Raw genomic sequence first — 107,274 nt, 5'->3', positions numbered from 1 at the left:
AGCGCCCCGCCATCACAGCGGGATCGTGAGATCGCCGCTGGAGCGCGGGGATAAGGTAAGAGGGACCCTCAAAGGTACCCCGAGTGTGACTCGGGATTACCACTTTTTGCAATTTTTTCCACCCCGAGTCACACTCGGGAATACCGCTAGAGGGATTAAAGTAATGATCAAATTTGATATTATTAATCAAGTATAATAATAAAGTTGGATAAAAAACATACATCAGAAGATATGTGTTGGACCATGTAAGCAGTGTAAGGAATACTATCAAAAAAGGGAAGGATATTCCAAAGAAGATCTTATGGATTATTTGAGAGGTGCTTCTGAGAATACGGAAAATTCGTCCTAAGCTAGGACAGAGAAAAGAAACTTTTTGTTTAGGTGCCTTAGTAAAATCATTACTTACTGTTGTGTGAGGAGGTATGGGGGAAAAAAGCTGGTGGCGGCTGTCCAAACCTGGCTGGGTTAGAAAATGGGTTAGAAAATCTAATTACTGAGTATACTGTTCATGTGTGAATTACCATGCTTCTCTTGTTGATTTATGCTACTATTTGAAACAGGCTACTTCCGTTTTCTTTGTAAGTGGGTGAATAAAGTTTGGGATTGGAAAAAAATAAAAAAAATACATAAATAAAATAAAATAATTATAAATAAAGATACGTGAGCACGGGCTCGGCTCGTGTGAGCACGCACACGGGTGGGATTATACAAATAATTAGATAGTGATGCTAGTGTAGTCCTTGATGGCATCAGATAGGCCCCAACGGAATTGGTTTTTGAGAGGGGGGTCATTCCATTGGGAGCTGACAGCACAGCGGCGGAACTCAGCGTCATATTCTTCTGCCCTTATGTTACCTTGTCTGAGATTTCATAGTTTAGTTTCAGCAGTTGAGGTCAGGTCTGGGTCCGCATACAAGATTCCCATGGCCTTGAAAAAATTATCCACAGAGGAGAGGGCTGGATCCACTTATGGCAAAATAAAGGCCCATGTCTGGGAATCTCCCTGGAAAAGAGATATGACCAGGCCACTTCTCTGTGTCTCCGTGCCTGATGAGATTGGTCACTGCTGGAAATACAATTTACAGGACTGCATGAAATTCTCAAACTGGCAGCGTACACCAGAAAATTTCCCAGGAAGGGGAACCTTGGGTTCAACAGGAGTAGCAGCTGCCACAGCAGGAGCAAAGTTTTGCCTCTGAACTTCCTGCATAATTACTTGCTGTGCCAGTTGATTAACGGCACCAGTCAGGAGCCTGACTTGCTCATTTAAATCCTCCATGAAGAGATTCCTTCTCTTATTATGTTTTTGGCCTGTTATAATGTAAGACCTGGATCAATACCGGTATTCTCCAGACACCAATCCCCCAATCTATGCCGCAGTCTTCGCCTATAGCAGGAGCGGGGGGCTCAGCCTTGGAAGACTGGTAGTGTCTCCCAGCACTAGGTTGCCCCTAGGATAGTGTCTGAAGATAGGCCGGCAGATGACCCGGAGCCCACCAATGCAGAGTACAGATCCACAAATGCAGAGTAAGAAGTGACAGGAAATCCAAAAAACTATCCAAGATCAAAAACACATGAAATCAGTTCATCCAGCGAAGTACAGAGGGCAAAGGCAAAAAAAGAGTCAGGGTCACAAGCAGAGGTCAGTCCAGGCAGAGTTCAAATGGATAGTCAGAAACAGGCGCAGGTCATTAACAGAGAAAACTCACAAAAACACTCCAACACATGTAAGCCCAGCAGACGCATTAACAAGCATCTCTGACTGGGAGCAGGGAGGCTATAAAGCCCCAACAGCCAATGACAGCCTGGGATTAACAGGAACTACTCAGCTAATCAGCTGCACACAACTCAATTCCCTTCAGCTGTGCAGCCCTAGTGCAGAGGATGCTGAGGGAAACCTCATCCACTGGGATGCTGCAACCCCAGTGCTACCGCGAGCGCAGCTGCCAGAGAGAATAGGCTGTGTGCGCCCTGTGAGGTATCGCCTAGGGTCTTATGCCCGGAGAGCGCCTGCTAACACTTCATATATGTCTATATATAAATATATATATATATATATATATATATATATATATATATATATGATTAAAGTACTTGCACTTCAGACAGAATATGTTTCTTGTTTTACTTCCTGCAGGTGCAGTACAAAGTTGCCTATCCAGTAATTTTTAACTGCTTTTAAACATTTAGAAATACTCTTTAAAGGTTGTACATTTCCCTGTAATTACCTTTAATTAAGAATGGACCTCATTTGGATGTATCATTTTATTTCAGCATTCCTCCCAATGTTTCTTCTAAACATTTGACTTGATAGACCCCTTCTATCATATTTGTTTTCAGTCCACCAAATCCCAGTCACCCAAAATTTTGATTACCCACTCTCCGTAACTATCATCTCCTTTAGATGATGTATCGTTTCCCCTACAGGTAAACACTGAGTGGATTCAGTGGATCCCAAGTGATCCCAGCTAGGGGAGGCCAATTGTCCTAGCCCAGTGACCCCTTGAACAGGTCCCTCCCCTGTTCCTCTTGGCTCCCAACAGCCAAGAGCGTCTCTGACTTGGTCCGGATCGCTCCGTCAGGTGGCTTTCTTGTCCTGCCTTGATAAATTCAATTGATGTAGGCTTCATTTACATATTACTGCTGGGTAATCTGTACCATTAGTGGGTCAAGATAGTTTTCAAGCAATTGTTAGGCTGTTTTAGGGGCCTAATTTCTTTCAGGAGATCTATCTCTTATTTTCCTCATCTTTAAATTGTGCATTTTGGCTTGTGTTTTACTTCAAGTTTCCATTCCATGAATTTCTAAAGTGAAGATTTTAACATCTAATATAGGATTCCATTTACTGGCTCTATGCTTCCCTTTCATTTGGATGGGTCATTTTATCTCGGCACTCCTCACAATGTTCAAGCTTTTTACTTGAAAGACCCCTTTCTAGCATATTTCCTTTCAGTCCACCAAATCCCAGTCACCTACAAAAATTCTGATTACCCACTCTCCATACCTATCATCTCCTTTAGATGATGTATTGTTTAGATGAGTGGATTCAGTGGATCCCAAGTGATTCCCGCTAGTGTAGACCAATTTCCCTAGCCCAGTAAATGGGTGAACAGGTCTCTCCCCTGTTCCTCTTGGCCCCAAACAGCCGGGAGTGTCTCTGACTTCGTCCGGATCGCTTCGTCAGGTGGCTTTCTCATCCTGCCTTGATAATTTTCCTTCCATGTATCTGAATCTTTACAGATTCGCCAGTATATCCCTCCTATCACTGTCACATTGATTACAATACCATGTAACCTCATAATACACAAGCTGATATTTTTAAACAAACTAACTTTACAATAAAATTAATGCATCAATTACAAAACAATTACAAATCCCCCCTAGTAATTACAATGACGATAAAGCATTCATAACAGGACCATTCTGTACGGCACTGCCCACTGGCTTTCCATTCAAAGAATGGGGGTGTCTTGACATGTGCAAGAAGGGTCAACTCTTTCTTTTACAGCCAGATCCCCGTCAGTCAAACCTACACTCTGCAGTCCTTCTGTGTGAAGTCACCTAAACCTCACACAGGTGAGTAATGCTACTGATGGAGTACACAGTCTCTTTATCGATCAGACCACCACCTACACATCGACCTCACATACAATATCTATTCCTAGAGAGGCTGATCGATCCAAAAACTGCAGCAAACAATACCCACATAAAGGCGTCACATCTTGACTGCAAGAATTTATTATCACTTTCGTTCCGAGTGAGGCTTTATAACCACACTGTACATCAGTCGCATACAACATTTATACAAAGTATAAGTTTATAACAAGAAGTGCAGTTCAGGTAAAAACTTACTATCTCAAGTAAGTGAGCTGGTGGAAGAGAGAAAGGTGAAAACAGACATAAAAGGAACTCATCCAGGAGTTCAGTCTTTCCTCACACGGGGCACCAAAACTGTTAAAGATTAATATATTTCCCTCTTGAAGGAACAGAGACTTCTTGCTATAGATGGAGCTTTCACAGACACATGTGTGAGAACAATCAAATGTGGGTATTGTTCTGATTTATTTAACAAAGATGATGGTATTTATTCAATGTAAAGTAGGCAGTACAGAAAAATAATTAAAGGTTTGAAGTGATAAGTGACTCTTTAAGAATCCTGACTGAAACAATTTATGACCCTGATATCCTGGGAACCTCTTCACACCTCCCCAAAGGACCATTCCCTTTGTTCTTAATTAACATTTTAGACAAAGAAAAGAAACTCAAACATTTGTAGTCTATGATAGTCATTTTCCTTGAAACTACCTTCAAGTGTCAAACTACATTTGAACATCTCATTGGAACAATAGTCATTTGGTCACAAGCCTGAACCCAGGGATCCACCCTTGGGCAATGGGGAAAACAAAGGGTGTGAATGACAAAAGTATTTTGTTGATATGAGGCAAAAGCTTTGTATGTAGTATATTTTATGATTCCTTCTTACAAAAAAAATCATATCACCACATCAAAGTCCACATCACCCCCCCCCCCCCTTCCCTCTAAAGTGCATACTTTTCCATATTATTATCAATCTTTATTTACACCGATGTTTTGCATTTTATATATTATTTTAGCATTATTTTCAATAACTTTTCATTTGCCTTCTTTTTATTCTTACATTTTCTTTTTTTTTTACAGAATTATGAGTTCTTTAAGAAGAAGTTGTTTAATCCCCTAGCGGTAATCCCGAGTGTGACTCGGGGTGGATTTTCCATGCAAAAAAGCGATTATCCCGAGTCACACCTGGGGTCTCTTTAAACTTAAAAAAAACCCACTTACCTTGTTCCATCGGCATCCCCCCAGGTCCTGCTTGTCCCCGCAGGTCCTGGGGACACGTCCTGCTCCTTTGATCCCCAGCCACGAAGTGCAGAGACGATCTCCGGGGTTTCCTGGTTACGTCGGTACATGCATCGGTGCAGGCGGGAGGATCGGCGGGAAATTCAAATAATTTGGTATTGGATTCAATACAAAATAGCTGTATTGAGTCCAATACAAAGACATTTTCCTAAAATATATATATAATTATATTATATATATATTATACAAGCTACTGTACAGTTATATTACATGTTTAACTATTTTTTTAACAGATTTTTTTGTTTTTTTATTTAAAGTTTATTATTAAATTTAATAAATATTGGACATATTTCGGTGAGTTATGTCTAAGTAATATAGCCTACAATGTAAAATAAATTTCCATGCAAAAAACAATGTAACGCTTTTTGCATGGAAATTTGGACATAATTGGAACGCTAGGGGGGTTAGATGACCCTAATGTATTTTGCTACATTTGTGTTGAATATTTTCAGCAAAAACATTACAGAATTTGTGAAACAAGCATATCTTACATATTTTAGTATTAAACTGGGGGACCAGGATAAGTATAGGGCTCCTCGTATGGTATGCAAAACTTGTGTAGAGTGTCTACGTCAGTGGAAAAATGGAAAATGGAAAAGTTTGAAATTTGGTGTACCTATGGTATGGCGAGAGCCCAAAATTCATCATGATTGTTATTTTTGTGCTGTGAATGTAAAAGGTTTTAATCTTTACAAGAAAAACAAGTGGGAGTACCCTGATTTGGAATCAGCAAGACCACCTGTGCCGCACGGTGCTGATGTTCCCATACCAGTGTTCAGTACACTCCCTGATATTCCTGTATCCGACATGGAGGATATACAGGGTTTGGAGTGTAACCCAGGAGTTAGCAGTGGAAGTGATTATGAAGGAAGTGTTTCATCAAACCAGTAGTTCTCCCAAGAAGAGCTCAATGATTTAATATGTGACCTAAGTCTGTCAAAACAAGCATCTGAACATTTTAGAATCCAGGTGTTAGGTGACGCTCTTTGGGCCTACAATACCCGGCGGTACCCCACCCCAGGAGGGTGCGCTCGGCCTATTCCCTCTGGTGGCTGCGCTCGCAGTAGCACAGGGATTTTAGGTTTAGTGTTTTGAGGGTTGCAGCATCCTTGTTTCCCTGTAGCTGTGTTTTCCCTCTCGGCATCCCCTGCATTGAGGCTGCACAGCTGAGCAGATTTGGAGCTGTGTTGTAGCTGATTAGCTGCTGGGGCTTTATAGCCTCTCTGCTTCCAGTCTTCTGGGCCTGTTATAGCATTGGCTGGGCTTATCTGTGCTGGAGGATCAGCAGGGGATCAGCAGGGGATCAGCAGGGAATTAGCCTGTTTTGCCTGTCTTGCCCCCCATGTGGCTATTGGGACAGGCTATTTGAAAATTTGTGAGGAGTGATTGCTACCAGGATTTATTTCTATGTAGTTTATCTTTTTCAGCTCATTTTGCATCATGGAGGAAGACCTTGTGAGGAGAGGCCTTAATATCTCCTATGCAAGTTATGGGGATGGGAAAGTTCGCCAGTCCTTCAGAATTCTGGTGCCAAAGAATGAAAGAGGAACGTTCCCCTTGCAAAAACTTGTAGACCAATACCTAGTGTAAAGACTCAAAGTGAAGAAAAAGGATATCCACTGCCTACACGAACGAAGGTAAGGTAATTTTATTCTGTCACTTATTGGAATGAGTGCTTGCAATAATTTGCAGGATAATCTGAAGAAAAAACAGTTAGAAAATGAGGACCTTAATGGCTGGGAGTTTGTACTTTTGTACTCACAGGAGGAAGTGTTAAATAACAACCCACTTTTAAAATTAGTTTGTAAAAGAAGCTGACATCAGAACCTTCCTCCATAATTAGTGTTCCTCTGTATCTGAGCCCAAGAAAGTTTACAATGTCTGTGGTATATGGAATGGCAAAATCCAGTATAGAGTCAAATTCATGTCTGACCCTGGGGGGAATTGGAGGCTTGAAACACCCTCCCTCCTCTTTTGCCCTGGGGCAGGATCGAGGTTTGCTGTTCTACCCTGGGATGCCAGTTTTTTGTAAAAAGTGTGGGTCGTATTTACATACAGAAAGATAATGCATCTCAGATTTTTCTCTCTGCAAAAGATGCAAAAAAACTGGTCACAAAAGTAAAAACTGTCCTGTGAAACCGGTGTGTAACCTGTGCAGAAGTTCTGCTCATCTGTTTAAATAGTGTCCACATCGGAGTAAGAGGTCATGGGCAGATATCGCCTCCACTGCACCAGCGGCCAAAGATCTGCGGTCAGGAGGTGTGGGTGCTGTCGCTGCTCATATGAAGAAGGTATCTGCACACCTTCAGGGTGACCCAGTGTCTGAAGCCCTCACAGCACCATCTCAGTCGGAGCTGGAGGATGAGGAGGAGGAAATAGAAGCCTTACCAAGCAGTCCTGAAGTTGTTCCGGATGGGGGAGCCAGACCAGTGGAGGAGTCTTCAGGGACTGACCCCCTGACACCTGGACAAAGGAGGACCAGGCCTGAGTCTCGGTCCAGTTCAGACGAGGAAGAAACCACAGCTAAGTGCAGCTGCTGTGAAAAGTCTGCTGCAGTTGGCCTATCGGCTCAGGTTGATGACCAGGAACCTTATTCAAATCTCATTGAGGAGTTGACTGTACTTGAGTCAACAGGTTCCACCATCTGCGGCAATTCCACCTTTGACCAGCTCAGACGAGGAACCGTTCAGTGCAGCACCCAGTGTCTGTATAGAGTCCTAGGACTCTGAAAATGGGGGAGTTTAAAATTTGTTCCCTGAATATCAGGGGTCTGAAAAGCTCTGTACGGAGGGCAGCAATATTTAGCTATTTAAGTAGAATTACCTATGAATTTTTTTTGTCTTCAGGAGTGCAAAATAGACAACCACCCAAACTATGAACACCTCAGACAATCTCTTCAGTATGGGCAGAGGACAATAGAAATTCAGCTACAGGTATTGGTATCTTTGCAAAGGGGAACGAAGTTACCTTTTCATCATTTATTGAGATAGTTCCTGGGAGAGCTATGATGGCCACTGTGAAATTTAGGGGAAAGGATCTCAGGGTGTTTATTATCTACTGCTCCCCAGAGAAAAATGAGCAAGCTGAATTGCTTAATTCCATACAGTTCTTTGTTCCAGGTTCCTCCCCTGCAATTGTTTGTGGTTATTTAACTGCGTATTACCAGGTGAAAAGCGAGCTGGCTGGAGAACAAGGAGGCATGCTAAAATATCTGAACAGCTGAAATACATGATGGCCTATCTTGAGTTGCAGGAGGTCTGTAAGTAGTTACATCCTAATGATCCTGGTTATACATGGTCCAGCAATACAAGTTAATCTCGCATTGACTGTTGTTTTTGCCATCGCTCTATCACTCCAGGGAAAATCACTCTCCAAAACAACATTTTTTCAGATCAAAAGTTATTTTAAAGAGGAGAAGGGGAGGTTTTTGTTTTATATTCTCTCCTATTGTTTAATTCATATAATTTAGTTGGAGCCACCTCTAGTACGTTATAAATGAGAAGGAAGGAAAGGTTAGAGAAAAGAGGTTTGCGGCTCACGGAGATGCTTAATGAACTTGTTTGTATATTTTTAGCTTTACTTATTCATACACAATTCAAGTACAAATTCAACGTTTTTGCTAAAAAAAAACCTGTTACAATACTTACAGGGTTTTGGTGCTCATTAAATATACATTTGTTAACCAAATAGTCATAAAAGACAAAATGAGGGTAACCGCGTTTTGCCGTTCGAGATCTGACGTGTTTCACCACAAAGGGCTTCCTCAGGGATAGATTATTGTACGGGTGTAGCGGTCTAAATACATATAATCAAAGAATAAATATACATTCAGAGGACAATCAAAATCACATTTGCAATATATGTGTGCAGTGAGTACATGACATTCATAATCAGTACATATTATCAAAATATCAAAAGTACTCTTTCTGAATTAATTGTTAACTATAAATTCAATTTTAAGATGGTACTAGTACCATACTTTTCAATACGACATCCGAAAAGAAAATAGATCTACATTATGTAAAAGGATATTTACTTACATTATAGTGTTGAATAACTCAAGTGAATAAACAAGCAGTTAAAGTTTGAAGGTTAAAATTACTGATGTATCTGTATGTAAATAAAATATATATGAAGATTACTGTGTATTCAAGGTTGAATGAATCCATAAAAAGGTTCAGAAGGAGTTACCTGATTTCAGCTCTGATTTATCACCTGAGGATCCGCCTGGTGATAAATTCCAGCACGCTCTGGCGGGCGAGAGCTTGCTTTTGCCAATGAACAAGAATTTATCCACAAAAGTCACAAGCACGCACACAAGTTCTTGTTTGCTTCTATAGATATATATGTATATATACATGTGTGTGTGTATTAACATATAAATATATATATATATATATATATATATAATATGTTTGATAAATATATCAATACATATAAATATAGTCTAAAAATCTGAAAAGAGATATATATTTAAAAATATATATGCATTTTCATATTTTTATACTATACATCTATGTATTTAATAAGAAGACTCCCAGATCTCCACCACCCACCCTGGGGAATGAGTACAGGGGTACATTAAACCCCTTCTCATTTCCTTAAAGGGTTAAAATATGTGTAAAAAAATAAGACAAGGCTTTGTTAAAATATTTTATTTTATGTGTGTGTTTAGTGTAACTTTTCTACTTTTTTTTTTGACAGGATATTCCAATATGATTAAAACAGCTGCATTCATTCATGCGCAAAGCTGTAAGACTACTGACAGTGTGGGATCCCCAGGCGCTCCGGTTTACATGAGGACAAGTCTCCCCATTCAGCTCTAGTGATTAATTAATGAACAGGGGAAACAGCTAAAGCATCATCAGGTATCCCCTTTGCTCAGCCAATCACGAAACACTAGAGCTGAATGGGGTGATTTGTCCTCATGTAACCCCTAGTGCCTGGGGATCCCACACTGTCAGAAGTCCCACAGCTGTGCTTATGAAGGAATGCAGCTGTGAGAATCATCCTGTCAGTGTGGGATAACCTGTACAAAATAAAAGTTGAAAAATTACACTAAACACATACACATTAACCCCCCTAGCGTTCTAATTCTGTAATTTTTTGATGCAAAAAGTGATCCTATTTTTTTTTTTGGCTTAATATGAAAGTGTGGTTTAACATGTGTTTTTTTTTTTCATGTAAATTTAGTGGAGTGTATTGTTTCAACAATTTTGTATTTGTTTCTTTTGGGGGTTTGTTTTTAAGTGATGTCCTTTACAATCTCTCTGGAGCTACAATTTACAAAGTCCATTGTGATTGTTTTTAAGCAGTTCCTTGTTTAAAAGGCTACAAACCGCATAATTGTCTTATTAAAAATCAGTTGTTTGATACTCAAAGCTGTGCGCCAAAGCTACGTGCATGCGCGCCAAAGTGGACTCGCTATGTGAGTGTGAACTAACAGTGGAAAAATGCGCCGCCCACTATTGCAGAGAAGGATCCTCATTCGGGTAATTTTTTTTTATGTGTTTGTTTTGCTTCATGTGCACTCATGTATGTACATATATGTATGTGTGCATTTATATGTGTGTATATATACATAAAAAAGTGAAATTCTACGAAGAAATAGGCAAATATGGCTTTTTATTGCTCTTTATTTCTATAGCAATATGCCCATAAAAGCTTAACATGCTTCAAATTTAAAAGATTGCCTATTTCTTCATATGATTTCTGATGCCATGGGGTTGGCTCAAAGCAACATTCATGGATGATATTGCTTCTGGTTAAAGGAGGAATCCACCTTTATGTGCTTACACTACCAAGCTGCGGTAAATAATGCATACACCCCAGTCTTTACTGAGCAAAATTAAGTTAAGCAACAACTAAATATAAAGGTTTGATGTGTTCCAATGTTTCAAACATATATACCAGATTAGAAATAAGCATGTTTGTAAATGTCCTAATATTTTCAGGTTCAGAAAGAGTTAAATGATTTTTGGGTGTTTGATGTGATCTATTTGCAGGTAGTTAACCTTTGCTTGATCTTACAGATTAAAAAAAAATGTTAAGTTTAAAACCTGTAGAAAGGCCTAAACCAGCATGTTAGTCCATAACTCCAAAAAGAAACATAAAAAAAAAAAAAATTGGTATGTGCGTACTTAAGCGCTAACAAAATCGGTTGTTTACATGCGAGTATTGATACGCATACCGTAGGCGTACGTGCAAATGCATAACATACGCACGTTTTCCAGTAGGCGGAAGTAATACAGATTTTTGGGAAGGCACATAATTCAACCGTCCCACATAGATAGTGCGTTTTGTATTTCTCCCCTTTTTTGTTGTTTTTCCTGTGGCAAGGAAATAAATACACATATGCTGCATTTTTGGACATAATGCAACTGTGCTTATTTTTTTCACCTTTTTCTTTAGACAATGCTTTTGCAGCGGTATGATCAGCAGCCGTCCATTTATGCCAAGCGCCGGGTTGTGGAGAGGCTGGCAGACAGGCTATGGACCCTTGCAGGTATGTGGCCAACAGTGAGCCAAATCCAGCTTGTTTGGAGTGACCTGAAGCGTAGAGGGGACCGAATTTCCTCCGCGAAGTGGAGGACCACATCCTGTCTGGTAAACATTGCATTTTGTCTTCTCCTCTTGTTAAGGTGTGGTGTTTTAGAAGGGTATTGAGTTGTGGAAAGTAGTATTGTCTGTCCTTAGGACTGTTTGTTTATCACTTTCTAGATTTTATTACCCTTAATAATTTTGTATGTTTGTGTGTGTTTTTTTGTTTTTGTATTACAGCCAACTCTCCATCACACCGGCTGCCGATTGTAGAGCGCCCATTTAGGCGGTTGGCTATCCCACAGAATGTAGAGGAGGGGTCGTCCGCCTTGGAGGAGGAGCCTATTGCGGAGGAGAAGCCCGCCTCGGAGAAGGGCCCACCTCGGGGGAGGAGCCTGCGTCTAAAGGCAAGGGAGAGGAGGCGGCTGAGGATGAGGACATAAGCTAACCTGTAAGTTAACCTTCCAATCATCTTTTGCTCAAAATGTTTTTTGAAAACACATTCACACAGTACTTTCACCATTTTTACTTACAAATCCAAAGATCGACCATGATTTCATGCAGCTTCCAGTCACTAATCCTGCATCAAATGAAGGTTCTTTCTAGGTTGTTGGCTAGCATGAACTAAAATAGTTATGAGTTATTCAGTTGTACCTTACTGGCGAATGTTTAAGCCCAATTTTTGGACATAGGCCAAAAGTATCAGTTAGAAGTTAGTAAGCATTAATCTGTTATCCTTGACTAAACTTACAAACATCTACTTTAGTCTGGCCCACGCACTTTTACTTATCGTGTTTATTTTTCATCTACAGCTATTGGAGCGGCCTTGCCACCACCTCCTCCAGAGGACAGAAGTTCCTGATCTGAATGTAAGTATTTCTATATTTTATATATTTTGAACACTCCTTTAGGACCATGAATATAAACTAGGATATAGTTTGTTAGGCCTAGCTCCAATAAGTATCATTATGAGTGTATGACTAGCCACTAGCCAAGGGATTAGTTTATCCCTTGTGAAAACCCACAACCTTCATTGAGAACAAACTGCATCACTTGTGGAAACAGAAAAACAGTCATAACTTGCATTCTTCAGCACTGTGCAAATTTATTAACTAGCTGGATATGATACTATTACATTCGCTCAGTACTCACCTCTCTAATTTTTTTGTCTCCTTCCACATACACAGCCAGTTCAAGGTCTATGGAGGCAGCCAGCCCTGAGGAGGTTCCATCCTCACCCCGGCGACATCGCAGACATCCTCCTGGTAAGTTTCTAGTGTAAATCGTTTAGTTTTTACGAGGACAGTACTTTTCATAAATGTTTTTCACAAACTCTTCCTGTTAATATATTCTTTGTTTTTTCTTCACCCACCGGGAAGTAGATGGTATAGCCTGTATTGGAGGATGTCTGCCATAGACAGTCAGCTAAGGATGGACTCTCCTCGGGGTATGCTCAGGCGCTACAGATTTTAAACTCCCCCCCCCTCAAAAAAAATTGTTCTGCTCAAAAATATGTGCATATGTTTTAAAAACGTTTTTATTTTTTCATATTTATATATTCATTTTGTTCTAAAAATTTCAGTTGGGGGGGGGGGCAAAATTAAAAAAAATAAAAATCTAAGCGGGATTTTGTTTTTTTTTTATTTTTGTTTATTGGTTTCAAACAAAAAAAAAAAAACACAAAGTCACACATTTAATTTAAAAACATCCCCGCAGGCTTTTCTTCACATCCTTGGTTCTCCTTTACAAAACAAAAACATCCAAAAAAATTAGTTTTTACACAATGGTTGGTTGAACAGTAAAATATCTCACATGCTCCTATCCTACACCAACCTGTTTTGAAGCATGGAAGAGTTGACACCATTTCTGCATTCCTTTCTGGTCATCTCTTCCAGACTGTAACCTTATTCATTATTCATCGTAATCATGTAACCTTACAAGTAACATACTTGGGTATCATAGATATGTCCTCTTCAAACTTAATGTCATTGTAACATCATTCAACAATACATTTTGCATACAATACACAGCTGAACCCCTTAGTACAGGAATGCCCACAATTTTTGGCTTGCAAGCTACTTTCAAAATGATCAAGTCAAAATGATCTACCAACAATAAAAATGCTAAGCATATATTTATTTACATATATACCGAGTATACTTTATATTAAAAATATATATTGTTTACCTTGCATAACAGCATGAACATGTATGGCACAATACAATTCTTTATTTATTTATTTTTTTCATTACACTTGAAAATGATCCTTTTGCAGCCTAAAGTTCACTTTAAATATTAAAAAAAATGAACATGTGCAAACTCCTGGCTCAAATAGTTTTATGTATTATTAGCCCAATCACTCCACTAGCTGTGCATAAGTGCAACACGGGGCTTTAACCCCCTAGCGGTAATGTGACTTGGGGTGGACTTTACTTGCAAAAAGCAGTAGTCCCGAGTCACACTCGGGGTTGCTTTTAACTAAAAAAAAAAACACTTACTTTGTTCTGTCAATGTCCCCTGTCGTCCTCCTGGTCCCCGCAGGTCCCGAGGACATGTCCTGCTCCTTTGACCTCCAACTGCGAAGTACAGAGACAAGATCTACGGGGTTTCCTGGTGACATCGGTACATCCGTCAGTGCGGGTGGGAGGATCGGCGGGAAATTATAAAAAAAATACCTGTATTGAGTCCAATACAAAGAAATTTTCATATAATATATATATATATATATATATATATATATATATATATATATATATATATATATGCTACTATACAGTTACATTACGTTTAAATTTTTTTTTAACAGATGTTTGTGTTTTGTTATTTAAAGTTTATTATTAAATTTATTAAATATCAGCGAGTTATGCCTAAGAATTACTGCCTACAATGAAAAATACATTTCATTGCAAAAAATTTTACTGCTTTTTGCATGGAAATTTTGAGGGAATTAGACCACTAGGGAACTTGGAGAAATAAACCTGGAGACATCCACATTTAATTCAACAAAATTACACCTGCCCCATCCTGAAGTGAACAAATAATAGAAAAAGAAAAGATGGGGGATATTGAAGGCAATATACATATGTATATATATATATATATATACATGTCGTGTCACGTCGTTGGAGTTACGGGCTGTCATGAAGTTTTGGTTTTTCAAGGGAAAGTCAGCAAAGGACATTCACACTGAGATGTCACAAACACTGAGGGAGAAATGTCCTTCCTACAGCACTGTCAAAACTTGGATATCTCGTTTCAAGACTGGGCATTTCACTGTTGAAGATGAGCTCCGCAGTGGGTGTCCCCCAACCTCAACTGACCTGGCAACCTGCAACGCTGTCCATGAGCTGAATAATGAGGATCGGCGATTATTGACATCTCACGGGAGCGTATTGGGTTATTACAACTATCCTAGACATACGCAAGCTTTCAGCGAAGTGGGTGCCCAAATATTTGAACAGTGATCAAAAGAAGGAACGAGTTGAAGCATCCATAGCCGTTTTGACCCATTTTTAAGCTGCACAGGACTTTTTGCTAGGTTAGTGACTGATGATGAAACCTGTCTCCACAACAATGAACCTGAAACCAGGAACAGTCGAAGGAATGGCGCCACAGCAGGTCCCCATGGCCGAAGAAGTTCCGAACCCAGAAATCAGCCTAAAAAGTCATGGCGTCCGTTTTCTGAGATAAAGACGGTATTCTGTTGGTGAACTACCTACCTCAGGGCTCTAGTAATATGCTAACCTCCTGGACCAGCTGAAGGAGGCAATTAAGACGAAACGCTGTGGAAAGTAGATCCTTTTTTTGCAGGACAATGCACCTGCACACACGTCCAACCCTGGGTTTCCAATTGGTCCACTATCCCCCCTACTCACCTGACCTGGCCCCTTCAGACTATTATCTGTTCCCGAATTTGAAGCAACACCTGAAGGGGCAACAATTTGAGGACATTTCTGACATCAAAGATGCTGCTGAGAGCTGGTTTGCGGCCCAACCAAAGGACTTTTATTTCAACAGTCTAGAAAAGCTACAACTACGCTGTACCTAGTGCATCAGTCCCAGGGGGAATTTGTTGAATAAAAGTGTTATTTCATAACTCTGGCTCCCTTCTTTCTAGGCAAAGCCAGGAACTTCTCAGCACCCCCTCTTATATATATTTATATAACACATACATATGACTATGTGTTGTAAAATTCAACAATACCAGTACCATTGCAAATTCGTTATTATAAAAATTAAAGACAAGCAATAACAAGCAAAATACATATGCATGAATTATCCTCATGAATTATATGGTGGATTATTCATGCATATGTGATTTGCATGTTTTGGTGTGTTATCGTTTGCTTTTTAAATGCGCACAAGTAAGCGTGAAACCGTATGCTTATGAACGCGTGCCAAATAGGCGCCTAGGTGTTCGCAAGGGTTTATGATTATGGAGGAGATTATAATGCAGATGGTAGCAACTGCAACAATGTTGGTTTCGATTCTGCCTGTCCAATAACAAGAATGAAGATTACATTAAGTCACATCAACTCATACTAGACAAACAAACATTCTTGATTAACCCCCATAAACCAGTCCAGTTTAAATAGTAAAAATTAAAATTTGTTAGTATTTTTATACATTTAAATTTATTTAGACATACACACACAAGTGAAATCACTAAATGTTCCTTCATACCTGTATTCTAACATTTTGCTAACAATCCTTTATTAAATTATTGGATTTATCTAAAGCCAAACTAGAATGAAATTTAAAGCAAACCAAAATGGTTGATCACACCTTTTTTTACATTCATAATATTGTGTGATGAAATATTCAAGTTCTAATTAGTATATATACAGCATGATATAAATTAGTTAGCAGTGTTGCAACCAAACTAAAAAGTATCAAAACAACAACTGCAACAAATCCAACCATAAATTAAGAAATGTTGGGAATGAGTATAATGTAACAAATTATGTAATGTAATGTAATGTACAAATGTAGCACCTACCCAAACAAATCAAGCACTAAAGACCTTAATAAATAAATTAATCAATTGATTAATAATTGATCTGTAATGTGACTTGAAATAATTGATCTGTAATCGACTGTAGATGTGCACAGAACAGGGAGCAGGTGTGCGCCAATTAATTACTATGACCTCACCAGCTTAACAGATCCTCCTTAATCGTGCAGCTGCAAACTAATAGCATTAATTGGTGTATTCTCGACCCCATTGCTCATTTATCAAAGCCCAAATCCGGCTGGCAAGTGAAGGCGAGTGTACTAGCTCTCGGCTCTGGCTAAAGGAAATACACCTCGTATATCAGCGCGTATATACGCGCAGCGAGCTTACGCAAACTTGCTTGATAAATCAGGGCCATTATCTTTGGTATTACCAAAAAAAATGCAAACCAAATTTGTTTGCTTTTTCTCACTCATTTTGGCTTTATTTCATTTGAATCTAAGACAAAACAAGAAATGACAGTTATCATTAGAACAATCGTATGAGAATCGGTATTCGCAGAGTAGGGTGACTGTGGTCGAAACAATACTGATGCGTACGGCTCGGCAACAGTTGCCTCTTACAACTTATGACTACACTGAACGTGACGCTGTCCCTCCCTTGTTTTTCTGTCTCTAGTACAGTTCGTTAATTTAGTACAATATAGCCGAAAATAGTCATTCAGAATATAAGAATTTATTAGAATAATAATTTTGTTTTATTATTATTAAAACATAAAAAATGCAAATCATGTCCAAATATTTCTGTGGATGACACAGAATCTTTTCTTGGTGACCTAGAATGTAGAATCTAGACTACTATCTTATTAAAATATTTAGGGTTTAGTATATTCTGTTCTTTGTAAAGTTTTCAAAAATTATCTCTAACCAACTTACCTAGTTCTTATACCATATTGTGATTTTTAAATTTAACATGAAACTAAGGGGGGAAACAGAAATACATTTCACTGCCTGTTTCTTGTCCTAAAATGGATGGACATGGATCATCAAGTTGTCATTAAACTCAAATGTGATTTCACATATATTACAGGTTCATCTAAGAAACTCTGAACTCCTTCTTACATAACTAGTTGTCCAGCAGTCATGTTGGTCCTTTGTATTTAGAACATTCTGAACCACTGACCTGAAACAAGCATGGAGTCAGTATAGACAGGCCTGGAATGTAGTGAGGAAGGAGCAAAAGGGAAAGGCCTGCATGACTGGGGTGAAGGTAAGCAGACGTAAAGGGTTAATGTGTATAGTGTGGGTTGGTGATTGGAAAGTAGGTGGAGGCGAGGGTAGGGTTAAGAGGTTATAAGGTGCATGAAAAGAGGGGGTAGGCCTCTTGATTTGGGAAGTATAAGGGAAAACTTCCCACCCCTTTATTTTAGTTATGATGGCGGTTGAGGTCCCCGAGGGTAGTCTGTTTTTTAGTGGTGTAATCGGTGGAGTTGGAGCTCCATCTTCAGTGTGGAGGCTTCAGATTGGTGAAAGAGGAGTGGAGGTGGTAATTGAGTTGATGGTGGGGGCTGCGCACAGTGGGGGGATATCGTTTCCGAGCTGGGTGTTTATTGTGGCTGGGAGCAAAAAAAAAATGGTGGTTGGGAGGAGTCAGCGGGTCTCTGGCATCCTGCAGTCAAGTAAGAGTAAATATACAGTTTACACTCTGGTATACCAGGGCTCGGTTGTGTGCAGCAAATAGTTAAAGATCTTCAGAATTGATAGGAGATAGATACCTCCATCTGATGGGGGTCCTGAATCAAATTTTAACTAAAGTGTCACTTTATAAAATACAAGATCAGGCAGTTTTTTTTCCAGAAAGGGACAGGCAATATCCTTGCTGCTATAAGAAGTCTTACATGCTAAATCACGCTGGGGTAATATCTAAAAACCTAAACGCATGCACTCTCAACTCAGCGAAAGTTGCCAAAGAAACTCTCAGGTCGCGGACCACTAAATGCTCTGAACCGCGCATAGGCGGAGAGCCGTGTGTCACTCAAAGGGGAAGAAACTTTACCCCAGAGTGATGTCATGATGCCAGAACACACCTACTCTCCTATCGCAGGTCTGAGCATGTGATGGGAGAGTGGGTGGGTTGTATCCAGAGACACAACCCACCCATCTCCCTGAGTCTGCAATGTCTCATGAGGAAACATAGTCCACGGCTCTGGCCGTTGCGCCCACCCCCGGCGGGGTCCTTCTCCTGACCCCGCTGCTGTGTGCACTGGCCGGAGCCGTGGCCCACGGGGGTTGGGGGCCTCTGCTACCACAATGCCCAGAATGGTCTTGCACCATAATACTTGACAAAGCAAATATATTTGTATTAGGTTCCCCATGTTGAAATATATATTCCACTCTTCATGTATAGGCTCCTTCTTGCCACTATGCCTCTTTGTTCTGCTGGCTTATCTGTATGTTGCCTTCTCATAATTTACATAGGAGAATATATTGAATCCTTGTAAAATCTTCCCATACCACCCTTCACGTTTGTGTCACACTATTAACACAGCAGCACACGGTAAGGGAAGTCACACATTCTAGCACAAGTGACTGTGCAGACCAGGGGGTGGGAAATGTAGGAGTGAGGCTTGGCATGCGGAAGTCCGAAGTCTTCACCGAGCTGTAAATATGTGTGTGATAAGAATGATTCTGCTTTCATAACCCTCAGACTGTCCCAGTACAAAGTGTCCCCTGCTGTACTCACGTCTTCTGCTCTGCTGGGACAATGGACAAAGCGGTGGTTGGCGTGGTAAATGTCTTGGAGTCATATAGAGGGAGAGACAGACTGGTGAGTGAAAGTTTTTTCAGTCTGACCGAAGGTTCCTCTCAGAGGACTGTTTCCCAACAACATAAAAATACATTTAAACTGTGTCAAAAGCCAGAACTTTTTTCTTTATGGGGGGAAAGGTAGGGGAGGGCTAAAACACCTGGCACAAAGTGAGATAATGATTTTTTTCTTAGGCTATGTACACACATCATATGATTCTAAAATGTATACAGTGGTTTCCCCACACTTTTCATGGAGCGATCCTGACAGATCAATGAATGACCAATGGGGAACGACCGTTGTACAAGTCAAGGGAATAAAGCACAGCAGGGCTCGTTCCACCCCCTCCGCTTTCCATAGAAAAAAACTGCGCTGTGTGTTCATCTGTTACTCTGTCACAATCATTACATGTGTGTATGCAGCCTTAGTTGTCACAGGAAAATGATCATCTATGGTTGCGACCAGTTCCCATCCAGTGGAATGACCGTCTCTCTAGAGCAGGGGCATGTCAAACTCTGGCCCGTGGGCCAAATCTGGCCTGCAAGGTCCTTTTTTTTAGCCCCTAGGGAATTCTGAAGGTGAATTGCATCTGGCCCACCTGCTAATACATATTGCAGTGAGTGATGCCATTACTACAATTCCCGGCATTACTGCGTGGCCCTGCATTGTTGTTCTGTTCCATAGATGCAAGTAATGCCGGAAATTGTGGTCTAGGGGGCATCAAAAGGTCCTTTTACTGGATGGGAAATAGTCTGCTCATATGAGTGGGCTATTTCCAATTCAAATACTGGACCTGACCACTAGGAGGCATGATAAGGTCCTTGCACTGGATAGGAAATAGCCCACTTATATTTGAGCAGGCTAATTCCCATCTAGTACAAGTACCCTATTATTTCTTAGTGGTCATGTCCAGTATTTGGATAGAAAATAACCCATTATATATAAGCAGGCTATTTCCCATGCAGTACGAGGACCTTTTCATGCCCCCTAGTGTTAAGACCCAGTATAGGGATAGGAAATAGCCCACTCATATATATCCAGAGTAATTCCCATCCAGTACTTGTGCTTGTACTTGACGTGAATTAGCCTGATCATACATGAGTGGGATCTGTCCTATCCTTTTACTGGCTGGATCTGACCACTAGTATATCAAAAGTTTCTTGTACTGAATAGGAATTACCCTGGATATTTATGAGTGGGTGATTTCCTATCCAAATACTGGACCTGACCATTAGGAAGCATCAAAAGGATCTTGTACTGGATAGAAATTAGCCCACTTATATATGAGCAGGCTAATTCCCATCCAGTACAAGGACCTCATTATTCCTTAGTGGTCGTTTCCAGTATTTGGATAGAAAATACCCCATTATATATAAGCAGGCTATTTCCCATCCAGTACAAGGACCTTTTCATGCCTCCTCCTGTTAGGATCCGGTATAGGGAAAGGAAATAGCTCACTCATATATATCCAGGGTAATTCCTATCCATTATAAGGACCTCATTATTCCTTAGTGTTCAGGTACGGTATAGGGATAGGAAATAGCCCACTCGTATATATCCAGGATAAGTCCCATCCAGTACAAGGACCTCATCATGCCTTAGTGGTCAGGTCCAGTATTTGAACTGGAAATAGCCCACTCATATATATCCAGGATAATTCCCATCCAGTACAAGGACCTCATCATTCCTTAGTGGTCAGGTCCAGTATTTGAACAGGAAATAGCCCACTTATATAAAAGCAGGCTTTTTCCAATACAGTACAAGGACTCTATGATGACTGCCAGTGGTTAGCTCTGGTATAAGGATAAGAAATAGCCTGCTCATATATAACAATGCTAATTCCCATCCAGTAGACCTACCTCATTATTTTGTTAGGGGTCAGGTCCAGTATAAGGTTAGGAAATACCCCACTCATTTGAAACAAGGCTAATTCCTACAGTAGTGGTCCTCAGTTGACTCCAGAGAGCTGGAATACATGCCCGAGCTGTATTATCTTGGCAAGTAGGCAAAAAATTACTATAGGCAGGACCAGAGAAGCATGAAGACTGCCAGCTCAAAAAAGATCAAATGATCTGTACATTTATGCATCCTATGATAAACCTATAAAGGACAATTTTTTTTTTTTTTTTTGGGACAGTCAAAAAATATATGAAGGAGCATGTCTAGCCCTTCGTTGCAGTATCAACACCTGTGGGACTTCTACGATGAAAAACTGGATAAAAGTGTCGGGGCTCTGTATCTTCAAGTGAGGATTTTGTATCCCATGTCTTGGTAGGCAGTACTCATAGAGGACTTATGGACAAAGAGAAACAACATGGAGATTTGTTCTTGCACCGTACCAAAGTCCTTTTGCCATCTTTGTAAGGACAATAGAATCAGGTTCTGGAACAATCGTGGCCCCATATAGCAAGGACACTGCCTGATGTACAGGACCATGACCTAAACAAATTGCTCAAAAACAGTAAAAGAGTAGAGAAATTGGACCAGTAATGGGAGAAAGTATATAAAATATCTGAGCTGGATAATGCGCCCAGAAACCCAGTGGAGCAAACTCGAGATCATCTTTCTTCTCTGATTTGGAGGGCCAAGAGGTTCTGTGATAAAAAAAATTTAGGCTTGCTCTGCTAAGTATCAGTATTCAGAGGCCACCAGCTGGGACAGAAGGTAGGGTTGCCAAGTATAGGAAAGTGGGGAAAGTGAGGTTAAGACATTGGTCAGTATTACTAGTTTGGCAAACAAAGAGTTGTTCCAACAGTTGGATGAAAGCAGAGAGAGGGCTTTGCGATTAACACTGGCAGTGTGATTAACACTGAGGGAAGAGCAATAGGTAGGGCTTGGAGTACATTTAGGCTGTACCATCATTTTCTGAAGTTTACAATGTATGAACCACAAAAAAAGACCTCTTGATGTAAGCAATGTAGGAGTTAAGGGCAAAAAGACACAAAAGATCTTTTGAAATACGTAATTGCATGTACAGCCCATTTGTAGGGGAGAGCAGATGCAAGTTTGGAGACTTCTCTAAAGAAGCACCCTCTTTGAGATCAGACGGCACTTAAATTCTACTGCATTTGTTTACAAACCCAAAAAAAATATGTTGGCATTTTGTCAAAGCAGCTTTGGCCTTATCAAGACAGTTAGCAGTGCTTCTCTAGCTTTTAATAGTTTGGAGTCAAGGTCAGCAAAAATGAATTGTTTGTGGAAGGACTCTAGAATCTGAATACCTACAAAAGGGATATTATACACACCTTATGCTCTTTTTTGCAACGTGTTCCATGGCTAATCAGGATCCCCCGCATGAAAGGTTTGTGTGCTGCCCAGACTGCTGGGTGGACATCTGGAGCAGAATTCTGCTCAAATAAGAGTTTCCATTGTGCAGTTAGATCTAATAATATCACATGGTCCTGAAGCAGGCTCTCATAAGTGTGTCTTAATTTGTCTCCTCTAGGAGAAACATATAATTGAACTGTAAAGTAAATGGGTGCTTGGTCATAAAGGGTGATGTTTCCAATGCCAGATTGTGTTTAAAGGAATAAATCTGTATGTCTCATCAGAAAAAGTCATTTCTCATAAAAGACTTGTGAACAAGAGAGTAGAATGTAATATCATTTGAAGGTCTCTAACCTTGTGAGATAGAGGCATGGCATACCGGTGGCTGAAAGTCATTAGCCGGGCCTAGAAATACATGGAAATCTCCTCCTTAACCCCTCCTAGCGTTCTAATTCTGTCAGTTTTTTGATGCAAAAGTGATTCTTTTTTTTTTTTTTTGCATAGAATTTTTTATTTATATTGTGGACCTGTAATTCTTAGGATTAACTCCCGGGTATAATAATTATATTTATTTATTATATTATAATCATAAATTATAATATAATACATAATTATAAATCATTATTATAAAAAATAATGAAATAATAGACCACAACAGTGTAATTTATCAAAAAAAAAAATTTTTATCAAAAATTTCTAACTGAAATTTTCCAAACAAGGGTGCAATATTATTGATAAATATTAAGATAAATTAAATGCAGATTTTAGAAAAAAAAATATTTACATTTTTAGTAGACATCGCGGGTGTGGTAGATTTCGAAGCAGGGTGCTGCACAAAGCCCAACATCACAGTCAGGACAGTAGAACCTGGTTTCCTTTCGTTTCTTCCTTCCTCTGTCATGGGTCTTTGAGCAGCAAACTACGCACATCCTTGTATGTGCTGCCTTTTTCTGGTTGGTGGGATGTATCCACGTTTTGTGTGTACCAGAATGGTGGAGGCATCATGGGCAGTACTCATCAGGCACACATCTTTCTTGTCACGCCATCTCAGGGCCATCATCTTTCCTTTCTGCCAAGCAACAATTTCCCCTGTCTTCAGCTTCCCTTTTGCAAACAGTGCTGGCAGGTTGCGCTGGTTAGCCCTAACGGTTCCATAGGCATCTGTTCTGTGTTGCAGAAGGAACTCATAAAGCTCAGGAGAGGTGTAGAAATTGTCAGTTATGACACAATAGCCATGACCTAGCAATGGCTCAATGAGGGATAGCACTAAAGATTTTCCAATCCATATTGGCTGTATCTGGGGTTGAACTGTGTCCCTTTTCCAGTGTACAGTACCGTATTCCATATGTAGCCAGATGATGGTTCGCACAGCATATAGGTCTTCACACCAAAGTGTGCCCTCTTTGACGCAATGTACTGCACCCAGCTGAGCCTCCCCTTGAAAGCCATAAGACTTTTGTCAATGCTGACATCTCTTTCTGGCACATTGGTTTGCTGAAAAATTTGTAGAATAATCTGAGTGCAGGATGGGTAGTCTCATCAAATTCTTCATTGTTTGCAAAGTGCAGGTACTTCATGATGAGGGAAAAGCGGTATTCAGGCATGACTGTGCCAAAAAATGGAGTGGCAATCATTTTGTTCTTGGACCAGTACCACTTCTGCACAGGTTTGCCCACAACTCCCTGCAGGATCACAAAGCCCAAAAATAGCCAAATGTCATCCTTGGTCACAGGTTCCCACTTTCTGCTTCTTGCAAACCCCTCAGGTGTGGAGCACCTTGTTGTTGTCCAGCGTACCTGCATAAAACAAAGAAAAAAAAGTATTTTAGGATATGTTGTTTTATAGTGTGAAGGTGGCAAGTAATATGTTAGCAAACACAGAGCAGCATATATGTTTGCATAAAAAAAAAAAAAAATTAGCAAAAAATTTCAAAAAGTTAGCACACAGCAGCACACATGTTGGCAAAAAAAAAATAGCAAAACAATTCAAAATGCACAGAGCAGCATATATGTTTGCATAAAAAAAATTAGCAAAAAATTTCAAAAAGTTAGCAAACACAAGAGCGGCTTACCTGTTTGTCTCCGCAACAATTTTTTCGATAACTTCATCGGTCAAAAACAACTTCAGGTATGCCAGGGGGTTGTCGCATTCAGCCTCAATTTTCATTCCAGGTGCGCCGGTAAATGGAAATCTTGGCGGTGCTGCCTGCTCTGAATCAAGGTCAATAGAACACCATGTGCGCACAGGTTCAGAATCGTTGCTCAGTTCACTTTCGCTGTCCGATGACAAATTTCCTGGTGAATCGCTATCACTCGATTCCACAAGGCACTCCAAATCCCTATCGCTGCTTTCAAATTCCTCCAAAACAGCGAGATGTCGTTTGGATGCCATCCGGTCTCCATCAGTCAGGAACAATCAAGGTCAAAGACAAAGTGATGAAATGATACATTCAGGAAGTGAATTGTGAAGTGAAGTGGATATTAGTGGGCAAAATGTAAATCAAGGCACTGGGCAATGATGCTTGGTGCACTAAAATGTGTATTTGTACTTTTATTGTGTGTTTTGTGGTGTATTTCACTGTAAAAAAAATTTTAAAAGCAGATTACATAGTTATCTGCTTTTAAATTTCCCGCCCCCAGAATCCATCACTCCACCGGATCACCCGGAAGATGTCACACATCTTGCCTGGTGATGCGGTGGGGATGTCCCCGCCTGCTCACTCTCCGGCTGATCCCCAGGTGATGCAGTGGGGATGTCCCCGCCCCACTCACACTCCTGCTCGCATCACCCGGAAGATCACCCGGAGAGCAGGAGAGCAGCTGCAGTAGATTCAGGGGGTGCTGCCAGCGGGAAGCAGATTTCCCGTTGGCATCACCCCCTGGATTTACTATTGGTGATCACATCTGCAGTTAGATGCGATGCACCATGCAGAAATCCTGCATGATGCATCGCATCTAACTGCAGATGCGTGCAGCGGGGTGGTGGGGACCCGGGCGGTATATTACTTTGTAATCTGCTTTTAAATTTCTCGCCCGGCCACGCCCCCCAACGGAGAAGGGCCTCGCCATCACAGTGGGATCCTACGATCGCCGCTGGAGCGCGGGGCTAAGGTAAGGGGGTCCCCCAAAGTTACCCCAAACGTGACTCGCGAGTACCGCTTTTTGCATTATTTTCCCACCCCGAGTCACATTCGGGATTACCGCTAGGGGGGTTAAACACAAACTCACTCTAGGAATCATGATAGGTGTCAAAGTGCTGTCTCCAAAAATTGAAGTTGGGGATGATTAGGGGCATAAACTGTTGCATATGTAACTAAAATAAAACCAATGACTTTCAGAAAAAGCATTTTACCATCAGCATCCTAATTGGTATGACTATTGGTCTTTAAATTGCCAGCTGTGTTTAGAGAGTACAACATTCACTCTCCTAGGTATGGTGTCAGATATGGACCCATGATATGCCCAAGTATAGTATCAGTCTGTGAGTTTGGATAACTTACTTCTGTTAAAGTTTGTTTCTTGCAGATGTACCTTTTGTTAGCATAAATGACACAGAAGAGCAGTCCACTTTTCAGGAATACTTAACCCCTTGAGTATATTTAAATAGGCCATGAGGGAAGATTAAATCAATATATCAATAAAATAAGGGTAGGGATAAAAGAATGGGGGGAGGGGGTGCAGAAGCAAAAACAGAATTCATTAAAAATGGGGGAGGAAGGAGTAAGCAAAGAGAAAAGAATCCGAAAAGGAAGAATATAAAACTTTTAAGAGTAAATATCTAAATGTAGAGAATTCCCTTAATTCCCACCAAGCAATGGGACCTACCTATTTGAGGGAGTTAGTTAGCAATGGCTAGGGTAAGGAGGCATGCCCACCCTGTGGGGCAGAAAATCTACATTAGACCAGTGATTTTCAACCACTGTGCCGCGGCACACTAGTGTGCCATGAGAGATCTTTAGGTGTACCGTGGGAAATTATCTAATTACCATTGTTGAGTGTCTGTGCTGTAGTGACTGGCAGAGTAATGTAATACTCTTCCATGTCAGTGGGTGGCAGTAGGTAACAGTTTTCTTGTTTATTCTTAGACAAAAGAATTAGCTACAGAGTGTCATTTTGTAACATTTTTGATTTGTGGTGTGCCGCAGGATTTTTTCAATGTAAAAAAATGTGCCGTGGCTCAAAAAAGTTGAAAAACACTGCATTAGACAATCAAAAAGAAAGAACACACCCGCCCTTAAAATTCAAGCCTGATACAGTAGTAAGATGGGGGAACATCAGAGAATCACATCAAAAATATATGTTAAGCAACTATAAACAACAAAAAAAAATATGAGTACTAGTGTTAGTGCAACAGTTCAGTCCCAGACAGGAGAGGTCTAAAAGATCTCCCTGCCGTAACAGTACCCATATCATATTAGAAGACAGTAATCATCATCAGTAAATGTTCTTATGCTTCCACAGAGTGATGAGAATGACCCCATTTGTATGTAGCATGACAGTACTTGATTAAGTCAAGTAGCAGGCGCATCTTCAATGTGCCTGGACATATCTAGCGGTAGGTGGATTTCAGCACCATCAAAATCAAATGGGCCTTCGAGCCATGCTTTTCTCATAACCGTTACAACAAAAATAATGAACTCTACAGATCAAATCACTGGGCATACCAGACGACTGTGACATGAGTCAGGGACCCGATGTACTTAATCTCCAGTGCTGTTGTCAGGGGTTTATTCAATAGGATATTGAGGATAGCAGTGATGTTAGCTTTCAGATCTGAAGATGAGGTAGCCTCTGGCTGGCCTCCAACCCCGATATTAATTCTGCGGTTGTGGTAGAGGCAACTTTGGGTAGTTTCCTGGGCGAGCTCTAGGTTTTGGAGTTAAAAGAATTTGTAGTAAGAAATTCTTGCAGAGGGAGACACAGGATCACAGGGCCTGCAGGATGTGTGGGCACCATCTTTGATTGAAAATCTGGAGGCCCTGGGTCTCTACACCACAAAAATACTGTGGGAGACCCGTGCAGTATGGCTGCTTGTACTGGGCAAGAGTGCTGCATGTGCCTGGCTTAGTGGGGGGGGGGACTAAACAGAGTCCCCCCCCCCAGACTAGCTAGACTAAAACAGCAGGGTCAGGCATAGAGCTGCAGGGGGTTGCATCCTCACACCCGCCATTGCTTGGCAACAGCTCCTGCGCCACTGGCATTTATTGGTGTGTGTGTTTTTTTTATATTATGGTTACTTAACATCTTGAAAGAGCATGTGCCATCAGGCAGAACACTGCACATGTTGCACTGCAAAGCACATCATTACCTAAAGTGCATTGGGGTGCCATATAGAAATAAATGCACTGAATGTTATTTACAGTTACTACAATGCAGAAGTTTTATTATGCCATAAAGAAACCTAAATCATGAAATCAAAAATGGGAGTTACCGCCAAGAAGAATGATTGCCTGGTGTCACTGCTGAGCCAGAATCTTAAAGCTTTTTGATTCAATTGCCTACTATAACACCTATATACACCTATATTCCACACAGGGTTTCTGACTTTTCTTTGACTTCTCTAGCTGCATACAATCTTGAACACCGAGCCCTCCAGGTAAGTAGAATTTTCACAGGGAGATTAGAAAGGGCTGCCTTTGTATCTCTCACACTACATGTGTACATGAAATACTGGAATTTTCAAAACACAAGTGAGCAGAAAATGTATTGCAATAAATTAGTAATGAACTAAGCATGAAGCAAATAAGTAATGGGCTACGCAATGCTGTTCATCTACAAGAGTACTTTATTATGTGTAAAAATGCATATATATTTAAAATAATACTCAATATATGTAGATCTGCTTTATTAAATATCTTTAATAAAAGAGAATACAATACAAAAAATACTGATCTGCTCTGTGGAACCATAGCTTTAAACACTAAATATTCTTGGTGATACTTGGAGGAAACAAAATCAGAATCCCAATGCTGTCCAATTATAGCTGTAAAATGAAGAAAAAAAGTTATTTAAATCAGAACATATGAATCTATAATTTAATATAACCATAGAACATACAGTACTTGCTCATAGAATCTGGGTATATATTAGTCTGAAATGACAAGCACTGGATCCCATCACAGTGCCATGGGAAGTGGCACCGAGTTCCCTAACCTAACACATGTTCGTAGCAAATAACAAGCAGACAAGCAAACAAAACCCCCTAATCTATAATAAATAACATTAAAATGACATTGGTTAGCTACTGTTTACTCTCCTTATATACTATCTTAGCTACATGTAGAGCTGAATACCTTTGTAAACGCATCCAAAATGGTCATGTAATGACTTAAGCTCACTATACAAATGAAAATGTCACTGTACAATTAGCTTTAGATATACTTACATAGGTGGACCTACCACTGTCCCCCCCGCACTGTCTAACTTCCTCTTCTACCCCCATACTACCTCACAACAATAGGAGTGCATCCCACTTCCTCTCTCACCACCTTCTGTACCCCCATATCACCTAACAACGATAGGAGTGTTCCACATCACCTGTCTCACCCCCTCATGTACCCCCATATCGCCTCACAACAATAGGAGTGCATCCCATCACCTGTCCCTCCCCCTCCTGTACCCCCATATCACATCACAACAGTAGGAGTTCACCCATCACCTATTTCTCCCCTCCTGTACCCCCATATCACCTCACAACTATAGGATTGCACCCCATCACCTGTCTCCCCCTCTCCTGTACCCTCATATTACCTCACAATAGGCGTGCACCCATCACCTGTCTCTCCCCCTCATGTACTCCCATATCACTTCATAACAATAGGAGTGCACCCCATCAGCTGTCTCTGCCCCTCCTGCACCCCATAATACCTCAGAACAATAGGAGTGGACCCCATCACCTGCTTCACCTCCTCCTGTACCCCCCATATAACCTCACAACAATAGGAATGCACCCCATCACCTGGGTCACCTCCTCTTGTACCCCAATATTAACTCACAACAATAGGAAGGTTCCACATCAACCTGTCTCATTGTTTCTTGTACCCCCATATCACCTCACAACAATAGGAGTGCACCCCATCACTTGTCTCCCCCTTCCTGTACCCCCATATTACCTAACAACAATAGACTTGTAGCCCATCACCTTTCTCACCCCCTCCTGTACCCCCATATCACCTCACAACAATAGGAGTGCACCCCATCACCTGTCTCTCCCCTCCTGTACCCCCATATCACCTCACAACAATAGGAGTGCACCCCATCACCTGTCTCACCCCCTTCCTGTACCTTCATAACACCTCACAACAATAGGAGTGCACCCCATCATCTTTCTCACCCCTACCTGTACCCCCATATCACCTCACAGCAATAGGAGTGCACCCCATCACCTGTCTCATCCCCTTCCTGTACCCCCATATCACTTCACAACAATGGGAGTGCAACCAATCACCTGTCTCTCCCCCTCCTGTACCTCCATATTACCCTGCAATACCACCAGTATTCAAAACACTTGTCCTCACTTTTCTCCGTCCTTCCATGTTCCCTGCAACAATACCAGTTCACCCCATCACCTGTCTGACACTTCTTTCACCCCCGTTTCATTCTGCAGTATTACCAATGCATTCCAATTACCTAACATTCCCTTTCTGAACCCCCCCATATCCCCCTGCAATGTCAGTGCTCCCCATCACCTGTTTTCTTTATATCCCCCTACATAACTTCCAGTGCGCCCTACAATAAAAGTATGACAACCCAGAATTAACCTGAAAGTTTATAATCTCTAAATCACACAGACACATACATTTTTGCTGTGTGCGGGCACTGAGAATCCACTTTACCTGCCTTTCAAATGCAGTTTCCCAGGCTTCAAGTTTGATCCGTGAAGCCCTGTCCACTTCCTGTTCTCTGCACAACATCACTTCCAGGTCCTTCTACTGTATGAAAACTAGCCGCTACCCATCATCTATTCACACCTACACAAATCTCTGCAAATTATTTTGCTTTCAGTGTCACATTAAGTTGTCCCAGAATATACATGAGGCAAATCATTTGCGGAGAGATCCATCAGGCCCTTATTAAGGAAATAGATTTTGACTAGACATCTGACTTCATAGCAGCATATTTCAGCATTTCTAATTACAAAGGTAACCAAACAAAATATACCAAAAAAATTTCAACCAGGAACAGACTGGCTTCAAGATTATTTCCTCATAGCAGATCAAAACCCTCATCATCACATGGAAAATGCCCATCTCACAACTTGATGGACTTCCATGTCTTTTTCCAACCTAACTAATGTAACTGTCCATCTTACAGACAGACCCATAATAATAATTTACAGGAGAGGAATGGCTGATCAGTTTTAGGATGGCAGTCACCATACAAAACCTGTCTGGGCTTTATTACTAATAGAAAGGTTTAGCTAGAGTTGAATTAACTCAAATTTTGCTATACCAGTCTTTGCAGGTTTTTGAATTCCATTTTATAGTCTTTGTGCAGATTATATTAAACTAAAAGAACTAGTGACCTTAGAAGTCTATGTGTAATGGAAAGTGGATAACAACATCTATTCTTTTTTAGTGTGAGCTTTGCTACTGCTTTGGCACGTTTCATATATATTTAGGCTGCAGTGTTTAGGCAATGAATCCACACAAAGAGCTCTTCACCATGAACTAAAAAGAGCTCTGTGATAGGAGAGATGGTCTTTGTGGTGTGATTTTGACAGGCCCCGTGGGGCTCCCAACTACAGAACTCTCATTGAGTTTTTTTTTGTGTCCTCTGTTATACCACTGCATATAAAATAAACTCCTACTATAACACCTGTATTTTTTTATTGGTGAGATTAATTTGCAAAGTGTGTTTAGGTGACTGCATATTGTTATTACAGATGCGAACATTGTGCTACAGCTGCCAGTTACTTGGTGGTGTCATTACAGAGAAGCATGGAGATCAACATCGGTATGGAAAAAGCTTTCTCCTAATAGCTTCACAACTAAGCCACTCTCGGACTGTACTGAGGCTGTTTGATGACCTGTCTATGCTTGCATACTCTCTTAAATATGGACTAGGAAAAAAAGTAAGTTGCCTATGCAAGTTGTATATAACTTAACAAAAACCCTGGTAAAAGCTAGCAACAGGTAAGGTGATTTCTCAATTTATTGCTTAAAATCTCTCATTAGTATGATGATAACACTGGGGAACACAGTTTTTGTTGAGTTAGATCTTACACTTGTTTTTTACTGATTTTTGAGTGTTGAATCCAGAAATGACCCGTTTTTTGCTATCACGTCCAGTTTTTACGATACAGGGTACCCTCTATTTATGTACAAATTTTACATACAATGAAAAAATAATGAAATAATAACTTGAATGAACTGTTTTTTTTTTAATTTATTTTGTTCATACAAAGGATTTATTGTTACTCTGACATTTTTTTTACAGTAAAACATTTGGAAAATAATTGAGTAAGTAGTTAAAGGTAACAATGTACGCTTATAGCTTTTCCTGGAGTGTTTGGCGTTATGACAATCCCACTGGATGCTCCAACAATAGTCAGCCATCATATGTACGTCCCATCTACCCTGATACCGTCCTTCCATGACCTTCAAATCTTGGTGAAATCAATCGCCTTGCTCATTACTGACTGCACCAATGTTTTCTGGGAAGTTAGAAAGATGGCTATGCAGAAAATGCACCTTGATGCTTATATTGCAACCATTTTGTAGCTCTCCAAGAGTTCCTGGACAATTTCTGTGCATTTATTTGCTTGTGCGTTTCCAAGAAAGTCAATGGCTTTGAATGATAACCAAGCATTCTTTTCGACTTCTGACATTGTCCTGATGAAATGTTCATCTTTGATGAGCTGCCGAATCTGTGGACCATCAAACACACCGGCCTTTATTTTTTCAAATGACAGGCTAGGAAATGCCAAAATGAGGTACTTGAAACAGTCTCCTTCAGTTGGCAAAGCTTTAACAAACTGCTTCATCAGACCCAGTTTCATGTGCAGAGGCAGAAATATAATATTCTTTCTATCAACAAGTGGCTCATGTAGAATGTTTGGATCACCTTGTTTTAGGGCAGATCTTGGAGGCCAATTCCTTTCCACCCAATGCCTCTCACGAGCTCTGCTGTTCCACATGCACAGATAACACGGATGCTTGGTGTATCCGTGTTGCTGACCAAGAAGGAAGCATACCATTTTAAGGTCAACACAGATGACCCAATTGTGTTGGTGATATTGCAACAACTCAATGACTCTCTTTTCGTCTGCATATTCTTCACAAAGAGAAACTGAATGGCCAATGGGGACTGACCCAAATATATTGCCATTGTGAAGGAGGACACACTTTAGGCTCTACTTTGAGCTATCGATGAAGAGTGGCCATTCAGTTTAGGTATATATTGGAATTCCTGATTCCTCCAATAAACCAGGTATGTTATGGCAAAACACAAAGCCACTCTTATAAAGTACTGCAGAAATGCAATTTCTCTGGTTCGAAAGTACGATATCTTCGTTCCTTTTTCAAGTAAGTTTTCTAACGCAGTCTTGATGTTAGGAGTTCTGAAGCCTTCTTTGATAGTCCCAAATCACGTACCAAATCACTCAACTTATGCTGATCAAATCCCTTATGAGCAGAGTCCTCTTTAATTTCAAACTCCATCATTGTTGTCACCTAGTTCATCACCATAATCATGTTCTTCAAGAGAGGGTAGTGTAAGGAAAACCGGCACTGATTTTATCTGAATGAGCCACTGGGCCTATAGCCGATGGTAGATCAGGATACTCTATGTAACATTTATTTTTCTTGTTATATCCTGAAGTTTTCACTATCCAAAAGTAACAGTCACTGAAATGATCTCCTGGCTCTCGACAAACCATAGGTATACCAAATGGCATCTTATCACGTGTTACTTATTTTAGTGTAAATAAGCTTAAAATTGAAGTCAACAAAAAATTTCTTCGAAATTGTTTCCCGGTGTAACTTGTTAACACAACCTTGCCAGTCATCTAAAACATAATCTAAGTTTTGTTAACTGCAGTTCGAGAGTTATTACTCTTGCGGATTGCCTGTGTCTTATATTTTCTCTTTGTTTCATTGCCGCAGCTTTTGGGAGTGTCAAATGCATGTTTCCCCTGCTGCATGTTGTGGTTCCTTCCTCAGACCCTAATGTCATAACAGTACACAGCAGTGATGTAGTACTCGGAGGATAGCACATGGCAGGGAAAACATTTTACATGCTTGGAAGTCTAATCCGTCTGATAAAGGCCTTATTCCTAGAATAAAGTTTACTTCCCTGTTCTGTTGTGGATGCTTCTATCTTCTTCCTTTTTCTCAAGAGAAATGATTGGGTCAGGATAAGAGCCTAATGATACCACTTCAGTAATAATACATCTACAAAGAAATGTGTGAAAACACACAAAAGGTAGGACTTTAAAAGCATCCATGTTTGAAGATTTTTTTTCGCTCAAATTATAAAATGCTAGTAAAACTTTATTTAATTATTAAAAAATTTGTTGTCCGAAACCCTAATGTAGCAGAGTACCTGACGGTCCATCTGGCACACGCCAGCATTTTGTTTTGCGACGTAGAGACGTTTCTGGATTGTCTTCGGGCAGCCCTTGAATTGGGATCTATGGGATGTTCTGGAACACTTGTTTATTGTTTTGGGACAGCGGGAAAAGAAGACTGTGATGGTATAAGTCTTTATTTTTCCCTTTATCTAAACAGAATTTTACAGTTGGGTATCTGGATCCCAGGGCCATTTGTTGTGCAATGTGTTTGAACGCATAATACTGCTTGTTTGATTGGAAGGTTTTGAAGATGCAATAATTATTCCCCCGTCTAGTGGAACATAGTGGAAAAGAGTATATAGGTATTTACAGTTGCTTTAAATCTTAAATATAAAACTGATGATAGTTGGTTGGAATTTAAACCAGATTTGTTTTAACTGCTAGCCCCTCCCATTCCTGGAGGTGCCAATTACTTTGGTAAAGCACTCCAAACTCCTAGAGACCCATAAGACACATTGGTGTGTCGGGGCCTCGTATTTTTACACCCCAACCATAGAATTGGTTTACTAGTTTACAGTTATTGAGTAATATTTTCTATTTTGGATATATAAGGTTTAGTGTTTGAGTTTTCAGATTTAACATGGCATATTAGAACATTAAAAATACAAATTTACAACAAAAACACCTAAGATGACTAACACGTATTTTACGCAAACATACCACGCCACTGATCCAATGGGCCTGATTTACCAAACTATTACGCGTAAGATCGACGCGCGTATTTACAATATACAAGGTGTTTTTCCGCGGGCTGGAGCCGAGTGCTAGTACACTCGCCTTCACTTGCCAGCCGGATTCCTGCCTTGAGAAATGAGCAATAGGGGTCGCGAATCTGCCAATTAAGGCGCTTAGTTTGCAGCTGCGCGATTTAGGAGGATCTGTTAAGCTGGCAATAGTGAGGTGATAGCAATTAATTAGCATACACCTACTCCCTGTTCTGTGGGCATCTACAGTCCATTACGAGTCAATTTAAATCTTTAATGCTTCACCTTCTTTTGGTTAAGTGCTACATTTTTGTGTTACAGTATATTCATTCACAAAATTAATTTGTTTGTTACATTTGTTGCACTGTTTTCATACTTTTTGTTTTGCTTTGCAACACTGCAAACTAATTTAGATCAAGCTGTATATATACTAGTTAACACTTCATAATATGTCATCACACAATAGTATGAATTGTAAAAAAATTGTCACCAAGCATTTGTGATCTAATTAAAATGTCATTGTAGTTTGGCTTGATAGAAATCAAATATTTGAAAAAAAGGATTGTTGACAAAGATGTTTTAATACATATATCAAGAAACATTTAATGATTTCACTTGTGTATGTCAAAATACATTTAAATGCATATAAATACATACATATGCATTTTCATTATTACTATTTAACTGGACTGGTTTGTTGGGGGGGAGGGGGTTCATCAAGTAAGTTTGCTTGGATGGTATGCATTGGTGTGACTTTGAAATTCTCATTATTGTTAGTTTCATCTTTTGCTGCAATGTTTTTGTGCTTGGTTTGTAATGACAGTTTCTGTTGTTTAGCAAATCTTCTGCAATGTTCTGTCATATTTTTTCAAAAAATATTCAGTACAAATGTCTGCATGGTTTCCACTCCAAACTGCTACTTGATCCCCGTTTGTCTTGTCCCATTCTCAGTCACATTGTCACGTATTGGTATTTGAATGTATTATGTACATAATTCTTTTAGGAATGAATTGTCATGGTTTTTCTTTCATTTTTTTTTTAAATTTTATTACTTTGACATTTGCACTCATGTTGATTTGCTGCCACACAACTCCTCTGTTCATTTGTAGTAGTGTTATAGGTTTGTTGTCATTGTGCTGTGCTGCCTGATCTTACCCCTATTGTATACAAGCACACTTCCACTTGCTGTCCAAACAAGTTGTCAATTAGTTGTCCAGCTGAGTTGCATACACATTCTAACACACCTGATGGTGATGGAAGGAGGTCCAGGTTGCCAAGCACAACATCAAACCACATTGATTGCCAAACTCACAAGCAGGGTCAAGCACTCTTAAATACCAAATAGTATGCATTTTTTATGTGTTTACATGATTCTAATTGTATTAGTAATTTTGTATTGAAAAATGCCAGGGACAATTTAACTTAGTGCCAAACAAATTTTATTGCTTTGTGCCAATAAACTCATTTTTTTGGCCCTTAAACCAATGATCAGAATGTCAAAAGACATTTCCGCCTGTCCTGCCAGGTCATCCATGACCTGTACATCTTTCTGGAAGCTAAACTTGCTGCAAAAACCAAGTGAAGTCAGGAACATAAAGTGGAGGAACATAAAGGTGGATTTTTCCTTTAACCGGAAGCATTATCATTCACGAATGTACAGTAGTCTGTGATGTGACATTCCAGAGGCTTGGCAGCATAGCAGAGGGATGTTATCGCCCTGTAAAAAAAATAGAATACATTATTAGGATGTGTTAAGCAGCATGGTTATTCATGTTTTGGTGGCATGGTGCTGGATTGTATTTTTCATGGTTTTCGGGCTACAAAAGCAATGCTTGCCCAAATCTGCACTAAATTGCACTCTGCCCCAGTTTTGCAATGTGGTTTTGAAAAATTGACACATAAAGGTCCTGCTCTTACACAAATATGTCTGCTATTTCATTTCCCAAACAAGTAAAGTGTGCTTGCTATGACTTAAACTCCTAGGTTGGTTTGTAACCCAAACATGATGTGCTAAAATGTGCAAAAATGTAATGCATGCATTGTAAACATATGTAAATACTCATGCGCATTGGCAATAAGTTCATCCCTGACTCGATGGCCCTCTGCTGTGCTTTGGGAGCTGGAGACGGGATGTTCGTGCACCTCTGGCTCGAGTTCCTCTGGAATGTCCCAGCTATCATGCTGCAAGCCCAGGTTATGCAGGATGCAGCATGCCATAATGACTCGGGTAGCTTTCCAGGGTGCTTAGAGGAGTTCACCACCGGGACGCGCCAAGCACAGAAACCGTGCTTTTAGCAGCCTGATGCTGTGCTCCACAACCCCCCAGCTTTTATGCAGAGCCCTGTTGTATTTTATGCCCTGCTTTAGACCGGGGGGGGACGCACAGCTGTCATAAGCCATGGAAGCTGCCCGTATCCTTTGTCAGCTGTTAAAAGACAAACATAATAAGTGTTTGTTCTTGGTATAGTAAGTGTTTTGTGGATGCAGTGTAACACTAGAGTTTTTTTTACAAAGGTTGCTAAGGGTTGTGCTCTCCGGTCACTTTACTGCTTTTTTTAGTGTTGGAAGCCATTGTTACTACTGACTACCACAATGAAGTACTGTGAGCTGTGAACATTGTAATTATACTAGGGCTTCTGGGAATATCTGAAAGTTCATTCTTCCCCCATGCTCCCATAATTCTACAATATTTAGAAACTATTTGCTAAATTAGATATTAGCACAAAAGCCTGGCATTCTGATAATGCAAAGGGACATAGCAACATAATAGGTGTCTTTATGATTTTACTACTGTTAGTTGTATTACAGTAATGACATTATACATTACCTATTAACCAGCACTCAGGCTTTTCTCCAGGGATTAATTTCTGGTAGAGGGCTGTCTGACGCAGGATATAGGCATCATGGCATGATCCTGGAAAACCTGTGTGTGCACTCGTGATTTTCCTGTTGGCATCACAGACTATTTTTACATTCAACGAATAATATCACTTCCGGTTGCTAAAGGCGGTTTCCTGCGGTTTGGTGGCCCGAATTGCCACATGGGTGCCATCGATGGCCCCCAAAATATTAGGAAAGCCCGCTCGCCTGAAGAAATCCATCTTTTCCTTTCTCCACTCCTGAGCTGTTTGAGGGAACTGAATATATAGTGGGACAAGGTCCACAATGGCATTTATGACCTTCATAAAAACCCTGGAAACTGTAGGCTGGCTTAGTCCACAGATTAAGGCTGAGGAGGTTTGAAAGGAACCCTTTCCTAAAATATAGAGAGTGGCCAAGAGCCTGGTCATTCCTGGCACGGCCTGGTTTCTCTTTGTTTTTGGAGCAATTTTAGCTTCCACCAAGCTGTACAAGTCATTGATGTCCTGAAGGGACAGGCGGAAACGCCTTTTGACATTCTGGTCACTTGGGATACTATCCAGGTGGCTACGCTCCAAGAAAACGCGTGGCTCCTGGACCCGTCGCAAAGTTGAAGGCTACTCCTCGGGTTGTTTCTGCTCCTCCTCTGCAGTAACCAGAGTTGTGTTTGTTGCCACAACAGTAGTGGTGAAAAGCAACAATTCAGCAATATTCTCCTCCATGATAACAACATGCACAATCCTTGTCCAGGCACATTTGAGCGTGCAAAAGAATGTGCGCACGTAAGGCGCATGAACGTACGCATGTACTGTATCCCTATGTATTTTCACAGAACTTTGTCATTCTGCATGCAAACAAAAAATTTCTAAACACAAAAAAAACCCCCACAAACCAGAAGGCTGCTACAAGAAAAACAGAACTGAATGTAAGAATACACCATTTACTTTATTGCTCCAAAAATTTTTGGTGTGTTGTCCCATAACTGTTTTATTTTTTTCCAAGGCAACCAGCTTCACTCCTGAGCAAAATGCACCCCTCATGGAGTCCTACGTAAAACATTTCCTATGACTCTGTGGGGGCTTGCACTCCCAGACCTCTGGGAGGAAATTGCCAGGAGTGTTAATGCAGTGGGCAGTACGCAACGGACCATTACCCAGTGTCAAAAACGTGTGAGTGATATCTTCAGACACGTCAAAAGGGTCCTGGGCACAGAGGCCGAAAGGAGTGGGAGCTATCCTGAACATCTTGTGCAGCATCTCAGGGAGTACGAAAGATTGGCGTTGCCATTCATTGGGCCAGAAATAGTGGTAGGGGTGGACTTGGACTACCGTGATGATTCCGATGCTTGGCAACCATGTAAGTTCAATCCTTTTACATTACCTAATTACCAATGTTAATTTATTTTAGTGATTTTTTTGGCATTTGCAACAGTTTAGTCATTAGCATTGAGAACAAAATTGGATTGTGTTTTTACTTGTTTATGTTTATATTTTTTTTAAAATGACCTCTGTAGTGTATTTTTACCTTCTTTTGACCAACAATGTGTGTATTTCATTTTTTTTTTACAATAGTACGCCCTGAGACGCAGCAGTCCCCACCTGCCCTGTGTGTTCGGAGTGATGTGGATAACGAGGATGTCACTTCGCATCGAAATGACACTGGGCTTCCTCCTGGTTAGATGAACCTTCATGGTAAATCTTGTTTCACATTGTGCACTTGTCTCTAATCATGTTTATAACCACACTCAAATGTGTAATATGAGTGTTACATTTCACACAAATATTTGCTCTGGGAGTGGTTTGTTTTTTGGTTATATTTGTGGTGAACCGATCAATCCAAATTAACTTGGGTTAGAATCAAGCTCACTCTATTTTATTTGTTTTTGTGCTTTATTTAACAGATCACCATCTGCAGGAGGAGGTCATTGATCCAGAGAAGCCTGGAGGAGAATACAGGTAATTTGGTTTGTGTGTGTGTTCAGCCTTCCAAAAGCTAAATAATATCCTTTGATCTCTATATAATATATCTATATTTATAAGATTTGTTAAATTTTCATGGGAGATGTTTCTGGTGCAGCCTTCCTTTGGGAATGTCTGCCTGCTTATTGAGTTAATATTTAAAGTAGACTCCAATATCTGTCTGAAAAATCATTTTGCCTGTGCGAAATTTTGGGGACTTTTGATATGTGAAGATTTGTCACCACAATTATTCATTTTGATGTGATATATCATGTGCTATTGTATAATATCCAAGTCAGCTGGGTTCTGGTTCTGAAGAGTTTTCACGGGCTGCATCCACTGTGGAGGTAGGCAATAACTGGTCCATTAGTGTTTATTTTGGGATGTGTTGGGGGAAAGAACCTTTCCCAATGTGTTACATTTGTGTTTTTTTGTTTGGGGTCCCTCAGGTGGGCATTAACCACAAGAAAAAGAGGAGACACCTGAGGTTTCTGTAAGCAACCCATATTCAATGTTTAGGATTCAGAATAAATGTGTCTAACATTTTGTCTAACATTTGTTGATTTTCCAATGTCAGGATGCTGTCTGCATAATGTCATGATGACCCACAAAGTTATGTGATATTTTAGTATTTTTTTTCCCCTTTGTAGCAACCAGTGGATGCAGGTGGATTGGGCTTCTAAGCCTCACTCAGAGGCTGGTTGGCCATTTTGATAGAGTAGTGGAGTCAAGGATGTCTGCCCCAAGTTCAAATAATTTGGAACAGGTTCTTATACTCAAACATCATTAAAAATCGCCAGGACCGAGAATTTAACCAACAACATCTGGCAGTCATGCAGCGTCTGATGCATGGCCGCATTGGGTGCCTACATTTCCAGAGTTGACCATCTCTGTAACATGTTAAGTGAATTCCTGGGCCAACAATCTCAGCTAAATCAGGCATTTATTCACAGGCTGGGTTTGCAAATCCCAATAGGTCCTGCCGGCCCCCCATGTCCTGCAGAGCAGCCAGCATCAGCTTAGTCACCGGCTCCATTCTTTCTCCCCAACTCCTGGCCACCTACCCCGTGCCCCTGCCCGCCCAATTTATGCCCCTGCAGGCCCACCTCATGCTTCTGCCCACCCACCCTGTGCGCCTGCAAGCCCACCCCGTGCTTCTGCCCGCCAACCTTGTGCCCCTGCAAGCCCACCCTGTACTTCTGGCCGCCCACCCTGTGCCCCTGCCCGCCCAGTTTATGCCCCTGCAGGACCACCCTGTGCTTATGCCTGCCCACCCTGTGCCCCTGCAAGCCCACCCTATGCTTCTGCCTGCCCACCCCGTGCCCCTGCAAGACAAAACAAGAAATAAATAAATTGAACATAAAACTATAACATTATAAAACTTTTTTAAAAACATATTTACAAATAATTAGCCAAATAATATTTTTACAAGTTTAAAAAATGGTACCGTCTGGGCATACTCCGAGAAGGGGAGTGGCAGACGTCCTCCTGCGCAGCCAAGACAGGCTATCCCGTCTACTTCCTGGGGGGTGAAGAAAAAACAAAGAATATATTAACCGGAAGAGTTTGGTAAATACATTTAAGAAAAGTACTGTCCTTGTAAAATAAAAAACTAATTAAACTATTAACTTACCAGGAGGATGTCTGCCATGTAGCTGGGGTTGGGGTGGCGGTGGTGGGGGGCTTGGAACCTCCTCAGGAGGGCTGGCTGCCTCCATCAATGGGGAACTGGCTGTGTATGTTGAAGGAGACCAAAAAAATAGAGGTAAGTACTGTGCAAATGTAATAATATAATATACAGCTTGTTCTTAAATTGCACAGTGCTATAGAATTCAAGGTATGTCATCTCATCAAGTTATGACTGTTTTGCTATTTACACCGTGCCAAACAAGAAAGAAAGGTGATTCCTGGGGCCAAGCTAATTATGGCTATGGAACTAAAGTGATGCAGTTTGTTGGCAATGAAGGTTGTGTGTTTTTACAAGGGACAAACTTGGCTAAGTGACATTTAACCTTTGTCTTCTGTTAAAAGCTGCCTAGACATGAAGCTAGTCATAGACTCCTACTTGATTAAGCTAATTTATATTCATGGTTTTAAAGGAATGTTCACACTATCTAAAATCGAGAAATATTTACATTTAGATGAGGAACTTGTGTCCTGTGGAGGAGGTGCTGGCAAGGGTGCTCCACTAGCTGTAGATAAAAAAATGAACACCATAAGTAAAAGTGGGTGGGCAGGACTAAAGTAGATTTGTAAGGTTAGTTGAGATGAATAGATTAATGGAGAACTTCTAACTGATAATTTTTGCCTACGTAAAAAAATTTTGAGCAAACATTTGTCAGTTCAGTTATGGACAACTAAACAACTCATGTCTATTTTTCTTCATACTAGCCAACAACGCAGAAAGAACCTTCATTTGACACATGATTAATGACTGGAAGCTACATGAAATCCTGCTAGATCTTTCTTTGTATTTGTAATTAAAAATGGTGAAAGTAGTGTGAGAATGTGTTGAATTGCAATATATGTTACAAAAGTTGATTCTAAGGTTAGCTTACAGGCAATCTCCTCGGCCTTGGCCGCCTCCTCTCCTTCATCGGAGGACTCTGGCTGCTGATGTTGGGCAGCAGTCTCCTCTTCTGTGGATGGCTGCTCCTCTGCAGCTGGCTCTTCCTCCTCGACGTCCTGTGGGACGGCCAGTCGCCTGTGTGGCCGCTGTAAGATGAGCAGCCGGCTGCGTGATGGAGAGTTGGCTGTTATAACAAAACCAAATATCCAAAATTATTAATGGTAGTAAAATATAGGAAGTGAAAAACAAACAGTTCTAGGCTAAACAATACTACTTTATACAAACAACAAACATTCTAAAACACCGTCACTTAACAAGAGGAGAAGACAAAATGCAAAACTTTCCAGACAGGATGCGGTCCCCCACTTCGCAGACTAAATCCACTCTCCTCCTCTTCATGTCACTCCAAGTGTGTTGGATTTGGCCCACAGTTGGCAGCATAACCTGCTGGGGTCCAGAGCCTGTCTGCCAGCCTCTCCGCAATCCTGCTCTTTTCAAAAATTGCTGGTCATAGTGCTGCATAATCATTGTCTAACGAAAAGGAGAAACAAAATGTGAGTTATTTTGACAACAACCAAACACCTCTTAAAACAATCATAGAAATCACTGAGTGATTGACTGATTGATTGATATATTTGCCGTTGCAAATTAGTTTGGTTGCAACTGTAAACTGTTTGTTAATATTGTGTGTACACATATATGGGTATACTATTACTATTACTAAGAAGCTCAATCCTAGTTAACCTCCCTAGCAGTTCTTTTCTTTCCGGGTTTATATGTCTAAAAGCGGTACATTGTTTTTCATGAATATTTATTTTTATTGAATTTCCCGCCCTGCCCAGCCGAGACGTACACACGCACTGACGTCACTAGGAACTCCCCCGGTGACTCATTGGATGCAGAAGCAGGAAGAAGAAAGAAGGCAGAGATCGCGGCGCTAGATGGTGCGGGACCCCGGCGGATCAGGTAAGCGCTCTTTTTACTAACCTTCCCTAGGTGTTCCAACCCCAAGTGTGATTCGGGGTTACCACTTGTAGCAACTTTTTTCTACCCTGAGCCACACTAGTGTGGTTAAACCATTGTAAAAACAATAATTGTGCTCCTAGATGTAAAATCTGTTTATCCAGTGTTAGTGAAGCATACGTAAGTGCCAGACATGCATACATACAGTCTAGGGGAAAAATGTAAGCACCATAAGGTCAGATAATGCAGCACATTTATTTTGGATTTATTTTGTTGACACGGGGAAATAAAAAACAACAAAACACTGGAATATCTATGTGAGACAGTCGAATAATGTGCCTTCACCAAAATCAGGATTGTGGTCTCAGCTATCCAGAGGACATTCTCCCAGAAGGCTTCCACTGTCCTTAATGGGTTAGATTCATGAAGATTTTTATAAACCCCATATACACACACATCGAAATATGTGTATGTACATAGTTGTCAACAGCCAACTTTAGGTGTGTGGATCTCTACCCAGCTCTAATCCATTGAAAGAACATTAGAGGGCACTCCATTCTCAGCTGATCTTGTGGAAAATATATCCCCTCTGTGGGCATGTGTAATGACATCATGGGCACAGTGTAAAAGCTGTGTATGGGAATTCTGCATGTCATATCTTGCAGCCTTACCGCTCTGTGTACAAGCACAGAGGATCCTCAAAGATAATAGTCCCAAAATCTCAGCCCGCCAGATTTCAAGCATTTGAAGATATAGGGATCCCAATTGAAAACACTATTGAAAATCCTACATTGGGGATGCATTTTCCAAAGCAAGTGCACATAGGAGTCCTTAATTGAAAAAGTGGCCCCTGGGCTCACTTACATAGCAAGGAGCAAGTGTCCCCCACTTGAATCTACATTTTCTGGTTTATGCACCTCACCATTCCCCATAAATTGGGGTTCCTTGAAATGTAGGTATACATTTAGGGGTAACACCCCAACTCTCCTTGCTAGGTAAGTGGCCCGGGGGGGGCATAAATGGGCCTTTTCGCTTTTGGCCCCCTAGATGCACTTGCTTTTTAAACAGCAACAACCTCCAATAAATGTGGTTAAATAGTAGCTAGTATGATCCTCAGTGTACCCTCACAATTTCAAGTTGTTACAAACAAGGGTTTAGGACATCTGAAGGATTAAAGATGGTAAGTTCTAAGGCTGAGAAATATGAGAAGCAGCCTTAACACACATTTAAATGTGCAAACATGCATGATGCATAAAAACACATTTAAATGTGCAGACATGCATGATGCATAAACACACATTTAAATGTGCATGCATGGACAAACAAACGAGCGAGCTTCCGATTTTGCTTGGTGAATCAGCCTCCCCATCTAAAACTAAGGGAGTCTCAATTTTTATGAGCAAGAACTCAGGTTTTCATACATATATAATCCTTTTAGGAAATATAGGAGGTAAAGAAGTCACCTTAGTCAGTGTGTACTTTCCAAGTTGTGGTAAATTAGCCTTTCTTCAAATGGTGGTAACAGCATTACAAGAGTTTTCCAAGGGCATAGTGGTGATGGGTGGGGATTTTAACATCCCCTTCATCCCAGGCATGGACACAAATAGAAAATCCCCAGTCCCATATAAGACCCTTAAGAAAATGAAATCAATGTTTCAATCGTTACAATTGGTGGATGTGTGGAGGGCGCTATGTCAATCTGAAAGGGACCTTTTTTCAGCGGTGCATCGTAAATATTCGAGAATTGACTATTTTTTTTCCCATGCAGACAGATTTATTTAGAGTAGACTCTGCTGCCATAGGCATAGGAGTTTATTCTTACCATGCGCCAGTCACTTTTACGATGTCTGGTTTTCAAAGCAGACATCAAGATTCGAGTTGGAGGTTAAATCCCATGATATTAACAGATCCCATTATGAAAAATGCGACAGAAATCTGATTATCCTCCTATTTTACAACAAGCTAGATTAGATTTGAAAGCTCTAATTGAGAAAAAAGGCCAGGAGAAATATGTTTTTTAGATCAAAGTTGTATTATGAAGAGGGTAATAGGAGTGGCAAATACTTGACAAAAGCATTGGGAGAACTACAAGTTTCAACTCATATATATGAACTCATGCTGCCCAATGGTCAGGCTACACATGATGCATGTTTCCACAAATAGTACTCAGAACTGTACAATCTTCCCGCATGATACTGCTAGGAAAATGGCCTTGAAGCAATATCTCACACATAGTAAACTTCCCACTCTGTCAGAGGAGGAAGTGGAAAGTTTTGCGAGACCATTTAACACAGAGGAACTACAGCTAGCTATATCCCAATTGAAGGCTGGGACAAAGTCCAGGACCAGATGGGTTCTTAACCCTTTATTACAAAACTTTTGCCATCATCTTGACCCCGCATCTTTTAAAGGCAATAAATAGTCTATCAGGGGTTTTTTTGATAAAAATTATGCACCTTTATTAAGAACAATACGAGAAGATTTACAGAAATAGAAAGGTAAACCCTTTTCGTGGTTCGGTAAAGCAGCCATTGTAAAAATGAACGTACTCTCTCCCTTGTATGTATTTAAAGCAGCCCCAATTAGGGTTCCAAATTCTTTTATTCACAAATTACAAACACTACTAGTTTTTTTATGGTCCGGCCAACCACCGAGAATGCAGTATACGATTGTCACTAAGGCCAAAGTACAAGGTGGCATGGGATTTCCCAATCTATTTGCCTACTTATGTTAAAACTCACCGAACTACAGGGACAACCATTGCCATTTTCAAAAAAATACTGAAGAGGAAGAGTTTGGTATCCTCGCCAGGTCTGCTTACACCAATGGTGGGATATCCTGATTTTCAAACTGGTCTGGAATACAAGTTTCTAGTGGGATGGAAGTTGCATCTGAGCCCAAAAGTTGGTGACTTTTTTTGAGAGGGGAGATTGTTAGATCAGAACTGAAGGGCTTAGTAGAGGAGATTGAGAGTTCCCATGGTGGTCATGCTTACAGTTCAAACATTATAATATTATGTTGGATTGTAAGTCTAAACTACCCCTTAGACCAAATGTTTTTGGAACAATATTGTTTACAGGGCACTTCACTTTCACATACCACCTCCCTAACATATGGTTACCTAAATCAATCTACCCCTGATTGCACACAGAGATTCAAACAAAAATGGGGGCAAGAATAAGGCCTCCAACTGACGAACAAACAGTGGGAAAGGGCTTTTTGGCACATAAATGTTCTATAAGTACCAAATTGCAGGAGAATGCTTATAAGATACTTAATCATTGGTACTGGGCACCTGACACAATTCAAAAAATTGCTCTGCAGAAATCTGATGTCTGTTGGCGCTGCAAGTCCGAGATAGGTACAATGAACCACATATGGTGGGGATGCCCCAGGATACAGAATTTCTGGAAGGAGGTTGCAAATTTCATAGTTACATAGTAGGTTAGGTTTAAAAAGATATAAGTCCATCAAGTTCAACCACTAAGGAAATAAACATATCCCAGATATAAAACTCTATAAGACACAGTTGGTCCAGAGGAAGGCAAAAAAACTACAATTAGAATTACAATTACAATTTGCTTTAACAGGGAAAAAAAAATCCTTCCTGATTCCAAAAGGCAATCGGATGTTCCCTGGATCAACAGTCTCTGTTGTCTTTACTTTAAATCATAATAACCAGTTATATTCTGTGCTTCCATCCAGCTTTTTCTTAAAGCATCTATAGTAGTTGCTGAAACTACTTCCCGAGGGAGCTGATTTCACATTTTCATAGACCTTACAGTGAAAAATCCCTTCCTTATCCAGAGCTTAAACTCCTTTTCTTTTCAGAATGAAAAAATAGAACGTAAAGTAGGGTTTTTGAGGCAAATGATTTCAATTGTATTCATAATGAAATCTGATAGTACATTTTACAAATTCAAGCAGTTTGGTATGACCTAAGACTTGGGTCCTGGTTAATACCAATTTGGCCCCATAAGGGCACTAGACATTCAACTTCTAACCAGAATCTACGGTATTATCAATCTATCCTCCTATACCTTCCAACCAGCGAAGGAAGAAGTTTTGAAAATGGGCTTATTCTTTTGCCCCACGGGCAATATCAGCAAGTTTGAATGTATAAAAGAAATACATTTGCTCGCAACTTAACCCTTAAACTTATATATGACAAAAAGTAAAATGAACCCAATACACCTAGAAATATATGTCAGTTTTAAAGACTTTAGAATTGATGACTTTAGAACCTTAAAAATCCTACAAGAACTATATGAAGAAAGTAACACAAGCCCCATATACTCTCCTTCATCACCAGACCCGCCCAATACTTTAACATCTATACCAATCAAACAGAAAAAATCTACATACTTTCCTCCTATTTTGTATAACCCACATATACAAACATTTGTAAACCTCTTAACCACCTGAGCATTACACTGAGGTCTAGATTTCTGTACCAAAAGTGATCCACTGTTTTTCATGAATTTTTTTTTTTAAATTGTAGACCTGTAACTTACAGAAATATGTCCGAACAAGGGTTCTAGTAGATATTATGAATATAATACGAAGCCGACTGGCATCTTATGTTCCGCTGGCCGGCATCTTGTGTTCCGCCGGGCGGCGGAACAAAAGATGCCGGCCGGCATCTTACCGGTCCCGCTGGCACCCGACGCTGGAGAGGGAGACCGACGGACGACGATGGACGGAGGACGATACTGGAATACGAAAACGATGCTGGATGAGCACAGCGGGACCAGGTAAGTATGGATGCGACAAAAATACGGGGTTAACCATCCTAGCCTTTTTTTTTTGCCCGTACGAAGGTCGGGCTTAACGGCTAGGTGGTTAACCAAAGATATCTTGGATAGCAACTTCCAAGAAACACCTCCCCATCATAACCTTAACTATACAAAAAAACAGGCTTTTGTTCATTTGAAAAACAACCGCCAAATTACTATAAAGCCAGCGGACAAAGGCGGAAACATTGTCATTATGAACAATGATCATTATGAAAAAATGTGCCTGAAAATATTAAACAACAAGGAATGGTACACAACAATTCCCAACTATAATTGAGACATTTCACAATGAATTCTATTCCATTATCAGTCAAGCATTTATGTCAGGCTGTATAGACAAAAAAAACAAAGAATTTCTTTAGAACCAACACCCAGTCATACCAACCTTCTACAGCCTTCAAAAAGGTACATAAAAACCACAAAGATCCACCAGGCTGCCCATTAGTGACGGGGATCAACTCCATCTCAGCCAACGCCAGTGATCTAATTGATACGTACTTAAGACCATATGTAGTGAATCTCCCTTCTTACCTCAGAGATACAATACAATTACTACAAAAAGCCAATACTCTTAAGATGAGTGACCCATCATTTCAGAAATATAATCAAATTGTTGTGTCACTATTACAATATATCCTGACTCGCAACACTTTTACCTTTAAAGATACAACATACTTACAAGTACAAAGTGTCCCGGTGGGGACAAAATGTGCCCCATCATATGCAAACCTCTATTTGGGAGAGTGGGAGAAAAAGCTTTTCTCCGAACCCACTTTTCCACTCTCCTCCCACATATCCAATTATGGATCCAATACATTGATGACATCCTCATCATTTGGACAGGTCCTCATCATCTCATTAAGAACCTGTACGATGCTATGCAAACCTACAATTATAACTTGAAATTCACTTTCTGTAAGAATCCCACAAGGATATCTTTTTTAGATACCTATATCAATATATCTGATGACTTATCCATTCACACTTCCCTGTACAGAAAAGAAACGTCAGGGAATACTATTTTACATGCAAATAGTGCACATTCACAACCTCTAATTAAGAGTATTCCATATAGCCAAATGTTGAGAATTAAACGAAACTGCACATCAGATAAGGACTTCAGACGAGAGGCCAAAACTCACCGATAGACTATTATTGAGAGGCTATAGTAAAAGACATCTCAAAAAGTCTTTCAAAAAAGTCTGGACACTTATTTAGGATGAGCTAATTTTTAGGAAACAAAAACCATCCTCCAGCTCCAACATCCCAATTATTACACGATTTAATCATTGTCACCAAAATATCCAACAACTGATTTTGAAACATTGGATCATTCTTATGGGAGATTCAAATATCCGCAAACATTTGGGAACGGAACCCATGATTACCTATAGAAAAACAGGCTCTCCTAAGGATTCTCTAGTTCATAGCCACTATATTACCAATTTAGACATTGAACCGGATCCCAGACCCCATGGAACACATCCATGTGGGAAATGTGGACAATGCAATTGGATTTGAAAAAAATCCAGTTTGGAACTCCCTAATGGCTCTACACTCAAACTTAACTATCATTTAGACTGTTCATCATTAGGAATTATTTACCTCATTTTACGCTCATGTGTCCAGTTCTATGTAGGCAAAACAAAAAGACCCCTGAAAAAACTTATTTATGAGCATGTATACCTTATTAAAAATGGTAAATTGGTTACGCCTATTAGTTTTCATGTTGGTACTATAAATTTGACACAAATTGTATCAAATTTGCAGCATTTGAAAAATTTAATCCTAACCCGAGAAGTGAAGATTTTGATAAGATTCTCTTACAACACGAATCAAAATTGAAATTTACACTCAAAGCGAATCTTTTTCCAGGCCTAAATTAAATCTTTAGCTTTAAACAATTTTTACACACCTGATAAGAACTTTTTCTCATTTCTCTTTGAGAAAAGCGCATTCCAATCTATTTTATATGATGTTTACTAGATTGTAATTGGATACATAATTCCGTTTATTATCAACCAATTAACAATAACCTACTGTAAATTAACCACCTGAGCGTTACACTGAGGTCTAGATTTCTGTACCAAAAGTGTTCCACTGTTTTTCATGAAATTTTTTTTTTTAAATTGTAGACCTGTAACTTACAGAAATATGTCCGAACAAGGGTCTAGTAGATATTTTGAAAATAAAAAATTTGAATTTCCCGCACACGCCCCGACGTCATCACGCACGCAGGGAGAAGCCGAGCGGCTTTTTTTTCTCCGCCGGACGGCTTCTCGTTTCAGAAGGCACCCGGCGCTGGACGGAGAACGACGCGGGACGGTCAGCGGGACCAGGTAAGAAGCCGGCCGGCGGAACACAAGATGCCGACCGGCTTCTTACCGGTTCCGCTAGTATAGGAGAAGGCACCCGACGATGGAGAGGGAGATCGACGAACGACGATCGACGGAGGACGACGCTGGAACACGAACAAGACGCTGGATGAGCACAGCAAGACCAGGTAAGTGGGGATTTTAATGTTGGGAAAATCTCGGGGTTAACCAAAATAGCACTTTTTTTTTAGCCCGTACCAAGGTCGGGCTTAACGGTCGGGAGGTTAATGTATGTACTTACCATCTTGAATTGTTCGTAACAAATACCAAAACAATGTAAATCACTAGTTTCCTTTCATACCCTTTCTAATACTTAATTTTTTATTGGTTATAATTTACAACAATGAATATTTGCAAACTATTCGAAATAAGATATTGTAATCCTAACTGATTTTGTTAATGTGCAAACTATTATATACAGAACATATTACGTTTTTTTTCCTTTTTTGTACAATTATATATTAATGTCACATTATGATTGCTTTTACAGTCACCACATACGCAATATACCAATCTAAGGATAATATACAGATGAGTGACATATTACTGATTGTATTATTTTGATACATAACATTTACTTTATTTTCCCTATGGCAGATATCTCATCCTCGTTCTCTTGATTCCTTTCCCCCTCCACACTCAATATATGCAGACCCCGACTTGCGTGGACGGGAGCATCAGGTTACTTACTGCATCACCTATTGCCGGTGGGTTGAGCCTCATCCCGAGCAATACCCTCCCAGCGAATCCCCGTATGAGTCCGTCCTATTGGACAAACTCGCGCTGCTCCCATTCACGTTTCCAGCATGACGGGCAGGCAGTGAGCCTACCCGCATACCATACCCTTTGGTCTTTGTCATCAGAGAGCCGGATCCCTCTGCACTGATGGACAGACTATACAACCCTTGACTCACGTCAGATGCATGTTTTAGGTTTGGAGGGACTTCCAGATTCCTGCCCTTTATACCTTATATGGAGGACGCCTCCGGGACTCCCCTTGCAATTCGTACATAACACCGCGTGGTCACAGATACCGTGTTGGCGTTATCTCTGTGTCTGGATGAGAGCCCTGCTTAAGGTAAAATTGATAACAATTCCTTTGTTTTTCATTTTTAAGAAGGACTTTTACTTTGCGCCCTATTTCTTTATTAACTTTTACAAACGATAATCACCTATTTGTGCAATTTATACCTACCTACCACAGGTCACCCCCAGGGTTGGTCTCTGTATGCTCCTTATTCATAGGATTGAAAACTTTCCCTCATTTAGAACCATCCTGGCACCTTTTATGTTTGGTCCAAAACCAGACTCCATTTTCTACTAAGGAATATGTAAGTAAATACTCTGTTTCACTAACTACTGAACCTATACCACAATGCTACCCCAACCTGGCATGAGAAAAGGCCCTCAAAACTACAAACAATCCATTATTATTATGAAGATTTACTGGGCGAAACGTGTCGGGTAATCGACTTATGTATACAACATAATTACCAAGTATTTGTAGATTCTGGTTGGGTATGTTTTTTGCACCTTCACAAACATCTTTGAAAACATATAAAAAGTCTTTATTAATGACATATTACATGCACCTCGAAGTAGTATTCCGCTGTTTTTGAATTCTCGAGATTCCCACTGTAAAACAGTGGTTAAGCAAAGTTCAGTTCAGTTTATGTAATGGAAGAAGCAAAAGCTATTAGCCTTGAGAACATAGACAAATTTTCTGCAACGTGGGATGCTTGGATTGTTTTCAAATGTACTGCTGTGTACCAAGCCATGTTTACAAAATGACTATTTTGAACTTATTGGCCCTGATTCATCAAGCCAAATCGGAAGCTCGTCGCACATGCGCATTCACGATCCGGAATCAGAGCCCTAAAATCAATTTAGCAACCAAATCCGATGCGCTTGCGTACCCGCGAGGAAGTCATCAACTGAAACGATCTCTCTGATGGATATGCGCAGCCCCGGCAGTTTCACACTTGCGAGCTTGCATTAAACTCACTGTTCCCCTAAAAAAGCATTCTTTCTAATGGCACACATTACCCTTAGCCCTAAAAAAAAATTTTTGTGCTGTTCAAATATTTAAAACATCTATATGCGGTAAGAAATAAGCATATTTTAAAATGACTTCTTTCTTTCCTGTTAGGGGAGCTGAACTCTTGCCTACAATGCCTATCTAAACGCTTACGATGCCTGATCGGAGGAGCTGCCTGGGGGTAAATATTGCGAGTTTCCACAGGCGAAACCTCAGCTTTGCCATTGGACTAGATTTTCCCACAAAAGTCACAAGCACACACACGTTCTTGTTTGCTTCTATATATATATATATATATATATATATATATATATATATATATATATATACACACACACACACACATATATGATTATATATACTTCAATAATTTTTTTATATTGATAAATATATATATATAGAAAAAACTTTTAACATTAAATCCTCCTCAACTTTATTTTTTTTTTATTTAATTGAATGTGTTTACTGGTGCACAAATCTAAAGGATCGTATCAATAAATGATTATGGAATGTCCAATTGCAAAAAAAAAAATTTTGACAGACTGCGCAAGTGAATTTCTATCACCTGTGCACTTAAATTTGAGCATATATAAAGGTGTTGTTTAACTTGCTTTTTCCTTTTGTCTTTTTTTCTTGGAAGGGCAGGAGGGGCTGTTGTTTTGTGTGTTATCCTAATTAATCTATGTTGCTGCATTTGATACCTACCCTTTAGCACAATAGGTGCTTTTTGTTTTTTTTAACTTTGAATTTTTCAATGTCCACTTTGCAATTTTGAAGTAAATGTTAATGCTATGTTGTTGTGTTTGTGGCCATATTGTTAGATTGCAAAATTCTGCCTTTATTACCACTTGTTTTCTAATCCAGTTTTCCACCCTTGATAGGTCAAAATTGCATATTGGTTTGGTAAGTATTTTTTGAATGCAATAGTTGTTGGGTCATTTTTTAACTATTTTGGCTTTACATGGAAGTGTGGATTTACATGTGTTTTGTTTGTTCTTTTTATTTTTTGTCATTTAGTGTAAATTTAGTGGTGTGTGTGTGTTTTTTTTTTTTGTTTCTATGATTTTTCATATTTTAATGTGACCTTTTAGCCAATGTTTTTTTTTTTTTAATAAAGTTGTTTGTAAAATGTTGTTGTTTGTTTTTTGGGGGTTTTTTGGTATGTGATCTTTCCAATCTCCGATTGTTTTTAAGCTGTTCCTTTCTCTGAATTGTTTGAAAGACTAAAAACAGCACAGTTGTCTTGTTAAAACTCAGTTGTTTGATGCGCATAGTTGTACGCCAAGGCGGACCCGCTATGTGCTTGTCAACTGTGTTTTATCAGTTTTGGGTTTTTTTTATGTATATTGCTTGTTTTGCTTCATGTGCACTCATGCATGTATGTATAGACATGGGTGCACGTGAAGCAAAACATGTTGTATGTATGCATTTAAATGTGTGCACATATACATAGAACAAATGAAATTATAGGAAGAAGTAGGCAAAGAGGGCTTTTTGGACCATATTCCTTCACGTGCTTCAAATTGAAAAGATTGCCTATTTCTCCTATGATTTCTGATGTCATGGGCTTGGCTATAAGCAACATTCATAGATGATATTGTTTTTGGTTAAAGGAGGAATCCACCTTTATGTGCTTCCACTACCAAGCTGAGGTGAGTAAGTCAAAATATATATATAGTGGGCAAGGGTCTAAAATACCATTCAAATCTGCAGAAACACCCTGAAGGGATGGAAAAGCAAGAAAATGTATTGTCCAAAGTGGATTTGGCCCTGGAAGTTTTATATACTAGTACTATTTGTTTTGTGTAAATACCTAAATAATGCATATACTGCAGTATTTAATGAGCATTAAGTTTAGCAACAACACAACATCTTTTCATTTCCAAGATTGCCTGACCCTGCTTGTGAGCTTGGCAATCAATGTGGTTTGATGTTGTGCTTGGCAATCAATGTGGTTTGATGTTGTGCTTGGCAATCAATGTGGTTTGATGTTGTGCTTCGCAACCTGGACCTCCTTCCAATACCATCAGGTGTGTTAGAATGAGTATGCAACTCAGCTAGACAACTAATTGACAACCAGTTTGGACAGCAAGTGGAAGTGTGCTTGTATACAATAGTGCTAAAATCAAGCAGCACAGCAAAATGACAACAAACCTATAACACTACTACAAATGAACAGAGGAGTTGTGTGACAGCAAATCAAAATGAGTGCAAATGTCAGACTATTAAAAAATAAATAAATAAATAAAATAAAAACCATGACAATTTATTCAGAAAAGGAATATGTACACAGTACATTCAAATACCAATATGTGACAATAGGACAACAAGCGGAGTCAAGTAGCACTTTGGAGTAGAAACCATGCGGACATTTGTACTCAATACTTGTAGAAAAAAAATGACAAAACATTGCTGAAGAATTGCTAAACAAAAGAAACTGGCATTACAAACCAGGCACAAAAACATTGCAGCAACAGATGAAACTAACAATAATGAGGATTACAAAAAAAAATCACATCAATGCATACCATCCAAGCAAACTTACTTAATTTGCCCCAACACACACACACACACCCACCCACACCCACACACCAGTTAAATATAGTACTAATGAAAATGCATATGTAGTTCTATACATTTAAATGTATTTTGACATACACAAGTGAAATCACTAAATGCTTACCTAAAAGCCTTTACTAAAATATTTGATTTCTCTAAATTCAAACTAGAATGAAATTTTATTCAGGTCACAAATGTTTGTTCACATATTTTTTTTACAGTCATACTATTGTGTGATGACATATTTGAAAGTGCTACCTAGTATATATCCAGCTTGATAGAAATTAGTTTGCAGTGTTGCAACCCAATAAAAGTGCAACAAATGTAACTATAAATGAAGCAAGTTTGTGAATGAGTGGAAGGTAACATAAAAAAGTAGCACTTACACAAAAAGCATAAAAGATTCAAACTGACCTGTAAAATGGACTGGAGATGTGCACTGAACAGGGTCAGGTGTGCGCTAATCAATTGGTATCACCTCACCATTGAGTTTAACGTCTCCTCCTGAATCGCTCGGCTGAAAATTAATCGCCTTAATTGGCATATTCGCGATCTTTGCTCACTTTTGCAGTTAACGGGCAGGCGTGTTCACTAGAACTCGGGCCCGACTCGCGGTAATAGAACTTGGTGACCGGCGCATACGCTCACATGTTGAGCATACATGCATTTCATTGATAAATCAGGCATATAATCTCAGGGACACATTTTCCCTCTCCCCTATTTACTTTTTTCTACCTGAATCAATAAGTGTCAATGTTTATTATGGTTTGTTTTGTAAAATGAATCTGATTTCGTTATATTTTGATATATGCTTTAGTTTATTCTGGGAAAGTTTTAAAATCCGGATATATTTCCTTTCCGTACAAATTAGATTATTTGCATAGTATTGTTCTTTAAATGTGTTGTCTTGCAATTTAAGAAGTTTTTATTTCTTATTTTTACTCTAAGAACCTGAAGTCTGTATCAATGTTATGTTTTATTCAATAAAGCTTTAAGTGTGAAAAAAAATTGTTGTTTAAAACATTAGTCATTAATACAACAGATCATTTTATTGCACTTGGCACGTTTCGCAGATATCTTTTTCTGCTTCCCCAGGAGTTACAAATATAAAAGACAATACAGTAACCAAGTTTGGGATTATAAGTCACATTAGCTTAAAAAAATTAAAAATGAAAAAATGGCAACAAAACATTGCTAAAATAACAGGGTAAATGCCAAAAACATACAAGCGACTAACATCAACAAAGTGATGAAATAGGAGGAGGCACAAGTGAAAGGAGGAAGGGTTGGGAAAAAGGTGTTGGACAGGAAAACCAGTAGCAAGTAGTTGCCCATGTAACATGGTCAACAAAGAGGTAAGTGGAAAAACAAAAATTTCAAGATAGTGTAGTGTTTTAGTAAGCGCAAAAAGGGCTCTAAACTTCAAATGAATGGGCTAGCAGCTCTTCTCAACATCCTAAAGAACCATTTTTGGTATTGCAGCGAACCCCATAACGTGTTTCAGTATACACACATTTTTACCATTATATATCAAAACCTGACAGCAGTTTTAATTTCCTATTCAAAATTAAAACAAAATTGCCTGGGGTAGACTTTTCATCACCAAAAGGCTTACATAGTTCCTACAACACATTTTTGTGAATAATTAATTATGCCACGTTATTAAATCTGTATGCTATGCTTTATATAAAGTAAAATAAATCAGTTGCCTAATATTTCCATATTGATGTAAAGCATTTTATTTAAAATGTTCTCTGTTTAAACCCGACCAGGAAGAGGACTGTCTTATCCGTTGGATATCTGTCATTGGCAACATATTTGATCAACTGTACTACCCCTGTGAACATGTGGCCTGGGCTGCTGACGTTGGGGTGATTCATACTAAATCTGATATTTGGTGGACGGCGAGCACTGTCCTTTGGGGCCTTTCACTTTTAGTAGGAATTATAAGGTATGTTTCCACCAACCTGTAAAGAATACCTTAACAGGGCAATTGCAGATTAAATTCATTTTTATTTATGCTTTAAAGGTGAACTTCAGGCTGCATACCTGCCACAGGATAACTGTCTACACATTGCACATTCCTGTCACATAGAACAGCCAACCTGGTGATCCGATTTTTTTTACTTTTTACTGTGGTTAAATATTAGAATTAGGTCTTTTATGCTTTTTTTCTAGGCACTTTCCCCAGCATGTGAATGGATAGTAAAGGAAAACAAGAAAAAACTCTCATCTCTATTGCTCTGATCCCCCCCTGTCAGCGTGAATTTTGTTAACCTTTAAGCTGTATGTTGCAAATAAATGTGCCTCCCTCCCCAAGTCTGATGATTGCTGTACAAGTACTTCAAGAGGCTGATAACTCAAATTAGTTAGGTATTTGCACCAGTTGCTTTTTAAAAAATGATGATTATTTGAACACCTACCTGCACAATAGGTGTTTTTTTTTTGTTTCTGTCCGGAGAACAGCTTTTTTTGATCAATGCACAAGGGGATGCAAATGTTGTGTGTAAAAATCACTTGCATGTATGTTATTCACTAATCTTTAGGGACACCTTATTAATTTATAACTTCTGGCAATGTTAACTGTTGTGAATAGTGCTGTGAATAAGCAACAACCACCACCAATAATAATGAATGACTAGCCTGACAGCCTAATGCATAGTCAGATGATTGATAGATACATCCAAGACATTCAATAATCTATAGCAAAATAAATACCATTATCACTGTATAAATATATCAGCTTAGGACACTCTGGTTCATAACCTCTTAGGCTAGGTACACACGTCCAATGGTTCTCGGGCATGTGTACAGCGCCGGTCATCCATCGTGCAGTCGTTTGTTGTTGGATAGGATCGTGAGAGATACTTTCCAACGACAATAATTGCAGGTGTGTATGCGGCTTTAGTCCTAGCTCCGTCATGATTTCCGTATGTTGTAAATAATATACATGTCAAAAATAAATACAAGTTTGTATGTCATAGTGTTGTTTAAAGGATATGATATAAAATCTACTTGTAGGTTATTAAAGAGAGTAGTGTGTAGTGCTAAATTGCTTGGTATAAAGTACTTATAATTAATCAATTCCTAAAAATCAAATATTAATCATATTTACATTTGCATACGGTTTATATCATAATTAGGAATTCTATAGTTGTTTAAATAAAATCTTACCAACTTTTCTGTTTAAGGGACAATTCTAGATTTTTGGTTATAGCTGTATGTCCAAGGTTTTGGACAGATGAATCTTGTGTGAGAAACCTTGTGATTGTACTGATCAGAAAAAAAAATGTACAGATCTATATTAAAAAATATGCTTTCATAACTGTAAAGAAAAAGATAAGGTTAAAGAAAAGGTTTGCGGCTCACGGAAATGCTTAATGAATATGTTTGTATATTTGTAGAAAACTTATTCTTACACAATACAAATACAGATTCAACATTTGTACAAACACGCCTGTTACTATACTCACAGGGTTCGGGTATATTTTACATATACATACATTGACGCAATATTCATATAAGGCAAAGTAAGGATAACCGCATATTGTCGTACGATACGTACGTTTTGCCACAAAGGGCTTCCTCAGGGATAGATTATTGTACGGGTGTAGCGGTCTAAACACATATATTCCAGGAATCAATGTACATATAGATGATAATCAAGATACTATTTACATGTGTATGTGCAAGGAGTGCATTATATTCATAAACAGTGCATAATATCAAAGTATCAAAAATTACTCTCTCAAAAATGTATTCTTATCTTACATGTCAATATCAAAGGGGTACTGTACCCATATTTAACAGTCAAACGTCAACCAAAAAAATAGATCTGTATTTTGTAAGAAAAATTTGTACTTACAATTGAGTGTTGAAAATCTCAAGTGAATAAACAAAGAGTGAAAGTTTGAAGGTTCAAGATACAGATGTGTCTGTATGTAAATAAAAAATATGAGAATTACTATATGTTCAGAGTTAGATGGGTCCATAGAAAGCTTTTTTTCTATAAGGTATTTAGCGGAAAGATAGTACATACCTTAATGGTATTCTCATATGATATAATTGCAAAGGTCAAACAGGGTAGACAAGTATTGAGTATTAGGAAGGTCATGTCCTTTGAAATAGGTGTAGGGAAATAGTATATCCATTCATGTTCCTATTTTAATCATCAGGCAGGAAAATGTTCCTGCAGCTCTGAAAAAAGAAAATATAAGGTATGTATAGGGAAAATCTATGTAATAAAGGTTTTCACCTGATGAGCGGTGTCAGTACATGACGGTACCTATGGTCCAAAATCGTAATAAGGATGGCGTAATCCTGTGACCATAGAATATTAAGGCTTTCAAATGAAGATTACACTGTCTGTTTGAGGGAAAAAAATGCCATGTGGAGCGAAAGGAACTAGAAATAACCATGAGTTTCTGTGACATCTATAGAAGCATAATCTCAGCATGAGCTGATGGCTTACCGTAGTTCAGAGAAATAGTGCAGCGCTCTCCTGGGCAGGATGGATGCAGCCGAGCAGGCTGTGTGTGCTGGAAGCGTGTCTATTCATGGCACGCTTCCAATGTTTACTTCCTATAATGTGTTCGTGGAGTGCAGGTGCATCCCTGCGGGCACGCGCCTGCAACCCCTCCCGCCTCTGATGTTGATTCCCTCTGATGTCAGTGGGGCTCCTGCTCGTGAACAGAGAGAGCCGACAGGCAGCTGGGCTGGGCACTAGCTCGTGATCCGCCTATTAGGGGCGGTTCATAGGGGGGAGAGGAGGTGGCCCTGGAATAGGAATGCTTGTGAGCCATCAGATCGCTGTAAAGCAGCCTTCTGTCCCCCGCAAGTCCCATTGAAGCAACAGGGGGAATCAAAAGGAAAATGAATGGATGCTGTTTAGTATATATGGAGGGAGCTTTTGTATGTGTGGTGTTTAAGTGATAAGGACCTTATAGGACCTATCTTATATATATGCAACATGTATGCATACATAGTATCTACATAATGTTTCCCGTCATACATAGAGTTTTCAAGAAAATATATAAATAATAAAATATATCTAAGTACATAGCAGAAGGGGAAGGAGGAAGGGGGGAGGGGGGGTATTTACGTATGTGTCTTCTATGCTAGTGTTCTAAACAGTTTACTATGCTTTAATAATCTGTTTACCGCATTTGAGCATAAGAATAATTTGAAACTCAACGTGTCTTTTATACCCGGTAGTAATGTTGCTCTTAAATTTACAATCCATTTAGATTCAATTTGTAACATATGTTTGTCAAGGTCACCGCCTCGTTGGTTTGGGGATAAGTGTTCTAAGCCAAAAAATTGAAGGACCTTGGAGTCATACTTATGCTTCGTGCTCACATAGTGGCATATGGGTGTTATAATTTTCCCAATTTCTATAGAATTTATATGTTCATAAATTGTTTGTTTGAATTGTTGCTTGGTTTTTCCGATATAAAAGGAGCCACGTACACATAGAATCATGTATATGACACCTTTCGTTTTGCAATTGATGTGAGCATTTGGTCTATTGTTGATACCATTAGGTAATGTAATCATGAGGGCTTCCTTGATCCATTGTCACTGATTACAGCAACCACATTTGAAGGTCCCACGGACCTTCTCTCGATCTAAGGGATTCTTGTTTCCCTGAAAGTGACTTGATACCAGGTGGTCTTTTAATGATTGTGATTTTCTGAAAGTAATTTGAGGTTTCATGATCATCATTGTTTCTAGTGATTAATCTTACAGGGGTGTTAGTGTCCTTAATGTTAATATTATAATTAGTAAACAGGATTTATATAGCGCCAACATATTACGCAGCACTGTACATTAAATAGGGGTTGCAAATGACAGACTAAAACAGTGATACAGGAGGAGAGGACCCTGCCCCGAAGAGTTTACAATCTAGTAGTTGGGAGAATTTACACACAATAGGAGGGGGATATGTAGTGTTGGGAAGTAGTGATAGTTTCAAAAAACAGAAGATGGGTAGGCAAGTTTTAAAAAATGGGTTTTGAGCGCTCTTTTAAATGAGCAGAAAGTAGGAGCAAGCCGAATAGGACGAGGAAGACCATTGCAGAGAGTTGGAGCAGCTCTAGAGAAGTCTTGTGATGAGGTTGAGTGAGAAAGTCATTAGTAGGTTATTGGAGGAGTGGAGAAAGTGGCTGGGGGACTACTTTTTTTACCAGGTCAGAAATGTAAGTCGGACAATAACTGTGTAGGGATTTGAAGGCAAAATACAGGAGCTTGAATTCGATTCTAAGGTGAAATGGAAGCCACTGTAGAGATCTGCAAGGAGATGCAGCGGAAGAGGAGCGGTGGGAAGGATGAATGAGTCTGGGTGCAGCATTCATAAAAGATTGTAGAGGAGAGAATCGGGTTAGTGGAATACCAGAGAGGAGGATGTTACAGTAGTCCAGACGAGAGATGATAAGAGCATGTACAAGGAGTTTGGTGGTCTCGGGACAGGTAGGGGCGGATTTTGAAGATGTTGCGTAGGTGAAAGTGGCAGAACCTGGAAATGTTCTGAATATGGGGGGTAAATGAGAGGGCAGAGTCAAAGGTGACACCAAGACAACGTGCCTGAGGGGAGGGCCAAATAACAGTGTTGTTAACAGTTAGATATATGTCGGGGAGATTTGGAATTTGAAGGGGGGATGATGATGAGTTCTGTTTTATCCAGGTTGAGTTTTAAAAATCGGTCAGTCATCCATCATGAAATGGCTGACAGGCAGCATGAGACCTTATCGAGGACTGAGGGAGACATATCAGGAGTGAACAGATAGATTTGAGTGTCATCAGCATACAAATGGTACTGTAAGCCAAAGGAGAATATGAGACTACCGAGAGAGGAGGTGTACAGAGAAAAGAGAACGGTCCAAGGACTGACCCTTGGGGAACACACACACAGGGAGGCGAGTGGGTGAGGAGGAGTTACTATTGAAAGAAACTTGAAAGGAGCGGTCAGACAGATAGGAAGCAAACCAAGAGAGAGCGGTGTCACTGATACCAATGGAGTGCATAATTTGTATTAGAAGGGGGTGATCAACAGTGTCAAAGGCAGAGGAAAGATCAAGAAGAAGGAGCAGGGAAAAGTTGCCTTGAGACTTAGCTCTGATGAGGTCATTGGCAACTTTAGTAAGGGCTGTTTCAGTGGATTGGGCAGCGCTAAAACCAGACTGGAGGGGGTCAAGGAGAGAGTTGGTGCTCAGGTAATGGGTGAGTCTTTTGTAGACAAGGTGTTCAAGAAGTTTAGAGACATATGGGAGTAGGGAGATAGGACGGTAGTTAGATGGTAGGGAGGGGTCCAGTTTGGGTTTCTTTAGGATAGGGAGAATTATGGAATGTTTAAAAGCTGAGGGGTATTTACCAGTAGAAAGAGAGAGGTTGAAAAGTTCGGTTAGGGCAGGGTCCAGGGTGAAGAAATGGGCACGGAGTGGATCAGAGGGAATTGGGTCAAGAGGACAGGTAGTAGACGGAGATGATGAGAGAAGAGATAAGACTTCGTCCACAGTAATAGGGCTGAGGGAGGCCAATGATGATTTACAGGTGGAAGGGGAGGGTATGGTTGGAGTGGCTCGGTGGGCAGAGACATCGTCTAATTTTGTCTATTTTATCTCTAAAGTAGGGTGCAATGTCTTGGGCAGAGAAGGATGTTGTGGGGGGAGCAGGTGTGGGGTTTAGGAGGGAGTCAATTTTAGAGAAGGGGTTCCGTGGGTCAGAGGCTTGAGAGGAAATGACTGCGGAGAAATAATCTTGCTTGGTGACAGTGAGCACTGTGTTAAAGCTTTGTAGCATGGCTTTGTAGTCCATGAAGTCAGCGCTGAGGCCAGATTTCCTCCATTTGCGCTCAGCTGCACGAACAGTCTTTTGTAGCTGTTTGGTGTGATTGTTGTGCCAGGGTCGAGGGTTGGCAGGGAGGGGTTGGTAGCGGAAGGTGGCAGGGGCAACATTATCCAAAGCCAAGGAAAGAGAGTGGTTTAACATGGTGGCAGCTTCATCTGGGGAGGTGATTTTGGAGAGGGCGGGGATTAGGGGCGCAAGGCAATTTGAGAAAAGGTTGTGGTCAAGGTTACAGATATTTCTCTGCCATTGACCAGGTCTGGGATATGGCAAGGGAGGGCAAGAGTTCGATAAGTGGAAGGTGATAGGGTTATGATCAGAAAGGGGAAACGGTGAGTTGTCAAGGAGGGTGAGTTTGCAGAGTTTAGAAAATACCAGGTCTAAAGTGTGTCTGGCTATTTGTGTGGGGCCATTGATGTTCTGTGTGAATCCAAATGAGGAGGTAATGGAGAGCAGTTTGGCTGAGGGAGGAAGGTTGTGCTCATCCATTGCAACATTAAAGTCACCAAGGATGAGGGTGGGCGGGTCATGGGAAAGAATGTGTGGGAGCCAGGATGCAAAGTTATCCAAAAATTGTGATACTGGGCCAGGGGAGCAGGAGACAACAGCAACAATGAGGGGTAAGGGGCTAAAGAGACGGACAGAGTGGACTTCAAATGAAGTGAAAATGACAGAGGGTGGGGTGGAGGACTCTGTATGTACAGCTAGGTGAGAGGAGGAGACCCACACCACCCCCTACTTTGTTTCCAGGTCTAGGGGTATGTGTAAAGTGTCCTTAATGTTCTTTGCTGTTTTAAAAATTAGTTCTTCTCTACTTTTATTGTTCGCTTTGGTATATGCTTTGCGAATAAATTTCTTGGAGTAACCACTTTCAAGCAGTCTCTCTTGGAGAAGTATAGCTTCTTTCTTGAAATCTGACTTATTTGTACAATTTATTTTGAGTCTGAGATATTGACTGTAAGGTATACTATTGACGAGGGATTTAGGGTAACCACTTCTGGCGTGGAGGATGGTGTTCCCAGCCGTACTTTTTCTAAAAAGTGTGGTTGTAATTGTGAAATCCTGATTAATCCTAACAAAAAGGTCCAGGAAGGGAAGTTGTATTTTACTATGTTCCATAGTGAATTTTATGTTAAATTCATTCTGTTGAATGTAATTGAAGAATGTTTTGAGAAGGGATTCTGGGCCTGTCCAAAAAAGGAGGATATCATCAATGTATCTTTTCCAGGATATGATGAATGATTTAAATTGATTGGTGAGGGGGATTGGGGAACAAGTCTTCCTCCCACTTCCCTAAATAAAGGTTAGCGTAGGAGGAAGCACATTTTGTTCCCACCGCGACTCCTTGTTGCTGTAAGTAAATGTTACCGTCAAAGGTAAAAGTGTTTTTAGTGAGAATGAAAGATAGTAAGGTCGTGATGAAGTTATTTTTATCTGTCGCCTGGGGATAGGTGTTTTGTAAACATTGAAATAGAGTTTGTACACCTAGTTTGTGTGGTATGCTGTTGTACAGTGATTCTACGTCAATAGTTACAATCCAAGTGTTAGGTGGAACTTTCATTTGGTCTGTGAGCTTAAGGACGTCTATCGTATCTTGTAGGTAGGAAGGTAGTTTGGTGACTAGTGGTCGTAGGTATGTATCTACAAGATCACGTGCATTAGCTGTGAGGGATCCTATGCCTGATATAATCGGACGACCTGTTGGGTGCAGCAGATTTTTGTGGATTTTGGGTAGGGCATAAAATGTGGGGAGAATAGGATGCTTAATCGTAGGAAAGTCTTTGGTTTTGGAGTCTGATATTTGCACAAAATGCTTGCCAAATTAGATCATAGTAATCTTGTTTGTGGGAAAGTAGGGCCTTAATGGAGATAGTAAAATACCATTCTTTGTTGTTCAAAATGTCCATACATATTTGTTTGTAATGGTCGCTGTTTAGTACTACGATGTTACTTCCCTTATATGACACACAGCCCGCTCGGCTGCATCCATCCTGCCCCCGAGACAGCTGCACTATTTCTTTAAACTACGGTAAGCCATCAGCTCATGCTGAGATTATGCTTCTATAGATGTCACAGAGACTCATGGTTATTTCAAGTTCCTTACGCTCCACATGGCATTTTATTCCCTCCAACAAACAGTGTGAAAGCCCTTAATATTCTAGATTTTCTCTATATATACACTATAGTATGATACTTGGTTATAAAATACCTTATATTTTCTTATTTCAGAGCTGCAGGAACATTTTCCTGCCTGATGAATAAAATAGGAACATAAATGGATATACTGTTTCCCTACACTTATTTCAAAGGACATGACCTTCTTAACACTCAATACTTGTCTACCCTGTTTGACCTTTGCAATTATATTATATGAGAGTACCATTAAGGCATGTACTATCTTTCAGCTAATACCTTATAGAAAAAAGCTTTCTATGAACCCATCTAACTCTGAACATATCGTAATTCTCATATTTTTTTTTTACATACAGACACATCTGTATCTTGAACCTTCAAACTTTAACTCTTTGTTTATTCACTTTTTCAACACTCAATTGTAAGTACATTTATTTCTTACAAAATATAGATCTATTTTTTTGGTTCATGTTTGACTGGTAAATATGGGTTCAGTACCTCTTTGTTATTGACCTGTAAGATAAGAATAAATTTCTGAGAGAGTAATTTTTGATACTTTTTGATACTGATAATATGTACTGTTTATGAATATAATGCACTCCTTGCATATACACATGTAAATAGTATCTTGATTATCTTTTATATGTATATTAAATCTTGGAATATATGTGCTTTGGCCACTACACCAGTACAAATTTCTATCCCTGAGGAAGCCCTTTGTGGTGAAACGCGTATATCGTACGACAATATGCGGTTATCCTTACTTTGCCGTATATGAATATTGCGTCAATGTATGTATATGTAAAAAATACCTGAACCCTGTGAGTATTGTAACAGGCGTTTTTGTACAAATGTTGAATCTGTACTTGTATTGTGTATGAATAATTTTTCTACAAATATACAAACAAGTTCATTAAGCATTTCCGTGAGCCGCAAACCTCTTTTCTTTAACCTTATCTTTTTCTTTATTGTATACCCTACTGGAGGTGGCTTCAACCATTTCATAGGAAGTCCATAACAGGAGAGAACATATAACAAAAACCTTTCCCTCCCTTTTTTAGCTTTCATAACTGTATTAGATGTGTAATGCTTGGTTGTTTTATATATTCAATATGAATGCTTACCTTTCGATGATTAAAAGGTGGAAGACCTATATTTAAAAAAAAAAAAACTTTTAAGCTGAAAAAGAGTATTAGTATACCAGTACCTTTTATTAGTTTAGACAGGTATTTAGAATTTTCTGCTAACATATGATATGACAAACCCATATCAGTACAACTGATATATTATGCAAAGATTTGTGAGCTTATATTGTTCTGATATCACATTATATTATGAACTTATATTTTATGGTGTAATATACATATCCCAATTATCATTGTAATACTATGTTGTAAACCTTTACGCATATCTGTTAACATAGAAAAGGAATATATAATGCTCATACATATAATGCAAGTTATAGTTATTTATGCAGTACATACATTAAGGATACAGGTTTGTGTATTGGTATACTCACTGATAAGGTTTCCAGTATCAGATGAAAATCTAGTTATTGTGGAATTGCTATGAAAACCCATAACTGTCCTAGAAAAAAGGTGGGGCATTTTATTGTCCAAGTACATGTAAATGTGCTTGGACAATAAAGCAACCACAGATGCATGATAATAAATCTATCATCCCTGTGGTATTGCAGTTAATAATGCCTCTTAGAGAAAAAGTTTGGCCATTGGTTGAGATTATCCCATATGTATTTGTTGACATGAGGGTCTATTTTAAGGATGTTCCAATGTTTGGAACAGATTTGCCTTAAGATATTGTGATGTTTGCTTGTCACTTCTTGTTGGGGTGATATTTTGTCTTTAAAAAGGATTTCCTGTCTATCTAGATCTTTTACTTTGTGGTTGTAAGGAACTTACCCGTCCTGCGAGCCCGCAGTGTCCCTGGGGATCCCAGCCACAGAGGGAGACGCCGCTGTAGCAGGCAGCATGGCCAAGGCTGCTGCTCTATTTGCAGCTTGTCTCTCTCTGCAGGCGGAGGGATCCGTCCTGGCCAAACTACTGTTCAGCCAGGCAGCATCCCCTGCATCCCTTCAGATGTGGTTACTGAATATCCTGCTCTCAGCACTCCTTTGCATGTGCAAAGTAGTGCACATCCTAGGGGTGCTGTGGGAGGAGGTGCGCGTGCTACAATGCGTCCCTCTTGTACCCCCCGAGGGCGTGGCACTCGGCTGCCTCACCCCGGGGCGGGACATAGTTAGTTTGAATTCCCTGCGGCCAATCGGCCGCAGGGGATTCAGTTAGTCTCCTATCAGACAGCGCCAGGCCATTGGTCACTCTGGCCATTTAAGGAGAGCCTGTCCTGTACACCAGTGCCCGCTATAGCCTCTGTTATCACAGTGTGCTTGGGTGTGTCCTTGTGTTGGTTCAAAATTTATCTGCTTTGTCATCTCCATAGTGACCTGGTCTGAAACTGACTCTGCTTGAACTCTGCCAGCCCTGACCTCGGATTGTTACTGACCATTCTGCGTGCTGCCTGCCCTGACCTCGGATTGTTGTTGACCTGTATTTGCCTTTCCCTCTTGTACTTCGCTTTTGGACTTAACCCTTGCTGTGCTTTATGACTTTTAATAAAGCCTGATTAAAGGATATCTGGAGTTGGTTGTGGTTTGTGTGCCCAGGCGCATTACAGTGGTAAGTTCTTTTTAATAATTTTTTCGAGTAGCCTCTTTCGATGAGGCGTGCTTGTAAGTCCTTGGCTTGTACAACAATTTCAAATTGTGTGGAGCATATTCTCTTCAGTCTTAAGTATTGACTGAAAGGTATGCTTTTTTTCTAAGTTAGCGTGGATGAGCACTGGTAGCATGCAATGCAATGTTTCTAGCTGTACTTTTTCTTAAGAGAGTTGTTTAAATTTTAGATTCTGCATAAATGCAAATTTTGAGAACAAGAAAGGATATCTCCGTAGTGCTGGTCTCATACATGAACTTCAGATTGTACTGGTTTGTTTGGATGTGTTCAAAAAAATTTTTTTTCAAGGAGTCCATTGACCTTGTCTAAAAAATTCAGTACAGTGTTTAAAGAATTTGGATGTAAATAGAAGTGTGGTGTATTGGAATTTCAAACCAGTTTTTGACTGGTCTTATGAATTTTGTTTGCATTTTACAGTGACAACCTCACATTATTCTCATGTTGCTCATAAACTCCCACTCAACCTATTTGATCCCAGGTGTTTTTTTAAGGGCAGAATGTAAAAAAAAAAATTCTCCTTTTTGATTTCTACAATATTGACAGAACTTTTTTGTGTTTCAGAGATTTATATTGTTTTGGAAAATACAAGAGCAACTAGATAGACTGCAGAAAGATATTACTGTTTATAAAAGAATGCTTATCACATGAAAACACAACCAATACCCTGTAATCTATAGAGGGATCATGTTCCCTTCAGTGTGTTCACTATGTGTATGCTTGTCTTTGAGTTTAAAATAAAAAGTGTGTTTAGTTAGTGTAGTTTGTATCATCCTTTATTACTTCATAAAAAGGAATCTATGAAGAAGCTGCTAACTTCATCATCTGAATGTACTGGTCTCTCATAGTAATAAAGGGGGAAATATCCCGGCAGCTAGCATTTTTTAAGTTAATACACCTCTACATCTTTTGAGAATTATGTTAAAGGCTGTCATAAGCAAAACTAAGCTTGATCAACTGTCATAAACCTTTCAGTACCTACTCACTAATCTAGAACATGCATATACCCTGTGAAATTCAACAACCAATCTTTATGTTTGTTGTAAGTTGATTACTCATGAAGTATTGAAGCTTGAAGATCAGCACGACAGCTAGCATTATAGAGGAGGTTAGAATTGACAACACATTTATTTGTAAATATAAATATAATATAAATATGTAAATATATATAAATATATAATATTTAAAACCTATTACCACATTGTTTTTTTTTTTATTCATTGGAATTTAATGTGAATTTTCCTATTTCTCAATTAGGTCTCTAAGAATTTTAGTAAAACTGAAAAGAAGCAAAGAAAAACAATCTGAGTAAGTTGCTTGTAATCACTATTCATTAATAAAGTACGCTTAGATATAAAGGTATATTCCAGATATCTTGGCTTCTTGGCCATATTTATATTCAAATGCATGTTTCAAAAAGGTTATCCACATTCAGATTCTATTCTCAGATAGGGCTGTTTTTCTCTGGATCCTATCGTATTGCGCGAGGTAACCCAATTATTTATTAAGCTCTTCAGGATAAACAAGTTTTTGTTAAATCATCTTGTATTGCAAAATGGGAGACTGAATTGAATAAAATCGTTACAGATGAGCAATGACAACGTGCGATTCAGTCTGCCTTTAAATATTCAAGATGCAATACGCATTGGGAATCCTATCTTAAGATGTTACTTAGATGGTACATAACACCATATATTGTGGCAAAATTTGATATGGGTGCCTCTCCCTATTGCTGGTGATGGTGTGGTCAAGTGGGCTCGCTGAGCCAAATTTTTTTGGTACTGCAAAAGTATCCAAGGAGTTTGGAAAGAGATCTTCCGACTATTGTCGGAAGAAGAAGTGACGTATATTAGTCCAACCAAACCCATCCTTACTTAACCTGGGGATTGAGCAATACCCGAAACAACATAGGCCTATTGTTACACATTGCTTATGTGCAACCAGGCAATCCATAGCCTCATATTGGAAAAATATGGAGGTACCTAACGTATCGGAAATACTACGCAAATTTAATCTTTAGGTTCTATATGAGTAATTGTTTGCCCAAAATATGAATAAAACATTGAATAATATTATAAAACATGAATAATATTATAAAATATTATTCAATAATATGAATAAAACATTTCTGCTGCTCCTTTCCTCTCTGCATTCCAATTTCATCTCTGGGTCATCTCATCAATCTCTCCGTCCTGGGTCAGTCTGTCTCTAACCTAACCTCTCTTTGTCTTCTTCAGTCTTCATTTTTACATTATATTACCAGGTTTACCCAGCCCCTGTAGTTAAAAATAAAATTGTACAGTAAATAAAATTATATATGTTTTTTTAGAATAAGTCTTGTTTTTAATACCCTAAAATGGTGTTTTGGTAAAAAAAACTGTTGAGGACTGTTTGGGTTATCTAATGGTTGCAAAAGGATAAATTAGGAATATTTTTATTGTAAGCTTTCTTGAACTAAAAGCTTTCAACAAATTTGCCTAATAATGCCACCACAGTTTTTCTTGCAACCAAAGTATAGCCTTTTGGTACAGTCAGTCCCCATACCCATCCATTTTATGCCTATCATAGAAACTTTTTATTTTTTTAATAAAGTACTTATTGATTAAAATGTTTTTGATATGTAATTGTGTTATTTTACAGGAATGGTCTGCCAAAAAGCCAAGGAGAAATTAGATTTCAGATGAGGTCAGAGCTTTTGTGCATATTCAGCTCTATCTGCGACCTCACTAATACTATCCATTGGATGCCCCCTGGTTTTCTGTGGGGTGGTTGCTCTCCTATGTGGTTGGTGGGTCTGATGGGGACAATCTCATCATTGATTGGAATTTACCAGACTGCTGTTGGGGGAAGTGCTGCAGGAGTATGAACACAAAAGTAGGCTATAATTCTGTGGGTTCTCCCCACTTTCCTGTCTGATTTATGTTTCTCTAAAACTGGACAATCTGCTATAATTACATGCTGATGATAATGATCCATGTGCGGTAAGCAAATTGCCACCTGGGCACAATCACTGTATTAATTTGTCAGTACTGCACTGAAGGTATGTCAATAAATTACTTGACTAGGATTTCATTTCATAATAAAAATGCAGCCAACTAAAAAGCTGTATTTGCAGCTAAGTTGTCTCTACTGCTGATTTAGAGAAATAGTAACCTTCTCTGTTTAAAATCACATAGGGCTTATATACACTTGTCTGTCTTTACCAGATGTGGTTTGGTAATGATGAAAGTGTATAGGAGCATTCATTAACCCATGGTTTAAAAAAACAAAGCAAAGTATTTTTAATTTCACAATAATACATTCATCACATGTAAAAATTATACATGAACTACAGAAAACTAGTCAAAACAAGTTAATACCTTTGTTAGTGTCAGACCATCAGGAACTGCAAAGCTTTTGAACTTCCCCTTCTCCCTCTCCTCTCCATTTGCGTTCATACTGTCTTTGAAAATGATCACTACAAATCACATCTAGTAGCAATTATTGAATGTCTGTCTGAAGCCTTGGCAGACCAGATGAAGGAAAAAAAAACTTTAAATATTTGGAACATGACCAAAGTAATACATATGGCCTATTTGGTTAAATCTGCAGATCTTCTTCAAATGACAATTTTATGTTTGGCATAATTTTTCTTTTAAGGCATACCCAAACTCATCAGAGTGAAACCTATTTGGTCCAATCACTACCTCTACCACAGTTTCTGCGATTTTCACTGTGCAGCACTGCCTAAGGATGCCCGCCTTATTTTGCAAAATGTTTCTGCCAGGTCCACTTTATTCTGTGCAAAAAATGACTACCTATTACAATAAATATCGTGGCTCCCTGGCATTTTGTTTGGGGATATTGGCACGAAAAGTAACATAAGTTGAAAGTGAATTGGTGGCAAAAATCAACTGATAACTCGGAGGTTCATAAAAATACCACAGGCTGGCTCATGTTTGACATCTTTTTTTTTTTTTTCTTTTCTTTTTCCTCCTTTTTCCGTGTGAACAAATTTAGTTGCAGAATGTTCCACTAATTTCCATGCTGCACCTCCAGAGGAAACTAAGCATAAGTGCTTTTTAGCTACATAATGGGGAAAATTGGACGCTACAGTTCCGCAGGTAAATCATCTGGTTCCCAATAATCCAGAAGCTTACAAAAGATGTTCCGCTCACATTCTCAGGACTGTCCCTCTTCACCAGCAGGTTCTGATCAGGAGTTTGCGGACCTAACACATTCTAATAATCTTCCAGCAGATCAGATGTTGTCTTATATGAGTCAGCTGCCACAATGCACTGATCCACAATTGCTTGCTACTGACATTAAAGGGGTCCATCAACAGCAGTCTCGGATCCTAAGGAAGAGATTTGTTCGAGGCACCAAGCGAGATTCTGATGTTGATGTGCTGAAACAACTGGCAGCTAAGCCACCCATATTACATCCACACATAGACATATGGAAGACCTTGACAACAGGGGGTGACGTAGAAACCTCCGAATAAGAGGACTACCTGAATCTGTTGAAGCAGATAGTCTTACACACACTTTCCAATTGGTGTTTAATGACCTATTGGATCGCCCACTAGAATCACCCAAAGAGTTTGAAATTATCTATAGAGCCCTTAGACCAAGAAGGAGAGATGCTGACCCTCCTAGAGATGTGGTGTGCTGATAAACGAGCTTTTAACTTAAAGAATAAATTCTAAGACAGGCTGGGGCAAGTAAGCGAATCCTTTTTCATGATGTTGAGATGCAACTATATCAGTATCTCTCTTCCATCACTCTAAACCTCCTCCTCAAACTAAACCTCCTAAGACCTAGACGCATCTCTTATAGATGCAGATTCCCAATTTGTCTAACAGCATCCTCAGAAGGCAGATCTTACCATCTGCCTAAAACTGAGGACCTACTGGCATTACTTGACCAGCTTTTTGCACCAGATATAGCCCTTCCTGACTGGCTACCGAATTATGATCTACCAAAGGAGTGGTTGGAAATCCCATGGAAGACCCCAGAGTCCAACAAGGGGGCTAAAATCTCTTCCACCACCTGGCCAGAGCCCAAAGTAGAGTTTGTCACGTGATAGGTGGCCCATCTGCCCCATCAGCAGAATATTGACACTAAGAATTCTCATACCTGTGATACCATCAGGGATCTGCCACAAGTATGGGGAAGTGGACGTTTAGCAGAGGTATGAGCTGAGGTGCAGAGTCTAAGGACCCGCCAGGTGTTCACCAGAGCACTCTGCAAGGAGTGATGGACTTTGCTGTGGATGGTGCCCAGGTTGCAGCCCTCAGACACACCCGTGCAGACAGCAGCTGTCTGCAGATGGAGATGCAGTGTAGTACCAAATCGATAGGCAATCTCAAAAACCAGAGCAGGACCAGGTCAGGGCAGGCGGCAAACAATCAAAGTCAAAAAAGCCAAAATCAGAACCAGGGAATCAGCACTAGGAAACAGACACAAGCTGGAGCCTTAGGTAAAACGCATCTATTGCAAAGGCAAGGAGTGTTAGTCTGAACCCTGCCTATATAGTGAGGCTAACAGGCTGACTGGGCGGGAACTGAATGAGCAGGTGCAGATAAATCTGCTGGAAAGGTTCAGCGACGCCTCTAACTCCAGAGCTTGGACAGAGCAGCTAAAAGCAAGGTAAGGAGACCAACTGCTGCTGATTTGACATGTATCTGGTGAACAACAAGTACCAAGTCAGCTGTGCTGCTGATCTGTGACAACCAGGAAATGCAAGCCAATTAACGCCAATTTATCTTATACATTTACAGTTATCCACTTAATACTTATGGTGTATTGTATATTTAAGCTAATTGGGTGGTTAATCTTACATATGGTTCCAATTGTCACTTGTATTTGCTCACACCAAATCATAGTTTATATGTGTTTACCTATTTAGACTAAAAAAATACCCCACCTGAAATAAGGTTTTCATCCAGAATGGTTACCTTAATAATACTGATTTATTCCGCTGTGGATGTAATAAGGATGGTACTACTGAAATGGGTATAACTAATATGATTCGTCCCCCCATAGAGGGCAAGTATGCTGACATGATAACATTAAGATCCTCTAATTCTTAACTGTGTTATTAAACTCACAAATATCTGTTATGCTTTCCTGTTACAGTCTTATTCATATTTAAATATTGAGTCCTCGCTGACCCCCGCCAATGTAAAGCTCATATTCTTATGACAATATCTATAATTTTTAAAAACATCTATGCAGAAGAAGGTGAGACTTATCATATTCATTTACAGCAGTCTGACCAATATTTGTAATATATCTTATTGCACAATCACATAGATAAGAACCTACTCATATATGGTAAATATTTGGTTGGGTGACACTATATATTGTTCCAATCCTTACTTTTATCTCCGTATATCAAATCACAGTTTATAGACATTGTGTTTTCCAGACTTAGGGATGCCTTATCTGAAATAAGCTTAGTATTTAGAATAGTTACAATAACTGTACTGATTACATACCCAATAGACGTAATAGTGATGGCATTTTTAAGCGGGCACAGAGAATATGATTTATCCACCCTGAAAGGGTGGGTAAACTAACATGACAACTTAAAAGATTCCCTTATTCTCACTCTGGCAAACAAACTACCCCATTGCTCAGCATGATCTGCCTCAAATGATCCCGATCCCATCCATACCCATATATTGTGTCCTCACTAACCCACGCAGACGCAAACTTTTTTTTTTTTCTCTACAACATAAGTTTTTCAGAAATATAAACACTTAAATTGCAAAATGTATACCTGGATGAGAACTAGAGGTTTGTTCCAACATTGTAATCTTAATATTCCCCTCCCTTGTTATGCTTACGTGATCTAATCATATCAAACACGTAGACGCAAATGTATTTTTTTTTTAAATATAATTATTATTTTGTTTTTCCAACTAGTACAACAAAAAAACATAATACAACACAATCTATAAAAAAAAACAAAAATACAATTCCAGTGTTACTTCACAGCTAGTTTCCATAACATATCACAATCCAAATAAAATACAATACAATAAAACATAACATAAAAAGAAAAGTAAATAAACACAAAAACTCTATCTATCTATCTATCTATAGGCCCAAAAATTCTTTACAAACATAAATGATGAATAATCTTACTGGAAAGCATTATAGTACATAACAATCCATACTGTCCAGGATGCTCACAATCATTTTAAATTACAGCAGTCCCTGTGTTATTATCCACGTAGAATGTTTGAAGCGTTCATAGATGGTCAATTTTTCCTGTACACTAAGTACTTTTTCTATATATTGGTACCATATCTGGAAGAAGCAGGTGATCCGTTTATCCCCCTCTCTCTCCGACTCAAATAATTCCCTATCAAATACTACTTTTAACAATGCGAGTACCTCCCGTACAGACGGGGGCCTCAGAATTAATCCAATCCTTCAGAATCACTCTCCTAGCCGTTAGTAGGCATATACTGGTCCAACCTCTATATTTAACCGGGAATGGGATAGAGTCCTCATGCTCCCAAGAACCAAATAAACACAAAATCGGGTCCTTAAGGAGCATTTGATCTGTAGTTTCATTTATAAATTGTAACACCTCATCCCATAACTGACCTATCTGCGGACAAGTCCACAAATAATGCGTTAATGTAGTATTTAATGCCCCACATTTAGGACAGTATGAATATGTCTTCTGCAACTCGGCCGAATCACGTTTCCTCATTACCTTATGTGCTATGTATAATTTTGAAATGTGATTCCCTCCCAGACGTCGTTCACCATACAATTCCGTACATTCTGGTAGCCTTGTATAATATAAGCCACCAGATCTGTGTTTGCAAAGTCCCTCTGCCAGTGTCTTACATTTGTTTCTGTAAATGGTTTATTAAAGATACTTTGATAGAATTGGTAAATATTAGATCTAGAGGGTGACGCTAGCGCAGTCAGTTTATCAAATACATCCTGCTGCATAGGATCATCCCGGACATATGGCTGTGTCATTGATTTGTAATATGTCACAGCTTGTAAATAGTACAAGGGGTGAACCGACCATCCTGGCAGATCATACTTCGCCTGAAGAGCTTGAGCAGACAACATTCGGTTGGTCTCTCCCTCCAATAAATCCTTCCATAAATATAGCCCTTTTTCTTTCCATTTATGAAACACTTTACTCGTAAATCCAGATACAAAACCTGGATCACCAGTAATAGGAAGCTACTTAGATACATTCGTAGGTAGTTTTAATTTACGTCTAATCTCCCTCCAAGTAAGTACTGTATCCCTCACTAGCAAATTATATTTGATTATGACAGGTAACTGTGAGACCTTACAGTGGAGTAAAGCTTTCAAATCCCACGGTGTTACCAAGTTCATTTCCAACTCAAAATTGGAGTACCTGGAGGTATCCCCTATCCAGTCTATAACATGGCGGGTAATACATGCCAAATTATATAGTCTCACATTCGGGAAATTAACCCCTCCCTCTTCCTTCGGCAAGTACAGTTTGGCCAAAGAAATCCTTGCTCTCTTCCCCTGCCATATGAACTTTCCAAAAGCTTTTTTTAGTAATTGTATATCTTTGTGTTTAAGTAAGAGAGGTATCGTCTACATGGGATATAACAATTTTGCAAACGACACCATCTTGACTAATTGGCATCTACCAAAGAAGGAAAGAGGCAGAGTGCCCCACACATTGCCTGCCACACCTGTCGGTTAAGTGGCGTTGGGTTATCGTTTAGTTTCTGTTGAGATTCTTTAAGCTGTTTCAGAGCCCTAAAATAATTATCGCATGTTAATTTTTTCCGTTTGGTCATATATGCCATAATCCTGCCTCGTAGGTACTCCTTATTCGCTTCCCAGTATAAAATGCGATTTTCAACATGCTCAGAGTTATTATTTTTGTATTCATTCCAGGCAGCTTGTATAACTGTCCAGAATTACAGATCTTTATATAAATAAGATGGGAACCTCCATAAATAAGCGTCGCCTTTTTGGGACTAGGTCTAGGATAGTTAACATTATGGGAGCATGGTCTGAAAGGACCATTGCTCCAATCTCTGTGTGGTCTATCAGAGGGTACAAAGATGTAGAGCTAAACAAATAGTCCAACCTTGATTGAGAATTACGAACATGCGAGAAGAAAGTGAATTCTTTTTCCAGCGGGTGTTTGTCCCTCCACACATCATGAAGATGCATAGAATCTATAAATTCTGTTAAAGGGGTTGTTCCAGAAGGAGTGAGGATTGAGTAGTTTTATCCTCATACAGGTTCATCACCATATTAAAATCTCCACCAATAAGTTTATATAGGTTTGAGTCTCGGGAAAGCCCTAAGGTAATTGTTTGAAAAAATTGAACTGTTGGAGAATTAGGTGCATATATATTGTATATGGTCGTTTTTTTATCAGCAAATTCCAGTACCAATTTGGCAATCCTACCCTCTTGGTCTGAGGAGCAGGACAAGGTCTTACATTGCAAATGTTTATTTAGCAATATCAGAACTCCAGCCTTCCTCCCAATAGCTGGGGAGCCATATACTTCCCAAACCCACATTTTCCTCATCCTATGGAAATCTGAGTCAGCTAAGTGCGTCTCCTGTAGTAGCGTGACATCCGTGTGCAATTTTCTTCTTTTTTATTTGGGGATCTCAGCCCCTTAACATCCCAAAAAAGTACTTTCATTGTTAAAGAGATATACAGATATCAAAATTACCATTTCTGTGTTCAACTTTTTTCTTTGGAATTTTCGAGTCTTAACCTAAACGGGGCTTTGTCACTATATAGATTGAGATAACGGTTAGACCAACTTGAACCACCTGAGAACCGTATTTGCTTTCTGTACATTTTAGAAAAATAATTGGGCCATGGTACATAACATATAAAAAAACCTAAAAAACAAAGTTTTGACAACAGGCTCTGTAACTCACAGAGAAACAAACATTGAAAAAATTGAGGACTTCCTTTTTTCCTCATAGAAATTGTGTCCGTCTTTATCATCATCTTCTTGCAGACAATGGAGACTCACACCCTCCGGGATATAGACCACAAAAAGACCCTAGGAGCTCAGCCACAGAGCTCGGCAAAACACTCATTACAATAATTCAAAACCCAATATTAGTGACCCATCCTCTGGCCACGTAGTAAACATCCCCCCTGGCATATCACACTAAAATAGATCTTAGCCATATATTATATCAGATGACAAATAAGAGGTTTCTCACATGTCCATGGCAATTCTGGATACAAATAGGAGACCCAACTCAAATAAGAGCCTCCTCTGCCGATGTAAATTTACAATTCTGGCCTTGGTGATTCCTGATATATAGCGTTGCTGGATAAGCCAGAGTAAATCTGATTTTATGTTGGAAAAGTTCTGAGCAAACCGCACTAAAATTCCTACGTTTGCGCACCACCTCAATCGAATAATCTGCAAATATCAACAAGGAGTGGCCATCCATGATTAATTTTCATTTGGCTTTGTATGATTGAAAGACCAGAGTACGTTCATTGTAATCCAAATATTTCACTATCACCGGCCTGGCTCCCCTGGTACCGTTGCGTTCAGGTCCCAGTCTGTGTGCCAATTCTACTTTACAAGCATGTGGAATATCCAACAAATCTGGAATAATATTCCCGCACACTTTATTTAGTTGATTCGGCTTTATACTTTCCGGGATCCCTTAATCCTCAGATTATTGCGTCTGGCTTTATTATCTAAATCGTCCAGTCCTGAAAGCAGAGTAATCTGCTTGTTTTCCAAAGTAATAATTCTATCATGGGCTGCCCTTAGCTCATCTTCCACGATACCCGTGTTTCTGCCCCAGTTATCCGAGTAGATTGCACCTTTATTTCATGTTTTAGAGATTGTACACCTTTCCCTATAGCAGCATCTATTGTTTCTTGCAGAGCTGGTGTCAGTATAGCTGCTACTGCTTCTGCAATTTTAGAACAGTCAGGGGTGCCAGGCACAATCTCCTCTGCAAACACACGTGGTGATTGATTACTCACTTTTAAAGATTCCTTTCCGGCGGCCATTTTAACTTCCTTCCCCCTCCGACTCTCTTGTCTAAATGATTGATTAGATGCTTTGCGAGGTGGTGTTTTCCCCAGATACTTATCCATACGATCAAAGTGCTGTTTCCAGAAGATGAATTGCACAGTTGAAACGAGTGTTCTGCAGATTTATTAGCTGGTTATCTCTAGGGTGTTCGGGAGCCTCTGTCACTCGTTGCTTCACATGAGGCGCCGGAACCGGAAGTCCTCAAATTTATTTTTTTCTCTACAACATAAGTTTTTCAGAAATATAAACACTTAAACTGCAAAATGTATACCTGGATGAGAACTAGAGGTTTGTTCCAACATTGTAATCTTAATTTTCCCCTCCCTTGTTATGTTTATATGATCCCCTTGGTGCAAAATGGCCTTACTGATATACAGTGAGGGAAAGAAGTATTTCATCCCCTGCTGATTTTGTACGTTTCCCTCTGTTCAAGAATTGACCAGTCTATAATTGTAATGGTAGGTTTATTGTAGGTGTACAATGCACATCGAGCTCTGACTTTTAAGCACTGAGTTTTTGAGGGTTCTTTTGTTGTTATTCTGTCTCTCACAGCTACAATAACCCTACCATTACAATTATAGACTGGTAATTTCTTTGTCAGAGAACAAACGTACGAAATCAGCAGAGGATCAAATACATCTTTCCCTCACTGTATATCAGTAAGGCCATTTTGCACCAAGGGGAAAACAAGCTTGTAAAACAAGTTTACTATGATTAGATCACATAAACATAACAAGGGAGTGGAAAATTAAGATTACAATGTTGGAACAATGCAGAAGAAGGTGAGACTTATCATATTCATTTACAGCAGTCTGACCAATATTTGTATTATATCTTTTTGCACAATCACATGGATAAGAAACCTACTCATATATGGTAACTAATTGGTTGGGTGACACTATACATGGTCCCAATCCTTACTTTTATCTCCTTATATCAAATCACAGTTTATAGACATTGTGTTTTCCATACTTAAGAATGCCTTATCTGAAATAAGCTTAGTATTTAGAATAGTTACAATAACTGTACAGATTGCCTACCCAGTAGACGTAATAGTGATGGCATTATTAAAGCGGACACAGAGCAGGGTTCTCCCCTGCACCCACCCGGCTGTTTTTGGGTGGTTACCAAAGAGTTTGGTCACAATACAGGGGCTGCCACCCACCTAAAATTTCTTCCCACCCGGCTTAAAACAATTTCTGGGTAGAGCACTGCAGAGAATATGATTTATCCACCCTGATGGGGTGGGTAAATTAACATGACAACATAAAATATTCCCTTATTCTCACTCTGACAAACAAACTACCCCATTGCTCAGCATGATCTCTCTCAAATGATCTCGATCTTATCCATACACATATATTGTGTCCTCACTAACCCACGCAGATGCAAATTAATTTTTTCAATCAAACTTAGTAGATTTGTTCACTAGAAATACAGTGGATAACTCTGCCCCAGAATTAATCTGGGCGACTCAAGAGTATAGTCTGGGGCCTGTTCCTTAAATGGACAGCGCATTTAAAAAAAACTTAGACAAAAAGACACATACACGCTTACAGAAAAAAAATCAGGAAATTCGAACTGTCCCACAAAAAATTGCAAGTGGAACACACACTGGCAGAGTTGACAGAAACTAGACAACAGCTGAAAGCCCTCTTAGAATCCCAAATTAAATGCGCCTTCACTTTCTCTTCTAAATTTTTCTATGAACATAATAACAAAAGTGGCAAATTTTAGCTAAGGCACTCTGCAAACACCAAATAGTAAATAGAGTGTCACAAATCAGAGACCGAGAAGGTCACATTCATGCCAAGTCAGAAGAAATAGCAAACCAATTTAAAATGTATTATGAGAACCTATATAATCTTTCCCCTGCTACTCATGCCAGACAAACACTAGAAGACTCGGAGACATTACAACATTTCTCTCTAAATATGGACCACCCAAAATTTTAACAGAATGGAATCTCCTATATTAGAAACAGAACTTACGAAAGCCCTGAAACAGCTAAAACTAGGCAAAAGCCCTGGCCCTGATGGATTAACAACTCAGTATTAGAAAACTTTCATTTCCATGGTAGCGGCGCCATTTCTGGCATCGTCCCACTCCCTCCCTGATAACCATGCGCCATCCCGGGAATTTCTAGAGGCTCATATGTCAGTGATCCCAAAAGACGAAGACAAAGAAATGTGTAGTTATTACCTGCCCAGTTTGCTGTTAAATGTGGACATCAAAATATATGCCAAAATCTTGGCCAATTGCCTTCTCCCTGTGATTATACAAATTGTAGATCTGGATCAAGTGGGCTTTGTCCCAGTGAGAGAGGTTCGAGATAACACAATTCAAATGCTTACCTTAGCACATTGGGCACAATTGAACTATAAAGAATGCTTTTTCTTATCAATGGATGCAGAGAAAGCGTTCGATAGGCTGGCCTGGGATTACATGGTGGAAGTCCGGACATACATTGGTATCCCTCAGCAAATGTGCTCCCGTATCTTGACACTGTACTCTAATCCCAAAGCCCGGGGAAGGGTTATTGGCATCCTGTTAGACACCTTCCACTTTAAAAATGGTACAAGACACTGTTAATTTTTGTTCTAGCCCTTCAGCCATTACTTTGCCAAATCTGTGCAGAACCCTCCAAATCTAGACTAAAGATAAAGGAGAAAGAGTATAAACTCACTGCTTTTGCAGATGACATTCTCTTTATCCTTTCTTATCCGCAATCATCTCTACTAGCCCTCTTATCAACTCTAGATCATTTTTATATCATATCCTTTTTCCAAATTAATTACGGGAAATCATCAGCCCTAAATATTTTGCTTCTAGTGGAAATAAGACAGATCTGTGAAAAATGGTTTCCCTTTCAATGGAAAAGTAGATCAATTAGATATCTAGGAATTCAATTGTCACCCAAATTAGATTCAATTTATAATTTAAATTTTGCCCCCCTAATACAACGAATCATAGCAGATATCCGTAAGTAGGACAAATCTGTCTTTTCTTGGGCTACAGTTTTGAAAATGAATGTGACTCCATGTGTTTTATTTTTTTTTGCAGACAATTCCCATCTATTTGTAGAGGCATTTTTCAAAAGCTTGTTGTTTTCCTTTAGTTCTTTTCTTTGGGGCAGGAAGAAACCAAGGGTTGCATTCCATCTCTTAGCAGCACCCAAACAACATAGGGGCATAGGTCTCCCGGATATCCAAAAATACTACTGGGCCTGCCATTTATCACGAACAATAGACTGGAATGCGAATAAGGATACCATAGACTGGGTCAAAATTAAACAGTCCTTTACACTAAGTAAACTACAGTACTTACCTTGGGTAGATCCTAAACAACTAAGCACTACTTTAAAGGAACATCCTTTTATTGACAAAATATGTACAATACCAAGACCATTGTCCCCTATATAGAACAACCCTGATTTTGTACTGGACCAATCTCCAGAGTACCTTCAACAGTGGCGACCAAATTGGCACATAATAGCACTACACTTTTTTGACAGAAACAAGACGGACAGTCCTTGAGCAAAGAAACGAAAACCCCATCATTACTATAGTGGGCATATTTCCAAGTGCAAAGTTTTCTTAACCACCTGGCCATTAAACCCGACCTTGGTTCGGGGTAAAAACACTTGCAAAAAGTGTTAAACCCGAACTTTTCCCAGGTGGTTAAAAATATAAACAAACGTTATATTGCAATCCAATTGTCATACATTGTATGACAATCGGATTACAACTTAAAGCAAATACTTACCCTGTCCCCGCAGCTCCTCCAGCAGCAATAAAAAAATTGCTATTGCTGCTGGCACCTGCAGTGAGATGTGAAGCACAATGCAGAAATCCTGCATTGTGCTTTGCATCTCTCTGGAGATGCGAGTAGCAGCAGCTCCAGTATCTGTGTGCTTGTGTGAGGCAGGGCAGGGAAATCCCCACTCACATCACCCCGGGAGGATGAGTCATCTTCCGGGTGATGTGAGTGGTGATGTATGGGGGTTTGTCTGGGAGGGAAATTCAAAAGCAGATTACAATATAATCTGCTTTTAAATGTTTTTTACAGTACAAAAACACCACACAACATGAAATAAAAATAAAAGTACATTTTTAATTTTATATTTTATTTTTAGATTACATTGTTGTCTATTATTTCATTTTTTTTATTATTATTTTTATGTATTATATTATAATTTATGATTTATAATAAATAAATATAATTATGATACCCGGGAGTTAATCCTAAGAATTACAAGCCCACAATATAAACAAAAATTTCTATGCAAAGAAATAGGATCACTTTTTGCATCAAAAATCTGACAGAGATAGAACGCTAGGGGGGTTAAGCTGATTTTTGTGTTTTTTTATTTAATTTTATTAAAAGTACACTTTTTTTTTTTTTTACATGATTGTGTGTTTCAAACTTTTTTTTATATTCATGATCTCTACTAGACCCTTGTTCAGACATATTTCTGTACCTTACAGGTCCACAATTTAAAAAAAAAAAATTTCATGAAAAACAGTGTACCGCTTTTGGTACACTCTCTGATTATTCAAATATTGTACCTCTTTCTACCTACTAATACTAATTGTATTTTCAATGTTGTTTTTATTCATTTTGCCTACCAATAAAGCTAAATTTATTTTTGTAAAAAAAAGAGAAACGAAAGTAAAGTACTTTCAAACCTAATGTATCTGGACATGATAAAAAATCATCTGGTCTTTAGCAGGTTCTAAAATATTTAAATCTAACCTCAGGTGTACAACGTTCCACTGTGCCATTTTTTATTTACTAAAAATGAAACCACTATGGAGTAGCCAGTGAATATTCAATACCTTGTAAAACCACTGGGCCATTTTTTATTTACTAAAAATGAAACCACTATGGAGTAGCCAGTGAATATTTAATAGCTTGTAAAACCACCTTTAGCAGCAATAACATGAGGTAATTGTTTCCTGTATGATTTTTTTACTCACTAACAGCAATTTGGAGGATTTTGAGCCCATTTTTTTCAACAACCTTGCTTCAGTTTATTCAGGTTTGCGGGCATTTGTTCATGCACAGTTCTCTGAAGGTCCTACCCCAACACTTTGATTGGGTTATCTTTGGGCTATTGCAACCCCTTTATTCTTTTCTCAGCTGTTATGTTGTGGATTTTCTGGTCTGTTTGTGATCCTTGTCCTGTTGGCTTGGGCTATTACTGTGATCCGATGGCGAGGACTTGTGTGGATATCAGCATTGATAAATGAGCAAGTGGTCAAGAATTTGCCAATTTACGCGGGTAATTTCAGCTGCGTGATTTAAGTAGGTCTGTAAAGCTCAATCAATGGTGATGTCATAGCAATCAATTAGGGCACACCTGATCCCTTTTCTGTGTGCACCTACAGTCCATAACAGGTCATTTTGATTCTTCAGTGCTTGTTTTTTTTTTTTTTTTTTTGCTCAACTTTTATGTTACATTATTCTAATATACTACTGAAATGGAGTGTGGACGACATTGGAAAATAGCATCTAGATTTGGGTACTGGGCAGGCAGCAGCAGTAACGGCAGGAAGAGGATGCGGTGGGCTCTGAGACGAAGTGTGGACGGCATATAGTAGTATATATATTCACTTCATCACATCAGCTTGGTAGTGGAAGCACATGAAGGTCGATTCCTCCTTTAACCTGAATCAATATCATACACAAGTGAACAGTAGTCTGTGATGCGACCCCCCAGAGGCTTGCCAGAGGTTCCCAGCAAAGGGATGTTATCATCCTGTTACAGAAGAGATTCAATTATTATGATGTGTTAAGCAGCATGGTTAATCATTTTTGTTGGTTACTAGAGGGTGCTGATTGAGGTAGAGAGGTAGAGAGGAGGAAAAAAAGACATAAAGCAGAGTTTTTTAGTGTCCAAAATGAGTGAATATATTAAAACGTTGTACAACAGTCATAATCAAAATAAAGATACAATACAGAAAACAGAGTCAATTGGGGTTTCTTTCTATACTGGAAAGAGATTTAACTAAAATCTAGACAGGTGAATCCTTGGCTAGTTATTATAGAGACATACTCCTAAAGTGGAATATATTGTTGGTCTGGTCAACATTCAACGTAGGGAAGTGTTTAGAATGGTGGTTATGGTACCCAACAGGTTTCGCCTTAATTGGCTTCTTCAGGGGTATATGTATAATGAAATATTTATGGTCTTGTATAATATAGTAGTCAAAAAACAATTAGGGGTACACTTACTTCATGATTAGGGAGTGAGCACTTGGTGTGCTTTCGAGTGGATTTCCATATGATAGTAATAGATAGTGTGATAAATGAGTGCTACATTCATTCAACATATGATTATATACAATGTTTTCCACAATTAAGCATATAAATATATACACTTGGGGGGGTGTGGCTTGTGCATGGCTGGGTAGGGACGTGTTTCTTGGAGCTCCGTACCGAGTGAAACTGTTAAGTGGCTAAATCTACCTAATATGCCGGTGAAAACACCTAAAAACAATGCATCCAAGAAGGGGCACAACTCTTCTACTAGCCGAGGGGACTGGGTGCCCCCAATGCAAGTGGAGGCATTGCAGACTTCTTCTCTCAGCCTTCCCAGCACCTTGCGGAACCTAATATGGCGGACAAGATTGCGGGCGGGACACGCGGTTCCACTATCTCACCACACTTCCGCCAGTCCACAGAAGACTCTAATGTACCTTCTTCGCCACTTTCTTCAGGTGAGCCAGAATCCCGTACTGCCTTGAAAGAAATCAGAGCGTTTTTACGCTCTCTGCCCACCAGAACAGAAACTCATGCATGCAGGCTAGAAACATCATTCAAGCAAGAACTAGCTGAGCTCAGGCAGAATCTTGAAGCCACACAGACGGTCATATCTGCCCTTCAGATCGATTGTATTGCCATCTCCCTTAGGCTAACTAAAGTGGAGGAACACGTTCTAGATCATACCCGCAAGCTGCAGGCCACAGTTCTTTCAATTGATGATCTGGAAAACCGCAACAGGTGGAACAATATTAGAAATAGGGTCTTACCAGAAGCTACCACCGCTCCTGACCTTAAGGCAACGATCCAGGGTATTTTTAATTTACTTTTGGATCTCCCTGTGTCTACAGAAATACTTCTTGACAGGATGCATAGGGCCTTAGGCCCTAGATCACCGGATCCCCAACGCCCGAGAGATGTGCTATGCTGGGTCCACTACTTTCAAGTGCGGGAGGAGATCATGGCGGCAGCTCAGCAACTATCATTTTTGCCGGATCTATCACGCCGCACACTAGCCCTGCGGAAAGCTCTCAAACCACTACTGGAGGAGCTTTAATCATGAGATATTCCTTATAGATGGGGCTTCCCATTTCAGCTGCATATTCGTGCTCAAAGGAAAACCCTTATATTCAAAGATGTCAGTGATCTGCCCATGATTATATCCGGGCTTGGCCTACCACATATTTCTCTACCCCAATGGCAACGTGCAGTCGATGGTCAGTGAACCTCCACAAGCAAATATATGAGACTCTCCCCCTTGTTTTCAGATCTCATCTACATATGTGTTTTTGATGGATCCTACGTCCAGTGCCTAATGTTTTTTCTTTCTCTTATTGAAAGGACCTTGCTACATTATGAATGGGTCTCAACGTCCATCCCTACTCACCCACATGGAACTGGGTGGACTGAAGGAACTGGCTGTTTCAAGAAATGCGTATGTATGTGACACTCTTTACCCATTTATTTTGGATTTACTTAGATGGCGCTTGGTTATCTTGAAGTGCCATAATGTTTTTGATGATTTCTCTCTTTCCGGGAGGACTTTACCATATCATAGTTGGATCTCCTCATCATCCCCTACTCACTCACCTGGACCTGGATGACCTAAAGGAAACTGTTGTTTTAAGATATGTGCTTTGTATGACGTTCCTCACCCACTTGCACTCACGTTTTTGGTGGTTTACATGTGTGTCATTTGCACTGCTGTTCTAGATATAATCATAAATGTATTTGTATGATACTAGATGACGGTTGTTATTTAATATATTTATCTTCATATCACTCATAAATGGGTTGCGATATGGTTCGCTACGCCTCGGTAAGGAGGTGTTTGATGGCTGCTGTTTCTGTGGGTACTAGCCCTCCACGTCCCCACGTAGGGCTCTTACAGTAATAAGGACTTTAAAAGCCCCTATATAGGTGCCTTCACCCTCTTTCTAACTACCTAGCAAGTGTCTGTCCTACCTGCTATTTTTTTTTTGTTCTTTCCTATTTCTTTCCCCCCCTCTTTTTTACTGTATTATTGGTAGCAACTAATATCTCTAATGGCGCCTTTACCATTCTGTTCATATAACGTATGGGAATTTAATGTTCCTTCCAAACGGTTTTATATGCTATGCATAAGCGAAAAGTGGGTATCCTATTTATACAAAAGACCCTCTTCCGTATTGGTCATGTACCAAAATTATGTAACCGCTATTTTCCTCAGTGGTTTCACAGTACTAATGCACATTCCAAATCTAAAGATGTATCTATTGGTTTTCATAAATCAATCCCTTACCATTTACAGGACCAACAAATAGACCCAGAAGGAAGATTCATTTTTTTAAAAGTATACCTACCACACCAAAATCCAACCTCACTTGGTATGGATATACTGCATAAACTCTTGAGTTTTAGGACAGGTCAATTAATCATTGGGGGAGACTTTAATTTTGTAATGGACTCATAAATAGATTCTTTTTCCACTGGTGGCTAGACATAAAATAACTCGATTCAAACAAGCTCTCCACCAACATTCTCTAGTGGACATTAACACATCCAGGAGACAGGGACTACTCATACTTTTCCCCTGCTCATAACTCCTACCATAGATTGGATATGTTCCTGATTTCCCACCATGTTCTACTCCTACCTCATGAGACTTCCATTGGTAACATTTTATGGTCATGCCATGCCCCTGTTTTTCTTTCTTTGGAACTTTCTGAGGTGCCCCGTACTTCCTTTAACTGGAAACTCAATGATAATTTGTTATCTGACCCGGTGTGTACATCAGAAATTTCTCAAGTTAGAGGAAATTTCATTGCTGATCTTGAGGCTGATTCCCCTCCTCTCCCTATTCAATGGGAAGCACTGAACTATGTTGTTCGTAGATATTTGATTCAATATGCTTCCAGACATAAAAAAGGCAAATCTAAAACCATCGTTGAACTACTCAAAACTATTGCCTCCTTGGAATCTTCTCATAAACAAAACCCAACTTTAGATACTTCACTAGTTCTATCTCAAACCAGAATACAATTGAGATCCTTGCTGGATGAATTTTGTCCTAAACTTTGTGACAAAACCTGCCGAATATTTTTCCAACATGGTGATAAACCTGGGAAATTATTTGCCAGGGCCTTGCATCCGAGGTTAACGGGTACTCCAATCCCCTGTATCCAAATGAGATCCGGATATTTATCACATCACCCTACAGAGATTCTTTCATACTCAAGGAATTTTATTCTGATTTATACTGTCCGAGAGGCAAGTTTGCAGATATGGAACCTGCTCATTTTAGATCTAAAGGACAAAACTACATACAAAATATGGCCTTACCTACTCTTTCAAGTGTGGACAGTCTTGATCTCGATACTTCTTTTACTGACTCAGAACCTAAACAATGTATCTCCTCTCTGGTACCTGGGAAGAGTCCGGGACCAGACGGGTTCACCCCTAGATTTTTTAAACAATTCCAAGATACTCTAGCACCCTTTATGCTACCTGTGTTTAACGCCATTTCTTCCTCATCTGGGTTTCCTACCCAGGCTTTGGAAGCTCATGTTACAATTTTGCCCAAACCTGGCAGAGATCATACACTTTGTGGCAATTATCGACCAATCTCACTTACTAATCTGGCTATTAGGATATACTCCAAACTTTTGGCAAACAGAATAAAACCCTTACTAACTAAGATTGTTCATCTAGACCAAGCGGGTTTTGTACCTGGAAGAGCAATCAGAGACAATATATTAAAAACCACTTCCCTTATCAATTGGGCTCAAAAATCTGGTTTATCCATTTGCCGAAAAAGCATTTGATCAAGTTAGATGGACCTTTCTCCAGGAGACGCTGGTTCAAATTGGGCTAGGCCCAGTTATGTTGGAAAGAATCCAGGCTTTGTACACTAATCCATCAGCAAGTGTCCGTGCTAATGGCCTATTATCAGAACCCTTTGGGATATACAATGGTTTCAGGCAAGGTTGTCCACTATCCCTGATGTTGTATATACTAGTGATGGAACACTTTACTAATGCCATCAGACAAAACCCTGACATCAAGGGAATTTTAGTAGGAGAAACTCATTGCAAACTCTCCATCTTTGCAGATGATGTTTTATTGTATGTAACAATCTCCACATATAAAAATTGGACGGTTTGGAGCACTAAGCAGTTTTAAAGTTAATTATGATAAAACTGAAGCATTGAATGTTTCGGTACCATCGGCACGAGTGGCATCTCTTAAAAGGAACTTTCCTTTTAGATGGCAGGATAAAGCCATAAAATACATAGGAGTGCATATCCCCCCCAATTTAGCAGATCTTGTGGATATTATTTACAAGCCCTTGTTATCTAGCCTAGGTCTAGCCTAGCCTAGGACAGAATAATATAATCAAGATGGATATCCTGCTGAAAATTTTATATTATTTTTATACTTTAGCAACCCCACCTCCAAACACTTTTATACCTTGCCTAAATCATATGGTATACTCATTTGTATGGGGTGGCCAAAGAGCTTGGATAAGCCGTTCCATACTAACTAGGAAAAAATTGAATGGTGGCTTAGTGGTACCGGATTTTAATCTATAATATAAAGCTGCTATTTTACACAGAATTGTAGATTGGACCCATAATAGGGACCATAATGCTTGGATCCTTTTAGATGAATATATCACATCTAACTATTTGCCTGTGTGCTTTGCTCTTCTTATCCTCTTTTCTTCCTACTTCATTTTTTCTTCTTTTATTCTTTTTTCCTCCTTCCTTCTCTTTCTTCTCTTTTCTTTTTCCTCTCCGCTCTCTTTACTCTACCCCCTCTCCCAACCCTGATTTCTGATGTGATGCAGAGGGGTTTTTCTCATTTGTTAACCATGTTTATCCCCCTCCCCTTGACTGTTCTGTGATTTTATGTGTCATGTTTTTCTGTTTTATTGCAATATTATGTTTCTATTTTGTATGTTATATTTGTTTGTAAAACCTTTGTTAAAAACCAATAAAGATAAATTATACATAAATATATACACTTAGTTTGGCCACTAAAAAACCCTGCTTTATGTATTTTTTTCCTCCTGTATACCTATTAATTTGAATTTTTAGGGTTGGGCGACCTACCTTAGAGGAAATAGAGGGTGCTGTTTTTGTATTTTTCACACTTTTCAGGCTCCATAAGCAATGCAGTTCAATGTATGAACAGTGGAAAAAAAAAACAAAAGGAAGAAAAGGCTGCACGCGTTCCTTTTCTTTTTTCAGTTTCAATAAATTTTTATTACATTAAAAAAATTTTTATAACAAAAAAAGGACAATATAGCATACATTGTACAAATTTAAAAAAAACATGTCACATACTCGTAACAGAACCAAGCGCAGCCCATCCTAATCTGAATAGGCAGGGAAGGGGGAAACGGGGGGGGGGAGGATAAGTCCAAGTGCCCTGCAGTCCAATTTACGAAAGAAACAGCCAGATAAGGCTCACTATAGACAAACTTACAGACAATCTAGTTCTAGAAACTGGTTATAACAGTCCAACATTTGGCAAAGAGTAATGTTGCCAGGGTTCCCATATAGCAGCAAATTTTGCGTGTGAGTCATTGAGAATACTGGAGAGTTTTTCGTTAAGAAAATGTATTGTCCACCCGCTTCAAGACTTCAGAAAAGGGGATAGCCTGAGCTTTCCAATGTTTTGCAATGGTTTGCTTTGCTACAATCAATATATGTAGACAGAATTGAAATTGAACCTTAGTAAAGCCAGGTGGTTTAAACTGCAGCAGCGCCACCCGAGGGTTCCTTCGTACAGACTTGGAAAAAACAGCACTCAGCATACGAAACACTCTGCCCCAGAATCCTAATACCTGAGGGACATGTCCACCAAATATGGGAGTCTGTACCTATCTCCAGGCATCCCCTAAAACAAAGTTGTGATGCTGTTAGGGAAATGTTCTTCATTTTGGAAGGTACCATATACCATGGCATCATCACCTTGAAAGAAGATTCTAAGGTAAGGACATTGGTGGAACAGGTTGCCATTCTTGCTCATGTGCGGAACCATTCTTCATCTGATTTTATAAGTCCCTTTCTCATTGTGATTTGTATGTATGTACTGAGGTTTGAACAATTGTTGACAGCTTGGAGTATACTAAAGATATCATTTTCAGACATATAGAGCTGTTTTATGCATAATTGCTATTTTGAACATAATTGAGACAATTATGCTCAAAAAAGGTCAACTTATCGAGAGATCCGCCCCACGAGTCATAGAGTTGAGCCAATGCCTTAGCTGCAGATAGCGAAACAGTTCACTATTTGGTACTTGGAGAGTCCAGCATATCTCCTCGCAGCTAATGATAGATAATCCCCGCAAAAGGAAATAAACTTCCCATAATTTTGAGCTTGGCACCAGTTAAAAGCCTCAGGCGAGTCCAATCCTGGTCTATAAAAGGGGATGTGTTGTACTGGAAGGAGCGGTAAATGCAGAGACATGAGACCTGCAGAATACCTAATGCCATCCCATACCTTAAAAATCTGCTGCAAATAACACCAGAGGGAGGGCGTAATTTAGAAGGAAGCCAAGGGAGTGAGCATACTGCTATTATTGGATATTGGAAACACCAAAGAAGCCTTCAGAGATACCCAGGATGGGGCTTTATGGCCTGCAAATAAGGATATCAACAGGGTTATTTGGGCTGCTTGATAATATTTTAGAATATTAGGCAGCCCCAAACCGCCCTGGCATTTGTGGGCATACATAGTGTTCCGGCTAATTCTGGATTTTTTGTTATTCCATATAAAAGAAAAAGTCTTTCTCTGGAAAGTCTTTCGCATGTATGAAGGGAGCTGTACTGGAAGTGTCCTGAAAAAATAAAGCAACTTGGGGAGGATTTTATTTTGCCTATCCAAGAAATAGGATGAGAACTCCATTTCTTCATTAATCTTTTGATTTCAGCAAATAAGAGAGTATAATACCAGAAAAAAGTGTTGAGTACCTGTTAGTTATTTTAATACCCAAATATTCTAAATGGGAAGGAGTCCTTTTAAAATGGAACTCTTCTTGCAAAGTTTCACATAATTGGTCGGGTAAAGTAAGATTTAAGGCCGCAGACTTTTGCTCATTACCTACTAAACCAAATAGTTTTGCAAACCTCTTAAGTAAACACAATAAATTGGGAAGTGAAATTTTCGGTTGAGTGATAGTCAAGAGGAGGTCATCAGCAAATAAACTTACTTTATATGTGGGGCCAGCAGTTGGGATGCCATGAATACAGGGGTGCTCCTTAAACAAACAAGTCAGAGGTTCAATAGCCAAAATAAACAGTATAGGTGATAGTGGACACTCCTACCTGGTCCCCCCAAATATGGAAAAGGGCTCTGAATAGTAGGATGTATAGTGGAATTTCGCCAAAAGCTTAGAATATATTGCCTGCAACCATGCCATAAAGCCTTGGCAGAAACCAAACTTCACCAGAACATAGAAAAGATAGTCCCAAGATACTGAATCAAGCTTTTTAGATATTGAGGGCCAAGAGCATACTAGCTCTATTTGCACAGTGAATAAGACTATTTATTTTCCTAGTACTGTCAGAGGCTTGTCTATAGGGAACAAAACCCACCTGATCCTTAAGGATCATTTTGACGAAAGATTTGTTAAATCTAATGGCCAGAATTTTGGTTAGAATTTTAATATCAATATTTAGGAGTGAGATGGGCTGATATTAATGAGGGTCCAAGGAGCCCTTTCCAGGTTTTGGTATCATTACAATATGAGCCATAGAATGGGAAGACATAGGATGGTCTGGGTGACCTCTCAGATAGTTAAACATATCCACTAAATTGGGGGCTAGAATTTCTGAAACCTTCTTATAGTATAAAGCCTAGAACCCATCTGGTCCAGGCAATTTTGAGGGTTTCAATGTTTTAATCGCCAATAAAACCTTTTCCAATCTAATCCCAGCTTCCATTGACTCCGCCAGGGCCTCAGTTAATACCGGTTGGGATAGGCCCGCAAACAACTTGTGCGCCCTCTCAGAATTTAAGGCATCCCCCCGGACCCTACACCTTAGAACTTACCTTAGTAAACATAGAACAGAACTGCACACTTTCCTTTAAAGGGGGGGGGGGGGGGAGGGGGAGAAGGAGGGGGGCTCTTGTTTGGTGTGTATTCCTAATCTATGTTGCTACATTTCATATTTTGGTTACCATTTAGCACAATAGCTGGTTTTGTTTTTTAAATTTGAATGTTTTAATGTCCATTTTGTAAATAAGAAGCCAATGTTAATTCTATGTTATTGTGTTTGTAGCCATATTGTTTCATTTCAATATTATGTTTCTTCTGCATGAATATTTTCTAATACAGTTTTCCACCCTTGATAGTTCCAAATTGGTATTCTATGTATTTTTTGAATGCAATATTTCTTGGGCCATTTTTGAACCATTTGGCTTTATATGGAGGTGTGGGTTTACATGTGTTTGTGTGTGTGTGTTTTTTTATTTTGTCATGAATATTTTGTGGTGTTTGTGTGGTCTCTATATTTTAATGCGACCTTTTTAGAAAATGTGTTTTTGTTTTGTTTTTATGTGATCTCCTTTACAATCTCCCAGGATCTTTTAACCTTGGGTGATCCAACAGACCTACAATTTAACAATGAAATTGTGATTTTTTTTTTAAGCATTTCCTTTTTATGAATTGTTGAAAGGCTAAAAGCAGCACAATAGTCTTATTAAAACTCAGGTAGTGTGATGCGCATAGTTGTGCGCCAAAACTCAGGTGTTTGATGTGCATTGCTGTGCGCCAATGCGGACCTGCTATGTGCGCGTGAATGGTGTTCTATCAGTTGAAAATGCCTGCCACTTTTGCAGAAAGGATCATCATTCTGGTAAGTTATTCTTTTTATGTGTTTGTTTTGCTTCATGTGCACTCATGCATGTACATACATGCATATATGTATGTATGCATTTATATGTGTGTACATATAAAGGAGAAGTTTTTTTGGCATATTGCTTAACATGCTTCAAATTGAAAGGATTGCCTATTTCTTTCTATGATTTTTGATGTCATGGGGTTGGCTCAAAGCAACATTCATTGATGATATTGATCTTTTGGTTAAAGAAGGAATCCATCTTTATGTGCTTCCACTACCAAGCTGACGTGAGTAAGTAACTATATAGTGGGCCAAGGCCAAAAATAGCATTCAAACCTGCATAAACACCCTGAAAGGCTGTAAAAGCATGAAAATATGTTTGGCACAAAGTGTATTTGTCCCTGGAAGTTTTATATACTAGTACTATTTGAATTATGTAAACACCTAAATAATGCATACAATCCAGTATTTAATGAGCAAAAAAAGTTGAGCAACAACGGAACATCTGTTCATTTCTAAGAGTGCTTAATCCTGCTTGTGAATAAATGTGGTTTAATGTTGTGCTTGGCAACCTGGACCTCCTTCCATCACTATCAGGTGTGTTAGAATGAGTATGCAACTGAGCTGTCAGCTAATTGACACCCTGTTTGGACAGCAAGTGGAATTGTGGTTGTATACAATAGGGCTAAGATCAGGCAGCACAGCACAATGAGAACAAGCCCCAGAGGAGTTGTGTAGAAGCGTGGCAGCAAATTAACATGAGTCAAGTATGTTAAGAAAGACCCAGCTTATTTAGCAGATGTCATACTATTAAAAGAAATAAAAACCATGACAATTGATTCATAAAGGAATATGTACATAATACATTCAAATAACAATACGGGCCAATCTGACTTGGAGAATAGAAAAAAGGCAACAAGGAGGGTCAAGTACAAGTTCGGAGTGGAAACATTTGTCCTAATTATTTGTGTATAAAATGACCAAATATTGCTGAAGAAATGCTAAACAACAGAAACCGTAATTAAAAACCAGGCACAAAAACATTGCAGCAACAGGAGAAGCAAACAATAATGAAGATTACAAAAAGTCCCATCAATGCATACCATACAAGCAAACCTACTTACCGCCCCCCACCCCCCAAAGACACACACAATCCAGTCCAAATAAAATAGTAATAATAAAACCACATATGTATTTATATACATTTAAATCTATTTTGACATACACACACAAGTAAAATCACTAAATGTTCCTTGATACATGTACTATAACATCTTTGGCAACAATCTTTTTTTCAAAAACAGGTTGACAATCAAAAATCCGGCCATCGATAATCCAGATCCTTCAGTTTCCCGACATGAATAGCCCTTGCAATCTCACAGAGGAAGAAGCTGATTCCATTCCTATGTAGTTCTGTCAGTTGCCACTGGATGGCGCTAATACATTATAATTACAGGCAATTCAAAAATCCAGAATTTTCGAAAATTCGGCACTCCCCAGGTCCAGAGGTTGCCGGTATTTTGAATGTGAACCTGTATTTGATTTCTCTAAAGCCAAATTTTAATGAAATTTAAATCAGATCCAAAATGCTTTTGAATATTTTTTTTTTTACATTCATACTATTGTGTGATAAGATGACATATTATAAAGTGCTAATTAGTAATTACACCGCTTGAGTATACACTTTCATTAGTGAACTTGGGTTATCCAGCAAACCTAGAGTGGATCTGGTCCAGGATTCAAAACATTTGCTAGCAAATAGCAATCCAGAAACCCATTCCAGCTTTGCTGAATCACCCCGCTTCACTGATAAAAGTGTATCCTTTCCCACTTCGGAGAGCTTTAAAAAATTAGACCCAATGACTGCAAGGGGCCTAGGTCCTGTGGCTTCAAAACAAGCCTAAATCATCACCATCTCCACCACCATGCTTGCTTGCTGATATCACATGCTGATATACCACATTTGGTGTTCGTCAATTTTGGCCTTTTTGATTATGGCCAACCATCTCCTTCTTAAGGTGCGTACACACTTCCAATTTTTATCGTTCCAATCGAACGACGAACGATCGATTGGGCAAAAAATCGTTCGTAAAAAAGTAACCAACGACGCCGACGAACGAGGAAAATTGTTGGAAACGAACGACCGGACCGGCGGATCGGATTGGGCGACGATCGTTGAACATCGTTCGTGTGTACGGTCGTTCGTTGATCGTCCATGTTCAGAGCATGCGTGATGAACGAACGTCCGTTCACTTTCCTGTCATGCACATAGTTCCTCTATCGCTTAAACGATCGTATCTATTGTGTGTACAATATCTACGAACGATCGTGTCGTTATCTCTATGTGCAGGATCGGTGCTATACGATCGTTCATATATATCGTGCAGGAACGTTCGTCGTTCGTTTTCCGACGATAATAATTGGAAGTGTGTACGTAGCTTTAGTCTCATCTGTCAAGGACTTCCAGAATTCTTGTAGTTTGTTCATATTCACTTTTCACGTAGGTGATTCTCAGTCTATTTCAAATTGTACTGTCATAATTTTTTACATTTTCTGTTTAAATTTCTTTATTAGTTTTCATTTAAATCATACAAACAAACAAGCCAACATAAAATGTGTTATACAATATTCGTTTTCCAACAAATCATAAGTACCCTCCTGGGCATTTCACTGATGTCTAGATTTCTGTATCAAAAGCGGTACACTGTTTTTCATGATTTTTTTTTTAAATTGTAGACCTGTAACTTACAGAAAAATGTCCAAACAAGGGTCTAGTAGATATCCTGAAAAAAAAGTTTTAAACACACAATCATGTAAAAAAAAAAAAATTACTTTAAACAAAATTAAATAAAAAACACAAAAATCAGCTTAAACAAGAATGCGTAAATAAATCAAAAATACTGAAAATGCAATAATTCGGTATACTGTGTAGTACTATACTTTTCTAAAACACCTCCCTAGTGTGGTGAATTTTAAAACAAAGTCCAACGTCACATAACTATAGATAAAACCACATAAATATATTTTGTACTATTTTGTATTGGATTGGATACAGGAGTTTGTATTGAATCCAATACAAAATATTTGAATTTCCCGCTACGACCCCCGTCGACGGGCGCATGCACTGACATCATCAGGAATCGCTGAGGCACGCGAACGTCGAGTGTTCTAATTATTTCCGTACTTCCGTAATTCCATGCAAAAAGTGTTATATTTTTGCATGGAAATTTATTTTAGATTGTAGGCTATAATTCACCAAATTACCGCATAACTCACAGAAATGTGTCCAAAATTTAATAAATTTAATAATAAAATTATATTTTTATAAAACATAAAAAAAAAAATCTTTAAAAAAAAAATCTTAAAAAAAAAAAATAGTGTATAATGTATTGTAACTGTACAGTAGTTTATATATTATATATATAATACAATTATATTTATATTATATACAGATTTCTTTGTATTGGACTCAATACAGCTTTTTTGTATTGAGTTCAATACAAAGTGATTTGAATTTCCCGCCCACACCGACGCATGCAGCGACGTCACTGGGAAACCCAGGAGATCGTCACTGCACACGCCGGGTGAAGACTGAAGAGAGAAGACGTCTCCGGAGGAGCTACGGGGACAAAGTTCGTATTTTTTTTCAGTTGTAATCCGATTGTCATACAATGTTGTATGACAATCAGATTGCACTGTAACGCTTGTTTATACTTTTAGCTACCCCGAACCTGGTACGGGGTAACCGCTTGTAGCATGTTTTCTTACCCCGCTAACTGCCCAGGTGGTTAAGCAGTATGATCTCTATACAACACAAACTTTAAATTTAATTATATATGCCTATCCCAACTTTTGGTATTTCTCAATTCTAGTTATTATTTGATCTCTATCTTTTATTAAAATTATTATCTCGGTACACAGTATACTCCTGGTTGGTTCATTTTTGTATTATAGACTGCTTCCTCAGTGAAAAGATTATCTGCTATAACCCTTTACCTAATATGACTCTCAAAACAAATGTGTAATTGATTTATTAATAAGAGGAGAAAAAGTATTAATACCTTTCCCTCCATTACAACAAAATTTTACAGACCCTACTTCTGTTTAGTGATTCCTTCCAAAAAAAAAAAAAAAAACCCTCTGACCTGTGTCCTTATTCAAATCATATTTAAATTTGTGTAATTTATATAATAGCTCTCAGTGATATAAAGGGTGAGAGGAAATAGTCTTCCATACTTCATTTTTTAACCATTTTTCATTCCCTATTGTTTCAATCTTTATTACTCCCTTAATCTTAGGAATACAATAAGAATTCACCTTTCTTTTCCACTTTGTCTTCTACTAATAACACTGCGTATTTTCCTATTATTTTCTATTTTAGCTTATCTAATTATAGTAAACTTTTTCATGCTTTTTCTTTACCACTCAGTTAAGCGTGACATATATACCCAAATACTCCTAACATATTACATATAACATCGACAACCACTGAGACACAAAGACCAAGGAAGGATAGGGGACGGGGCAGGCCAGCTGACAATCCCACGTATGAAAAGGGAACATATATTACACCCTACATAATTATTAATGTAACTCTATGTTAATTTAGGCCTGAGATGTAATTTCTTTTTTTTTTTGCCATTTCTCTGAGCATTGCACAGTCTGTAGAAAGATTTCACACTTCACACTATCTGAAAATAGCTGTATAGATCTTCCCTGATAGATTATCAGCTTATAAGTATTACTAATGTGTGTTCAATTTGTAGCACTTGGCTGCTATTTACCCTCCTTCTCTAATCTCCTAAAAAATAAATTTCAATATAAAATAGGGATTTGATTAAAAAATAGGGCATAAAAAGGAAGAAAACATTTGCAAAACATTGTAAGGAAAAATGTGTTCCTATTCAGTTTATGCACCCATCTTCTTTTTATTAAGACCAGAGAACTACACCATGAAAATCCTCAGGAATATTCTTGATTAAAGTTTAATGTAAAATGCACACTGATTTTATCTATGTGCATAGCAGGTTTGCTGCATCACCTTTTCTCTGTAAACAAAAATGAAAATGTCAGTTTTTTCAAGAGGAGTGTCATATAAGTAGTATAGTCTTCCTTTAAATAATTTCACATATAAATGTCAATAAAACTTTAATAATGTAATGATATTGGTGTGTTTGTTTTAAACCCCATTAATAGTATATATAATTATGTTTGAGGCTAATGTTGGTTACACATGTTGTACATCTGATTGTGCCAATCCACATTAGTCCCTGCATATTTTCAAGTCTAACAATAAATTAAAAAATAGTCTCTAATAGAATAAACCTTTCTAATGACATGAACATATCAGCAAGATGTGATCTTATTCTCATAATAAAAAAATGGTTTTGTTAAATTTTTTATCAAGAATGTATATTTTATTTTTTTTCTCCAAAAAAATGTATTTGTAAATGTTGCATAAGTCAAACAATATTCAATAATAATTTTTTTTTTACTGGAGGCCCCACTCATAAGCTGGGTTCTTCTTTGTGGTTTATTAGCTTTCATTGTTTATTTTCCCTTTTAAAATGTTAGCCTGTCTGTTCTCCCTGACAATATAATGAATAAAGGAAAAATTGTCAATGTAGTGCAACTGGGGAGGTACACTGGAGGTGAATATGCAAATTTTATCTTCTAAACATTGAAAAATGCTGAGCACTTTTTTTTAAATGAGAATCTCAATAGGCAGACCAGGTACTTACTCAGTTAGTGATCAACTAGATTTATGAAATTTGTGCTTTTTCTTCTTTCCCCATACTTTATTACAATTGTTTTGTGTCATGTGTTTTTGTTATTTGCAGGGCTGGTGTGTGCAAGTTTATTTATTATGAACTCAGTGGACCTGTTTATTCTTAATCTGAATAACTATGTAATTTAATGAAACATTATTTAGTCCTTTCTGCAGTACATCATAAATACTGTTGTTTCAGACATTTTTACCATACCATAAATTTGCATTTGTGCTTCACACCACTGGTTCTGGATGGACACTTAGTCACCTATTGAGTATATAAGATTGATATACATGGCTGTACCCAATATTTTGGTGGGGGAGTGCTGCAGGCTGCCTTACATAGCTTCCTAAAAACATTACAGAACATTTCTTATGCAGACTAGCCAAAGGGCAGGCCCGGGGCAGTAAATCTCGGACAGAAAGGGCCACGTGATACTGGATGGCCTCCAGTAAGAAAATAAAACAGGCTCTGACTTCTAATGCACACTGGGTAAAGCTGACTGTGTGCAGAAATATCAGTGCAAGCATTTCTAGTACATATGAGGAGCCTATACAATTGTGTAAAACTGAAATTTGAGGCTGAAATTTGAATATAAAGCCCATTTAACATAAATGTGATTTAGGTAAATTAAAGACCTGTGCTGTGTCAACCCACTGCCCTCCTAATGCAAATTTTCTTTTTTTGCTTACCTTTACCATTTTGATTGGCTTTTCCAATAATTTTCTGTAAACTCTGAACCACAGTAAATGGATAATTGGGAAATGCATAAGTCACAAAGAAGTCCACTGAGTTGTCAAAAAACAAAGAATGATAGCAGTCACAAGTGTAACACAGTTATGACCTGTTCTATTATCACTTTTATGTTATGGCAAGTAAACTTAATGGGACAGGGTTTCCTCTCTACCAGTGTATTAATTATACCTTATACCAATTATTGGTGCTAATATTATTGAAAATGTCCACAATTTAAACATGGCACTTCCAATCACAGAGGAGTTGTACACTGCCACCATCACTGGTAAAAAGCTCCTGCAACAACATCCTGTAACAGCTCCGGTTATTATGTCTATGATCTACCAGAACCCCCAGATCCTTTCCGGTTTCTGACCCCCCCAACTGTATTCCCCCTAGACAGTATGAAGCATGCATGTTGGTAAATTAAATTAAATGGTCTGCTTGTAGATTTTTGACATTCTGTATGGACTGAATTCTATTACACAGTTTGGTGCCATCTGCAAACACAAAAATGGTATTTTTAATCCCAAACTCTGTATCATTTATAAACATGTTAAACAGAAAAGGTCCCATCACTGAACCCTGCAGTACACCACTAATAACCTTAGGTCATAACACTTGAAGATAGACTACTTGGATAGGAGAAGTAAAGGAGCTTTTATTGTTGACCTTTACCTACTCATCAATGAATGTGGTATATGAGGTGCATAAGGACTTCCGACTTTCCTGATCTGTATATTCATTCCAGGTCAGGGACTTAGTATTGAAGCCAGTAAGTCAGCATAACAGCCTGGATACTAGCACTTTCAGATGCTGTTCAGTAAGGACAGCCCTATTGTTCTCAACTGAAATCTGACCTACAATGTTTCTGAGGTAAAAATGATGCTAGTCTGCATCCTTGTGAGGCACCGATATTTGTGCATAGGGCTTTGACTACTGGGAATGTCAAGATTAATCCCTCCCTGTCAAGATTAATCCCACTGATATAAAATTGTCAAATAGACAAACTTAGATTGGCAGCTGAAAGGATGACAGGTGAGTGATTTTTTTCTGTTTATATCTTCTTTTACCTTTTTGAAACAGCTAACAAATATTATTATTATTATTATTATTATTAATAAACAGGATTTATATAGCGCCAACATATTACGCAGCGCTGTACATTAAATAGGGAATGCAAATGACAGAATAATACAGACAGTGATACAGGAGAAGAGGACCCTGCCCCGAAGAGCTTACAATCTAGTAGGTGGGGGAATTTCACACACAATAGGATGGGAGATATGTAGTGGTGGTTTCAAATGACAGAAGAAGACGGGTAGGCAAGTTTGAAAAAATGGGTTTTGAGCACTCTTTTAAAGGAGCAGAAAGTAGGAGCAAGCCGAATAGGACGAGGAAGACCATTCCAGAGAGTTGGAGCAGCTCTAGAGAAGTCTTGTATGTGTGCGTGTGATGAGGTTATGAGTGAGGAAGTCATTAGTAGGTCATTGGAGGAGCGGAGAGAGCGGCAGGGGGAGTATTATGACCATAAGTTAGTGTCTTGAACCAAAATCCTTTTTTATAGTAGAAAACATACTGTAAACCTCTTTTGCTACTTGTTTATTACTTTTTGTATACACTGGCGTGTATGTATTGTTCTCTATTGGACTGCGCCCAAGACCTGTACGATGCCTAGGATGGAACTGGGATAAGATTACTTTAGTGGATAAAAGCATTTGGTGAAAAGATGCCAGTTCAAAACAAGACTAAGGTCTTTTAAGCTATTTGTACTGGAGGAGGGAATACTGCCAGGTAAGTCTGCCATAATATGCAAGTATGTTGTTCATATTTGCACATTATGGTGAAAGCTTCAGAAGCCTTTCTCCCTACAGTTTCACTTTAGGGCTAACAAATATCTAACATGATTTACCTCTAATATGTTGATTTTAAGCCATCACACACCCAAATCAGTCCTATGCTGAAATCTCACAACAGCAAGATTTCTGTGACAAAAAGTGACTACTTTTCTCTGAGCTTTTCTCACTGTGAAAAAAGTCTTGTAAATTAGACCTTATCAAAAGAGATAATCTTCAGACTCTTTTACTATATCACAATAAGTAAATCAGTACACAAGGACTTCACAGCAATTACTACAGGTATCGAATTCATCACTGTTGTGTGCTCATCAAACGACTTTTAAGTAGCTTAGCAAAACTTCCCTAGAAATGAGCAACTCTGCATCTTAACCAAACATTAGAAAGATGAATCTGCATTTTATGTATATTACACAGCTATAATAATAATTTTTCTTTGTAGTACATAGAAAGTTTGTATTCTGTCCTTTTTTTATACCTATGACAAGTAATTATGCTGCTCCCCAGACTGCGAGTTGCAGTTTGTTCACGTTCAGCCTGTACTTATGGTGGTTTTCTGCTGTAGAATTTATAGTCTTAACATGCTGAATTGTAAATCCAGTGCTAGAAAGTGGTAGGCAGCATATTTTAAAGCTCTTGTTCTTGGTGGACATGTATTTTACATTTTTATTAACTTAAGATGATTTAAAATTAGGAGTATGGTTATCCATGGATATATGGATATGTTCTTTATTGATTCACCAAATATATTTTGAATAGATTTGTAATAGTAGGATGTAAGAGTCTCATGCATAAGAAGAAAGAAACAACTGAATTACATATACAAAATAGAATGGCTAGATTGGACTTTGCTCAAAAACATCTAAAAAAAGCCAGCACAGTTCTGGAAAAACATTCTTTGGACAGATGAAACCAAAATCAACCTTTACCAAAAAGTATGGAGAAGGTGTGGAACAGCTCATGATCCAAAGCATACCACATTATCTGTAAAACATGGAGGGGCAGTGTGATGGCTAGGGTGTGCATGGCTGCCAGTGGCACTGGGACACTAGTGTTTATCGATGATGTGACACAGTATAAAAGCAGCCGAATGAATTCTGAGGTGTTCAGAGACATACTGTTTGCTCAAATCCAGGTAAATGCAGTCAAATTGATTGGGAGGCATTTCATAATACAGATGGACAATGACCCAAAACATACAGCCTAAACAACCCAGGAGTTTATTAAAGCAAAGAAGTGGAATATTCTTAAATGGCCAAGTCAGTCTCCTGATCTGAACCCAATTGAGCATGCATTTCACTTGTTGAAGACTAAACTTCGGACAGATAGGCTCACAAACAGCAACTGGAAGCCGATGCAGTAAAGGCCTGGCAGAGCATTAAAAAGGAGGAAACCCAGCATCTGGTGATGTCCATGAGTTCAAGACTACAGGCTGTCATTGCCAGCAAAGGGTTTTCAACCAAGCATTTGAAATGAACATGTTATTTTCAGCTTTTTAATTTGTCCAATTACTTTTGAGCCCCTGAAATGAAGTGATTGTGTTAAAAAAAGGCTTTAGTTCCTCACATTTTTATGCAATCTTTTTGTTCAATCCACTGAATTAAAGCTGAAAGTCTGCAGTTCAACTGCATCTGAGTTGTTTCATATAAAATTAATTGTGGTAATGTACAGAACCAAAATTAGAAAAAAGTTGTCTCTGTCCAAATATTTATGAACCTAACTGTATGTGAACTGTCTTACCTGTTATACTGCCCAGCCAGTTTTATGATTCAACTCTGCCAAACAGCACAGCCAAACGAGTAACCCTGGTTTCTGTTGTAGATTTTAAGGAACACAGTGTTGTAGGGATAACACACTTTCCCTACAAGAATGCTGATTGGACAATAAAAGAGCAACAACACACTTCTCACCTCTGCCAACTTTGCTTTTTTACTCCTGGCAGCATATTTTCTGGCAGTACATGCCCTGTTTAATATTTCAGGACCACTCCCTCTTCCAGTCTACAGAACACCACAGTACATGGGTGATATCAAAACAGACACTTCTTATGGTTATATTTAGAAAACAGTAAAATTCTGATATAGAATTAATTTGCATTTTTCAAGTAATTAAACTGGATTTGGAAATTCTACATGGAAATTGCTATTTCTTTGAAGAGCTGTACTATACTTGTCAATGACAGGTATATCGTACGATGATTGGCTTGCTGACGGCAGTTGACAGTTTTCATCATCCAGTGGCCTACTTTACTTGTCATTGACCAGTCCAGCTGCCAGGTGATGACAGCTGTCATTATCCAATGGTTGGACTGGCTGACAGCTGTCTAATCCAGTGGCCTACTAAACCTGTTAGTGACTAGTATAGAAATGTTGGTTCAGAACTTGAATTGTTCAAATTATGAGTTCTGTTACAAAGTCAGAATACCAAAGGTACGGCAATCAAAAATTTTTTTTTTTTCAAATCGAATTTTTATTAAAGGTTTTTACTTTTTTAAACAGTACAATAACAGTAACAATAAAACAGTACAATAAAATAAAATAATAAAACAGATACAAAAGAAAACATGTTAAACAAAATGTAAGAAAGAAAAGAAAAAAAAAACTAACAACCAAAAGAGGTTCACAGTCGGAAACATTATTTATCAAATAATGAATTTGAGTTTCACATTAAAGTAAGAAAATGTTTTTAAGCAATATAGGGTGGGTTAAAGGACTTCATCCAACCACATTAGAAATAGTAGACCATATGCGCCATTGATAATAAAATTTTTTAGATGTTGAATTACTATATGCAAAGGCTTTTTCATGACAGTACTGTTGGTTGACTCTATCACTTCTAAAACTGAAAGGGTAATGTTTTGGTTCCATTTACTCACTATTGTTAGTCTCGCAGCGATTAAAATATGAGAAATTACCACCTGTGAAAGCTAGGGAAATGATCTATTCCTATATTTAGTATCGCGAGTTCAGGGGGGATATTGAAGGTGCTACCGAGAATTTTCTGTAACAAATTGGAGATTTCTAACCAAAATGAGTGAATTTTGGTACATTCCCAGAACATATGCATATACGTACCAATGTCCCCGCACCCTCGCAAACATAATGGAGAGTAGTTAGGGGTAAATTTTGCCAGTACCAGTTCTGTACCATCTTAAAAGCGTTTTTTGGTAACACTTCCAATGGGATAAGCACTTAGTAAAGTTGATCATAGAAATAACGGCAGATTTCAATTTAGGTAAAGTGATTGTACACTGCAGGTCTTTCTCCCATACAGAAAAAATTGGGAGTCTCTGCCATTTGTCTTTGGATTGTAAAAGGTGATAATAAATAGGCATACCCCGCTTATGGGATATGGTACCTTGACAACGATGCCAGAATTTGGATGGTACCTTAATGGTAGGGAACGAAGAGGATTTTAACAAATGTTGGATTTGCGATAATTTATATTTATCCGCTAAAGTAGAAAAGGTCGGGAGGTTATGCATATAATTATATCCTTTATTCGCCCATGATGATATATTCAAATTGTTACTTATATATTCATATGATCTAATAGGGGTTTGAAGAGGAAATCAGTCCTCTAAGCAATCAGATAACTTGATTAATTTTTTCCCTGCTAATACCATAGCTTCTATTGAGTATAGATATGGGATTTTAAATTTAGATGTAAAGGAAGTTGCTCCATTTATTTTGTAAGTTTCTATATTTAGCCATCTTGTTTGGGTGTTAAGAAAAAGGCATTTCTCCAGCTGATTTAATAGAGAAGCAAAGTAATAATCTTGGATCAACGGTCCCACACCCCCTACCTTTCTCTGACGTATAAGAAAACGACTAGCTATTCTAGGCCTTTTGTAATTCCAAATAAAGTAATTCAATGAGTTTTGAATAGTTATGAAGAATTGTGTAGGGAGAACAATAGGTAAAGTTCTAAATAAATATAAAATTTTAGGTAAAAGAGACATTTTAAAAGCAGATATTCTGCCTATCCAAAAGAGTTCAATAGTACTTAACTTCTTTAGTTTATCTATTGTTTTGAGTAGGGGTGAAAAGTTGTATTTGTAGGTGTCAACGCTAGGGTGCGATAGTTTTATTCCCAGATAAGGGAGAGCATTCCGAACCTGAGTAAAGGGGAATTTTTTAGCTATAGTCTTTTGTGTCCTTAGAGGGATCCCAATATTTAAAATGTTGCATTTTGACAAGTGTATCTTTTAATAACTAGTATTAATATTCAATTCTGAGATAGTTTGCAGTAGCGCTTCAATGGATTCAATTGGGTTGGTAAGTGTTAGAATAATATCATCTGTGAACAATCCAATGACATGGGATATTTTATTAATAGTCACCCCCTTTATATTGTTATTTAATCTGATTTTTTGAGCCAAAGGTTCTATCACTAAAGAGAAGAGGATTGGGGATAACGGACATCCCTGTCTTGTTCCGTTGGTGACTAAAAATTCTGGTGAAAGCATGCTGGATGTGAATACATGTGCTGTTGGTGTGGTATATAGTGCCATAATGGTGGATAGAATTGACCCATTAAATCCAAAAGCAGAGAGTGTTTTCTGGAGATAGGACCAATGTAAGCGGTCGAACGCTTTTTCAGCGTCTAAAGTAATAAAGGTAGATTGGAGGTTATGGTATTCACAATATTGGATTAAGACAGATTTTGACATCATTATTTAATAATGAAATTGGTCTATAGTTGTGAACTAGAGATGGGTCCTTTTCTGGCTTAGGAATTGTAATTATGACCGCTTTTACCATCTCTTTAGGGAAAGTACCATTTTGCATAGCTTGGTTATAAAAATTTACCAGATAGGGGGACAATATCTGTTTATATGTTTTGTAATATTCAGAGGAGAAACCGTCTATTCCTGGTGACTTATTCAAAGATAGAGAAGAAATTACTGACTCAATCTCTTGAAAAATGAAAGGTTGATTAAGCTCCTTAACCCCCCTAGCGGTATTCCCGAGTGTGACTCGGGGTGGAAAAAATTGCAAAAAGCGGTAATCCCGAGTCACACTCGGGGTACCTTTGAGGGTCCCTCTTACCTTATCCCCGCGGTCCAGCGGCGATCTCACGATCCCGCTGTGATGGCGGGGCGCTTCTCCGTCGGGGGGCATGGCCGGGCAGGAAATTTAAAAGCAGATTACGGAGTAATCTGCTTTTAAATACCGCCCGGGTCCCCACCACCC

At 39.0% G+C, this 107,274-nt stretch overlaps 2 protein-coding genes and 1 long non-coding RNA gene across 15 annotated transcripts; 2 read left to right on the top strand and 1 right to left on the bottom strand.

The window, feature by feature from the left end:
* Window positions 1–19,010: 19,010 nt before the first annotated feature.
* PEX11G (peroxisomal biogenesis factor 11 gamma) lies at window positions 19,011–70,695 on the top strand. The gene is made up of 5 exons (XM_072404882.1): window positions 19,011–19,216; window positions 31,346–31,534; window positions 56,627–56,805; window positions 68,834–68,884; window positions 70,217–70,695. Exons 1-5 carry the CDS (start codon window positions 19,154–19,156, stop codon window positions 70,440–70,442), a joined length of 708 nt encoding a protein of 235 aa, XP_072260983.1. The 5' UTR covers window positions 19,011–19,153; the 3' UTR covers window positions 70,443–70,695.
* Window positions 28,229–78,818, bottom strand: LOC140326357 (uncharacterized). Of its 13 annotated transcripts, none has more exons than XM_072404868.1 (10): window positions 59,326–59,663; window positions 58,894–59,051; window positions 58,720–58,789; window positions 58,029–58,127; window positions 42,469–42,654; window positions 42,113–42,308; window positions 41,690–41,746; window positions 41,188–41,286; window positions 41,002–41,076; window positions 28,229–28,444 (listed from the first exon to the last, which is right to left on the bottom strand). In XM_072404868.1, exons 5-10 carry the CDS (start codon window positions 42,649–42,651, stop codon window positions 28,230–28,232), a joined length of 825 nt encoding a protein of 274 aa, XP_072260969.1. In that variant the 5' UTR covers window positions 42,652–42,654; window positions 58,029–58,127; window positions 58,720–58,789; window positions 58,894–59,051; window positions 59,326–59,663; the 3' UTR covers window position 28,229. The 13 variants fall into 13 exon arrangements, 12 of the variants coding, with proteins under 12 accessions (XP_072260969.1, XP_072260970.1, XP_072260971.1 ...); XM_072404869.1 differs by lacking the exon at window positions 59,326–59,663 and adding an exon at window positions 59,140–59,282; XM_072404870.1 differs by lacking the exon at window positions 58,029–58,127.
* LOC140326364 (uncharacterized) lies at window positions 38,549–39,601 on the top strand. Its single transcript, XR_011919841.1, has 3 exons — window positions 38,549–38,952; window positions 39,168–39,287; window positions 39,497–39,601. It is a non-coding gene; the product is annotated as an uncharacterized lncRNA (long non-coding RNA).
* Window positions 78,819–107,274: the final 28,456 nt, after the last annotated feature.

This window comes from Pyxicephalus adspersus, chromosome 3, assembly GCF_032062135.1.
Source record: "Pyxicephalus adspersus chromosome 3, UCB_Pads_2.0, whole genome shotgun sequence".
NCBI lineage: Eukaryota > Metazoa > Chordata > Amphibia > Anura > Pyxicephalidae > Pyxicephalus > Pyxicephalus adspersus.
The sequence above is the reverse complement of the archived record's forward strand: the minus strand, read 5'-3'. Positions and strand labels throughout refer to the sequence as shown.

Coding starts and splice junctions, on each gene's coding strand:
- PEX11G (XM_072404882.1), top strand. CDS start 19,154: ATGGACAAAGCGGTGGTTGGCGTGGTAAATGTCTTGGAGTCATATAGA. Junction 31,535..56,626: donor AATATGGACTAGGAAAAAAA/GTAAGTTGCCTA, acceptor AAACCCGACCAG/GAAGAGGACTGTCTTATCCG. Junction 56,806..68,833: donor CTTTTAGTAGGAATTATAAG/GTATGTTTCCAC, acceptor TTTCTCAATTAG/GTCTCTAAGAATTTTAGTAA.
- LOC140326357 (XM_072404866.1), bottom strand. CDS start 78,682: ATGGATAAGTATCTGGGGAAAACACCACCTCGCAAAGCATCTAATCAA. Junction 41,747..42,112: donor CAAGGCCGAGGAGATTGCCT/GTAAGCTAACCT, acceptor TTTTATCTACAG/CTAGTGGAGCACCCTTGCCA. Junction 28,445..41,001: donor TCTCGGAGTATGCCCAGACG/GTACCATTTTTT, acceptor TTCATTTTACAG/CTATAATTGGACAGCATTGG.